Genomic DNA, 144,179 nt, shown 5'->3' with positions numbered 1-144,179 from the left:
TCATGGTTGCCAAAACTGTTATTGAAGCAAAAAAACCAAAAAAACAAAACAAAACAAAAAAAAACCCCACAGCATGAGAGCAGTGAGATTTAGTTTTATTCGGGGACTTTACTGAGAATTATAGCCTGCGAGAAAATCTCTCAAGTAGCCCTTAGGAATTCTTCCGCAGTATGTGTATGCATTGGGAGGGAAATACATGCAGTCAAGCATACAGAGATTGCTGCTGATCGTAAAGAACAGATATCTCTAGGTAATGATTTTAGTGCTTTTCTGTGTATGGGAAGATGTAAGTGTCTGGGCTCATTGAAATTCTTCCTTAGATATGCATCTTAAACTGTCTAGTGGCCCATTTATCCAAAGCACAGGATACTTTCTGCCCCTTCTCTCTTGAGCTCCCCTCAGGGCACAGTGTCAGTGTGTGCAGCGGTGGCTAATGCCGATCCTTGCGGAACTGGAATGGTGGACAACATTTGTTTGCTTATACTAACACACTGTTACTAAGTCCAAGCACGGACCGTTCGCCAATAAATCACGAGATGAGGAGTTGAGGCAAGGAATAGTGACTTTATTTGGAAAGCCAGCAAACTGAGAAGATGGCAAATGTGTCCCAAAGAACCATCTTCCCCAAGTTAGAATTCAGGCTTCTTTTATACTAAAAGGGCAGGGCTGGTTGTTGCAGATTTAATGGTGCCAGGATCCTTCGTTCTTGCAGCTGCCTGCCTGGGTCAGGTCACAGTGTTCCTGCAAACCAGCAAGACGGTTGTTATTTTCTGTTCTGTAACTTTTTCTTTCTACTGAATGGAAAAGTGTTTTACTACTTTTAAGCCTGGGAGGCAGAGCATTGAGAAAGGGCTCTTTTGAATATTCCAGGCTATTGGCAACCTTCTTTTACAGAGGTGCAGAGCCAGCATGACTGAGCACGGGCAACAGGGCACAAAGGTTAGAGCTAAGGGGGTAGATCCAGCACGGAGTCAGGCTTGTTCTTCTCCGTCACAACAGCACAAAATTAGAGCGGGAGATTTATTCTCACCCACGTTGCTACCCAAGCCTTGGAACTGAGACTCCCTTACCCTTACCTTTCATTCAGTGGATTTAAGGATAGAGATATTTCAAATGGTGAATTGTTTGTCAAATACCTTTCCCAGTAGGCATTCTATTCATGTTATTGCCCACGACACTAGAAATTCTGCAGCTTTTTAGATGGTGGGAGTTTTAAACAGCAGTCACTTTCGTGGTGGGGTGGGGGCACTAGAGATATGGATGGAGTTGTTCATCTCAGACACTGAGACAGTGGGAAGGGGCCACACGCTGTCCTGTAGAAAGGATGCCCTGGCCTTGAGATTCATTCGAGAAGTATGCATCGGTCATACACAGGATATCCCCACCAGACCTGGGGATACAGCAGAGAACAGGACCAAACCCCTGTTTGGAAGAGCTTACATGCCATAAAGGGGGCAAACAATGAACCAGTAAAGAACTGGGTTTTTTTTTTTTTTTTTTTCATTGCGAAAGTGTTATAAAGGAATTGAACATGTGATGAGATGGGATGGGGAGGGGACCTGCGGGGCAGGTAGACCCAGAGCATCTGCATGAGCAGGTGGTGAGTGTACTGGAGCTCGGACGAGAGGCTGGGACTGAGCCAGCGCACAAAGATCTGGGGAGAGGGGCGGTCTCTGCTGCTCTTGCTTTTGGGCTGATTTTCCATTGGCTTGTGGACACCATTCTTACACCTCTAAGGAAGACAAATAATTATGTAATTACCACTGTAGGTCAGCATTGGTTGTAAAACCCGGTTTGATTCCCGAGATATTAAAATGTGTTAACAAACATGCCTTAGCATCGAGGTAATACATCCATTCAAAAGCCTAAAAGTGGAAAAAAAAAGCTTGTCTTGTTTGAGCAGCTGAGCATAATCTGATATGTTTGTAGTGAGTGAATGGAAGGAGAAGAATGTATGAGGTTTCAGGAGGTAAAAGGATAAATCTTGGGTTTTTGGTTTAACCATAAAGGGTGGCGATGATGCCCTCTGCTGAGATAGGAGAGACTTCAGGGTTGCTGAGACGTCAGCTTTAGACCTATCATGTATTTTAAGTGGCAGCTAAGAGAAGGAGGGTTAAAAGGAAATTTCATCCTCATTTAAAACTCAAGGCTTATGAAAAGGCTTTTTGTTCCACGTCTATCAGGAAACCAGGGAAGCCTGAAATTGATAGCTTAAAAAATGGAATAAGGTTAACCGTGCTGTGTTATACATATTTTTATGTCATTTGCACACCATGTCACCCTAATCAGTAAACTGTGCCAGAGAATTCTTTTACACCATTTTCATTTTGCTAGGAAGTAGATGGATTTGGGATGTCATGTAGAAGGCCAAGTTCCTTCACGATTTATAGCCTGATCTCTCAGACAAACTATTCAGGGTGATGCATTTTTCACTGAGGCCACTGGCCAGCACAATAATTGTGTCTACATGGCATGCTTATACCAAATGCCACTGCTTCTATTATGTCATTTTAATGCTGTGACCTTCCCAAAAGGCAGTTAGGGACTGGAACTGTTACCCACAATGACAGAGATCAGAAAACTGATGTCTGGCGCCTAATGACATGTGCAGATACTGGCAGAACTGGAAACTGAACCAGATCTCTGTAGTCGCAGTGCTGGTTCTTTGTCTCAATTGTTTAAGCCCTTGATTCTTTGGTTTCCCAACTGTCACTCTCACATCCCTGTGCCCTCTTTGTGTTTCTGTAGTGAAATTAAGGAGAAGTCCATCCCCATGCTGCACTTTATTAAATTGACTTTTCTAATCTCTCATGCCCCCACAACTCTGAACGACAAAACACAAGCATGCTCAAGGTCATTGGCGCCCTGGGATAATGAAAGGCTGTGACTATGTTTTGGAAGTAGATCAGTCTTGGTCGTTAAATGCCGTTGGAACAACAGTTAGTGGATTCTGCTCTCTACCTTCAAGTACTCAAACCCAGAATATTTTATTTTCACCCCAGCAAAATGGTTCAGTCTTTATCTTCTGGGAAAGACTACAGGAAGGTGCTTTTTCAGGAGGTGATGAACATTATAGCAGTGGTTTTAAAGCTTGGCTAATTCTCAGACTTCCTTGGAGGGCTTTTAAATGACACAGGTGGTTATGTTTTTATTATGTTGAAATCTCCGTATTTATTAAATTAGACTCTCCAAGGATGGGGAGGAGGAGGGGAAATTTGATTTTTTTTCTACTTTCTCTAGTAATCCTGATGATTATGCATTTGGGGGAAGGCACAGCTATCCGTCGTAAAATGATTATAGCTGTTCTCTGCACGAAGCCCCTTCCTCCTCCTCCATCTGTTGGCCCCCCTCAGAGATCAAATTATTGCATTGTTCTTGTAAATTAAAACCTCTTCCCTCTACTGGTTCCTTCTTATGCATTTAATGTGTTCAAGTGTCTTCCATCTTTAAATACAATCCAAAAAAATCCTTCCTCAACCTTACACCTCCCTCCACTGCCTCTGCTCCTGTATTTGGCGTCCTGCTTGTGGCCCCAGTGAGCTCTCCAGAGTCATGGTCCCTCCCCTCCACTGGGAACGGAGTGCACACTTTCAGCTCGTATCTTCCTGGGTTTCTTGGCAGAATTCGTGACTCTCAGCCTCTCTTTCCGTTTTGGAACACTCTTTGCTTGGCTCTCACAACAATGGATCCCTCTAGTTGGTTCCCCCCACCCCGCCCCCTTTTCTGGACACCGACCCTCGGGGAATTAGGCATTCCCCTTCCATCTGACCCTGAGAATGATGTTTCTTAAAGGAAGATCGTCAGCCTACTTGGATCAGAGTTACTGCAGCTGCTAGTGAAGCATTTAGGCTCTTAAATCTACCAAACCAGAACTGCAGGGGAGATGGCCTGAGAATCTGAATTCTTAGCATCCATTTTTAGGTCAGAATTTCCCAACCAGCGTGTCACAAGTGAAGTAAACAGAATGTAGATGCCCCTCCTAGCTTTCCAGGGGCTGGTGACCAATGAGGACCCAGGCTCCGGGCTGGTTGTCCTCCTACAGGAATGGTTTCATTTATCCTAGGTTTCTCAACAAGAGGGTCATTTCTGTGGATGCCAAGAGGGGAGAGAGGTTGGGAAGCAGTTTCTATGCACAGCCCAGTTCGAGGACTGCTGCCTTCTTAAACGTGGGTGTCTCTTGGGTTCTCTCCTGTCTGGCCCAGCTTCTTTTCTCACTACTCTGCAGACTTGGCCAGGACAGCTCCATCCACTCCACAGCTCCAGTGCTCCTAGCCACAGCTTTGCTTAGAGCTCATGTCTGAGACCTACAACCACGTGCTGAATTGCCTTTTGACTCTCAGCTCTTAAATGGGTCCCTCAAACTTTAATTCGAAAAGACACATGCACCCCAGTGTCCATAGCAGCACTATTTACAACAGCCAAAACATGGAAACAACCTAAATGTCCATTGACAAATGACTGGATAAAGAAGATGTGGTGTATACATACAATGGAATACTACTCAGCCATAAAAAAATAAAATAATGCCATTTGCAGCAACATGGATGGATCTGGAGATCATCAATCTGAATGAAGTCAGTCAGAGAAAGAAAAATACCGTATGATATCACTTATATGTAGATTCTAAAAAAAAGATAAATGGACTTATTCACAAAACAGAGGTAGAATCACAGACATAGAAAACAAACTTATACTTACTGGGGGGAAAAGGGGTGGGAAGGGATAAATTGGGAGTTCGAGATTTGCAGATACTGATTACTATATATAAAATAGATAAACAACAAGGTCCTACTGTACAGCACAGGGAACTATATTCAATATCTTGTAGTAACCTATGATGAAAATGAATATATGTATGTATATGTATGACTGAACTATTATGCTGTACACCGGAAATTGACACAACTTTGTAAACTGACTATACTTCAATTTAAAAAAATGGGTACCTCAAAACCAATACACATCAGGCCAAGGATGGAAGACAAACCTCCATGTGTCCTAAATCAATGCATCTGGACTCTACCGTGCCATCCCATAGTCTTATAAATGGCTTTAATTGTAACAGTTGGGATGAAACTTATCTCCATGATAGATTGTAAAGTTATTTACAGCAGGCACTTTATTTCAGCCGTTTTAATCTACCTCGGCACTGTCATGTTATTTTTACATAAAAGATAACAAATTATAACTGCCACCAGAATCATTTCTAAGTCAGCATATGGAATCAGACAGGAGTTGGTGTGGATTAAGCTCTGCCACTAGTAGCTGTGTGGCTTTAGCTCAGCTCCACACTGCAGACCTTCCACCTTCATCTCGTTTCTTTGGGGCTTTGACACTGGTCTATGATTCACCCCACACAGCAGATCTGCACTCATAGACAGTCCTGTTATCCATACTAAGCCATTCTCTTAGGGGGTCCTGGTGTCCCTGCAGAGGCTGCTTAATGCTTGGCATCCCCAAAGTACCATAGTCTGTAATTTCTTCTTTTTTGTACTCCTTCTAAGTACTTAGAGGAAATGCCCACATGCTGTTGAGGGGGAAGGAACATGCCATGGCAACTCTATGTCTTATCCACAGAGTTGCAGCTCAGCGCCCCACATGGTGAGGACCCACCATGTTACAGTGAGTGCATGGCGGCATCCTGTTCATCCTTCTGACTTTCATTTTCCTGCCACTTCAGTTTCCACGAGCTTCCTCTTTTATTTACTGCCGTGGTTGGCACCAGCTCGGTGCCCATTTGTCCTGACTGCAGTCAGCTTGTGTTCTAATCGCCTCATGCTGTTCCAGTGCCAGCCTTCACCTCCGCGGCTGTGCCAGTGCCGTCAGAGCACCGTCCCTGCTGGGTCTAATTTTCTCTTCCTCCCTCCTCCTTCCTACAGCCCCCACCTGCTGTGTCTCAATATGACATTCATTTCTAGATTCTTCTGTTGTTGTTGCAAACCTGGTCCTTTGAGAGTAATGCTGTCCAGTCCCAGTATCTCCTCTTCTCCCCTTCCCCTGCATGGTTGGACTACCTCTCAACACTGTATCTTTCTTTTTCCCCAAACAGATATTTATATTTTGCTGTTAAGTGATTTTGTCAGACGACTGAATGGGAGCCACGGCTAATCCTGCCTTATTTCTTGGGTCTGGCAAAAGTGAGCTGAATCTATGTACAAGACAGCCAAGATACGTGGGGACCAGAAGCTTTTTTTTTTTTTTTTTCATTTTTTAAAAATTGAAGTATAGTCGGTTTGAAGTATAGTCAGTTTACAATGTTGTGTCAATTTCTGGTATACAGCATAGTGCTTCAGTCATACATGAGCATACATACATTCCTTTTCATATTCTTTTTCCTTATAGGCTATTACAATATTACAGGTTAAAATAGTACAAGATATTTTTTGAAATTGGTTTTATTGAAGTCTAGTCATTTAGAATGTTTTGTCAGTTTCCATTGAACAACATCGTGTTTCAGTCATACATATACATACATATATTCATTTTCCTATTCTTTTTCATTATAGGTTATTATAAGATACTGAATATAGTTCCCCGTTCTATCCAGAAGAAACTTGTTGTTTATCTATTTTATATATAGTAGTGTGTATTTGCAAAGCTCGAACTATCACTTTATCCTTTCCCACCCCCTTTACCCCCTGGTAACCATAAGTTTCTTCTCTATGTCTGTGAGTCTGTTGAGACCAGAAACTTCATAATGCTTCATTCATAATGATTAAAAAGCAGAAGTGAGGATAAGGAACTGACATCTATCTTATCAATACACGCGTCTTGAGTTCCTCTGAAATAGGCACAAATCTAGGAACTTGAGACACATCAATGCACAGGAGACAAAAATCTTTGGTTTCACAGCACTTACATTTAAGAGGACCCTTACTTCGTGCCAGGCGCCATTTAGAGAACTACATATGTTACCTCATTTAATCTTCACATAGATCCAGTGAGCTAGGTCCCACACCCACAGGGCACTGGGGATGTTCTTTGCACCATCTGAGTCTTTGTTCTCTCATCTGTGAAAGCTGGTTCATGCCTGCCTCATAAGGCAGATGTCAGGAGAGGACACTGGCAATTATCAAGCGCGGTCTGTGTGCCTGACCATTTTTTTTCTGAGTACCTTGTCAGCTTTTCCTCACCCGCTCTATGAAATCAATAGTCAGGTCTTGATTTTCAAGTAAAAACAATCTCCATGATCAGAATAATAGAATAACTTAGCCCGGAGGGGACATGGGACTTGGTTGATAAAACATGGAGTTGAAAGGTTGACGTGGCACGTTCTTTCCCCCTCAACAGCATGTGGGTATTTTCCCTAAATACCCAGAAGGAGTAAACAAAAGGAGAAATTACGGATTACAGTTGTTTGGGGATGCCAAGTGTTAGGCAGCCTCTATAGGGACACCGGGACCCCCTAAGAGGACGGCTTCATATTGATAACAGGACCGTCTACAGGTGCAGACTTGCTGTGTGGCGTGAGTCAGAGGTAAGTGCCTAAGTGCCGTAGAAACAAGAGGAACGTGGAGGGTCTGCAGGACAGTTAGGCTTCAGTCAGCGCATGAGCAATGAGAACACGGCCCCTGGTAGAGAATTTTATTCCTAACCCCCAACTCAAAAAAAAAAAAAAAATGCAAATTAAAAAAAAAAAAGGCATTGCCGTCAGAAAGTAAGACTTGCCTTGCAAGAGAACCGGTCTGTTAAGTTTTTCTGTCAATCTATCTATATTTATTTGCTTGTTTGGACAGGAAAAACAGACTCTTGGGATCACAGAAGAGATTGTTGGTCAGAGAGCACCGGGGACATCATGTCCCCCCCTCCTGTGGGTGATGTGACGAGGGCCACATGCCCGCTTGGACCACAGGAGAGGAACGTGCAAACTGTGAGACTCTGAGCTTGTGCAGGTGGCTGGCAGTCTGCCCTTCCCTCCCTTTCTGGGCAGGGTGGGTGAGGATAGGGGTGGGGGTAGGGGTGAGGGAGGGAAGGAGAGGACAGCAGAGAGAGAGAGAAACAGGAAGTGGCCTTTGATTTGCAAGGTAAACAGACACTCTCTGGGTAGAGGAGGTCCCTCAGCTTTTTTTTTAACCCTTTTAAAAATGTAAGCAATTGGCTCCAGAGGAGATAAGACTTTAACTTCCTCCCGAACAATACACACTCTCTCAGTTCTAAGGCATGTTTGCCTTTCAATCATCCTTTAACCCAGGTGGCTAGTAAGTTTTGCTCAGAAAGCTCTGGCTGTGCTTGAATATAATGTTCACAGAGAGTTATTTCCCCACACTGAAGACCTGATGTGTCTTAATAGTTGGATACATCGTTGATCCTCCGTGATCACAACTGTTTTCTGAATATCTCTCTGTTTCCAATGTGTCTGCACGTGAAATCCAATTTATTAATTTTTCCTCTCGTCAGTTGTACTTTGGATGTCAATTTTAAGGGCTTTTCGCCTAGCCCTAGATCCCGGGTATTTTCTGTTTTTTTCCCTAAATGTCTGCTTGTTTGGGCTTGTACACTTAAGTCCATGATCCATTTGAGTTAATCATGGTATAACATGTGATACTTCGATCAAGGTCAGCGTTGATTTTTCTTTCTCCCCCCTTGCCTGTGGATGTCAGCTGCTTCACTATTTGTATTTGTTGAAAAGGTGATTAAAGGGGGCTCATCTTACTTCTCGATAGGGTGAGAATTCCACACGGTCTCCACTGACACCACGGTGTGGGCGGGCTGTTACCACTGGGTGGTGATTAAAGTCCTGACTGTCTGTTGGTGCCTCATTTCCATATTCCTTCCATTAAATTGTTCTCACATCTTTGTCAAAAGGTAGTTTATCCATCAAAAGACATTAGGATTTTCCCTACCTTTTGGCTTTTGTGAGTAATACTGCTGTGAACGTGGGTATACAGCTGTCTCTTTGAGTCTCTGTTTTCCATCCTTTTGATGCACACGCGTAATTCTGTGTTTGATTTTTTTTGAGGAACTGTCATACTGTTTTCTACAGCAGCTGCACCATTTTACAGTCTCGACAACAGTTCACAAGGGCTACAGTTTCTCTGCATCCTCACCAACTCTGATTTTTCCCGTTAGGTTTTGTTTGTTTTTAATAGTAGCCGTTCTAATGGGTGTGAGTGCTTATCTCATGGTGGTTTTGTTTCCATTTGCCTAATGGTTAATGAGCATCTTTTCATGTGCTTGTTGGCCACTTGTACATCTTTTAGGAGAAATGTTTATGCAAGTCCTTTACTCATTTTTTTTTTTAATTGGGTTTGTGTTTTGTTTTTGAGCTGTAGTCCTTTAAAAATTCTGGGTATTAATCCCTTATCAGATTTGTCATATGCAAATATTCTCTCCCATTCTGTCTGCTGCCGTGTCACTCTCTTGATGTTCTTTGATGCCAGAAGTTTTTTTTATTTTGATAAATTCCATTTTATCTATTTTTTCCTTTTGTTGATGTGTGTTTGCTGTCATATCCAAGAAATAATTGCTAAATCCAGTGTTGTGAAGCCTTTCTTCTATTTTTTTCCTATGAGTTTTATACTTTTAACCCCTATATTTGGGTCTTTAATTCATTTGGAATTAATTTTAGTATATGATATTAAGGATAGGGTTCAAGTTTCTTCTTTTGCTATGAGTTCTAGAAAGTTTTTTGTAGATTCCTTAGCATTTTCTATGTAGACTATCATGTCAGCTTTTAATTGGGACAGTTTATTTCTGTCTTTTGAATATTTATGCATTTTATTTCCTTTTCTTGCCTTATTGCATCGGCTACAGTGTCCAGAAATGTAATGAATAAAAATGGTGAGAGCAGACATCCTTGCTGCTTCCCAATCTTAGGAGGAAAGAATTCAGTCTTTCATCATTAAGTATATTGTTAGCTGTAGGGTTTTTGTATATGCTTTTTATCAGGTTGGAGAAGTTCCCCTCTTGGCTGAGACCTGTTTTTTTCATTTGTTTCAAGCATGTTTATAATTGCATTTTATGATGGCTGTTTTAACATCTTTATCAAACAGTTCTAACATCTGTGTCATGGTGTTGGCATCTGTTGATTTTTTTTTATTCAATTTAAGATTTTCAGGGTTCTTGGTATGAGTGTTTTTCAATCGAAACCTGAACATTTTCATATTGTATGATGAGACTGTATCTTATTTAAGCCTGCTGTTTTAGCTAACTTTCTCTGACACAGCTTTGCAGGGGAAGGTGACAGGTGCTGCTTCATTACTAACCGGAGGCAGAAGTCCACGTTTGCCGCCTGGCCTCAGTAACACCTCGGAGCAGGGGGGCTCATCTTACTTCTAGATAGGGTGAGAATTCCACATGGTCTCCACTGACACCATGGTGTGGGCGGGCTGTTACCACTGGGTGGTGACTGAAGTCCTGACTGTCTACTAGGCTTCCCAGCAGAGGAAGGAGAAATGCCTTGTTACTGCCTGTGGGGTGGAAGTCAGGCTCTACTGATGTGTGTGTGGAGGGGTGAGTGGGCAGAATGGAGGCTTATTTCTGTTTGATGGGCAGTCCATAGCCCCTGCTTGGCCTTTTCTGACACCACCTGATTGGGGGCATCATGGTGCCTCATTATAGCCTAATGAGGGTAGAAGCCCAGGCTCCCTAGTGTGTCTTTGCAGCATGGATGAGGTGGGACCACAGCTTTTTTCTGTGGTGTTCGGGTGGCATGTCTTCCTTGGATCCTGAGTTCCACGGCTGGTCTACCTTCCCGGCTCCACTTGTCAGAGTCTTCTCGTGTTTATTTTATGTATAATGTGCAGGGTTGAATTAATGGGAGGAGTAGGGAAAAGTGCCTCCACTCCATCCTTTCAGATGCAGAATTCTAAATTCACTTTCACTTGCCAAATGGCTAGATCTTAATTATTCCGGCCACAAGAAAGAAATGATAATTAGGTGACCTGATAGAGGTGCTAACCATCCCTACAATGGCAGTCAGGTTGCAGTATATAAATGTATCAAATCAACATGTTGGACACCTTCAACTTACACAGTGTTATAGGTCAAACAGATTTCAATTTAAAAAGAAGTTGAGAAGGGAAGGCAAAGCTGGGATTGAGGGAAATGAAACTTAAATAGTGAGACTGATTTCCCAAGGAGCCCTCAGCAAAGACTGTTAAGAATTCACTTTGTCTTAGGATTCTGCCTCATTTTAACTTGTCCCTCTTGTCCTTGTGAGAGTCAGACCTTCTCAGTGGGCGGTGAGGCAGTTTAAATTTGAGAAAAGAAAATCAAATCAAAGGTTTTGAGGAAGCAAGCTGCTAAGTGGATTTCATCCATGTTTAAGAAATCAAACTTATGGTTAATCAGAAGCTAACACTGAGGCAGTGTGCACAGAAGTCTTGAAGGGAGTGCTCCAGCATTTCAAAGAGCTCCAACTGCCTTTAGCATCTCCCCTTTTAGCTTATGTAATGTTTAACCTTTTAACTTTTTTTTTTTTTTAATGGAGGAACTAGGGATTGAACCCAGGACCTTGGGAAACAGGGTTATCTGCCCAACAAGAGTTTTTTTTTTTTTTTTTTCCTGATGGAAGAACTGAGGATTGAACCCAGGACCTCATGCATCCTGAGCAAGCACTCTGCCACTGAGCTATACCCTCCCCCTACCTTTTTAACCTTTTAAATTAGCTTTTAGCTTGCTTATATTCACAGCACAGTCATATTACTTACCCAGGCTTTGTCTGCACAGTCTTCCTAAAAGATCTCTCTGGGTTTTGATAATTCTGATGAGATTTTCCCCCCAGTTCAGGCTCCTTTGGCTTGAGTCAGGTGCCTCAAGGAAGGTGATCTTAAGGAAGGTGGTCTGACAGCCCCATCTCTGCACCTCTGATCTGCAGTGACCAGGCAGTGTTTGGAGTCCCCTCCGTTGGCCAACAGGGTGAGTTCACAGCATCCAGGGCACCCAGCTTTCCAGGAGAATAAGGAGCAGAGGTTACAGGCTGATTTTATGAAACACCCTTTGGCAGATGCCAGGTCTTGTTCTAGAAAGGAAATGCTGTGGGTTTAGGAGCTCACAGATGGAAACTTAAGCCGTCCTTTCTGCTCCATCTGGAGTTCTTGTTTTGCAGTACAAAAGAGTGACAATAATTGTTCTTTGAATGCTTCGCAGAATAGTGTCTCAGCATCCTGGGGGGAGAGGCAGAGGGTGGTGGTGAGGGGTTTGAGGGAGGGCAGGGCACAGCATCTCATTGGAGCTGCTGAGACTGGGAAACAGTCAAACTTTCTGTTCATCGAAGCCACTCATTTTTGGACCCAATAACATATTTTGAGCTTCCTGTTACACCAAAAAAAGAGCGTGAGGGTTTTTTTGTTTGTTTTTTGCTTTTACTAAAGGAAGGCTTATATTTAAACAGGTTTATAAACCTACTCGAAGGGTATTCAGTGATATTTTGATAATTTTCTCCTGGAAAGAATCTTATTAAAAAAAAGTGACAGTTTTTTTTTTTTTTCATTCGATTTCCAAGAAATAGCTGAGCTGGAAGATCTAAAAAGTCAAATTCTGCTCCTTCGGCCTTGAGGTGTGCACACTATCAGGGGTGTGAAAGGAAAGCAGCTCTAAGGCAAAACGCTGAGAATGTCAACCGACAGCCCAAACCCGGGCACACAAATTCTGTCTCTGCTGATAAAATTATCCCATGTTTTGGGAACATCTTTACCTACCCAGCTGAAATAAGGACACTGACTTATCTCATGGAAACACTGTGGGCACTAATTATAATAAAGTTCATGCGAAATGCTCACCATCGGGAGACCTCGCTCTTAAGCCTTGTTTCAGGTTCTCATACAACGGACATTGTAACCTACTACGTAACATGATGAGACTAGTTTCAGCTATGATTTGGGCGACAGACAATTCTTCACTTGCTTGTGTTTTTCATCAGTCAAGGGCAAGTCAAGTTCAATGTAAAGGGAGACCCTTGACGTCAATCAGAAAACTCGGTTCTGTTTGCCGATGTCATTGGTTGTACTTTGTACAACACATCCCCTTGCTTTTTTTTTTTTTTGTTTGTTTTTGGGTTTGCTTCCTAAATTACAATTATTTTTAAACCTGAAAAATCGAATACTTACTAATTGCTTTGAGATCTCATAGTCATGGTGGGAAAATAATTATAGGAGAAAAATGTGACATCAGAGTGAGCAGACCCATATTGACTGCGATGGGTCTAGGAAACACACACACACACACACACACACACAGCCTGCTACTTTATTTTTCACCCTACCTTACTCTGCTCCTGCGTTTCTTCCTACAGCTGCATATCCCTAATACCTATGTGCCCAAACCAGGCACCTCTCCCATCCCCTGTGAGGATGGAGCGCTTTCTAGACCTGGACGGGTGAAAGTTCCCAGCTCCTTCCCTTCAGAAACAGAAAGTCAAATCCACTCATCTCCACGAAGACGACTCTTACAAGCGTGTTCAATTACAGACATAACCTGTGTCAACTAAAGAAAAATGCACAACCTAAAAGTTGCCAGTTATGTTTTATTTGGGGACCTTGCTGAGCACTGGAGAGACAGCCTCTCAGGTGGCTCTGAGGAACTGTTCCAAAGAGGTAAGGGAGGAGCCGGGAATATAGGAGTTTTTGCTTAAAAAAACAAAATCAAACAAACAAAATCCCAAAATACAGTCAAACATTAAAAGATTATTTCTAATGGAATCACAAAAACAGATATCTCAAGTTAATGATCTTAGGGCTTTTCTATGCATGGGAACATGCAAGAGTCTGGGCCTGTTGAAATCATTCCTTTGGCCTGCACCTTAACTATCTAGGGCCAGTGCCCTGTTTTTCTCGATCCAGGATGCTGAGCGCCCTCAGGACGCAGCATCTGGGCGGCTGCAGGGGCTGCTGGTTTGATGAAGGGCACCATTTTCACTCGCTGGAATGGCAGGCACCGTTCTCTGTCCACACCTGCGTCTTTTCTCACTTAATTCCTGTACCCGTCTGCAGGGCTGTCTGCTTTCCTGGATAAATGACCTTAGTGCATTTTTGGAAACTGGGAGTGTCTGAGGGATGTCCCCGGCAGCCGAGCCAGCAGGGTGGCTGGTTCTGAGGCTGTGGCTCTTGCGCTGTGGGTGTCCAGGTTCAAGGTGACTTAGCAGGCCTTCATCTGACCTAGGTGCATTCAGCTCCCAATAACTCCCTGTCCTGTTCAGTATTCACCAGAACCAGTGGGGGTGTACACTCAGGCTGGACATGCCTGGGCGCTGTCCCCGAGAGGAAGATGATTTGAGAAGCCTGGAGCAAGGAGGCATGGGGACATCACCCAAGGCCTGCGTGAACTCTACGGTGACCCGATGGGGGTGTCAGGTGAGCAGGCAGCTCCTTGCCAGGGAGGCGCATCTCGCGGGGACCGTGTCTGGCTGCCAGTGTGCCTTTATCCCCCAGCCGTCAGCGGCACACAAAGTTCACACAAGGAGGATGAGTCAAATAAATACGTGGGTTGGATAGGTTGTAGCTTATTGGTAGTGATGCAATTGGGTAGGAATGCCTGAGGCACGCCCGGGGCGGGTGAGCCCCACAGACATTTCCCAACCAGAGCCAACTATGTGGCTGGACCAGCCCCTGTGGTTTTTATTATCATGGCAGGACGCACCTCAGTAATAACCAGCAGGCAGCTTTGAGGATGGAGAGGCTGACTCACAGGTCCCAGAGGGCACACGGCACGCCCGAGGCCCACACGGTGAGGTCATGGCTGGAGAGAGAGGGTGTGGACCTGGGCTTCCGTCTTTGTTAGGATCTGAGAGTGGGGTGCCCACTCTCTCGTGAATTCACTTTATTGGCTAATTTAAGGCATCAGAGCAGGAGTTAGGGTGCAGCAGGGAGAAGTTGGGTCGCTCAAGTGGCCGATTGTCTAGGTCACCCAGTGGTTCTGAAAGAGGGGGACTTCGTTGGTGAGGGGCGGCCTAATTGTGTATAGCAGCGAGGTTACACGGCTGGCAGGGTGTTCACTCCAGAGGGATGTCTTTTGAAGCAGATGCCCTGACAATCAGAAGCTTAACGTCAGGCCCTGATGGTACAGGAGCCCTGGGGGAGCAGCAAAGCAAGAGGGCGGAGACCAGGAAAGAGCTGCTGGAGGTTATTTGATGTCCAGGAAGAAGAGACGGTGGCCCTAATCAAAGCCTCCTGTCTTTTGACCTGCAGCACAAAACCTAAATTATTTGAGTGTGCTAGTATAATCGTTTAAACCCCTGTACCTTCCTGTAATGGTCGGGCTGCCCTCGCATGTGGGCTCAGTCACATTCTAAACTGGAACAGGAGGGCAGTGACAGCATCCTGTCACTCTAGCCTGCTACTGGCTCTCCTCAAAGAAATGTGATCTCCTGCACTTGGATAGGATCCTGTTACTTACCTGCCTACAACCGTTCAGTGACCTCTCTTAGGACACGGACGACCCTCCCTCACTTCACCCCCGGGTCTGCCCCTCGGGTCTTAGCTCCCCCCAGGCTCCCCTGACTTTCTCTGCTCTGGCCACACCCAGTTCCTCATGACCTTCATCATGGTCTGTCCCACGACAGGGCCACTATTCACACTCTTTACTATGGCTGGACCACCTCCCTTTCTTCTCCACCTGATAAACTTCCGGTCATTCTTGAGCACCAAGTCAGTCACAGCCCTCTCTTGGGCTCCCAGAACTCTGTGCACTTTTTCTTTCAGAGCATCTGGCAGGGCTGGAATGTGAGATGTTGGTCCTAGGTTGGCTTCCCTGGGAGACAGACTCTGAAATCAGTTGGGAATGAAGGGGGGGCAGGGGCAGGGGCAGGGGCAGGGGACAATTATTAAAGGACTAACACAGCAGTTGGCACCAAGATGACAGGAGCTTCAACTCCCGGTAGATCTTGAGCTTCTGTATACACTCTCTGGAACACAGTAGCTGCTAAACGGTCCTCCCACAGGTGCCAGGGCAGTTTCAGGGCAGCCCATCAAAGGTCAAAGGTGGGTGATGGCCTACGTCGCGGGACTCCCTGCCCCTTCCCCAAAGTCGTTGGAATAAGCCTCCCACGTGTTAGCGTATGAAGCTACTGAGCCCATGAAAACTCACCACCCCCACCCTGCGGTCTCTCACACTCTCTCTCGCCCTCGGAGGTGGCGTGTATGGGGCGTGTATTTACTTTTACCTTAAACTAAACACCCCCACGCCTCTTGGCCTCTCTCTGGCCTCCTGAGACAGCCTGCACTGTCTATGGCGTGCGCATCTCTGACAAATCTACCTTCACTCCACTGAGGCTCACCCTTGAGTTCTTTCCTGCGCGAAGCCAAGGACCCTGACTCGGTGGGCGCGTCCCAGGGACTCGCCCGAGACCTGGGACCTGCCATCCTCTCCCGCCCCACTTTTACTGTATCAAGTCTATTTGTAAGAAGCATGTTGGTGAGGTTTGCTCATACTTAGGTTCTATCATCAAGTTCCTGGATTCTGCCCTGCATTTGTGCAGCCTCGTCCTTTCCTGCAACCCAACAGGTCTGTCCAGATTCCTGAGCTTTGGATCCTCTGGCCTGGTTCATCCTGTTACCAACTGAAGGCCTCTTATTTCTGTCCTTTCTTCATTCCCTTGAACACATGGAGACGGTGTGATGTGTTGTCTCACGCTCGGTGCCGCTTTGCCAAGGAACACCTAGGTCCTTCCCAAACCACAGGCTTGGTGGGGGTCACGGGCTGCCCGGGTCAGAAGCCAGGCTGGCACCAGGGGGAGGATGATGCGGTGTGTGTGACCCTGTGGAGTCTGGTCCATTTAGAGCTGTGAAGGGACGAGAAAAGCCTGGGAGCAGAGCAGTCTCATCACGTGCCAGGAGCAGCATTAAGTTCTCAAGTTCAGCCCCTAGTTAGGTTACGTAATCTCTGCGATCATTTCTAATTCAACATTCTTACGATAAAATCTGAAACGCAAAGTTGGTTTCCCTGGCAGCTACGATTTGTGGCTCCACTGGCACATCTCATTTTCCTGGTAAAGATCCACACGAGGAGAAGGGTGTCCCCTCCTCACCGCGTAGCTGACTCTGTGCTGGACTCTATCTGAAAGGTTACAGCCTCCCGACAACCTGCCCTACCTTTGTACTTCACCAAAGAAATAGCCTGTTTTTCTATCAAGTCCAGTCCTTAGGGGATATGCTTAGTGGGAATTCAGTTAATTCTGACTGATAATGAACCCGATGAATGTGGAGACGACTGGTCTTGGTTCCATTCTCAGGAGGAATAAATTAAAATGCTAAAAAGAGAAGTAGCCGATTTGGCATCGCCCAGGACTCAGACCTAGAGTTTCTGAGAGGGGCAGGTGGAAATCTCCCGACGTCGCCTCTTATCTACAGATGAAAAGACACTGTCTTTTTTTCAGGGATGTTCTCCTACTGATATCCAGTAAAGAAAAAAAGAGCAGAGATATTGCAGTGTGTAAGCACTATTAAGCAGCTAAAGGAATGTTCACCATTGTACCCATTTTTACAATTGTTTTATGCAGGTGTAAGTTGGGGAATGGCGTATACATTTGATGGAAGTAACTAAGACTAGTCATTATCGGAGTCAGAATGCAGTAGGTTTTATGCAAAACTATAACTCTGCTGGGTAGGATTTCCTCTTTCTTTGATGATTCAGGAGGCACTAACGTCTTCTGCACAGCCCCAGGGTGACTGTGGGGAGCGCTAATTATCACTGTGCAAGCAAGAGCCAGTTAAAATAAATACCTAGTTGACTGCTTCTTATTACCTGGACACATGAGGTCAGAAACAACATCATTTAAGTAGTGATGTGGCACAAGAAAATGTTGTTTTGGAGTTACAGGGTAAACTCTCTTCCCTCATGGTAACTGACTTGAAAATGATTTTCACAAACATCAGGTGTCCCCACCAGGACTGGAGAGTCAGGGCTCCCTGCAGGTCCTGGGGACAGCCTCCGAAGGCGGGTTTCCTGGGCCATCTCAGGACTAGCGCTTAGTCTGCAGGGTCTCTTGGATTGAGAAACGATTTTGGAAACGGATCTGTTTAACAAACAACCTTTACCAGGTTAAAAAATAAAAAAATGCAGTGTAATGGGTTATTTTAAAACAGCTATAGATGCAGTTGATTTTGTAATTAGCCAACCTTTTACCAAATTAGCTTCCTAAAACGAAACTCTAACCTGCTAAGAATGAAATAGAATGATACTGTATGTCACTTGTGTGTGTGTCTGTGTGTGTAAAACTGGAATTTTATGCAGGGTGTATTTAGATTATGGCTAAGTATTGCAGAAGGTACAGCACAGGTAGGCATATGTCTTTTGTTTCTAATTATTCACGTGTACTATTTTAAATGTTTATCAGACCCACCACCTTGTAGGTATTAAGGCCACAGTCCCTTCAATCTGGGTGTCTACACTGAGAGCCTGTCCTTGTTTCTTCATCCCACAAAGCCACCAAGTCCACCTTGTTGTTAGATCCAGTGTCATTTTCTTTAGGCCAGCTGGGCATTTTCCCGCAGTCGACACTTGGTTCATTTCCCGAGTCTTGCTATTTCCTTCCAGGTGCCAGGCGCTGCGTTAGTTGTTCGTGCACACCATCTCATTCAATCTGCGATGGTCACCATTATACCAAACCCAGCATTATCGCAAACCAAACTCATCTTCCTTTCTCAGCTCCTTTTTTTTTTTTTTTTGATTCTTTGAAATTTTTTTTCAATTGCAGGTGTTTTAATTGCACATCATGGCTAACAATTTTTCCCTAAAGCTGAAATAGGAAGTTATACTGTTCTGCTTAATAAATTTAATTTGCATACTTTTTAACTGGAGTCTAGCCAGTTTACAATGTTGTGTCAATTTCTGGTGTATAGCATAGTGTTTCAGTCATACGTGAACATACATATATTCCTTTTCATATTCTTTTTCATTATAGGTTACTACAAGACACTGAATATAGTTCCCTGTGCTCTACAGTAGCCCACTTCTTACTTTAAACCACTTTAGGTTTAGGCTAGGAACTTCTGTCTGCTTCTTCATTGTAATTTTTATGGGTTGAGAAGACATGGGAATAACTCCTTAAACCTGTCCCCGGCTTTATCCACTGCTTCTCTCTCTCCTCCTCTGTCTCTGGTGCAGACCGCGGTCAGTCAGCATGTGCCTTCATGACAGCGACCGAGTCCTGTGTCCTTCCCAGCTCCAGTGCCCTTCCCTGTGGTCCAGCCTGGGTACCACTGAGAGGCTGAGCATCCTAACACTGCTTTCAGTGTTCCTGCTCTAATTCTCAGGTCAGAGAACTAACCAGTCATTTCTCAGCACTCCTCCACATGCTTAGTCGCCAGTGTTACTATTATTTAATAAATAAGCTGAATGTGGAAATGTTTTTACTTCTGCCTTCAGAATGGTTATTCGATAATACGAGCAACTGAAGTTTATTATGACAAACACTGGCCTAAGTGCATCTCAAGAAATCACTGTGATGCTTACATCCCATCCCCAAAGAGGGTACCATTCTCCTCAGCTAGATGGCGAAGACACTGAGGTTGACTGTAGCTTGCCCAAGCCCCACGACCAGAGGATGGCACCCATGTGCCCGGGGACAGGCCCTGCGGCTTGAGCCGCGTACCCCATACCACCAGGTCCCCGTCCAGCTGCTGCCCAGCTGTGGGTTTCACCTTGGCTCCCGCTGGCCTCCTAAAATGGTCTCCTCCTCAGTCTCCAGGTCCAGCTCTCCCACAAAACCTTTCCTGCTGTTAAACTATGGTTATTTCTTGTCAACGCTTCTGATCCTCATAAAAGAAACTTAAATCATCTTCCTAAAATATAGTGTGAGATAATCACTTATGACTGGTCCCTTGCTGTCTGGAAACTCCCATTGTAATAACCACGCATTGGAAAGGCCAAACGGCTTCCTCATTTTTACTGTATAAGGCATCCTGCAACATCGTGCCTCTGAGATTCTAGTTTGGGGTTCGAAAGCTCCCAGTTCATGAACTGTGGACATAAACTCTTACTAAATACTGTCTTACTGATTTGGTCTTCATTTTTACTATTTCAGGTTTTTCTTTGACACTGTCCACCCCACTCCCAGAAGACCTCTCCATCCTTTGAGTTCATTCTTATTTTCTATTTGCAGGACACTGCGTGGCATTGGAATTTGAAGGCCCCATGTGGCTGGCCAGTTGGTATGTTTCTTCTCCACCTGAGAAACCGGGGATTTCCTTGAGAACCTGCGTTTCCATCACTTCTACAGCACTAGGTTTCATTTTCCTCCTGGAGGACAATGCCTGAAATCGGCTTTAATAGAAGCAGCTAACAATCATGGGAGTGTTGGCTGCTAAGTGCCAGGCTCTGGGTGATGGCTTTTCCTTCACCGTCTTACTCAGCCCTGGGGACACCGAGCCCGCCACCTGCGGTCAGCCCGGGTGTAGCCAAAGTGTGCAAAGAGGTCAAGTTACTGGGAAGTTTTACACACCCAGAGACTCCATCTACTTACCTATAAAGGTAGTGATTCACTGTTAAGTTTAGTTTAGTTTTGTTTTTATAGTTTTGTCCAGTATCCTGATTTTCAAGTCACTGCTTATATTTTTGAGGGGGAGGCTGGGGGAAGTTTATTTTTAACTTTTTATTATTATTATTATTATTATTATTATTAATTATTATTATTATTATTAATGGAGGTACTGGGCATTGAACCCAGGACCCTGTGCATGTTAAGCATGCGTTCTACCACTGAGCTGTACCCTCCCCCTTCAATACATTTTTAAAACTGAAACAAATCTAGGCTCTCAGATGATTTTGGTGGCTTACACTGGAGTTTTTCCCTTTACCTGTAAATATAGTATATAACTTACTCAGCAAACTTTATTCTGTGTCTACCCCCAAAGACAGCATCTTTCTTTCTCCTTAGCGCATTACTGTCAGGAAGTCACACTCACACCCATCTCTTCTCAGAGAGTTTCTCTGGCTCAGAGTGGGATTCGGTGACCATAACCTCCCATGTGTCATGCGCTAAGGGAAATAAATACACACTGTTCAACCATTTTATGCCTGAAGTAAAAAGCTACTTATAAGCACTTGACCAGCTATTCAGCACAACACTCATAAAATACCTATTTTCTTTCTGCCTTAGAAAACTTAAGATTTGCAGGCTTAAGTGTCACAGATCAGCCAGAAAGGCAAAATTTGAAGAGTCTAGGTTCTTTTGACTTTTTAAGTGCCTCTGCCGTGATCTGAAAAGTGTTCTTGGTGATACAGCAGGATTCTGCAGACAGATGGATGGGACAATGTCCTGCACCTGCAACCAGCATCCCTTCCCCGGGAGCATGTCACCAACGGGGACATATGAAGTCATTGCCTGGCACTGCCACCGGGCTCTGCTTCACTCTGCCGTAAGACAGGAGGCCTTTCTCAGCTCCCCAGATTCAGAGGGAGCAGCGTGGGGGAAATGACAGATCAGGACAAAACAGGCAGTCTATTGTACCTTGTAATAAAGTGACACATGCCATAAATTACAGTGACCTTTAAAATCTAGCTTAGTCACCGCTGAAGGACTGGGACCAGGCTTCCAGTTTCAAGGTCACATTGTTCTAAATTGCCGTCATCACGCCGTGTACCAGGTTGGAAACACCTACACAGAGGAAGGCTTTCATTATGCAGGTGAGCACAGAAAAAAAAGGGCACTTCTCCCAAGAATGCAGCAATTTGAAGTAAAAATGTTTAAACAGAGCAGGAATAAAGTAATGCGGGGGGTTTCGGGTAATTACGCTCATGTCTTTGAGCGTCTGTGAACTCATTAGAAGGTTAAATATTGATGGCTAATGGGCTCCAGGTTTCTAGCCACTGCTTAGACATGGAAGTGGAGCAGTTATATGCACAAATATCCACATATGTATATATATAATTTACGTAAATAATGGGGGAAAATATAAACACCCTCAACACTCAGCTTCAACTAAAAATAAATAATGTAGATATTTAATTTATTTGCCAAAGACATTAGCCATAGTCTCATCTTCACATGTAAATGACAACAAGCCTATCTATACACTTACGGGACCTCATTCATGTTGGAAAGGAAGATGCCTGGTTTAAGCGAATTCCCTAGACAGTGGAAATTGTCATTTAAAAAGCAAGCCTCTTAAAAATGGAATTGAATCATTTTGTATGGAAATGCATCTTAGTTTACTCTATCTCCTTAAATAGAAGAGATGAAACATAGTTTAACACTGTTATGAAAATGGTGTTATTGAAATAACATCAATTAAAATTCTGTGCTGTGCTGGGGGCTGTTTGCCCCTGCCTGAGAGCTCTAGACGGCAGGTCTCTTCTTTTTTTTTTTTTTTTTGAATTTAAGTATAGTCAGTTTCAGTGTTGTGTTAATTTCTGGTGCACAGCATAGTGATTCAGTTACACACATATATATTCCTTTCCGTATTCTTTCTCACTATATAGGCCATTACACTGTATTGAATATAGTTCCCCGTGCTCTACAGTAGGACCTTGTTGTTTATCTATTTTATATATGGTACTTTGTATCTACAAATCTAGAACTCCCAACTTATCCCTCTTCACCTCTTTTCCCCACTGGTGACCCTAGGTTTGTTTTCTATGTCTATGAGCCTGTCTCTGTTTTGTAAATAAGTTCGTGTCTTTTTTTTTTTTTTTTTTTTTTTTTTTGGATTCCACATATAAGTGATCTCATATGGTATTTTTCTTTCTCTTTCTGGCTTTCACTTAGTATGACCATCTCCAGGTCCATCCATGTTGCTGAAAATAGACTTACCCTATGACCCAGCAATCCCACTCCTGGGCATCTATCTGGAGGAAACTCTAATTCGAAAAGATACGTGTACCCTGGTGTTCATAGCAGCACTGCATACAATAGCCAAGACATGGAAGCAACCTAAATGTCCATCGACAAGATGACTGGATAAAGATGTGGTATGTACATATACAATGGAATATTACTCAGCCATAAAAAAGAAACACATAAGGTCTTTTCTTCTTAATCTGGGTCTGTTTCTCACATCAGGCCCCCAGCAGCAGCGGCTGCTCTCCTTGGTGTTCTTACCAGCAGTGAGCACAAGGTTCTCAGCCAGGGTGGCAGTGAACTCGGATCCGCCAGCCACACAAAGCCGGCCAAGCAAACTTAAAAAAAAATTTTTTTAAACTTTTTTTAAATGGAGGTACTGGGATTGAACCCAGGAGTATACATACTTGTATACTGCCCCAAGTATTTATATGTTTACCATCATACTGACCTGAGTGTGTCTTGCCATTTGACTTAGAATGGATACAACTTGCTCTGAGTAAGTGAGAAGTTGCCAGGCTCCTGGAGCATGTGACCATTCCTTGTTCCTTCCAAGGACACAGAGGGCTCAGGCAGGAAACTCTTCTTCCTAGATGCAGAGCGCCAGAGGCCAGGGGTGGCACAGGCATGGTGGATGCTTTTATGGGAGTTGAGAGCCAGTGCTCATTTAAGGCTTCGTAAGCAGTTGCCCGGTAATTATTGCCAGCTTTTTAATTTTTTTTTTTCACTGTGCCACCAAAAATTATAGCATGGTAAGCATGCAAACACAAAATCTGTGAACAACACGCTCCTTTATTTTGTGTGGATGGGGAAACCAGAGCAGTAATTTAACTAGCGCTGTGTGCAAAGGAAGTATAAGCCCCGAGGGAAGCAAAGAGGGGGCTTTTTTTAATTAAACCTGCTTGACTGCCCAGCTGGGAAAATGCTTAAAAGTGCTTTTACTTATTTCTAGGCTCCTTACTGCATTTTAGAAAGCTGAGGCTGCCTGACAGCGTGTACTCGATAAATGAGCTGTTACGAATATTGTCTTCAGCAAACCATTTGAGTGTTTTGCCTCAAACACAAAAAAGCTTGGACGTACTGAATTTTCATAAAGTGAAAACACTTGAAAAATAAGACGTCACCATAGGGAAAACTTTAAATGGACTAAAGAGGCAGATTTGAAATTTTACTGGGCACAGAAAAATACAGTAAGCGGTAAAGGCTATGTTATTTGAATTTCAGCTTTCTAAGGAGTTTTGTTTCTAAATTTGCCCAGGAATGATCTGTTTGACCACGTATGTGTTTCTGAAATGACATCCCCCAAAGGACTGCCTTCCTGAATTGAGGATATTAAGATACCTCACAGTGCTCCTCAGCACGGGAGCTTTGAAGATCAGTCACCCAGTGGATGTGCCCTGCCAGCCCATCGGCAAGTTCCTGTGCTGATAACTCTAAAGGGTTAAAAAACGTTTTGCATTGACTATTTCAGTTACCTTGACATCTCCAGATTTGTAAGTATGTCCTCATTCATTTTCCAAAAGGCCCAGAAGGCTGGTCAGTAGGAAGTATGGCCATGACTGATTTCCAGGCAAGAAAGTGACCTCATCTTAGGAATTTAATCATTCCCAATTTTCCTGAAGTCACTCATAAATGGCGTCATCTGGGCCAAAGGCTATGTCCCTTTTTTTTTCTAATTGAAGTATAGTTGATTTACAATGTAGTTTCTGGTGTACAACATAGTGATTCAGTCATCGTATATATATTCTTTTCATATATGTATTCTTTTGCATTATAGGTTACTACAAGATATTGAATACAGTTCCCTGTGCTGTACAGTAGGACCTTGTTGTTTATCTATTTTACATATAGTAGTTAATATCTGCAAATCCCAAACTCCTCTAATTTATCCCTCCTCACCCCTTTCCCCTTTGGTAACCATGTTTGTTTTTTGTGTCTGTCTGTTTCTGTTTTGTAAATAAGTTCATTTGTCTAATTTTTTTAGATCCATATCATACAAGTGATATCATATGCTATTTTTCTTTCTCTGACTTACTTCACCTTAGTATGATGATCTCTAGGTCCATCCATGTTGCTACAAATGGCGTTCTTTTATTTTTTTATGGCTGAGTAGTAGTAGTGTGTGTGTGTGTGTGTGTGTGTGTGTGTGTATACGTGTACACACCTCATCTTCTTTATCCAGTCATCTTTCGTGCTTCCATGTCTTGGCTATTATATATAGTGCTACTAAGAACATTCGGGTGCATGTATCTTTTCTAGAGTTTCTTCTGGATATATGCCCAGGAGTGAGACTGCGGGGTAACAGGGTAAGTTTGTTTTTTTGGGAGATGGCTCCGATGTCTTGGTCTACAGTCTCTTTGATTTCTGCAAGGTTGAGAATTCTTACTGAGATACTCTGTTCTCTCCTCATGTTGCGTGTGTCTGCTGCTCCAGTGCACCCCTGCCCTGGGCTCCCATCCTTCAGTAACACTTCACTCATGCATAGGAGCCTCTTGTATAGTGTGAACTTTGACCCCCACCTTTACACTCTCTCACCTCTGGCCAGAGGGTTCCAATGACAGTTCCAGCCCAGTCACACTGCCATGCCTCCCTCTACATCCTGCCCCCAGAGGACCCTGTGCCTATTCCCGGGTTGACACGGCTCACCCGTCCCTCAGGGCCCCAGGGCAGCATCTGCCCCTTGGCTGGTGACAGAAAGAAAATCCAGGGAAGACACACTCCCATTTCATATCTGACAGGTATGGAGGTAAAACTTGCTCCAGTATTTGGATCTCATACTTCACATTAAAAATGACAAAAAGAAATTAACTACGCTTCAATAAAGAATAAAATTTTTTAAAATAAACAAGGACCTACTGTATAGCACAGGGAACTTCAATTTCTTGTAATAACATAAAATGGAAAAGAATCTGAGAAGAAAAAAATACATATGTATGTGTATGTATAACTGAATCACTTTGCTGTACACCTGAAACTGACATTGTAAGTCAACTACACTTCAATTAGAAGTTTAAAAAAAAAAAAAAAAGACAAAAACAACGTGACAAGCAGTACGGTTTAGTGTAATCTCTACAGATTCACAAAAGCTTTGAAAGTTAAGTCCTGCATTCTACTGCTTATTAATGACATCCTGATTCAGAATTTTCCCTTTAGGCTCTTCGTCATTTCCTGGACTTTGCACTCTCCTCTCAGATTACAGCCAAGGCGTCATTTTTTATCCTGCGTTGAGGGAAACGTCGTGACATTCTCCAGGTATAATGCACTGATTCTGTGATTTCTCTTTCAGACTCCCTGTACCATCCCAAGTGTCACGAGCACCGTGAACTTCCCAAAGCCAGTCCCGACCATGAAGTGTGTCCCTGTTCTCCAAGGAGTCGCTACCCTGCTCCTTAGCCAGTTACCGGCCCAGGGTGAGCAGTCTTCCACCGTGGAAACAGAAATGTGCTTATGGGAAGGCGTAACCCAGCTCAATGGAATAGACTGACATGTTTGGAATTAAACAATGGAAAGGATCTGCTGAGGACAGTTCACCATCACAGGAGCTCTGGAGGGGCACGGGGGCTACAGAGGTAACGTACTTCCTTCTTATGGTTTGGTTGCTCTCACACCAGATGGGATTTTATGTAATAAAGAAGGGCCCTGTTCTAAGTCAGGGGGTACAGCGTTTGAAGGCTGACAGCAGTGAGCAGGACGGGGCTGGTCAGGGGGTTCCCCGGGGCGGCACAGAGACTTCGGGAGAGCCCCCAAGGTGGGGGTGCTCTGCTTGGTTGGCTCCACCAGCAAGTTGATTTTTTTACCAACACCTCAAGCACCACCTCCTGAGCAGCTGCCAGGGAGATGAGACTTGGTTAGCCAGTCACTGAACATTAGTTACCACACAGGGCTCAATTTTCTCTCCTAAAATTCCTAACAGTTTCCTGAGTTCAGCCCTGAAGTATTGCCTTTATGGTTTCTATAAAGGTGTGCAGTGCAAACATATTATCTACGGGGAGGAAAACTTTTCTTGCTATATTAAAGCGAGAGGTGGCAACCAGCTACGATTCTTATTTCTTTTAGCTTATAAATTAAAAAAAAACAAACCTCTCAGACTAATTTGACAGAATCTGTTCACTTGGGGTTTGTATGTTCACAGTCTGTGCTTTAGTGCTGGGGGACTGCAGATCACAACGCACTTTCAAAATAAAAATATCTTAACTATTTTTTTTTAGTCTTCATTTCTTGCTCATTTCCAGAGAAACGCTTTCAAACATTTTAGACATTTGATACCATACTACTGCAAGACGGTAGAAACATTTATTGTAGCAGAATACTGAAGTAGCTCACTCATAAGTGCATTATGCCCCTTATCTTATTACAGCAACTCTTATCAAAAGGAAAAAAATCTCTACAATCTTGGGTTAAGAAGTGTGCTGGGATCTGGCGTCCTAAACCATATGTACAGAATATAAACATATTTATACTTCATATGTACACAGTTAATGGTTATCTAGTCATTATAAATAGTAGGTTTAACTTAGAGTCTACAAAAATAATGACTTTGGATGGGCCCATGCAAATTGGTACACATAAACTTATTTATAAAACATTTCTATGCGTTTTTTCTGCTTTTAAATATAAATGTTGCTGTCTCCCCACCAGCTAAATGATGTAAATGCAAATCCCAAAGTCCCCAGCAAAAAGGGTAAAATCTGTTTCTATCCACAGCGGCACCTGGCTTCAAGCATTCTTCACCGATTAGTAAAGTCTGGATAATTTTGGACTTACAGGTGCATACCCTATTTCCTCAGATTTTAGACAAGTCTTCTGGAGTAAAAACTTCCTTTGTTCTATTTCACCCAAAAAAAAAAAAAAATCACAAACAGGAGATATCTGTTAAAATATCACCTTGGATTTTACATTCTCATAAAAACGCACAAACTACAGCCTCTTCCGCGGCCCTGCCCGGGGCTTACTGGTTTGCGGACCCATCAGCCAAGGCTGGTGATGGAGGGGCCACAAAAGGCTCGTTCTGCTTCTGGTCCTCCTTGGCGCTGGCCGCCTGGTCCGTGATGGAGGAGAAGGACAGCTGGTCGTGCTCGATGATGTGCACCTGGTCCTCATCCTTGTCCTTTTTCACGTAGAACATTTTCCTGAACTTCTTCAGCTCGTGCAGCTCGCAGAAGGTCTCCAGCACGACCAGCATGGCGATGAGGCCGAGCAGCAGGTAGCCTGCGTGACAAGGACAGGGTCTCAGTGGGATCAGGTCACGACACAGCCTGTCTGTCTATGGGTCAGTTCATTGTCGCTTCTCTCATTTCTTAGGGATGTTTTGGATTCCATGGGTCAAAGAAGGACAGCCCAGAGGAAGATGCCAAATGACTTAACCCTCCTACAAATCTGGATTATTCAGAATCACGTGGTAAGGTGGACCGGGTACAGCTCGGTGGTAGAGCATGTGCTTAGCATGCACGAGGTCCTGGGTTCAATCGCTCCATCAAAATAAATAAATAAACCTAATTACCTGCCCTCCCCCAAAAAGAATCACATGGTGCAATTTTGGGGGGGGGAAGGTTGAAAAACAAAAAAGAATCACATAGTTCAATTTTGGGGGGAAAAACGTTGGGGCTGCTGTGGCACCGTTAAAGACACATACTCACACAGGGGTGACCACCACCTCCACTGGAGAACCAGTCCCTCTCAAAAAGCCAGTGACGTTTCAGAAGAGCTTTTGATTTGTCATGAGTGCCTAGAAAAATGTTTGGCACCCTTTTCACACTCCAGGCTTTGATCTTTATTCCACGACAGAATAAAGATTTTGGCAATAAAAATTACAGTGCAAGCTAGATGAAAATTATTTTAAGAAGGAACACAGATATTAACAAGGTCTTGGTGTGGCTATTTACACATCCATTGAGATCCAGCAGCAAACTAATGTCTCCATTATGTGACAAGTCATTAAAGGGGCACATGGACCACTCATCGAATAACTCTTACCAGCTTCTTGCTCTGAAATAAAAGACAACCTTTTGCTTCAGGTAAAGTGCTATTCCTTGGGATCAGTAATGGGAAAAGGGTCATTTTAAGTCAGTTCCACGCGTTTAAAGTCAGTTTTCAGGGAAAAAAAATCATCAGGGAGGACAAAAAAGTGAAAATGAAAACGCTTAAGAATAACAGGAATCCCCATTTCATGTCCCAGTGGTAAAATGTTCGAGGGAAGATTTTCAGAAAATAAATGAACCAGAGAAGCCAGAATCAGCAGTGTCATAGGAATAAGGAGGCTGATTAGGTCCAGAATGCAAAGTGACAGTCACAGTATCTTTAGAATTTGCTGTTAAGTTTCCATAATAATACAGCATATTTTAGAAACAGCAGTGACACCGTTAGACTAACTGGCAAATCTCCTACTTTTCCTTTATCCATTAGTCAAACTGTGGAGGGCTGACAAAAATACCCATGGGGTTTCAAACAAAAGTTGTGGGGTTTTAGCCTATCCACAAACGAATATCCCTTTGGAACATTCATTTGCTCCACCCAGCATATACACTATGTGGACTGCCTTAAAAATACACATTGTAACAAGTGTTAAAATGTTCTACAAGGATTTAGTGCTGTATGAAAAACTGAGGAAGTTACACTGTTGGGCTGAATTTCAGAGAAGACAATTAATTAACCCAACAGAAAAATAGAGCTAGCAAACATAATTAATGACAGAAACATATTCAATGACAGAAACATACTCAATATACGTAAGTCATGAAAAAACTAAAATAAGGAGGTAACATTTAACCCTAATGTAGGAAAAGAAAGTTAAGATGATGTTTATCTGTGCTATCAAATTCACAACAAAACCCTCTACTGTGCTGCTGCTGGCCCACACCCCCCAGGACTCCTGCAACGGTTCCACTCAGGAGATTCTGGTGATCGTGTAAATTCGTAATGCCTTTTGGAAGGCACTGGGTCAACATGTTCCATGAGTCACAAAAGGGCATGTTCACTTTGGGTCAGCAATCCCACTTCTTCGAAAGATACCAAAGTAGAGAAAAATGTAAGCATATAAAAATATTTACTGCAGTATTATTTACAGTGCCCCCCAAACTGGAAACAATCTAAATATTGAACAGTAGAAACATAGCTAGATTGTGGTATCGTCGCCTGGTAAAATATTATTTGGGTATTAAAAATAAACATGGTAATTAGAGAAAATATGAAATCTCCTTTGTAACCATTTGGTAAATATTTCTTGGTAGCCAGGCACTGTTCAAAGCACTGGAAGTTTATGAGAGAAACCTTTTCCCTGGGTGAGCATGATTTAATGGAAATGCTGAAATACACAGTCCAAGTAAGCATTTTGTTATGTTAAGACTTTAGGAGAGGGCCAGGACAGAACATGACTGCTTGAATGTGTTCTGTGATTTCCTAGAAGACCTGGCATAAGCTGAAACTTGAAAAATTCTTGAGAAGGCAGAAATGAAAACTCTGCACATTATGATGCAATTCTATGCACTGTGAAAAGACTGGAAAGGGACACACAAAAATAGTTGTCTTGCAAATGGATTTCTAAGTGTTTCCATGCTATTATACTGAATTTTTATAAACTGTTTAAAAATGGTAAGTCACTGGCCATCTGAATTTTAATGCCTGTTTTCCACCTAAAAAAATCTGAAATCTTCCAAACAAACAAAATCTGAAAGTGGTGAACATACTCTTAACTTCAAAAAAGAACCAGATGGATGAATGAGATTAGCAACTGTTTTAAGATGTTCCTTGACAAATTAAAGAACAGGACTGATTGTAACAGGCTACATCCCAGCCCCAGTTTTCTTGAGCCTTAAATATTTAATAAAGTAAAGCAACTTTTTTTAAAAATGAAAAGCTGATTATCAAGCATATTCTGAGTGGCGCATTTTTACACTAATTTATAATGCCTATGACATTATTAGTAAGAAACTGGTACTTTGAAGGTGCCTGGGAAAAATAACTCTCAGTAATAATAAGATCTTTTGCATAAAGGGTTTTGAAGGGACTCATGATGAAATGAAATCGTTACAGTCAGGTGAAAACATGGAAGACTTATCCATGGAAAGCAGTCAGAGCTCTGACGAGGGACAGCAGATGGGTACCCCCCCCGGGGCAGAGGCTGTGAACCTGACCTCGATACTCACACGTGATCCCGATCTTGTAGAGCTCTCTGAACTTCTGATTGTAGCCCTCTCCGGGAACGTAGTCCCCCAGCCCAATGGTGCTCAGGGAAATGAAACAAAAATAGAAGGACTCGAGGAAGTTCCAGTCATCCTCCAGGACGGAGAACACGGCAGCTGGGATGAAGAAGAAACAGGACATGGTGAGGAAGCCGAGGAGGACGGCATGGACGATGGCCACCACCTGCTTGGAGAAGCCCCAGCGGACGTGGACGTAGAGGACCGGCCTGCGGGTGACATGGATGGTGACGCGCTGGACCACCGCCGTCAGGAACAGGAGGGTGAACGGGATGCCGATGACGGAGTAGACGATGCAGAAAGCCTTGCCCCCGTCGGACAAGGGCACGGTGTGGCCGTAACCTGCAGGGGCAAGAGGAGGAGGACACCTGGTAAATAACATCACCTGCTGTGCCCCCCTCCTCCCTTCAAACCCGCGGGAAGAGCCAGACGAAACTGAGGTGGGTACAGTAAAGGCTCCCTCGTAACTGTTACTACAGTAAAGTTCAACAGGGGATGCCAGGCATTCGCGATGTCCACCACTTTGGATCACGTCTGACCGGCTCCTCCCACACATCCGAACCTGGTTTTGAGTCCATTGTTGGGCAGAAAGAGAAGCTCCGTGTGCTAAGATATAACGCTGCGCTGTCTTAAGCCATCAGGCAACTCATGCAAGAAACCTAGCTCACCGGGAGGATGCACTCCCCTCCCCAGTCCTCATTACGGTCCAAACGCCTGCCCTTGCATCCAAAACAAACTGCTCACAGCACGTTCTAGCAGGGATGACTGACAAAGGTGCGGGGCGAGAACCAGGCGGAGGAGGGAACGGTGGGAGGGTGGACACAGGAAGAGAACGGGAGGTGAAAACACACCAACCAAAGCACGGGGCTGGACACTTCTTTCCAAATACTCTGTTCAGAAATACTTAGAAATAAACCTGGCCGAAGAGGTGAAAGCCTTACACCTGGAGAACCATAAGATACTGCTTAAGAAAATTAAAGATGATTTAAAGAAATGGAAAGATATCCCATGTTCTTGGATTGGAAGAACTAATGTTAAAATGGCCACACTATCCAAGGCAATCTACAGATTTAATGCGATCCCTGTCAAATTACTGAAGACATTTTTCACAGGACTAAAACAAATAATCCTATAATTTATATGGAATCACACACAAAAAGCCCCCAGAATTACCAAAGCAATCCTGAAGAAAAAGAACACATATTTTGTTCAATTGTTTGGTTAAATGACACATCCAAAAACTAACATTTTCTTCCCCCTTGCCATTTCTGTAGGTTCCAAGAAGCTCTATCTTCCACAAAACAGACATCAAAAAATCCTGCCTTAGGGCCAGTGGTCAAAACATATGTCTGTTTTATTTTCCACTATGTTTGAGTCATTCCCAAATCAAGGCAGTCAGGAGATTCTTCATCCAACAAATGGCGTCTGAGAGAAGCCAGCTGGCCGTGAGGCTCAGCTGACCGTTTTTAAAATCTAACAAGCATTTCATCCTAAAAGGACCAACATGTCTAAACAAGTCAGTTCAGGAAAAAGCCAACTAAATGTATTTTCTGTGAAATCAGCTTCTGGACAAAAAAAAAAAAAAAATCCAAACAAACCTCACTCATGCCTTGGTAACTGAAAAGTGGTTTCCAAATCTGATTTCTAAACTCTCTCCAGCTTAGAAATAACTCTGAAAAGCCTTTTGCGTCAGATCTCCCAATTCTCTGCCTTCTGTCAGTTTCCGAGTGCAGGCCAGGTACCTGTGGTCACTGAGAGGTCGCCCATTATTCCTGTGCACAGTCTCAACACATCAGAGCGGCTGACCCCAGAAAGTTATGAATGAGCTACAGGGAGTCCCAGCAACCCCCTGGAATTGTATCGACTGGAACCTCTCTGCACACGTGCATTTTTCTGCGCGGATTCCAGAGCTTAGACTCTCAGAAGGATTGAGAACCAACGTTCTGAGCATCAGTTCCTGAATCTAAGTCCTTGCATCGCCAGCTGCTCCTGGAACCTTTGGCTAATTCTGGCGTAGTTCTAGAGGGATACAAGCCAGTCAGAGTTCCCAGAGAGTAACACAAAGGATGGAGAAAGCTTGCCGAATAAAGTTCATGCAAAAAAAAAAAAAAAAAAAAAAAGAAGAAGGAGAAATGTAAATGTTTTATTTTTGAGAAAAAAAATAATGTGACAAAGAGGAATTAGACTTTGTGAATAAAGCAGCTCACATCCCAGGAGACCGGAGCCAATCAGAGCTATGCCAGGCATTAACAAAGGATTTTTTAATGGCCAGAGATCCAGAAATAGAATCTGATAATGGAATTTTATTTACCCACAACAAAGCCAACTGGAAAGCAATGCACAAATTTGGTTATGAGCCTGTGACTACAAGTACCAGGATGGGGGAGGTACAGCTCAGTGGTAGCGCGCATGCTTAGTGTGCACGAGGTCCTGGGTTCGATCCCCAGTGCCTCCATTAAATAAATAAAATAATTAATTTGGCTGTGCAGCTGTATCCTTTTGCTTAACACATTTCCCCCTTCTGCTAAAAAATAAAAATAAAAATATTAAAATAATAAAAGTGCCAGGAGACAACAGGGCTCACGCAGAGATAGCAAGGGATGGATTAACTTTGGTAGGAATTTTGTAGAGAAAACATAAGATCAGCTGAATCAGCTGAACTCGGTAAAAGCCCTGAAGCCCATGGTTTTATTATTGTTTGGCAGTAATGTTATGAATTATCTTTACTAAAAGTGTAACACACCTATTTCACACAGCCCACCTCTTTTGTATCATCCATTCTAATAAATGGCATGATTTCAGTTCTAGTAGAAAAAAATAAACAAATTTCTAGTTTAAAAAATTTTTAGGATATAATTTTTACTCTCAAAGGACAACAGCTCTTTTACCTAGAATCTTCACTAAATCTCCACTTACTAAGATGGTATCTCCAAGTAATAGAGATAATCATTACAAGATTCCAGGATGTCTCTCTGCAGTAAGGCATTTTAATGCGAATAATAAGGTTCCCACTAAGAGATTAAAAATCACCAAAGTGTAGATCCTTATTGAAAGCCAGCGTCTCCTGATGTTTACATAAATCATTTTCATTAATGGAAAGTACAATGTAAAATTTACATCTCATTCACAGTTACTTTCAGTGCTGGCTGCACTGGGAGAACTGTCCTCTGTACCGAGTACACAGCACTTCTTTGGCAATAGACAGCTTAATGCATCAGATGGAAACCTGTCCTCGTGAGTTTTAATGAAGTGGTGAATGAGTTACTCAAGTTCAGTCAACTGAATCCCCAAGTAAATCACAAAGCAAAGCTCGTATTTTAAAATCTTACAACCATATGAAAATCCTTTTACAAACTATGATGAATTTAGCAAAATGTTAATAAACCTGACATATCTGGTGTTCCTTAAATTTTTCTAAGGCTATGCATATAATTTGGGGGCCCAAAAGATTAAGCATAGCCAAGTCTACTGAAAAAAGGAACTTCAAAAACTTAGGATCCTGAAGTGAAACTCCCATGTACCACTGTCCTTGTGTTGTAGCCTCCTGCCCCACAGGTGCTGGGCTTCATCTTACGACTCTGCACCTGTTAGGGGTGTGTGTGTGATGGGGGGCGGTGGGGACGGACTTCACACCGATGGCAGTCTTCTAAGAAATCTGACTTCACAAATTTGTCACTGTAACTGCAACAGCCCTGGCACGATGCTAGCTAACATCTAACCTGGGGCCGTGCCATGCTTCTGGCTGTTAAGTCCTTCTGAACGAGGTCCATGAGAACGTCTGTGGTCTCCTAGTCAGACCATCAGAGCAAGTGACTAACGTGCGATGTCTCCACATGTCCCCGATGCTTTTGAGAGAAGTGTCGCTCACCACCCCACACATACAATAAATACTCTCATTTATTCACATGACTTAGTAGAATATGGTACCATGTATGCATTTTCCATTAAGTTAGCTTGACACATGCTATAAAAAGAGAATCTCCACCTCTTGATCCCAGCAGAGATACTGAATGAAACTGCATGGTCTTCTCTTCCGTAAAACAGACTTTAATTTACAATCCCGGACTTAGGCTTATTTGCTCCCTCGTTCCCACTGGACTGAGCCCCACAGTGGGGAGGTCACATCCCCCTCTGCTGGGGGTCTCTCCACACTCCCTGACCAGTGCTGGCCAGTCCAGGAGGGCAGCAACACTGGGGCTGTAAGGGACTTCAAATTCGGGAGAGCTAGAAACTCACTGTACCTCAATGAACAGCCTTCAGGTCACGTTGACTTTTTCTGCCACTTTAATCTTACCTTTTACTTGAAGTTCATTTTTGTCCCACCGTGGCAATAAATGGTTAACTTCCGGATACCCTGCACACTTCTCCCTTTACAGCAACCCTTCTCAAAGACTCACACACAGATAAACTGTTCGCCCCTGCCATCCGAGCCGTCTACACAACAGGGGACGTACAGCTTCTGTTACTTTGCTTAGAAAAGGAAGTTTGTTTACCAGGGAGAGACGACTCAAGGGACATCTAAACCAGACCAAGGAGAAATGGTGGCGAAGACTGAAAGTGACAAAGGGGTAGCAGAGGTAAGAAGTCACGGGAGGTCCGCGTGCTTTTCTCAGCATCCCCTTTCGCCGGCCCGTTCGTTTAGTGCTTTGCCGTGGTCGCTTCGCTCAGTCACGGATGGTTTCCTGTTCACATCCGAGGAGAGAGCGAGTGGCATTCCTAGGTAGGAGACGGTTCTGGCTCTTTACCTTAAAGTGGCCATCTCTAAGAGACGGACCGTGTTGACACACTGCATTTAAAAATCAGGGGATCCTAGCAAATGGCTTGAATGTCACAGATGGAAACACCCGGCACTTTCTTACAGCGGAAGTTTCAACCGAAAATGGCAGCAAGGTGAAAGAACGATTACAAATAATAGCTAAGGCAAGGGACACCTGCCACAATGCCATCAGTCTGAGGAGACTGAGGTTCTGGAAGGTTCTGGAAGGAGGGAGGCGAGCTCAAAACAGCCACCATTGCTGCCTGTCGTGTGTGTATGCGTGCGCACGCAGAATTGTGAATCTCCATAAGATTCAAACCCTGAAGTTATATTATTTCTTTTCTGGGGGAGGGGAGAGGTAATGAGATTGACTGGGTGGAGGGACTGGGGATAGAACCCAGGACCTCATGCATGCTAGGCACGAACTCTATGCCTGAGCTTACCCTCCCCATCTAAAGTTGTTATTTCTACTTTACAAGTAAGACTGAGTTTCTGAGAGCTTAGCCAACTTGCTCAGTCATACAAATAAACAGATCTCAATCTTTCTGCCGTGCCACCCCGACGTCTTATGCAGTGCAAAAGCCAGTGACGCCTCAAAAGTCAACTTGAGCCCTGGCACTACTTCTCAGGAGCCCGTGATGAAAAGGTGGTCGTGCTGGCCATCACTGAGAAGGAAGAGCCATCATGTTTTTCCGGCAGCTCCATGGGGCCAAATGTGAGAGAGTGAGACTCTGGAATGAGAGGGCGGGAGAGATGGAACACGGTGTGCAGGGAGGGACAAAGGCCAGTGCAACTCTCACCCAGAGACGGCAGGTGAACCAGAGCCTCGGGTCACTCTACAGTATCAGGAGGCAGGGCAGCACGAAACCCCTCAGAGGACAGAGAAAGTGGGCATGAGCCACATGGGTGCCATGCGCTTGAATTCTGGCTTAGAAGCCACGTGGACGAACCACTATGGTAAATGGTAGGTCACCAGTGAAGAAGAGGACAGAGGAGTGTCCTTACATTCTGACAGGAGAACACGAAATCACAACAAAATAGTGGTGTAGTGGTGTCCTTGGAAAACAGGGTTTCAGTGGTCATAACTAAAATCACTGATATAAGAATAGAATAAGGAGGGTGGGTATAGCTCAGTGGTTGAGCACTTGATTAGCATGCACGAGGTCCTGGGTTCAATCCCCAGTACCTCCATTAAAAATAAATAAACCTAACTACCTCCCCCTGCCAAAAAAAAAAAGTAGAAATAAAAATGTTTAAAAAAAATAGAATAAGGTCCAACACAATTCCTATATTCCTGTTTAACTGTTAAACGTAACGTTGGTAACTCCATATGGAATCCCTGTCTGTAAATCCAGAGGCACCAGTCAAGTAAGAGAGGATGTCCAGTGGCCCCGATGATGAGTTATATTCCAAAGATGCCAATGTAAATATCAGGTAAAAGTTCAAATCAAAATTGTACATTGTAAAAATGATCAGTTACGCAATACATAAAGTAACATTTTCACTGGAAAATCTGCAAATACTGATGAAGCCAAAGTGTCCCTGACCACCCACCTCCCCTTTAGTTCCAGATCTCTAGAAGTTCCTGTTCTGAGTTTGTAGCCAGAATATCTGAAAATTTTCTAAGTGTTTAGATACATATACATATACTTCCAGGAAAACATAGTTTTATTTTGTTTCTATCAGAAAGAGTCTACCACAGGGCTTGTTCTAGTGTCCAGTTTTCTTTGAACAATACGTCCTGGAGACGGCTCTGTGTGAGACTGTGGAGGCCCACCTGTTGCTGAAAGGCAGTGTTCTAGGCTACGCCAGCACCCTAGCTGATTACCCATCCCCCGGTTGATGGAATCTGGGTGTTCCCGGTTTTCCATAGTAACACAGGTCACAGGCAACTGAGTTACGTCTTCAAGTCACTGGTTGAGAGCAGGACACAGTGGGGTCCGTGAGCTCAGACGTTCCCTCCTTTACAGATTTCCAGCTACTTCTCAGCAGGGACCTCAGCATAACTCCTCCATTGCTGAACAACCCCGCCGCTCCCAGCCGAGGGCTCTCCCCGCCACTCACACGCACGGTTCCTGCGAGGTGTCTGCACAAACAGCGCTCGGTCCCTGGACTTCCTGGTGAGAACTGGCCCACCGCCCTGAGGAAGGTGCTCACCTCTCCCTTGCGCCTTTTTTCCCCTTGGCTTCCTCTCGTTCATGTGGATAGTTTTCCACTATTTCAGTAAGGGCTTGCTGGCAATGCTGTCATTTTCTTTTTTGGCTTCCTAGAGTCAGCAGACAATCTCTTACAAACATCTGCTTTTGCTCTGATGATTCTGCTTCAGTGGATCATTTTTCACTGTTCACTACCTGCTTGTTGTCTGTCCCGAATGAGCCCATTGAAAATACCTCATTTTCGTTTTTCCCAAATAACTCAGCTAACTTAGGAATTCCTAATATGCTTTATTATTATGTACTATAATTTATTTATATTTGTATATTGTTTATATTATATAATATTTATGTTTATATTATATATTTGTATTCTTATATAATATGTGTATTATACATTTATATTATAGAATATAAATATACATTTATATTATAATATGTAAATATATAAATAAATTGTAATTTGTTTATATTATTATATAATATATTCTATTATTATTTATAGTAAAATAATTATCATAGGAATCCCTATGCTTCCTTTTCTAAGCATTAACAGTTTTCGGGGTTCATCTCCTGTGACTATAAAACGTGGGCTTACTCATTTTACCCCTCATACTAGTTAATACTAATAATGCCTAACTCTGAGTGATCTCAGCTATTTCATTCCTACGTGTTTTCTTCGCCCTAGCACTGTTTCTTAGTTGAACTTTTAAATTTTCTAAATGATCTGTTTTAGCTCCAGAGGACAAATGATGATGATCTTTCTTTTTTTCTTTTCCTTTTTTTCCTATTTTGGGAATTGTTCCTTAGTCCCTTTGTAAGACACGGGTCCTATAACATCTTCCCACGCCAGCGTCTGCATCGTCTCACAAGCCAAGGTCACCTCACAAAGCGCTCCCTCATAAAACTGAAATTTTCAAAGGAGTAAATATGTTGCAAGAACTTTTCCAGACTGTCCCTCCTCCTTCCTGCCCCGCCCTCTGAGTAGGTGGGTACCTGGCTCACAGTCCAGCTTCTGCTCCACCTGGTCCTCCTGTATGGATGGTCCTTACTCTGTGAAGATGCTAACAGGCCTGCTCACACTGTTCAGTCGTAATTTTTTTTTTTAGCATGTGCTCGAAAACTTAGTGTTTATTCACCAACGCATACACCTTGTTTCAAATCACACTGAGTAACAGATTCTCCAGGTCCTGAATCTGAGTCCTAGAATTGTTGCAATCTCCCCATCTCCTCTTGGTTCTCTACGAAACAGCCAAGAATGGTGCTCACTACTCAGGAAGGCTGGGTGTCTCTGAGTTACATCCATTTAGACGAGGAGCACAAAAACCCACCTTCTCACCCACTGACCCACAACCTCTGATTTCTCATGTCTGCCCTCTTAACTCTGTATCCTTCAGTTTTTTTCAAAATCTCTTTTTTTTTTTCTCCTCATTCTCCGCCGGCAAAGTTTCTTCTTCTCTGAAGTAACATTTGCAGGCAGATGTTACCTGCCACGGTATTGCTGCAAAGGAAACAGTGGCTGCGGGCGTGTTTCACTAATCGTCATAGTAATACTTGTTCCCTGTGAAGAAGAATCAGGTCATAATCTTCCCAAACACCAGCTCGTTCAAGTGGCTGCCCACTGAGCACTGTCACTAATGCCCTGGCTGGCTTACGAGAGGCAGAAGAAGTTAGCACATGACCCAATATCCGAGATAGATTATAACTGGTTACTTCAAGTTTTTAGTACAGCTTTCCCAGAATTCCAGACAGTCACATTTCTTGTGGTTTCCACAGGCGGCAAGGCGGGGTAAACAGGCGTAGGACTGGCTGGTCTGCATGATTTCAGGGGGCTCTGGGACACAGGGGCTGGGGTAGGGAGTACCAGGTAGCACCCTGGCCCTAGACCAGCGAGACAGCATCCCCGAGACTGAGAGCCGGATTCTGGGGTGTGGGCTCTGGACTGGCAGGTTTGAATAGAAAAGCACCCTTGCAGGTGAGCCCTTTCTTATCTAGGAGTTGGCTAACCCTGGGAGGGGCAGTTTCTGTCAGGATCAGCAAGGCTCCAAGATAACAATGCATCACAATTCAAAGACACACTTGATACAGAAGGAGAGCAAGACCAGATAGAGCCTGGCTCAAGGAAGGCACGCCCTCCAGGCTGGCCTAGAGGCAGTGACAAGTCCGAGGAGCTCATTGTATGACCAAACGAGGAAGCACCCAGCACGCTGGATTACAGGGCGGAGAGAGGCGCTGGAGAGCATTTAGGAAAAGTCAGGGAATACAGTCCGACAAATAATGATAAGGATACTTCCAGTTCCTAGAACCTTTAAAACATCCTCATGTTTGTTAGTGGTTAACTCTTTTTTAAATTTAATTTTATTTGATTTTTGTATAGAACTGCAGTTGATTTACAATGTTAGTTTCCAGTGTACAGCATACAAAGAATGAAATCACGCCATGTGCAATCAACATGGATGGACCTAGAGATGAACACACTAAGGGCAGGAAGTCAGAGAAAGACAGATGTCATATGATATCACTTACATGTGAAATCTAAAACAAGATACAAATTTTGTTGTTGGTTAACTCCTGGTTCCCCTGCAGACCTGGGAGGAGTATTCCAAAGAGAAAGTCAGTGGAAAGCGTTCGGTATGTTATGACCCAGGCGTATGCTCTAAAAGCATCATCTCCTTTAACCTTCCATCAGCCCTCTGAGATAGGCACGAAAGTCCGTATTTTACAGAAAAAAGAGACTCTGCAATTACATCCTTCACAGAAACTCTAACAGCAAGCACATGAGGGAGGCAGATTCTGAACCATGTGCTTCCCCATCTTGTAAGTCAGGCCAGAGGGGCTGTGATGAGGAGGGGTGATGGCTGACTATGTGGGAAATAAAAGCTGGAGAAATCCTCTGAAATAGATCTGACCTAAGGCAGTGACCACAGGGCCTGGCTAACCCACTCTGGGAGCTCCCAGAAAATCACCCTGCCCTGTGGATCCGGCGCCCTAGTGAGGGCTAGGAGGCCTGGGCGGCACACTGGCTTGTCCTGATCCTTTGCTGGACCCAGGACATCCACTCGGCCCAGCCTGTTTGTACTGGCTGTTGCCTTTGCGTGGGGGTTACTTCCCAGGATTTCTTACCACTTCTGCTGTCCACTTTTGAGCTACCCTAGATGAAATGTTAAGGTCATCCTTGGTCTCCCGGTCCCAGTTCCACGAGGTCAGAGGGTTTATATGACCTCATGGTGAATGCAATCCACGTCAATGTCTTGCAGGCATCACAGCCTGCTGTAAAGGAGGCGCTACCCACGAGTGCCTGGGAACTGTCACACCAGGCGCTACCGCCGTGCCCTTTGCAGCACCCCCTTGTGTAGGGGTGGGCACACCTGCACAGGCCCGGTCACACACACATCCACCCTTCCACCCCCGGGACATTTGACAGGAAGAGTTAGAATCCTGACCTGCGAAGCCTGATGCACGTGGAAAGCCCTGCAGCTGCAGAATCACACGTTATATTCAAGCCTGCCTTTTTTAGTATTTATTTTGGTTTTCCTCTCTCACTCATTTCTGGCCATTTCCTTAGAAAGTTCTGCCGACAGGACAACAGTGTGGAGAAAAACTAAAGAAAGCAACAGAACCGTCGGGTTCGTCCTAAAGCGCCAATATTTTAAACGAGGCTTTCTGATCTATTAAACCTGAGTGGGATTTCCTCCACCTGCCTCTTCCCTTGGGTTTGCCTTCAGGTCTGACATAATTTTCCTGCGGCCGTCACTTACTGAGGTTGAAAAGTTACTCGGCTGTGAAGGCTCCCGGGTAAGGTACTTTTGGAGCAGAGTTTTCAAATTCATGCTGTAGGCATTTCTCCCCACGCGCAGATGCTGTGCAGACAACTTAGGACTTCAGGATTTCTCTTCACTGGGAACAGTGGGCACTTTGCCCATGGAAGACGGGCTTGAAAGATAACCAGGAAAATGCTGGATAGCAAGGCGAAGACACACCATTGACTGGACCCTGAATTTCCAAACCCTAGCCCTGCAGATAATCGACATAGTTCTCGCTTGGCCCAAAGCTTAACTCCAGACTAGAAGTGGTCTTAAACTCCTATATGGTGGAAAGGGGTGAGGGAGCCCTGGACATGCTGAATCGAACCACCCTTTTCTGCCCAGAGACTCAAAGCGGTGATGTCCCAAGGCTTCTGATGACTCTGGCAGGAAAACACAGGTGTCCACTTCACCTGGTGGGGAAAATCTCTACACCTTAAAGGCAGAGGTTCCTACCCACAGACTTATAGTCAATCTTCAACAAAGGAGGCAACAATATATAGTGGAGAAAAGACAATCTCTTCAGCAAGTGGTGTTGGGAAAACTGGACAGCATGTAAATCAATGAAGTTAGAATACTCCCTCCCACCATACACAAAATTAAACTCCAAATGGCTTAAAGACTTAAATGTAAGACCAAATGCAATAAACCTCCTAGAAGAAAACACAGGCAAAACATTTTCTGACATAAATCTCAGCAGTGTTCTCCTAGGGGAGTCTACCCAGGCAATAGAAATAATTAAGCAAAAATTAACAAATGGGACCTAAATAAACTTATAAGCTTTTGCACAGCAAAGGTAACCATAAGCAAAACAAAACAACCTATGGGAGAAAAATATTTGTAAATGATGCGACTGACAAAGGCTTAATTTCCAGAACATATAAGCAGCTCATACGACTTAATAACAAAAAAGCAAACAATCCAATCCAAAAACGGGCCTAAGACCTAAACAAGCAATTCTCCAAAGAAGGCACATGAATGGCCATTAGGCACATGAAAAAATGCTCAATATAGCTAATTATCAGAGAAATGCAAATCAAAACTACAATGAGGTATCAACTCACACCAGTCAGAATGGCCATCATTCAAAAGCCCACAGATGATAAATGCTGGAGAGGGTGTGGAGAAAAGGGAACCCTCCTACACTGCTGGTGGGAATGTAGTTTGGTGCAGTCATTATGGAAAACAGTGTGAAGATTCCTCAAAAAACTAAAAATAGACTTACCATATGATCCAGCAATCCTACTCCTGGGCACATATCTGGAGGGAACTCTTAATTCGAAAAGATATATGCACCCCAATGTTCATAGCAGCACTATATACAATAGCCAAGACATGGAAACAACCTAAATGTCCACTGACAAATGACTGGATAAAGAAGTTGTGGTATATTTATACAATGGAATACTACTCAGCCATTAAAAATAAAATAATGCCATTTGCAGCAACATGGATGGGCCTAGAGATGGTCATTCTAAGTGAAGTCAGCCAGAAAGAGAAAGATACCATATGATATCACTCATATGTGTCATCTAAAAAAAAAAGAAAAAAAGAGGACACTAATGAACTCATCTACAAAACAGAAACACTCACAGACATAGTAAACAATCTTATGGTTACCAGGGGGGAAGTGGGTAGGAAGGGATAAATTTAGGAGTTTGAGGTTTGCCACTATATATAAAAATATTAGCCACTATATATATATAAATAGATTTAAAAAAAAACAAGTTTCTTCTGTATAGCACAGGGAACTATAGTCAATATCGTGTAATAACCTTTACTGAAAAAGAATATGAAAATGAATATATGTATATGCATGACTGGGACATTGTGCTGTACACCAGAAATTGACACATTGTAACTGACACACTTCAATAAAAAGAAAAAAAAAGAAAAATAAAAATAAAGGCAGAGGTTCCTGGAATCAAGTAAACCTTTTTTCCCCCTTTTCCATTAGACTTTAAAGACTTTGAGGCTCTTGAACATCAAGAACACAGGGAAGGAAGGTGCAAACAAAAACAGTCCTTTGCAGTATCACATTTGTAAACTGAAGGCGGTGATTCAGGGAACGGACTGAGGAATCTGACTTCCTAATTCAGATTTTATGACTTAGTTCCCTCATTTGTCAAGTATGAATAAAACTTCCTACTTCTTGTAGGTGTTAATGAGGATTACATAAATTTATCATCTAGGTAAATAAATCCGATGCTCGCGCACAGGAAGCAGAGAGAAGTAAACTCTTCTGTTGACGCTGAAAGGGATTAACTAGTTGAATGATCGACACTATGCACGCTCTCTCGGACTGGCCACTGGGCACACGAGTTAGAGGTTGTCTGTATTCACTCCTCTGTCCTCTGCACACATGTGAATTTTCCCTCCGTCCTGCAAGATGTCCTCTTCCATCCACACTGGTGGTCAGAGCAGTTCCTGGTAACAATTAGAGACCTGACAACACACTGAGGGGAACAACCTGACGTACAGGAACCTTGTGGCCTCTCTGTCCTTTGGGAGAACATTAATGCGCCCCCAACCCCAATGGAAAAATCCAAAGGCTCCCTGTCAACTTCTCACTCCCTTCATTGTAAACTGACCTAATAGGGCGGCCATTCACTACAGCCACATTCTTACGGGGACACCCCAGTGGAGCCCGAGGGTTGAAGGTAGGGGAGAACTGTAGCCCACCCCTCCCGTGAAACATCTCTGCTAGGTGGTGTGTGACAATGAAAAGAGGCACAAACTAGTCCCACCAGCAGCTGTGAGCTCTGGGCAGTTCAATTCTCTCTCCTTTAGGTGCAGGGACCAGCGGTCACTGGAAAGGTTTGGTGGGGGCAGATACAACACTGTTCAAGAAGCCAGATTTCAACCACCTCCTGGTTAAATCAGGTGACAGAACCCTCAGGATCCCCTGTGAGGGGACAGAGCATTCCCTGAACCGGATGGAGTCCCAGAGCTGGGAGACCACACTGAACGACCTCCATCTGCTGGGTTCAAAAGATCTGATACCCCTTCAGGCAAAAGTAGAGGAAAAACATCTCGAGTCAATCTACGTAACCTGGAAACCACCCACCTCACCCAGGCAAATTACTCCTAGGGCTTATGCGACCTAAGGGACTGTCTAGCTATTTAGGCCCTGGTTGAGCCATCCTTAGGAGAGAGGATTCCAGACTAAGGTCTTTCAAATGCTAATTACTTCCCCTGGAGGACACATCCCTAATGAGGGAACTCCGAACATTGCCTCCCTGCCCCTGGAGTACACGTTAATGGACAGGAAGCTATCACACTACCTCTGTGGGAAAATACAACACTTCTTTGCTTCTCAGATGGTCTTACAATGGGACTGACTCTTCCTTCGAGGAAATGTCACTTCTCTGGGCTCTGACTCACGGCCAGATCGGTGGAGGGTCTCCCTCATGGACAACCAGGAGCAGGTCTTCCAGGAGGGGCTTGTCTTCCTGCCTTGGCCCCGGAGCAAAGCCAGTGAAGAGCAGAGCCACGTGGACCCACAAAGGACACGTGCCTTTGTTACTGGAAGCCACTGAGATTGGGGCCACGTCACCACAGCATCGCCTGGCAAAAAATTTACTCACACAATATGCCAGGAAAAACTGAAAAGCAGGTTGAGAGGTGCGTGGGATGGATGTTACGCGGGTGGGAAGATTCAGAGTGCTGACAGCTGGCTTGTGGGCACATGGAAGGTTCATTATGCAGCTCTAATTCTGTACATATTTGAAAATAAGCTAGAATAACACATCTAAAGCTGAAGGCTTCGAAATGAGGGTGTAAGAAGACAGTTTTTCATCTAGATAACCTCTAGGAGGAAGTTCTAAGATTCTTCTTTACTCCTTAAAATCCTGTGTTTGTGTGGACGGTGCTGGGAGTTCGCACATAAACAGACGATAAATTATGACCCCGAGGTGCGGCACCTACAAACATTACGGTACAGTCAAATGTGCTTCCTTAATTTAAATCCCTCCAAATCTGTAACAGTTCCATAATCTCCTTGGACAGATGGGTTAACACTTCAAATTGTTCTCTGAGGGCACAAACTCCCAGGCTATGGGCAGCTCCAGTGTGCAGGGGCCAACTGGTTGAAGGTGGGAGGAGGATAAATTCTGGGGCTTCCTCAGGAGAGTTTCCGGCAGGTTGGTGCACACCAGCTGTCTGCTCTCGTACGTGGGACACGAGCCTCAGGTCCATCTGCCAGGCTGGAGGGGGTGCAGCTGAGGGAGCATCTCCTGGTCTTGCCAACCCGTCACTGATAAGCAGTGTTCCGGAAAACGCTATTTCTCCAAGGCTGTGGGAACTGCAGTCCGCGCCCACATGCTGAACTTGACTGCATCATCCTGTGAAGCTCCCAGGGTTATACAGGATTCTTTGAGGGCTGGGGGCTAGAGCGGAACCGAGGATTTGTAGCCAAAACTCAAAGGCAAGGCAACCCACCCCCGTCACTGCTCAGCATCATGGCAAGTGGCAGAACGGGAGAGGGAGGGTGGTGAGGGTGGTGGGGTAACGTGGAAAGGGCCAAGTACTGCCATCCACCAGGGTGGCTGGGGTGCCCTCCTCCCAAGGGACTTCCAGATGTGCACCTGGCTCTCCCCGGGGCAGCTGGGTCTGCCTTAGGCTTATTTTAGCCCTACATTTCATCTGATCTTTGCTGAGCCCTGTCTGTGGTCCAGGCAGTAAGGGCTGACAGCCCTATATTTACATCTGGGTCTGAAGCAGCTGTGGTGTGAGTCGTTAAGGGAGAATCACCTTGCTCAAGAGAAACCAGGCAGTGGGGAGGCTACAGCTCAGTGGTAGGGTGCATGCCTAGCATACACGAGGTCCTGGGTTCAATCCTTGGTACTTCTATTAAAATAAATTTAAAAAATAAATAAACCTAATCCCCCTCTCAAAAAAAAAAAAAGAGAAACCAGGCAAAGCCCGCCAGTTGCACCTACCCAGGGAGAAGATCTGTCTGTGGCAAAGTCAGACTGGAAAGAAACAGATTTAAATGAACGGAATAGGGGCGCACATGACATCCCATTTGTAAAGCTGACACATTAACAACGGGAGTCAGGTACCACATCCCCAAAGATGAAATATCGCGCTCAATAAAGTCACTTCAAGTAGAATTTTCTAGCTCACAGATACGCCAGCTTCTAAGAGGGGAAGGCTGAGCAGTGTGCCAATCAGAAGCCTCCCTCACTGCTCCAGGTTTGACCCAAATGCACTTTCTTCCACTGGTTTAATCCACCCAAACCACTCTGTTGACACAGGGCTGCCTTCCATCTCGTGAAACCCCCTCAGGAGAGCTATCCTCACATTTCTCAGCAGCTAAGCACCACTTGCCCAAGCTGACTCCCCCTCCCTCTTGAAACACTTTCTTCCCTTGGCTTCGGCCCCGCCCCTCTCATCCGCTGTCCCAGTGTCCCTCGCTGGTCCTTGCTCCTTGCTGTGCTCACCATACCAGAGTCCTCCAGGACTCTGCCCTCACGCTCCGCTCCGTCTACACTCACTGCCAACCCCACACTCCCAGAGGGATCAGAGTCCCTCTGCCTGTGATCTGTCAGCAGCATCTTATCTTTCAGGCAGCCCTGTCCTGGATGATCTTATCCAGACTCAAGGCTTTTTTTTTTTTTAAAACTAGAGGGACTGGGGATTGAACCCAGGACCTTGTGCATGCTAAGCATGCACTCTACCACTGAGCTATACCCTCCTCCTTCAAGGCGTTAAGTACCAGCTTTACACCCGTGGTTCTTCAACCTGGCTGCATGTTAGACACACCTGCGAAGCTCTTAAATACCTTAGAGAGTTCCCTTCAGTGGGTCTGGGATGGAGTGCACATATTGGTACAGATTTTTTAAGCTCCCCGAGAGACTCCAGCGTACACCTAGGATTAAGAACCAGTGATCTATGCTATAGTCATGGCTTCCAAAGTTACTTGCCCTCACTGCTTTTCTGACCTTTAAATCCATCCATGCCTATCATTCTACTCAAAATCCCATCTTGGATGTGATACAGGCGTCTCCAAATGAATAGGTCCACAAAAGATTTCTCGATTGTGTCACACTCAGGCCCCCACCATCACCACTCACCCTGACCACCTCAGCCCAGAGTTGCCCCGCTCCTGGCCTCCCTCATTTCAGGTAACAGTGCTGGCATCTGGTTAGCTCTTCAGAACAAATACCAAGGAGATTTTTTAAAATTCCTCTTTCCCTTGTCCCCAGCATCTCATCTATCAGGAAATCCTCCTCGGTCTACTTCCAAAAGAAATTCTAAGTCAGAGCACTTCTCATCATTCTCACTGCTGTTGATCCAAGCCATGCGGTTTTTCTCCTGGATTACTGCAACAGCCCCCCACTTCTCCCCACAATTCCACTCCTCCGGACCCTAACGTAGGCCAAGTCTAGGGCTGAGTCTCCTGGAGCCGCCTTAACAAATCCCCACCTACCTGGTGGCTTAAAACAGCAGAAATGTATCATCTCACAGTTCTTGGGGCCATAAGTCTGAATCCAAGATGGCGGCTGGGCTGCACACATGTAGGGACCACTCAGATAACCCAGATGATGTCATCTCGAGATCTTTCCCTCAGCTACACCTGCAAGGACCCTCTTTCCAAATTAGGTCACATTTACAGGTTCCAGGATTAGGGCAGGAACCTAAATTGGCGGCCACCATTCAACCCACTTCAGTTGAACCCAGGACCTTGTGCAGGGCAGGGTTACCTTTTCATAATGAAAATCTTATTACATCACTCCTTAGATTAAAATCCTCCAGCGAATTTTTACTGCAGGGATTGGAAATAGAATGCAATTTTAAATTCCTTGCTGTGGCCTAAAGGGCTCTGTAGGATTCTTTGACCAAATTTCCTCCTTTTATTCCCCCCAACTTACCCTCTGGATACACCAGCCTTTTGCCTACTCTTCAGGAAGTCCAAGCTCCAAAAAGGAGCGGCTTCTTTTCTTCATTCAGGACCCAGACCAATGTTACTGCCTCGGAGAACGTTCCAGGTCTCCCTCTCTAAAGCGGTCCCATCACCCTGAAGCCATGACCCTGTTTCAGTTTCGTGTGGCACCGACCACCAGCTTACTTAGTTACGTACCAACAAAAATGTCTTGTCTACTGTTCTATGCCTAAGTGCCCAGGGGGGCCGCTTGGCCAGTAGGGTGAGCTTAATAAACATTCCCCATTGCCTACGTGAATTAGTTGAGTATCTGTTTGAGAAGCACCATGAAAGCCCCTGAGATGGGTGGCAGTTTTATTGTAAAGACATGAGAACTACAAAAGCTCTTGGAATTGGGGCGGCACAGTTGATTTCTGTCTCCTCCACCTTCTAAATATTCTACCTGAGCGTGGCTTGGGGGGACAAGGCGGACTCAGACGATGCTGGCTCTGGAGATTCGGCCACTTCACAAAAGGCAGTGGGGAGGGGGTGGGGAGCAGTCATGGCTGTTCCAGCCAACCTGGTCTAAGACCCCACGGGCATCCCGCACCCAGTTAAGAAGGTCTCCGTGCCACCCCTTCTGACTTCTGTAAACAGGAACAGCGGGGACCGGAGTCTGAGGGCTCGATCAGGAAGAGAAGCAGAGCCGGGGACGAAGTGCAGTGTTTAAAAGGGGCTCACTCCGGGGAGAGTGCTCACTCTCATGGGGAGCTCATCAGAGAAAACCTTTGAGGGGCGTGTAGAACCATAAATTCACGTATGGACATGAATTCTGGTCAGTGTCCAGTGAATGACAGCGAGTGGGCCACCCGCTCACCCCGGAACTCCCACCCAGACATTTGACTTCAACTAGTACCTCCAGGCTCTCACTGCCACACACACGACACCCCAAACCCCCATGTCTCTCATCCAACCCAGCCCTCCATTCCCAACCACCTGGGGGACGAACGTGCCATCGCGACCTCTGACCCCACAAATCTACAAATGAACTAGCGAGCTCAGCCCCCCCTGCCAGCTTGGAGACGGGCTCCACCTGCCGTCCACCCACCCGCTGCCGCAGAGTGATGCCTGACTCACACGCAAGTGCACGCCGAGGGCCCCTGACTCTGGGAGAATTTCCCCGACTCATCCCTTTTTTTCTCTCCACTGCAGTGTCACAGTTGAGGATTTTATTGTCCCTCCTCTGAACACAGAGCCTGGACCAGCTCTTCTCCCACTGTGTCCATCCCGGGCTGCACAAGGTTAAAACTCAGACCACCCCCGCTCCCCGGTGAGCTCTTGGTGTCCATCTGTGCAGCCTCACTGCCTGCTCAGGGCTGCATCAGAATGAACCCGGAGATGTTCTCAGAACACCCTCTGCTCTTCACAGTTGTGTGACTTCACACGCGCTGCTCCCTTTCGTCTCTCCACCCTGTCCCCACGCCCCTCAGAACTCACCTCCTGAATAGGAGGTCGGTGCCGAAACACGAAGTGGGGGCTTTCTGAAGACTTTGTTCAGAGGAAACTAACCATCCTTGGGCTTACGTGTTATTTTCCCAGACAGTGAGTGGGCAGTGACCTCAGGGAGCAGGATCTGTGGATACGCACGCTACCCTGCAGAGCCAGGTGCACGAAGGACACGCTGCTTGGCAGAATCACGTGAATTCCTCCCTTTCTAAAAACAGTACTTCCTGGCACTTAACACTTTGCTGAGTGTGGTTCAACTCGGTCACGGAGCCCAGGGACGCAGAGATGGGAGAGTCATCACCACCTGCTTCCTTCCCACCAGCTGGGTCCCCACGCCCTGCATCTGCCAACAAGGTGGCTCAGCCAGAAAGAGCGCGGGAGAGCCTGTGGGAGAGGAGGCTGGGAGGCTGGCGGGCTCCACGCGCCCCCGCTGCTCTGCAGCCTCCAAAACCCGTCAGCACTTTGCAAAGCTGCTGCACAGCGAGCTCCTTCCGCTTGGCTTCTGCACGGCTTCCGCATGGCTTCCGCACGGCTTCAGTCCCGTCGGTCCCAGAAGACATTCTCACTTCAGCTAAACCATCATTTCCTGACCTGATCACTTCTTTCTTGGAAAATGATCATTAAATAAAAACACAAAGAGAAGAGGGTCACCTTTTTTTTCCTTTTCCTAACCCACGTCTTTGAAAGAGGGGCAGCGAGTTCCCTGTTTGGGGGGGGCACACTGTAGAGCCAGGGGCAGTAGAGGCACATGGGATCCCCCCCACTTTTAAGCATCTCAAATCAGACCCTCATATGGCTTTGTTTTGCCATGTCAGACAGAAAGAGTGAGTATCCAAACTGGTATTTAACTAACTTTAAAAATCAATGTCCCTTTGGATAAACAATACAAGGAAAATAAATCCATCATGGGCTGGGGGGTCGTGCTGCTAACTGGCAGGGGAGGGGGTGTTAAAGATAACCCTTTATGTTTTTCCACATCCCAGAACATTCTCTCAAGCATTAATTTCTGTAATTTGCACTGTAATAGGGAAGAACAAATCTGACTCCGTACTGGATCAGTTTCTTTGAAAATACCTTTGTATTCTATTGCTTTTGCTTCAAATTAAGAGTGCTGCTTATAGCTTGAAATACAGAGAAGAGTCCATTCTCAGGGCTCTGACCTTTAAAGGTATAACGCTTTCCCATTCACACAGAGATAAAAAGTTCCAGGATAGAGGATAACATTTGCCTTATTGGAGATTTATAGTAACATCATGACTAGACCTAGGTGGACAGGTGCAAAAGCAAAGGATTCCGACACCAAGAAGTTCGCACCAACCAACCACACACCCTCCCCTTTTATTGTAAGACGCTTAAATTCTAACTCAGGTAAGAGGGTTCTTTGGGACACTGGTCCACCATCTTCTGGATCTGCTGGCTCTCCCAATAAAGTCACTATTTCCTTCTCCAACAAGTCATCTCTTGATTTACTGGCCTGTCGTGCAGTACAAGCTTAGACTCAGTAACAGCATGATAAATAATAAATATAAAATATAATACTTAGTATTCAAACTATACATCCCTCTTCCCACATAGACATGGAGAACCTCTGGTCTTAAAGCCCTTATGTGTTGTTTCTAATCAGCCCAATAAATAGAACTATTTAAAATGTAAAACCAGTTTCTTGCCCCTCAAATGGCTGGGCTGGATTTACATTTAATCCAGAGTTTCCCAACAAATATACATTCTAACCACTTCATGTACCAAAAAAGCAGACTTCCCACTGTGCAAGTTTTGTACAGGCGCAATCTCACCACTGGTCAGCCCTGGGAAGTACACCACTGTCAGAAAGGACCCTCTGAAAGCTCGGTACCTCTGTATTTATGAAAAGATAAACCACCCTTTTCAGAGGCTAGCTTGAAAGAAACAATGGTGAAAACAGAGATGGGCTGGAAAAACTGGTTAAGTATATGGGTGAGGTTTTAAAGAAGTAAACACAGGTGAAACATTCTCTGACATAAATCTTAGCAATGTTCTCCCAGGGCAGCCTCCCCAGGCAATAGAAATAACAAGAGAAATTAACAAATGGGACCTAATTAAACTTACAAGCTTTTGCACAGCAAAGGAAACCATAAGCAAAGCAAAACAAAACGACAATCTACAGGATGGGAGAAAATATTTGCAAAAGTCCTTTTGTTTCAAATTCTCCTTGCATCTTCGTCTCGTGGAGAAAACAGAAGCCAACAGAAAGGACTTCCCACGGGAACAGAGCCGCACAGCTCCCCACCCATAATGACGAGCGCCAGGCTTTCTCTGCTGCTTGAGGCCAGCTCTCTAGCCAGGCACGAGGTCCGAGCCCCACTCAGCTACCAAATACTCAGCCCAGGACTTCCACCTTCTTTCCACGAACACTGTTACTCTCCCATCTTAAATGAACCAGCTAACCCTTCCCCTGAGCCTCCACTCCCTGACCAGCGACTCTCCATTTCCCTGCTTCTCTGTGGAGCAAAACTTGAAACCAGTCTCTGCCTCCTACCTCCAATTCCTCTCCTCTCTCTCTCTCTTGTTAATAGACTTTACTTTTTAGAGCAGAACAGTTGGCAGCAAAACTGAGCAGAAGGTACAGAGAGCTCCCATAAACTTCCCAACTCCACGCAAGCACAGCCTCCCCCATAATGAGTGTCGCCCACCAGAGTGGTGCCTCGGTTACAGCCCATGGACCTGCATCGACATGTCATTATCGCCCAGTGTGAAGGTCACCGTAGGGTGCGCTCTTGGTGGTGTACATTCTATGGGTGTGGATAAATGTATGATGACATAGATCCGTCATTACAGTATCATATACAGTAGTGTCTCCCTGCCCTAAAACCCTGTGCCCCACCTATTCACCTCACCCTCAACCTCTGGCCACCACATTTTCCTGTCTCCATAGTTTTGTCTTTTCCAGAATCTTGTCTTTTTCCTATCGTTGGAATCCTACAGTATGTAGCCTTTTCAGATCGGCTTCTTTGACTTAGCCAGGTGGATTTACGATTTCTCCATGTCTTTTCATGGCTTGCTAGCTCATTTCTTTTCAGCACTGAATGACGTTCCCTTGTCTGGAGATTCCACAGTTTATTTCTCCATTCACCTTCTGAAGGATACTCTCTCATTTCCTTCTGAATCTTACTCAGATAGGGCTTTTACCCCCACCCACTCACTGACCGGGCCACTGCTAAATCCAGTGGCCAGTCTCAGCCTTCACCTGACTGACCTGTCAGCAGCCCAGCTCACACCTCCGTGCAAGACCTCTACCACGGACCTTTGACCTCCAGGCAACCACCTGGTTTTCCTATGAAACCACTGGCCACCTCTGAGTCTTTCTCATTTGATTCCTCCTTTATGACCTCTTAATGGTTGACAGCCCAGACCCACACATCCATCCCCCACTCAGTATCTCCACTCGGCTGTCACACGAGCATCTAAACCACACATCCACAGCGGAGCCCCGGATTTTCTCCACCAACTCCCAACCCACTTCTACCTGGGTTCATCCCCCCTGTCAGCGACACCTGCAACTCCATCTCACTGTGGCTCCAGCCAAAAGCCCTGCAAGCTGGATCTATTCTCGTTCGCTCTCTTTTACCCACGTCCGATCCACCAGCAAATCCTACAAATGTCTTTGCCATTAAAGGATGTCCATATTGGACCAGTTCTCACCATCCCCCCCCCTCTGCTACCTGGGTCCAGGCCACTGGAACCTCCCTGATGATCAGAGTGATGGTCAACCAACTGGTCTTCCTGACCTGTCCAGCCTCTGCTCTCCAATCAGCAGCTCAGTGACCCTGGGAAAACAAGTCAGATCGTGTTTTTCCTCTGCTTCAAATCCTCCAGCATGCCCTGCCTCACTCTCTCACGATAAAACCCAAGTCCTAATTATGGCCTGTATGATCCTACCTGTGTGACCCCCCATCTCTAGTTTCATCTGCTACTACATCCTGCTTTTATTCAGCTCCAGTCACACCAGTCTCCCAACCCAATGACAGGCTCAGTCCCGACTCAGGGCCTTTGCACATGCTGTCCCTACTGCCTGGAACGGTCTTTCCTCAATTATCCATTTGGCTGGCTTACTCACCAACTTCTGGTCTTTACTCAAAAGTCACCTCCCCGGAGAAGCCTCACCAAGGCACATTATATAAAATAGCAATGCTCCTCTCAGTGCAAACCTTGTATCACCCTCCCTGCTTTATTTTATTTTCCCTTAGCACTTATTTTATATAAAATATTTTATAATTTTGTAAGGTACTTATATTGATTACTGTCATTCTCCTTTTCTAGAATGTATACCCCATGGCAGGAATTTGGGTCTACATTGTTCGTTGACATCCCTCAGCAGTTAAAAATGCTCCTGGGACAAGGCAGGTGCCCAGAAGGTATTTTACCCCAAGTATGAATGAATAAATGAGGGAGTGAATGGATGGTTTTCCCTTGGCAGGAGCAAATTCAAAGCGTAATCTTTAACAGAAGCCCAAGCTGCTGGTCTTGGTGGCTCATTAACATGTTATTAACCGGATCCCATGTGAAGCTGCAGAATTTCAAATAAAAATATACAGCTGTGGTGTTCTACTGGCTTAAGCTTTCCATTTTTATTCAACCATTCAAAAGTAGGAAAAGCAACAAAAACGGGATGATCCAGAAGCCAGAATCCAGATTCCCTCTGGGCAAGGACTGTTATGTGCTGTTTATTCCTATATTTCAATACTAGGAGAGGCTGGCTCCCAGTGGGAGCTCCGAAGATCTCTGTGGCCTGAATGAACACTAAATAAGGCTTTTATTTTACAGCAGTTAAGGGTCATTATTCATTGAGCTCTGCTAGGGTGAACACACCCTCAGGGGTACTCCCGCCCATGTAGGTATATATGTAAAACATTTATATGGAAAAGAGGATTATTTTTCCATTTACAACTTGATTATTGCTATTAACAGAAAATTAAAGTAGTTCCTGAAAAATGAAAGTAGGTATTTACCTACTTCAGCTATTATGAGAATTCCATTTTTGAAAAAGACTTTTGTTTTTTAGAGCAGTTTTAGGTTCATGGCAAAACCGAGCAGGAAGTACAGAGAGTTGCCACGGACTTCCCGCCCGACACATGGACAGCCTCCCCCAGGATCCACGCCCGCCGCCAGAGTGGAGCCTCTGCTACCACTAATGACCTGCACTGACACATCGTCATCACCCAGAGTCCACAGTTTACGTCAGGGTTCACTCGTGGTGGTGCACTTCCTTTTTCATTACTTAAGTATTGTTGATTTACAATGCTGTGTTGGTTTCTACTGTACAGCACAGTGATTCCGTTAAACATATATATATATTCTTTTTCATTACTACAAGATACTGAATATAGTTCCCTGTGCTCTACAGCCGGACCTTGTGGTTTCTATTTTATACATAGTATCTACAAATCCCAAACTCCTAATTTATCCCTCCCCCTTCCCCTCTGGTAACCATAAGTTTGTTTTCTATGTCTGTGAGTCTGTTTCTGTTTTGTAAATAAGTTCATTTGTGCCATTTTTTTTTTAAAGATTCCTTGGTGTCATACATTCTATAGGCTTGGATAAATGTATAATGACATTATAGTGCCATCCAGAGTAGCTTCTTTGTCCTAAAAATCTTCGGTGCTCGCTCTACCCCTTCCCCACCTCAAGACAATTCCATTTTAAAGAACTGGCTTTAAAACAGTGGATAAGTTGGACCAGAGAACTACTTCTATTTCAACATTCTCTTCTGGAGTTGGGCCGATGGGTAGAAGCCTTAAATATCCACGAGGAGTTATAATATGTCCATTTAACTTCAGAGAGAAACAGTTATTTCTTTCTATTTCATTCCTTCTGGACAAAATGACCACTTCATACTCAGATGCTCAAGAGACGGTCTTGACTTTATTTCAACTTTACATTAAGTGATTCGCAGGAAGGTAAGGACACGGTCATTAGCAGCAGTGGAGGTCCCCTAGTGATCCAAGAAGAACCGAGGAGCTTAATAAACTTAAAAGTCACCATACGCAGGGCACTGAGTGGCCATGACCCCAGGAGCCCCCCTTCCACCGAAGGTTCTGGTCTCCACACCTAGCCGACTCCCCCAAAGAGCCTCCCAGGACTGTCCGAGCACTGGGGTTTGAGTCACACTCCACTCCTAACTGCTCCCGGTTAAACAGGACACTTTCATTCCCATCTTTAAGACTACAGGGATAACTGAGGGCTGCCCTGCTGTCCACACATTTCAACAATCGAAGGATGCAATGTTAGTGAGAGCAGTTTGAAAAATCAAAATGCAAATATTCTCATTGTTTAGATTTCTTATTATCTCCTGATCTCACACCCTGTCACTGCCAAACTCTTCACAATTGCTTGTACCCAGCAAATACTCGGTAAGTGAATAAATGGAACCATTGTTTGGTGGGAAACCTGACAACGTTAACTCCCTCTTCATGGTCCTGAAAGCAAAAATGGTTTTCCTGGGTGCCAACGGGGAGTGAGCATGAGTGTTTTCTTCTTAAATATTGAGCCTCTGGTATCAACTCATTTCCAACCGTCTCCTCTCCCTCAAACAACCCCCCCCCCCAAAAAAAGGACCTCTTGAAAAATAAAACATGGCATTTTAGACACTGGAAACTACTCAAACTTGGCTCCTTTTCACACTATCCCTAAACACTAAGTAAATACAACATTTCACAGGGTACTATTTTAGATAAATTAGCACCATGAGTTTGTTCTTCAAAAGAGAAGGATCCAATGGGATTCCAAATTCTGTCTTACAAAACTGACAGTTTAAGGAATGTAATAAATATTGTCAGCTTTGAGACTATTTCTGGAATTCCTCAGAAAAATAAACATTAGATTTAATGAGCTATCAACATTTCCCAAGTCTATTACGTTAATCTGGCTCTTTTAAATGTGCTGACCTACATGAGAATGCCCTGGGTAAGAGACCTAAAATTCATACTCTAAAGGAGTTTTCTTCTTAAAATGCTAATTTCTGTTACATATTTTTTCCTGTTTCATACCTGTCAGAGGATGCAAATGCCAAGTCCGTCTATTACATCATTATATAATATATAAAATAGTTATTACTATTTATTTTAATAAATACACATTTTAATAAATGCTAAATATTTGATATTAATATAAATGATTAAATCTACCTCATAATACATAATATACAATAAATATTTAAATACATATTTTGATAAATATTAATAATATTTAATTATTAATATATAATGAATATAATTAGGTCTACCCTATTATACATTATATATTATACTATTAATAGATAATATTATATAATACATAATACATCTAAATATTATAAGATAGAAAGGTACAGAAATCTATCCTATAACATATAATATAAAATATAAATTAATAACTATTAATATATAAATATTAATGCATACACATATTAATATTACAAAATATATTACATATATAATAGGGCAGATTACTAAGGGGTCAAAATGAAACTGTATTGCTTTGAATGTCCTCTGCATCCCATGTTTATTACAATATTATAATATAAATTATAATATTATATTATAGGGTAGATTTCTAAGGGTCACAAAATGAACCTGTATTGCTTGTAACCTCTCCACTCCAAGTTTCTCAAGGAGCCCACAGCTATTTTCACACAATTCACTCATTAGCCATGAATACAGCTTTCACTGAAACAACACAGGGACTCAGACCAAAGTTAACAGCTAACCTAGCCTTGGAAGGGCCAAGGAGGAAGCTCTGGTGCAGAGTAGACAAGAAACACTGGGAAGACAGATTTCAAAACATTTCTGAGAATACAGAGTATGGTCTCCCAGCTCGTATCATCAAAGGAAAAGCCTGCTTAAGAGATGAGAAGCTTCCAAAAGCTAAGTTCTGAGCTAAACTGCAAAGAAGCCTGATGGGGAAGAAAGGCTGGAGGTGATCCCTCTGCTGGGACCAGGACAGGGCTCTGTCCCAACCAGAGGGGATCGAACTAGAAGACAGCCTCATCCCTGAAGCTTCTGGATGACACTCTCTCCCTCTGCATTTAATGGGAAATGGAGTATCACCAGCTGGGGAAAAGGCAGACCCCGTCAGCCTTTAATGAGACCACAGGGAGCAAGGAGCCCACCAGTGAGAAGGGTGAGGATGCTGCTTTTACAAACACGTCGCGAGATTCCAGCCCAGCCTCATTTCACAGGTGAGGGGAGAAGAGGGGCGCCTGGGAAAACTCAAAAGCAAGCTGTCTCACCGTATACCCCAGTGCACGCCACCTTCTGAAACATGCAAGGAGGACCGACTCTACCGCACTCGTGGGTAGAAGGGAGAGTCGATTTCAGAACCATCACAAACACCAGCCAGCAGGAATTCAATTAACTTACGGTGAGCTAGCCCACTGCATACTCTCTTTAAGGAATTAGGGCACAAGCTATAGTTCATTTCTTCTGCTTTTGAGCTGATAACTGCTGGACTTAAAAATCCCACCATTAAGAATTATAATGAGGTGAATCCAATTAAACTGTGTGCCTTTTTTGTTTTTAATGGAGGTCCTGGAGATTGAACCCAGGACCTTGTGCATGCTAAGCACACACTCTACCACTGAACTAAACCCTCACTCCCCCCCAAACTTTTTGCCTTTGAGCAATGATTCTCATCCTTTTCCCCAACAGCTAAACAAACATTAGCTCTCCAGTGAGTGGCGCGCCCCGCCTGGGTATATTCCAATGTCATCGGGACCCGACGACTTGGTGGCCAAGGGAAGGAAGCAGTATGATCACCAGTCACCATCGTGATTTTTAGAATCACTAACTGCCAACATTGGTAGAAATAAAGCAGACTACGGATGGTGCAAAATTCTCAGGGCCAGAGATAACACACTTCTTTTTTTTCTGTTCAAGAAAGCATACAGAATGGAAGGGTGAGGATATAGGAATAATATTTAACCTAGTCCAGTTAATCAGCCTTTTGGAAATGCCAACGCCCCGATTCTCACCTGCTGCAGGTGAGCTCTGTATCACACTCCCCAGCCCTCTAACTACTCTGAGAATCCATCTGCCCACGGAGACCTGGGGGGCGGTGGGAGCGTGTCTAACACGGAGATTCACCGGGGTGGATCCTCAGAGGGTAGACGCCAGGTCTTTAAGAGAATACAAAAATCTCACCAACTTTGCTTTTCCACATTCCCACGTGCTGGAATCACTCTCAGACTCACCGGAGAACAATGGAAATACCTTGGCTGAGAGAATAACCGTGAACACACTTTCTGAATTCACAGCTTTCCAATAAGGCAGCAAGAAGGAAAAGGAGACTTGCAACTGTGACCACATGTGTGGTTAAAAAAAAATAATCACAGCTGATGAGGCAGAAAACACAAGAAAAATATTTTAAGTGAAATAAATTTATTATATATTATATACTATTATGTATTTTTATAAATGTAAAGCTTATACTAAACGGTGCCTTCTCCTCGAAGCGTTTGAGTTTTCATGCAGTTGCCCGGCCATCCCAGCTCCCTTGTGAAGAAGGGACTTGTAATACTGGATGCCCTTAAGCAAAAATGAAGGCTAAGAGATTAAAGAGAAGCCAGAAGGCCTGAATCTGAGTCCAGGCACTAAGAAAGCATCTTTAACAATTACGAAAGGCAAAAAATTGCATTTATGTATTTACGTTTCTTTTCAAGTCAAGAGCTTGGTCACTCAGGAGCTGGGCTGAAGTTGAGATATTAGTATGTCCAAAAAGAACTTCCTTAAAGCCAAGTTAAGAGCAGAAACCCAGTCTGGGGAAGGGCTATTCTACTTAGAACACTGAATACTTACTCTATTTCACAAATGCTAGTTTGTAACTCGGTGGCGTATGAATTACAAGTAACACCGGCACGACGCCCTGGGACACTTACTCATCGTCCTCTGGCTAAACCCACGAGAATTTGGGGTGAGGGACACAGCTCCCCACTGCCTCCCTATGACCCCCAGAAGCACACGGAAGTCTAGGGGCTGGCCATTCCGCACAGGTGTGAGGAGGTGAGGGAACACGGGACCGGGGGTGGTCCCAGCCATGCACATCCCCGACCAGGACCTACATGTCCATCACCAGGCGCAGGGTGGCTCCCTGCCCAGGCCTCACATGGGGTGCGGGCTGTGAAATCCTTGATGTGCTAGCCCGGAGCAACCTCCCATATCCCACTGTGCCCCAGGGCCTGGGAGCCCCCATTTATGTCCAGCTAGGTGCTCTGTGTGAGGTCTCCCCGTAGCTCTCCCCGCCCCATCCCTGCAACCCTCCTTATTCTGGTGATCCTCTGGGCACGTCTGTCTCTTCTTCTGGGCAAGCTACCTGTGTTCGAATGACCACACAAGTCCGCACAGCCCTGGCCCCCACCTCCAGCTTTCCCTGTTTCAAGCCAGTCTGCAGGCTGGGATGTTCATCGTAGTGCAGGCTCAGGAACCCACCATGGCTCCCTAGTACCAACAGGGTCAAGAGCAGACTCCGCTTCCCACATTAGAGGCCCCCGCCTCCACCTTTATGTCTCTTCATCAGCCGCGGGCCCACAGGTGGCTCTGGGCTGGGTGAGGCCTGCATCCTCACAGTATCTTAATTCCTCCTTGGGTACCAGTGCTGCACCTACCTCCCTTTCCCTCAGAGCGTGCTTTCCTCTGCGCCACCCACCAAACCTTAACCCTTACCGCATCTTGGGTCATCTCCATGAAGCGTCCCTGAACACCTCAGCCCACTCTGGCCTCCCCTCAAGACCCTACAGCTGCCACCAGGGCCCTGCACCATTCACAGCTCTGAGAGTTTTCTGTTTTCCTTTAGCCTCCCCGGCTGGACTGCGGGCTTTTTTCCCACCTTATTTCCTTTCTTTTTTTTTTTTTGATTGAAGTATAGCCAATTTACAATGTTGTGTTAGTTTCTGGTGTGCAGCATAGTGATTCACTATACATACATTCCTTTTCATATTCTTTTTCATTATAGGTTACTACAAGATACTGAATATATTCCCTTTGCTCTACAGTAGGACCTTGTTGTTAATTTTATATATAGTAGTGGGTATCTACTAATCGCAAACTCCCAATTTATCCCTCCCCATCCCCTCTCCCCACAGTAAACATAAGTTTGTTCTCTATGTCTGTGAGTCTGTTTCTGTTTTGTAAATAAGTTCATTTGTGTCTTTTTTTTTTAAGATTCCACATATAAGCAATATCATATGGTATTTTTCTTTCTTTCTGGCCCACTTCACTTAGAATGACAATCTCCAGGTCCATCCATGTTGCTGCAAATGGCATTATGTCACTCTTTTTTATGGCTGAGTAGTATTCCATTGTGTATGCACACCACAACTTCTTTATCCAGTCATCTGTCAATGGACATTTAGGCTGCTTCCAAGTCTTGGCTATTGTCAATGGTGCTGCTGGCTTTTGGTGGTCAGTGGTTAACTGTTTTGGTATTTTCACATGTCCCTATGTGTTAGGCATACAGGAGATAAGCATTCAGTAAACCCTCCCCAGAACCAGGACCACAGAACCTCAGACCTGGAGAAGGGTCTTGGCCCTTTGCTTGCACAGATGAAACACCTGACCTCTAGAGAAGTTATCAACAGATTCTTGTTGAAGATAACTTGCCCCAGTCCCCAGATCAAGGTTTTCACAGCCCCCATCCACACCACCTTTCACTGAAAGCCATGGCTTCCTTTTTAAAGTTCCCCAAAGAACACTTTAAACAGCATTTACTTGGTCAATGTTGCATCATTTGGTACCTCTGAAAGTAAAACTTCTCCCTCAAGATAATTCACAATTCACACTTTTCACTCACTGGGCTGTACTTTCTCGTATTAATTAATTCAGGCTGCTCTCACTGAGGACAGCCACGCTTCACAGCTCCACTCCCTGGGCTAGTGAGGGACCACCAGCCCCGCCCCGGGTTAGGAGGGAGACTGCCTCGAGGTGCCGGCTGGACACTGCAGGGGACACACAGGGTGGGCAGGAGAAACCCGGGGGAAACACACTCCCCCACCAGCCCTGAGTGTCGCGACAGCCCCGCCAGGCCAGGAGAAGACAGCACAAATCAACACACAAGACGCAGCTGTGAGTGACGCGAGCAAGGAAACCTCCCGGTGCAAGTTCAGGTGCCAAATCTTTCTTTAGCCTTATTCTGGTTATCTTCTCAAATTAACAGGTGTCGGGCGGGAGCTGCTGGAAGAGCAAATGCAGGTGTAGGCTGCGTTCCACAATTGGCTCATAGGAGTTTGCATTTCCGTCACTGTTGTAGGTAATTGTAGTTTTGTTCTTTCTTTCTATCTTTCAGCGCAGGCTGCATGGCGGAGGTGGGGCGCACCAGGTGGCAGGTCCCCGAGGCGGGGGTGATGCGGCATCCGTGCCGCTGCTGTGGGCTGTGTTGCTGTCACGGCTCATGTCACAGCGCTGGTGGCAGGTGGGTCGCGATGTGGGGGCTTCTCTCCCCGCCCAGAACCTCTCAGTGCGGCACCTGCAGCCTTGCCAGCTTCTTTAATTAACTTAATCCACCCAACCAGTCTTTAAATAATTGAGTGCCTTGGTTACCGGCACTCAAACATTTGAAGAATGTTAGTTACAAGGATGTTTTAACCTTTTAATTCTAGTTTCAAACATTCCGCTTTCCTTCCTGTTAAGCACAAGCTACAGCGACATCAAAAAATCAGTATTGGTTCAAAAGAGGAGGACGCTTAGAGCATAGATGACCCTGAGCAGTGAACTGTTAAACAAACGGGATCATTTCAAGCGGTAATTCCACAAACTTAAAAACATCCTTTGAAGAAATGAAAATTACACAGGTAGTTTTCAGAGTCATGTGATAATTGCCCCATCAGTGACAAACTGTAAATGTGTTTATTTGAAGCTGAAAGACTCTAAAATGTTTAGATCCCTTGTGGGGGAAAAAAAATTCATGTTTTTCTTATTTACTTCCTAAAAACAGAAACAACTTAGATTGACTCCTTGGTAACTGTAATGTTAGCTCCTCCTAAAGAAAAGTGTACTAAGGTGGCAGGGATGGGAGGGGATAGCTCAGGGGTAGAGCATGTGCTTAGCACACATGAGGTCCCGGGTTCAATCCCCAGTCCCTCCAGTAAATAAACGTAATTATCTATCCCCACAAAAAAAAAAAAAAAAACTTTAAAAAAAGAATTTAAGGTTCAATTTAAAAAATAAAAAAAATTAAATAAAGATATTTATTGTTGTTCTTTAAACAATATACAATGTAAGTTTTATATTGAACTATATCAAATACTAAATATACTATTTTTAAATTTCAGATAATAGGAAGCAGATCCTTCTGCCCTTCCCGCTCCCTGCTCCCACCCCCGTTTTCCACACAGGCTTACATAACATTAAAGTAGAAAATACCGTAGTTTACATGTCCCTTCTTAGCCTGAAAGTTGAAGTCCCTGGTTTAAACCGTGGTTAAATGCATTCAAAGGGCCACTGGGCCCAGAGAATTCACAATCTCAACTGGAGTATCTTTTCTCTCTTTTCCGCTTAAGGACACTCCATTTCTCCTTCAAGGACAGGTTCAGATGTCATCCCTCAAGAGCCTTGAGCCTCTGCCGTCAGACACATGAGCCGGTGATGTGGCCTGAAATCACGGTACGCTGTTTAAACAGAAGGAGCCAGTCTCCCCAGGACCCCACGCTGGCATGAGCGCATCCTTCCTGGCCACCTGGATGCCCAGTAGGGATCTCAAGTTCAACAGGCCCACGCCTGGGCTCCACCCAAAAGCCTGTTCCCTCCCCGACTTTCCCCTCCATCTCCACATGATCAGGGGCTCAGATCAAAAACCCTGGAGTCCCTCTCGACCACTCTCGGTCTCACCAGTCACATCCCATCCATCTGCAAGCCCTGATGGTTCCATCATCAGTGCGTACCCGAAATCTGACCCCTCTCACCACCACTTCCACTGCCCTGCTCCAACCCACCCATCCGCCCCCTCTGGGTTACTGTAACAGTCTCCCCCGCTTAGGCCTCTGGTTTTACCCTTGGCCTCCTAACACCAGTCAGAGGGCACATGTTAGAAAAGTCAGTCAGATCCTATCATCCCGTCGCTCAGCATCTCCCAGTGCTTTCCACCTGACTCAGAGAACGGCCAAACACTTCGCAGCGTCCTCTGCCATCCGCCCCCTTTCTCTCTCTCCTCCTTGGCCTCACCACTGCCCCCTCCCTGGGCTCCAACCACAATGGCTTTCTAGCTGCCCCTCCACTATGGGGATCTAGTCCCAGAACACAGCTCCCCAGGGGGCTGTCTAAGGCCCTCCCACCTCCTCTAGTCCTTCACTCAAATGCCATCTTCTCGGGAAGGCGTTTTTTGGCTTCCTCATCAAAGACCACCATCCCGGGCTGCACCCACCCCGAGCACACACGGAGACACACTCCCTGGCTTCCTGGCTCACTCTGCTGTAGGATGTTTCTCCTTAACAGTTTATCCCTGTGGCCCGCACCATGCATCTGACCTACTGTCTTGTCTGTTGCATCTCCCCCGTTGCCGGATGGACGCATCCAGGGAGGTGAGCTCCCCCAGCGTTCAGTGAGCACTCGCTGCAGGATGCCCACCGCTCTGCTCTTTAGATCCCCGAGGGCCCTTCACAGGGCGCCGAGTCCACACGGGCGCTCAGCTAAACCGCTTTTATCTGAATACCTTCAGAAGTTACTTAAGCACTTTGGGCCTCAGTTTCCTCATCAACCCAATGAAATTATATCTCAGGTCTCCTGGAAATGAACAACACCTTTAGAACCTTCCTCATTTGACCGAAGAGGAAACAGACTCAGACATGTGAAGAGATGTGCCTTCAACACACTAACTGAGGATCTACTGAGTGCAGACGAAGCAGAGAGAGGCCAAGATGTGCTCGTCCTCCAGCCCGCTCCTGGGGGAGGTCAGGTAGGAAAACAGAAGAACGGAATATTCCCATCGAAGGTGGTACGCAAGGTGCTGTGGGAAGCAGCAGGCAGAAGGCTCCCTGCTCAGGACGAAGAGCAGGAGGAAAGGGGGTCTGGGAAGACAGGGACGAGAATCTGCTTCCGCACAGCCCCAGCCCTGGGCTCTGGCCACCCTCCCACCTCCCCCGTTTCGTGCAAGTTTGCACCAAAGACCCCTTCAGACCAAACAAGGAAACCAGGGTCTGAATAACCCACAAGAGGCTTCCACTGAGCTGAGTGGAAAGGGGACTGAGGCATCCACTTGATTAAATAGCCTAACTCAGGTCACAGTATCACCTAAGCACTAATGAGGGCTGGACACCATCATTAAAGCCTCCCACCCAGTTCTCGTGCGCAATTTGTTGGCCACACCCAAGAGAAGTGAAAATTGGCATTTTAAAATTCTGCATGTTTTGGCTTTCTCTGCTCTGCACCCACCAGCCATGGTTACATTAACTCTGCAGTAACTGGGCTTCTGAGTCCCCTGGGAGGTTTCTGCCTAGAGCTTATCACGGGGGACACACCTACCAAGGCTTCAGGGCGCAGGCTTTGATTTCGCCAAGCGAGCCTGAGCCCGAGGAGCCAAAGCCAAGAGAATGATCTGGGAACAAGCATCGAGAAGCCAATTAGAACCCACTGCTAACGTCTGACGCGGCCCAATTAATCTCTTTAATAGAAGCATTGATTCCGTTTCACAGATTAAAGTAGAGAAACACGAACACGGCTAGAAGGTAACAGACAAAGCCCTGCTGCTCTGATTCGTGCTCAGGGAGAGGACCCCCTCTCCACCTCCGACACCCCCTCTTCTCTGTTCTGACCTTGGGTCAGAGGGCATGACCTTGCCCTGACAGAGAGTGGCCACCAACTCTGAGGACAAGGGATCCATCCCAAAGGAACAAAGGAAGTCATGGCCCAAACTGGGTCCAGGAGGGAGAAAGCAGCATTGCGAGGCTCAAGACGATTCCCCCGAAGTTGCCTGCTTTTTGATAAAGAGGCAGTCCTTGTCTCCCACCAGAAGCAGGCAGTGGGACCTCACAGCAGTGCACGCAGGAGCAAAGCAACTCTGAATCGCATGGATCTGGCCACAGCTGGGACGGAAGGGTGTCTCTAGCACAGTGCACTCTTGACTGTGTCAAAGACAGCATGCCATGGAGACAGCATCTCTGTGCCTGGAACCAGCTTGTAGGAAGCTGACCCACGTGGTGCTGCTGTGGTTACAGCTCAGAACAGTCGAGCACCAGCACCTCCTCCGGCTCCAACCTTAGAGCACTCTTCCCCTCTCCAGACAACAGCTGCTCTCCCCCCAACGGCAGTCCAACAAGCGAGGCCATAAAACTGCTTGTCCTGAAAGGCACCAGATTTCCCACTCAGTTACCGGTTTCATCCAAGACTGCATGCTTGACAAGACTTACGGTTATGTCATAAAAGCATCACATAATTTCTCTCAAGTCATAGTCATTTATAACAGTAACGGTATGTTCCAGGGGCCATAAAATCGGCATAGATAACAGCATATTTACAGTTTGGGAAATAAAAGAACCTTCCAAGTACTAAGGTATGGGACGGGTATGGGTTTACACCTTAAACACTAAATGTCTTCTCTTTGATCATTATTAGGCGGGTATCACACACTTTCTCTGCTTTCTTAAACAGAAGCACGTTCAAGTATATTTTTCTTTTTTTTTTCTTTAAATATTTTGTTTTTGGAGCGGGAGGTAGTTAGGTTCACTTATTTATTTATTTTTGAAGGAGGTACTGGGGATTGAACCCAGGACCTTGTGCATGCTAAGCACGTACTCTACCAGTTGAGCTATACCCTCCCCTCCAAGTATATTTTTCCTGTTATCTCAAAGACATTCATTAGTAGACTGTTTCTACAACAATGATGTCCTCTCCAGGCGTATGAAATTGGTGGCTACAACAGTAAAGACCTTAAAATTCTCTTTCCTCAAGATCAAGGTGTCAGCGGGTTTGGTTTCTTCCATGGCCTCTCTGCTTGGCTAGCAGGTGCCACCCTCTCATTGTGTTCTCATTTTAACTGAATCACCTTTTTAAAGGCCCTACCTCCAAATACACAGTCACACGTTAAGGGGCTGGGGTTAGGACTTCAACCTCTGAATTGGGGGAGGCACGATGCATTCCGTAGCAACCTCTCCCAGCCAGACACTTGGCAAAACTCACAGTCTTAATTTGGACACGCCTGGATTCAGATCAAGACCAGTCACTTCTAGCTCTGTGGCCTAGTTAGAGAAGTCACTCAGCCACCCCTTCCGCGTCAGCCTCTGTAAAGTGAGGATAATGACACTTACGCCTCGTTAGTTCCTGGCCATTCATGGAAGTAACGTGTAAACACTGCTTGGCACACAGTATCATTGTTTTTTTAAGGTGTGTGTCTTTTCGTGACCTTTCAAACCTGTTTGCCTGGAACCAGGCCTTTCCCTCTTTCATCGGTTAGGGGCTCGAAAGCCGGATAACTGGATTTCTTAGAATTAAATGTAAAGGTTCAAAATCGAGACCAAAGGCTCTCCTGTGAACAAAAAGTGCCAACTTCTGCGTGTGGGATTTCAGATCTCTCTTCTGGCTGATCGAGTTTGCTTGTGTGTTTTTGGTGGGACTTCCTTCCTTGTGGTCATTTCTGCTCCAGATATAATACAGTATTTACTACCCATTTTAGATAAGGTAATCCCAACATGAAATGTAGCCTTGTCACTGTTTTAAAAAAAAAAAAAAGAAAGAAAAGGCAGAGTCACCAATTTGACCAGAAACTAGTGACACATCCTGTAATAAACAATCATTTATAGTGGAAGCGGCTGGGGGTGGTCATGCAAAACTTAAATGTTGCAAACTGCATAAAAAAACAGCACAAACCTGCGAAGCAAAATTATCCTATAGAAAGTTTTCCAAAAGGAAGTAAAGCACTTAGGTGCTCTCGGACTTTGAGTTCCTTCCAAGTATTATTTTAAGCAGGGGGCAGCAAACTTTTTCTGCAAAAGGCCAATGGTAAAATGGTTTCTGTCTCAACTATTCAACTCTGCCAACATAGGTGGGAAGCAACCCTAATGCAGAAACTCATGGTTGTGTGGCTGTACACCAATAAAATCTGTTTATGAAAGTTTTAAATACAGAATATATCTTTTCCATTAAAATTTTTTGCTGGTAAAAAAAAAACTTGTTTATGGGCACTGAAATTTGATTTTCATAAAACTTTTATGTGTCAGAAAGTCCTATTTTTCTTTTGATTTTTTTTTCCAGCCACTTGAAAATATGAAAACCATTCTTAGCTCGGGCTGCATAGAAACAGGTGGTGGGTCCGATTTGGCCCAGAAGCGACAGTTTGCCCACCCCGATTTTAAAAGCTCAATAAATATTTGCTGGTGGTGATAATACATTTCTCCTTCTGAAAACAGTCTGAAATGCAGGGTGGATCAGGCACTGCCCCGCATCTCTTTTTCCCATCTTCTCTTTTTGAAAACTTCCAGCACTGCGGTAAGCTGTCGACTTGACCAAGACAAAGGCCACCATAAACAAGCTAAATCACGTTCCTTTTCTGAGCCCTTTTATAAATAAGAGTTTCAAAACCTCTCTTCTACCAGGGAAGGCAGCATCCTGATGAAAGGCATCAGGCCTACAAGTGACAGGAACGGGGACTATGCTACCACGTGGGCCCCACACTTGCAAAGCAGCAAAGGCAGTGGCAACTTTATAGTCATATACACACAAAAACTGTGTCTTTACCATCCCCCGTATGATAAAGCCTTGCTTAGGAGAATGAATAAAGAGGCAAACTTACAGTAAACTGACAAGACAGGCTGTTCTTAAGAATGAAGGGGTGGGAAGGGATAAACTGGGAGTTCGAGATTTACAGATACTAATACATATAAAATAGATAAACAACAAGTTTATACTGTACAGCACAGGGAAATATATTCAGTATCTTGTAGTAACTTATGGTCAAAAAGAATATGAAAACGAATATATGTATGTTCCTATTTGACTGAAGCATTATGCTGTACACCAGAAATTGACACAACATTGGAAACTGACTACACTTCAATTAAAAAAAAGAAAGAATGAGATCAGACACCCTATGTAACCAACCTGCCAAAGAAACTCAGCACACCTGAGCCTGCCCACTCTCCCCTTGAGAGTGTACTACTGCTTAATAAATCCTCATTTTACTCTCTTGAAAGAAAAAAAAAAAAGAATGAGATGAGATAAACAACAAGGTCTACTGTATTGCACAGGGAACTATATTCAATATCTTATAAAACCTATAATGAAAAAGAATATGAAAAATTATATATATGTATAACTGAATCACTATGCTGTACACCAGAAATTAACACAACATTGTAAATCAACTATATTTCAATTAAAAAAAAACTTGTGACTCATTCAAAATGACACCTTTGTTCCTTATCCACGTAATCTATACAAAATATATGTATTACTCTACAAAACAAATTTAGCTTCCAGTTTAAAAAAAAAGAATAAGATTGGCTTAACATTTCATATGACCACTAAAGACAAGTTCAATGAAAATTATTTCTTACTCTCCAAGTTTCACCTAGACATTATTTCCTTAATCCCTGACAAAAAGACCACAGTATAAAACTTCTGTGGGAATCCTTGAGTGTATAATACCTCCCTTTCTTTTTATACAGCCCTTCCCTCTGAAAAGGTAAATGCGGATTTCACTCTTTCTTCCATTCTCATGATTCCTGCATAGACGTTGCTGTATCTTTTCAGAATCAAGGAGAAGTAAAGAAATGTTAAATTATTTGCTGGAAGTAATTCAGAGGCCTTGGCAGAGCACAGAATGAAGGGAATATTGCTGAATTGCCAACTTAAGGCTTCTTCCAAATAGACCATGAAGATTTTACCCAGTTCCTTCCAGAAATGGAAGCTTATACATTGTGGGATGAGAAGGTTCTGCCGTAAGGGCATTCGTGTTCCTGAATCACCGTGATGACTATCAAGAACTGCATCTTTGCGATGCTCACTTTTACCATTCTGGACAAGTCAGGAATGGACTACACTGACTGTCTGGGTGAGTTAAGTCAGTTAAGTTGCCATCAACAGGGGTAGAAGAGTTTGGAAAAAAAATTATACCATGGCTAACATCTACCTAAAGAGAAGCAGAAACCACAATTCCAATTCATTTGAGTTGTCTGGTACTTTTCCAGAAAATGTTTTTTGAGTAATGACGTATACTAGATTCACTCTAAAAATTATCTAATCCTCTGCCAGTGAACCAGTAAACACACGCAACATCAAACGTGTCAGATAATGAATGGGTCAGTACAAAACCAGCAGAAGAGTATCTTTGATTTAGAACAGAATTCTAAATTTTATTAGAATTCTATTTGAACTAATCAATTCGATTCTATTCTATCAATGACAAGAATTCATTGATTTGCTAATTTTACAAACCAAGAGGCAAACCTTTTTCATCTAGTTTATCCTTAAGTGCCCCTTGCACTGATTTCCTAAATGAACTCTTGTTTTGCATGAATACAGACTTTCTTAGGAACCACAATGCAATCTGAATACCAATACTGACATCTTTCCCAACTTTTTTTTTTTCCAACCAGAACTGCAGATTTTCCTAACCAAAAAGGGAAAGAGGGGAATCTGGGAAATAACTGTCTGTTCAAGATGTAAACTAGTATTTTTGACCTTTAATTAGGTGCTATGCTGCTGAGATTGCCATGAGTGTATCAGTGATGCAAAATCCCACCCAGAACAGCAAACATGTTCTTTTTCCTCATAATGCGGTTCTTACTCCTGTTCTATCCTTGAAGTACCATTACTTGGAAACTACTAAAAGTTATCATCATTTTTCATAATATTTCCCCAACACTGTGACCCAGTTGTAGACCTGCAGCCCAGTGAAAGCACTTCCTTCTGCAGAGAATGAATGACTCTCAATGTAGCACAAAATGTAGCACACTCCAAAGGAAAGGCACAGTGAGTTCTACAGGATCTGAGGAATAGAGCGGGGGTGGGGGTGGGGGTGGGGGGAGGGTGGGTTTAAAGACAATGGAAGCAGAAGGGCTGGAAATTAAAGAGTAGTGTTCGAAAAGTTGAACAGTAAGATAACAGGTCTATCTTAGAGCTACCTTTAAAAAGAATTCCAGTAAGAACTAGAAATGCACTTCTGTTTATTGTCGGGTAAACTCATGTCAGTTTAGTAATACGCCTTAGGCTTCTGAATCACTGTTTGACACGACATACGTGAATACTGTACCATTACTTATTACCAAATAATTACCAGAACAATCATCTGGGTTTAGCCCAGGGGGATTATAAAGCCCTAAACCCCGGAGGCGCGGAGGGCGTGGTGCGATGGAAGAGTCGGAGTAATGTAAAGCCGATTCAAGTATAAAGGTGGGGGTGGGGTACAACACTTAACAGGCAGGGAAATCACAAGGCCCACGTTCCAGAACTCCAGTGGCTAGCTAGAAGTATGTGTGACCTTGTGCAAGCCACAAAGGACTGTTCAAAGATTTGATCTCACGGACAAAGAGACCAGACTGCGCTGAATGCTCTTTAAGACCACTTTCCAGGATCCAAATACCATTGTATAACACCTCCCTCAGGTGTGTGCGCCTCAATGGGCCACAGCTGGGACAACTCAGCCTCCAGCTTCCGCCCGGCGCCGCGGGGCGTGGGGCCGCGCTCCGCGCCCCTAGGACGCTCTCCGTTCGCGAACGCCCAGCCGGGTGAGCGGTGCCAGGGAAGTGAGGTTGGAAGTTTAAGGGTGGCCGAAAGTTGGGGGGGGGGGAACTGCTGAATCAGGGTGCCCCCATTTTGCCAGATCCCCGGCAATCGGATGCTCCCTTCCCTCACCCCTCCTTCTGCTCCTTAAAGAAACCGGAGCAGCCTGTGCGCTCCAAGATCACCTGCGAAGAGCAGAGTGATGTCACTAGGGTACCCCTGAAGCCGCCCCTATGGTAGAAAAGGGCCGAAATCTCTCGGTACCTGCGAAAGAGAGGCCCTCTCTGTAAGGTGACCCTTGAACGCGTCATCCTTAAGTCCCGCAGCCTCGGCCGGGCGGGATGGGGGTGGAAGGAGAGCGCACTCGCAGCACCAGAGTTTCCATCACCACCCTCCCCCCTCGCAGGGTACCGACTGCCAGCGGCCGGGCGGGTGGTGGAGGGTGGCACGAACAAGAGAGCGCAGCAGGGGACCCCTGCAGCCGCCCAGGCCGAAGGGTTAGGGACTGCGTTCCAAGAGTTCCGGGCGGCCACCCCAGTCGCGTCCTGAGGCCACCTCGCCGGCTTCCGGCGCCGCGGAGTCGGGCCCCTCGCGATCAGCGCCGGAGGGGCCCCGGGAAGAAGGGATCGGGGGAACTGACCGGGGGGCGCGGGCGGGCATCCTACCTGTGGTGGAGAGCACGGTGCTGGCGAAGAAGAGCGCGGAGGTGAAGTCCCAGTTCCAGTTGCCCGAGGCGTTGCTGAGCACTGACACGCCGTAGTTGCTGGCCTCCAGCACCCGGCCCAGGAACTGCTCGAGCTGCGGCTCCGACAGGCACTCGTGCTCCTCCAGGAACCGCCGCTTCAGCTTGCGCAGCTCCTGGCGCAGCAGGTCCTCGTAGGGCAGCTCCACCGACGAGAAGACCACGGCGCCGAAGACCAGGTAGAGCACGTAGCCGAGCACCAGGAAGCCGAAGCACCAGGCCGAGCGGTGCCGCTCCACCAGGCGCACGCACGAGCTGCCGGCCAGGGACTGCAGCATCTTCCCCGCCGCCAGGCCCGCGCCGCAGACCGGCCAGCCGCCGCCGCCCCGCCGCCCGGCCGCCCCCTCGGGCCCGCCCCGCTCCCGGCGCGCCCGCCCCGCTCCCGGCGCGCCCGCCCGCAGCGCCGTCTGCCTGCGATTGGCTCGCTCCCGAGAGCGTTTTCTTCCTTCTTTTCCTGTTTCCTCGCAAATATAAAAAGCCCAGATGATGTGGCGCTGACGTGGTTGCCGGCTCAGGTAACCGGAGAGTCGCCCGGGACCGTGGGGGCAAACTTGGCGGCAGCGGCGCGGGGGCTGAGCGCGCGGCCAGGACGCCCCCGCCCTTGGCGACGTCCCGCCGCCGGCCTCCCGGACCCCCGCCACTCCGCCTCCCGCTCACCCTCAAGCGGGGTTCAGCTCCCCAACCTGCCCGAGCCGACGGCGGGCGGGGTGGGGAGGGAGGGAGTGCGTGCGTGCGTGCGTGCGTGCGTGTGTGTGCACGCGCGCGCACGTGCGATCACTTCTGGGCAGCGCGCTGCGGGTCCAAGACCCGGTCCCAGGTCCACACTTTCCCACTTATTTCTTCATCAAAGCCCTTATTACAAAAAGAAAAAAAAAAAAAAGAAAAAAGAAGAAAGCGAACGCTGAAATACTTCCCACCTTCTCTTACTGTCCCGAGGACTGAGCGATCTGGTGCCAGGGATGATGGTGAAAATACCAGAATCTCAAGACTGGCAGGCACCTGGGACCTGAAAAGTAAGGGAGAGATTTGGAAAAGTCACATTTCTGAACTCTAATTCTGAAGAAAGCCCCCATATGCCAACTACTAGAAGAGACTGAGCTTTCCCAAGTGGCTTTTCTTTTTAACTGGAGGAGGGTATTCCTGTAGGCAACAGTCAAAATTGGTGTGCCCTTTTTACAAAGGCAGTTTGAGGATGCGTTTCGAGAGCCTTGAAAGAGTTTATATACTGTCTCCCTGATGTGTCCTAACAAAAAATGATCAAAAAGGTAAAGATTTATAGACACGACTGTTGACAAACAATATATATATCTATGTTAAATATGAAATAATGAAGATCAGGAACAATCTAACTGTTCCAAAAACAGGAATGGTTAAATTATGGTATCTCTACAGCTTGGATACCATATAGCTATTAAAGGTGTGTCTGAAGACCATTGAAGCAGAAGCCATCTCCTGTACAGAGTAGATTCAGTCTTATAGGAATCTCAAATATGTAAAACATTTGTATTTTTGTATTGTAAAATAGACCTATTTGCATAATAGATCCACTGCAAATAAAACCAGCTTCTAACAATTGTCTTTGGAAGACCATGGAGTAAACAGGTGACATTTTGTTTCTTGTATGTTTTTATATTTTTCAAATTTTCTCCAGCGGACCTATTTTTGTAATCGGGAGAAACATTAAAAATAAACAAAACAGAATTATTTAGTACAATTTCTATCTGCGTACTTGAAGAAATTCTTTTAAAAAATGTAACTCGTTTGGGGTTTGTTTAGAAATTTGCATGGAAATATCTAACAGCATCAAGCTTTTTTTTTAAGTAAATGAGCTTACCTCCTACTTAGAGGATTGAAGCCACCCCTCCCCTTACTTCTCTATACTTCGGAATCTCTTAATAAGTAACCCACTTCTTTCCTTTTCTCTGACCCTTGAGGAAACAAGTGCCTGCTTATTTTCAAGGTGAAGTAATTCACCCACCCCTCAGTCCCTCGGTCTCCAGGAATCTTTACCTCCCCAGCCAGTCCCCTACTTTTTTAGAACTTGGATCCCTCCTGCTGTGCTGGTTCTTTTCTCTCTGGTGATTTTTTTAAATCACCAGCCTGTAACACACGCTCTCTACAACGTGCCTTGTAACCCTTCCCACTCCTCCCCCATCCTTCCTGATCTTTGCCAGTATGACACCTTGGGGGACCTACTTGCTCCTGGGGCCACCTCCTTCTGCCTCTCACGGGGCCTTTTCTCCCAGTGTCATTGCTTTCTTGGTTTTTGTTTGTTGGTCTGTTGTTCTGTTTGTCCTCCTTGTCCCTGCTCCAGTCTCCATCTGTGATGGTACTGCAGGTACCTGTCCTTCAGAGCCTGGCTTCAATGCTGTATCTCATCCACAAGGCCTGCGATGCCCCAAAGGGATGTGATTTCTTTTTCCTCCCAGACCACATAACCCTTTATAAACACCACGGTTTGTGGTGTACTTTGGTTAACTGCATACATGTGTGGTTTCAGCATCATGCACTCAACTATGCATACACATATACTGCAGCTTTAACACATGGTTGCAAGTTCTTTGACCCTCTTCTCATCAATAGGTAGGGTGTTGTGTTCCCTACTCTTGAAATTGTGTGGATTCATGCCGGTATCACCCAACAGAGTGCATCAGAGGTGACACTAGGTGATTTCAAGTTTAGATCATGGAAGGCTAGAAGCTTCTGACATTTTTCACTGGAACACCCCTCTCTTGGAGCTTTGAGCCACGACTTAAGATCTCTGATGACTCTGAGGTAATTAAGGTAATCTGCCCTGCTGGAGAGACCATGTGTAGGTCTTCCAGGTGACAGTTCCAGCTGAACTAGCCTTCCTACCACCCCCACTGAGGCTTGGGACATGAGTGCAGCCGTCCTCAACCCTCCAGATCAGGCTAGCCACCTGCTGAATACCACCAGGGAACCTCTGTCGATGCCCCTTGTAGCAGAAGAATTTCCTGGCTGAACTTGGCTTGAATTGTGAGCTGTAACAAGGTAGTGGTTGTTTTCAGCCATGAAGTTTAGGCAACAATAGAGCACCTGGGACAGCATGCGTCTGGAGCAATATTAGCGATGTTAGGATTTCTACTTCTGTTGAAACCTTTACCCTACATGATTCCTACGTACCACCCTGCTGACAAGCTATTTCCCGGCCAGCCTCCTCCTCCCGGGAAATCTACAAGCTGGAGCTGACAACCCTGCTACCCTCCCCCCACCCAGTGTGCCAGAGACCATTCCAAGCATTTCTCAGAAGAAGAAAAAAACTGGGAGTATGAAAGAAGGCTCAGGGAAATGTGTAGAGATTCCCTGGAAGGGAGCAAAGGTGAGAAGGGAGGGGATGAGGTGCGTGGGAGGGGGTGAGGCACGTGGGAGAGGCTGCACCTCAGCAGGCTGCAGCTGCTTTCTACATCACTGCGCTCCTTAATTGATGTAGTTTGGCAACAGGTGACCAAGCTTTGTGAGAAACACTTGGCACAGAGCTTGCAAGTTAATCTGACAGGGAGCTAATGGTGTAGGTGATCACTACTGTGCTGTATTACAATTAGGGATAAATGGCAAACAGTTCGTGTAATGGGGTTAATTATCGCCACAGATTGGGATGATGATAAGAGCCATTTTTAGAGATGGTAGGTCTATAGGAAAGTTTTTCGCTTGCGATCAGAAAGTGAAGTTCACAAACACGGAGTTGGGAAAACCCAGTCAATCAGCAGCAGGAACAAAATGCTAGTGTTGGTGATTCAATTTTGTAGTTTATACCCAAAAGAATTGAAAGCAAGAACTCAAAGAAGTATTTGTACACCCACTTTCATAGCAGCATTATTCACAATAGCTAATGGGTGGAAGCAACCCAAGTGTCCCCTGATGGATGAATCGATAAACAAAATGTAGTATATACTTAACAACAGAGTATTTTCAGCCTTAAAAAGGAAATTCTGACACGTACTGCAATACAGGTGAACCTTGAAGACACAATATTGAGTGAAATAAACTAGTCACACGAGGACACATACTGTATGACTCCACTTACGTGGGGTACCTAGAGTAGTCAAATTTGCAGAGGCAGAAAGTAGAACAAGTTGTGGTTGTCAGGGACTGGAGGGAGGAGGGAACGGGCAGTGATTGTTTAATGGGGAAAGCGTTTCAGTTTTGCAAGATTGGGAGACGGCTGGTGAGGGTGGTTGCACATTACAAGTGTGCTTAATGCCACTGAACTGTTGGCTTAAAAATGGCTAAGATGGTGCATTTTGTGTTATGTGTATTTTAAAACAGTTTTAAAAAGTCAGCATTTGGGTTGACAGTGGGGAGACAGGCATCAAAAGTGAGCTGAAGCTTCTCTACTGCACAACTGGCTCCAGGATGTCTCCGTGATGTGGATTCTTAAAGAAGTAGACATCCTTCACTTCCAGAGAGCATTGGACGGTTCAGGTAGGGCACAGCACAAGGGACCTTAGTGACCTGGCAACTGTACACCCAAATGAGATACACCGGGTGAGTGATGGGTCTGGAAACTCAGCTTGGAGAAACTGGCAGGAGTATTCCAGGCATGTGCCCCGAGGAAGGAAAATATAAGCTGGGTGCAGAGAAAACAAAAAAACAAAAAAAAATGTGAATTTATTTTGTGTGTCTTCCCAGGGCTGAGCTGGGACTCGTGGGTGGCAGATATGCAGTGGAAGATTTAAAAATCACGGTGAGAGAGAACATTCTAATCCTAGGACTATCAATGAAACAAGCTACCTCTCGAAGCAGTCAGCCCCGCTGCCAGGAGTGTTCAAGCAGAAGGCAAACCATCATAGACGAGAAGGTGAAGTGGAGAGCCTTGTGTCATTTAAGGCTCTTTCCCAGTCTGAGATGGTGGCAGCATTGGCAAGGTCAAGAGCCTGGGGAGAAAGGAGTGACACAGAGGAAGCACAGTCGTCCTGAAGTGCCTCTGAAAATTGCGAGATTCCTAACCAGGGATGCCCACGGTGATCCAGTCCTGTGGCGCCATCCCCAGGTGACAGGGAACCCCGCCAGAGCAGGCCCCTAGCTTCTCTGCCATCTTTCTCAAAGGGTGTCACAGTCCCCCTTCTTGCGGTGGGCAGATCCCGCTGGGTCTCTACACAGGGTCTGCTGGTAGGGTGGCAAGTGACAGTGACTTGCTGTGACAAGTGACAGCAAGTGAAAAAGTGGTCCTCCTGTCCACACAGGCCTGTGAAAGACTGTCCACCCTCGGCTTAAGGGATGCCCATAATTTCCCTGGCCTCACCTCTGTCTCCTGGCCACGCCTCCTAACCTCACTTTACCTGCGGGTGTGAACACAGAATCCATCCTGCTCACCTCTTATTCACACGCCCTCCAGGGGGCACAAGAGATAAGGAGGGAAAGCACAGAGGGCTTCTGGAAGTTAAGAAAATGAAAGAGGGAGAAGGTGAAGTTAAAAAGAAATTAACAGGGGAGCCAAAAGATCCTGATGGCCTCCCCTGCTCTGCCTGCCTCGCGCCTTGGAAGGTGACCCCACCCCCAGCGGTGCGCTTCCCTCCCCTCCTCCTCACCCTCCCCTCCCTCCTCTCCAGCAGCAGCGCAGGCTCGGGTGAGCTGGGACCCCGCTCCCAGCCCGCAGCCACCTCGCTGTGCCCTTGGCTTCCTGATCACTCTCCAAAACCAGATCCTGTGTCTCAGCAGCTCGGACTGGGTTCCTGTAGGCTTGGTTACCATGATTTCAGACCATTACATAGTGTAGGAGGGGTTATGGCCCTGATGCTGGAAAAGAGAGAAAGAAAAAAAAAAAAAAGGGCAGGACGGTGTCTTTTTTCTTTTTTGCCTTCTGGAGTGTCCAGCCCAGGCTGCTGGCGATTATCAGGGTCCTTGTGTCTTGTCCCACACCCACCTAGGGGATACACCTGAGCTGCGAATTCCTTGACAACACAGGACAATACACTTCATGAACTATTTCGGTTGCATGTGACACAGTAGGATGAACGCAGGGCGCCAGCTGGTATCCAGGAAGCCTTCCAGCCCAGAGTGGCTTCAGGCTGAAGGGCAGTGGTTTACCTTTTCAAATGTAAACGCCCACCCCATACACGTCCGTATTTGCTCTATTAGACCCTCCCCTAGATTCCTATCACAGACCATTTCCAGGTAAACTTCCTTGTATTTCAACACCTCATTCAAATCCTCCCTTCAGGTCTCCTTCTTTAACTATCAACACACACAAACCTCTCTCTCTTTCTCTGAATTCACTCAGCATTATCTGTGCGAGTCACCAGGTTCCTAAAATACACCTCCCAGTATCACTGATTTTATGAGTACATTCTTTGTCTTCTCCAAAGACCCTTCAGTCCCAGGAGGAATCTCTGTGTCTCTTAGTTCTTTGTATCCTTGCGAACACTCAGCACATTTCTTTCACATGACATATGTACAGTCGATATCTTTGTTTGATTAATAAATAATCACAGTGATTACCCTTTCCCCAGGCTGCAGTGTATTATTTAGTGGGAAATATTTTTAGAACCATAGTCAACCACCCTGTTCTTATGAAATATCTGTGATTGCTTTCAATGAGAAGAAACTTGTTCTTAGTACAAGGACCTGCCAGAGGAGCCCTAGACAGGAAATTATTTATTTAGGGGTAATTTTGTTCTATTGGATTCTAGGATTTTCCATTTATAAAGAAGACTTTTGAGATTCTTTTTTTTTTTTTTTAATGGAAGGCAAAGATCCTCTATTAGACTTTTAATTTTGAATGTCTGCCTTGCCCATCACCCTTAAAAACAAAACAAAACATCCACTTACAGATTCTAGAAAAAGCAGGATGATGCCATGTCCCAGCCCCCATCACGACTGATTGGACTAGAGATACAACTTGGAACAAAACCAATGAAACTGATGATGGTCTGTTTACCAACTAGATTCACTACAATTATTTGAAAACCCAGTGGGGATCTTCAGGCAGTGGTGAGCACTGGGGCTGAAAGGACCAGCTTCAAGGTGAGGAAACTACTTGCATGAAACGTAAGAAAGGAGAAGACACAAAAGGAAGAGAAATTTAACTCAAGGAAATTAAAGAGTTGGAAGTAGATTGTGTAGCTTGAGAAGTAAATAGGAGATGAAAAAGCAAAAATAGCAAATGAAGATACTGCTCCACAAAAGTCTGACTGTGAAAAGGGAGGAGAAAGGACAGAAGTCAGAAGGACTGAGAGAGTGGCACCTGTTATTTTAAGATGAGAGAGATTTTAACATGAAGACATTGGAGGAAATCTAGAAAGGGACTGGGAAGCGGAGGAGGGAGTAAGCCAAGAGAGAGTGGTGACCTGTCAGACAAAGGAGGAGAGAAGTTTAACCAAGAAAATTCTCAAGAGTGTTGGATGCCGCAGGAGGACACAAAAGGGGAAGGGGGAGATGTCACCATCAAGACACTGCTGAGAACCTTACCTGGGGCAGTTTTAAGGGCAGAAGAGTTATTGCAGTTAAGGAGAGAGAGGCAGAGAAGTGAAAACCGTGCATGGGAGGAAAGGAAGCCCGCTGATGGGAACATAGGACACAGGGGTGTGTGGCTGTGGGAGTGGACATGTGTGTTAAAGACGGGAGAGGCTTGAGCATGATTGAGTATCGCAGGGAAGGAGCCAATGGAAAAGTTGGATTAGAAGCAAGAGAAGAGAGGAGATACTTGATGAAGAATGGTCTGGGGTCGGGAGAGTGTAGCTCAAGTGGTAGATAGAGCTCATACTCAGCATGCACGAGGCCCCGGGTTCAATCCCCAGTACCTCCATTAAAATAATAATTAAAAAAGTGAACCTAATTATCTCCCTTCCCCAAAAGAACTAACAAACAAAAGGAACGGTTTCAGAGAAGGAAGGCATGCCTGCCAGCAGCAGGCTGGGGCGGGCTGTCCATTCATTGGTCTCTTGCTTCCTTTAACACACGGAGGTTGGAAGTTGCCAGGTAACATGAATAGTGCTAGGCTCAGAGAATATGATGTTCTCTGGGACAGGAACTGGTGGGGAAAGAGGCTGGGAAGGCGGCCGGGGCCAGATCATGTCTTTTCCTAGGATTCCAGAGAAGGGTTTTCAGCACAGGAATTCACATTTCAAAATGGCCACTTTGCAGTGTGAAGACTGGGTCAGAGCAGCAGTGGGTGCTGACAGGACCATCGGTCTGGGAGGGGCTGTCCCAGGAGGAGAACGCGGGCAGCTTGCTCCAGGGCGTGGCGCTCAGCAAGGGCAAGGATCACTGTATGTTCCGTCCATTGCTGTAGCCTCGGCGCCCAGAACAGGACCTGGCTTGTAAAGTGGGCTCAGTAAGTGGTCGTGGAATGAAAATGAGTGAGTGAGTGAGAGTAGAAGGGCTTAGACCTGAGAGGTCCCCAGGGTTTGGGGCTGGACCGCGTGGGCGGGTAGGTGTAAGAAAGGCATCAGGTTTCTGGCTCATTGATCAGTTTCAATGGCAGCGGTGCCATTAATTGATGTTGGAAACATTAGAGGAGCCTAAGGTTTGCAGGGAAGACTCACGATTTCCATTAAGCTGAGTGCGAGGTACTTTTCAGGTATCTAAGACAATCTGTTCCACTGGGCAGTCCTATATACGAGCTTGGAGCTCAGAGAATTCTTGGTGGAGATAGAAATCAAAATGGCGTGTTATCCAGTTTAATATACATGGAACACCTCTAGAAAATGACTTTGTTTTGACTTGGCAATGGAAGCTTAGTAAAGGGGTAAGATGATTGGAGGAAAAAAGTTCAAGAACATATGGATATTGGTTGCTGTTTGGAACACGCACATAGATGTTAACTATCTCCCAAGAAGATGGTAGGAGTTGAGGCGTGAGCGACAGCACCAGCCATGTTCCAAAGTCCTCGGGGACCTGATGAGTGACAGAGGAAAGAAAAGAAACAGGCTGAGGAATGGTCCCTCGCACCTCGAAGACCGCCAGGTACGGAGCAGGGCACTAGGCTAGGTTTCAGAAGACTCGGGCTCCACCCCCCACCAGCTGTGCACCTTGAGCAAGTCACTTCACGCCCTGAAGCCTCTTTTTCTTCACGTGCTTAACAACAACAACAAAAAACCAAAGAAGTATGATATTAACCCATCACCTGTCTGTGTCTAACAGTGAGAATCAAGGAAAATAATTTTTACATACATATAAAATTGAGCACTATTGAAAAGTAAAGCCTGGCTGGGATCAGTTTCCTCAGCTGGGCTTTAAGAAAAGCCCCAAGTATTCAGAAGATAAAAGACACTTTGTGAACTGGGCTGGGTTACCCAAACTGTCTTCCTGAGGGGAGTCATTCTTGAGCTAGGACTTGAAATAGCAGCTGGTGGATAAGCAAAAATTAAGGAAAAAATAATTAAGAAAAAATCTGAGATAAGAATTAGCAAGACCATAAAATAAAAATTTAATTGAAGGCAGAGTACAAGTGAATAAACAAGGTAAAAAGAAAAGATATAGATCTGCTATTTTTTTTTTTTTGTGATCAAGCATATGGTTATATTCTCCAGAGTACAGAAAATGTTTAGCCATTCTTTTCAGGATAAAGTGGATGATGAATCTTTTTTATTCAGAAAAGAGTAGGATCACTGTAATTATCAGTGTGTCAGAGTAATAGGGAGTTTGTAGCACAAGTGTGTACAGCATAGACTTAGCAGACAGGAGCTAAAACCCTGTGCAGTGCCTCATCCAGACCTTTTCCTGAAGCTCAGCTCCCCATCAGCCTCAGGGAATTGGGTGAAACCGTATTCCATAACTGGCTATCTTTGGGGGCCCTAATTCACTAAGACACCCCAAATAAAAAGGCTTTGTGTGTCTCCCTGTGGTGTCTGAGCCGTTCACACGGTATACAAAATTAGTGGGATAGCCATGGTATGTTTTAGTCCCCACAAGAATTCAGAGTTTTGCTCTGGCATTTTCTATGCTTGTCCAGTACCTTCTTTGAAAGCAAAACTGCTGCATTAGCGATCACTCCCTACTAACCATAGCACCCCCCACCCCCTGCAGTGCTGCATCAGGACACCAGAGCAGAGGGGTAAGTGGGGTTCTAAAGAGATCCCCAGAGAGTTCTGTCCCCTGACTGTTCCATCAAACACAAATCTAGGCACTGCCATAAACAGACTTTGCCGGTGGAATTAAGGTTACTAATCAGCTGACCTTAAATAGGGAGCCTATGGAAACAAAGCACACAATTCAGTCCACTCAAGTTCGAGGTGTCGGTCAGTAATTTAACTGTCTGCCTTGTACCCCAATAAAGCTGAAAAAATGAGAAAGAGCTCCAAAAAAATAAGAAGAAAAAAAGAAAGCAGTCACCAAAATGTGTGTTTTCAAATGTTGATTGTAGCATCACTCATAATTCAATTTGTTTAAATTGTATGAATTCATACAACGGCGTATCCCCAGTAATAAAAAGAAATGAAGTCCTCATACACACAACCACATGGATGAATCTGAAAACAGTGTGCTGGGTGAAGGAGGTAGACACAAAGTAACATGTGTTGTATAATTTCATAAATATAAAATTCTAGCAGGTGAAAGTTACCCACAGTGGTAACCAGCTTGGTAGTTGCCTGCGGTGGGAGAGAGACGGACTGCAAAGGGGCATGAGGAAACTTCTGAGGAGAGGGAAATATTGGATATCCTGATTGGATTGATGTATAATCTGCACACTTCAGGCAGAGGGATGAATCCGAGCAAAAAGAGAAAGAGTGGAAACGTGCATGATGATTTGCAAAAGTTATAATCTGCACACTTAAAATAGATAAATGTATAAATGTTAGTATATGTAAATTACACACAATATGCACACACATGTATACATGCATTATACATACAATATATTTTACATCCTATGTATGTATAATAAATACATACAATATAAACCACAGTAATGATTTTCAAAAGTGAAAGAAAAAATGTACTAAATATCTACTCTGTTCCAGATATAAGGCAATATTCCGGGTATTTAGAACGAAGACCTCCTACCCTCAACAGACATGCAGATTGCAGGATAAACAATTATAACACACTGACATGAGCGCTGAGAGCCTGGACTTTTGAGTCAGATCATCCAGTTTCAGATATCATTCCACCACCTGCAATTAGCATGACCTTCGTAGAATTACACAATCTCGCTAAGCCCGGTTTCTTCTGTTTCTGTGACAATGAGTATAGTAAGCATACCAACCACTGAATCTCAAGGCTGGCTGCTCCCGGCTGTGGTCCACCTGTCTGCTTCTGCTCACCTCCCTCCCTGTCACCCTCTACCTCCCCCACTGCTCACCGGATACAAAAAACATGGTCACTTTCAACTTGAAAAACAGTGTCACAGTAAACCAACACCAGCCTGGCCCCGCCTTTGTTACTATTCACTGAACATAGGGGGCATGCTAGTTTTCACTCTAGAATGACCATTCTTTTCAGAGCCCTTCTTTTTCTCTTAAAAGCCTTTCAGTTTTCCTAAATCATTTCACTTTTATTTGCTGCTTTAAAGTCTGTAGATCATTTCCGTAGGGATCATTCATCAGATGCAATCAGAGTAATTTCATTAGAATTTCATTATAGTATCTGTGGAAGTAGGTGAGGCATTATTATCCAGTTTTTCTAGGTGAGTAAATTAAAAACAAGAGACGCACTTTTTCAAGGGCATCTTAGTTCAGTGTTCTTTCAGTGTCCCAGAGGGTCCCCTGCCCTTTGAATTGTGTGTATCTATAAGGCTGCTCTGAGACATACCTACGAAATCTCCGTGATGCGCTTGGTGATATATTTAAAAATGAAACCCAAGGGCTTGGCAATAAGAGCTTCTGGTCACTATACGTTGTCACCTTCCAAGGACTTTTAGATCACTGAGAAATACACTTGTCTTTGCTGAAGACCACACACACGCAGATGAAAGTGTGTGACATGGAATCAATGATGAGAATAAGGCAACAAAAGAACAGTTGCTGAAAAATAAGCCCTGACAGACCTCCGTACTTCTAAGATCTTTATCGTATCTAACAGACTGCCTTTCAAGCCAGATTTCAGAAGGGCAGAAACCTCCCTGAATGAGCGACTCTTAGAATGAATTTGGCATATGAGTCTCTTGAAGATCAGGGAAGGAGGAGCTTTTGGTAGTGATTTTTAATCTTATCCAAATAAACCTGACCAGAATTATAAGAAGTGAAAATGCCCCAAATGTCCATGCTTTAAGCGAAACAGGTAAAGTTGAGGGATTTGGCATATAAATCATCATAAACTTGTAATGACCCCACATCTGTTTTTAAAATTAGAAGTCTAGTTGATTTACCATGTTGTGTTGGTTTCTGGTGCACAGCAGAGTGATTCAGTTGTGTGTGTATATATATACACACATACTCAAAGTGTATATATATTCTTTTCCATTATGGTTTATTACAGGATATTGAATATAGTCCCTGTGCTGTATAGTAGGATTATATTCTTGTTGTTTATCTATTTTATATACAGTAGTGTGTATCTGCTAATCCCAAACTTCTAATTTATCCTTCACTCCCTTGCCCCCTGGTAACCATAAGTTTGTTTTCTTTGTCTGTGAGTTTTTCTGTTTTGTAAATAAGTTCATTTGTATTATATTTTACATCCCACATATAAGTAATATCATATGAGATTTGTCTTTGTCTGTCTGACTTACTTCACTTAGTATGATCATCTCTAGGTCCATCCATGTTGCTGTAAATAGCATTATTTCATTTTTTATGGCTGAGTAGTATTCCATTGTGTATATATAACACATCTTCCTTATCCAGTCATCTGTCAGTAGGCATTTGGGTTGCTTCCATGTCTTGGCTATTGTAAATAATGCTGCTGTGAACATTGGGGTGCATGTATCTTTTCGAATTAAGAGTTTTCTCCAGATACATGCCCAGGAGTGGGATTGCTGGATCATCTGGTAACTCTGTTTTTAGTATTTTAAGGAGCCTCCATATTGTTTTCCACAGTGGCAACACCAGATTCCATGTCTTTACTTGGGCTTTATAGCAAGCATTTTACACTTCAAAATATTCAGTTGAATCATATGAAATTGCTGTTTTTACACATAAAATGATAGTCAAATACAAGCAATTTAATATGACTCAAAGTAACATTTATCTAAAATATATGATGGTTAGAACCTATGCTGTGACACACACTCCTCTGTGGGAGCCTTAAAAAAATCAAGGCTCCTAAAAAATAAGTAAGTAAATAAAGAAAAACATCAAAGCTTGAGTTTTCCTTCTTGGCCAGTCTTTTCTTCTTTCTTTGAAACAGGTAACCCATGAGTCCCAGCTCCTTAAGAATGTAACCTTTAACGCTTGATTTTGGGCCAACACTCCTCCCCAACCCAGGTCAGGCTCCATTTCCAAGAAGAAAGAGACTGAAACAGAATGAAAAGATGACAAAAGACCAAAAAAACCCCAAAGTCCCTCCCTAAGACATAATTAATCCAGCTGTAATTAAGTAATACATTATTGCTCTATATTAATTAATCACCCATAGTGATTTCAGTGGTAAATAAAGATAAAAATTTACATTCTCTCCCTTCATTACTTTGTCTTGCATTAGAGTGAGCACAAATAGAGTATTTCACCCCCACCCCAGGTTTATATTATACCCAGTTTAGGAATTTCCTCTACACAATTTGAAATGCTATGAGGATATCTCATGGTCAACTAGACCATGTAATGAAAAGTGATTATGTGTGTGTTATGCACCAGGAGACTAAGGAAATATTGCCTTAGGAACTCGATGCTGAGTTTATAATTGTAAAATTTTCATTTGTGAAATTATAATTGCAAAACATTTTGTACAGAAAGTTGGACCCCCCTCATCAGAAACAAGGAATGACCTTCCCACTTTAGAAATCCACTGTGTCCAACATGAGAATCAACTATTAGTGAGACTGATGTTTTTCTTTTCTTCACTCCGTCTCAACCAAACTCGGCATTTTCCAACAGGGCATCATTGAAAATACTTAAGATTCATGTGGCTAAGTGTATTGGCTTCACTTAAACAGGAGACTTTCTAAGGGGATAAGTTTGCGTTAATTCAACATAACAAATTAGAGCTGGCATACTATTTTTAATGGCCAAATAAAGAGACAGTAGTGATTGATCTTCATGTCTACATTTTTCAACAAAGTTAACAGAGACAATTCAGATAACAATGTGAATATTTGGCTGATCACGTCATCTCAGCGTGTGTTTACTGTGTTTTTAGTAGTGGTTGTATTTATTCTTTCTCTTTCATTTCAGAACAGTGCACATTCAAGATTTCTATAAGGTTTTGGCATTCAACTTTTAACATGGGATTGGGGATTTTCTCGAAAAGAAGTTAACTGAGGTTGTGGGAAAATGAGGAGACGCAACCTGAAGCAAAAATCTTATGGGATCCGTGTTCTGATCAACACACCTGACTGAAACAGACTCTGACGTGAGCCAGGCTTTAAAATCAGCCTGTTGATGGAGATTCTACCTCTGCAGTGAAAAACTCACATAGACTGCAACATAAGAATGATATTTTCACAAATGCTTTAGAATTAGTAACAATGAACAGACATGCTACTAATAGTATTTACAGTGCTTTTATAGAAGATAACCTTTTATATAAGATAACCATATATATTTATATAAGTATATATTTATATAAATATATATAAGCATATTTTATATATATAAAATTATACGTATTTGCATATGATTTATAAATATTATATATAAATATACATTTATATAAGTATAAATACCTATTTATATGTCTATAGGCATAAATATAAAGCATTATATTGTATAAATCTAAATATATTTACATATAATATTTATATGTTTTATATATTAATAAATATTTCTAGAAATACAAATGTTTATAAATATTTTATATTTATATATTTTATATAAAATTAACAAAACATATATTTATATGCATGATTATATGATATATATATCTCATATTGAGAGCTCTGCTAGGCCCCTGTTAAATTTTTCCCAAGATTTTTTTCTTTCCTTCTCAAACTCTGCTTCCTTGGACAGGTTTGGCAATATCTTGGTAAGCGATGTGGACATAATTGCCTACAAGAATGAAAACCTACCAGGAATTTTTTTCTCCATTTTCCCCTTAGCCATGCTTAGCCTTTTTTTACCCCCAGACAGATCATTCTGAGTGTGGGAGTGTCTGTGCACATGTTACAAAGACAACTACCACGGTAATACAATGTTCAATTTGGGAAAAAAAGAAAAGCTGACAATGTGGACCTTTGCTGTGGATTTTGTCTTTGCAAAATATGGGGAGAAGTTTGTCGATGGGCAGAAAATCAGAGAAGGTGGTGTGAGGTAGGCTTTTGCAGTCAATTTTCTTCACAGTATTGTGCAGGGCCATTGATATATATAGTTGCATAAATACATATTTGGTTAATTTTATATTTAGTATCTATTTTATTTATATTTTATATAAATATATATAGGCTATTTATATATATAAAGGAATAATGAGGAATAATGAGAATAATGAGAAAAATAATGAACTGATAAAAAAATATGTATATCTATGACAGTTACAGAGCACAGATTACTTTTTGTAAATGTTTTATTCCAACCAAACACAACCTATTGCATTAAACTGCATCTAGCTTAAATACAATTTTAATTCATTCTGTAATATGAGTTACAGCACTATTACCTATAAATTCTTGTCTGTATTTGTCAAGTGCATAGAAATTTTAAAATGAACGTTATCCAGGAACTGGATTTAGGCATCCAAGAACATTGTATTAAAAACTCTGCTACAGAAGTCCTATAGAAATATAAACAATGGATAAGCATGAAATGACAATTAGATCGCTACACAATTGGGGGATTTCAACCAGGTATTTTATTGAACTCAGTCCAGTTTTCCTTACTACCCTCCTGCTGTCTATTTAAATATTTCTTTGAACCTTACATAAATTTGCATTAAAGATAGAATTATGGCTAAGAAGCATACTCATATTTGTTCAGTTTCCACTTTTAGCTTATCTTTTGTCCCCCTCCCTAATAGTTCCTTAGAACAAGCATCTGAAACACAAAGTGGACACAAAAGAGATTTTTTTAAATATAAAAATGATATTTCATGGGGGAGGGTACAGCTCAGTGGTAGAGCGTGTGCTTAGCATGCATGAGGTCCTGGGTTCAATCCCCAGTACCTCCATTAAATCAATAAATTAATAAAAATTATATTTCAGCTACATCGAAGAACAAAGTAGAGAACTGATAAAAATTGTCTTTTATGTGGTCAAATTAGCTTTACGACAAAGAAGCCAAAGTAATCCAGTGGGAAAGGAAAGTCTTTATAACAAACAGGACTGGAATATCTGGATGTCCATACAGGGGAAAAAAAAAAAACCCTCAGCTCCTATCTCTTACCATACACAAAAGTTGATGTGAGACAGAGCATATGTCTAAATATAAAAGCTAAAATCCTAAAGCTTTTAAAGGAAAACGGGAGAGTTCTCTTAAGCTGAATGATTCGATCTATAAATTCCTTCATTCCTCATCCTTTTATTTTTTCTCCCCCCACCTCTGTGCCCCATTTCCTGCCTTCCCCTCCCTGTTTCATCTCTCCTCTTGCATTTCTTTGATTATAGTCTCTTAAATCTGTGCTAAATTGTTTGCTATGTTGAAGCTGGGAAATTAAGACCCTCTAAAAAGGCAATATTGAAAGCATACTTAGTCAGATGTTATAACCAGGAAATTAAACTCTGAGGTTGTTAAGCTGCTTTTACATTGTTTTCCTTTCTCTTAGCTGTGGAAAAATGAATGGTCTCCTTTAAACATGACCACATTTGACTAACAGAGGAAATTGCTTGGCTATCTGAGGTTTGCAAACCTGGATGTATTTATATTAAGGCATGCCATTCCATCTTAATTTCCTACCGGCTGCAGTTCAAAGAGAACACATACTGTATTTGCTCTCTTTTATGAGAAAATCCTCCTCCTCCCAACGTCCTTTCGTTCTAGGGTTTTAAAATCAACCCGATGATCGAAGGTGCAACAGAAAAGTTTTCCTTCTTATGCCAATGGTATAATTTGTATCATTTTCTGACTTGAAATATATTTCTATGTACTTGAAACAATAGAAGGAAACTATATGGAAAGAGGATGAAAAGGGTAAGTTTAAGATTCCCTTCTAAGGACGTGATATTGCAATGAGAAATGTTATTTCTTGGTTTTTAAATAGCACTGGGATTGGAATGTTATTGCTGTCTTCCCGGCTCTTTCCCCACATACGGAACACAGAAGTAGTTAGGTTGCAACTAGAAAAAAAATAAAACAAAACTGGAAAGCAGTCATATGTTAAAATCACCGTGGCAACCCAGCAGTGTTCATATGGGAAATCTGTAGTAAGTAGGACCACCAGGGTACCATTTATCTATCAAGATAGGCTTAAGAGACCTACCTCTAGGAAGAATACCAGAAAAACCCAGCTCATTCATTCACTCAGTACTTTTTTGAGAGCTCTCTGTCGTCAGGGCAACCTTACAGTGAGATGATGAGGTAGGAAAAATAAAATAAACAGAGAAAACCTCCCTGCCCTTAGAGACTGGCTCTGTACTTCACTTAATGATGAATTTATCCATTCCTTTGCAGTTTTCTTACTTCCATGAATTAGCCCCATTATATTCTGGAAACCCACAACTGTGTTGGGAATTAAGAGAGCAGAAGCAAGACTCAGACTCTACCTGTGATAGAAAATGAAATTTTGAGATATTATATCATTAAATCCTAGCGGTTTTTTGTTGTTGTGGTTGTTCTTTCTATTTTTGTTTGTGATGCTCCCATATCCATGACCCCTCACGGGAAGAGATGGTGTCCCATTCACATTACATCTCCAATGCTTAACACTGCCTCTGACACACAGTAAAGGTATGTTGAAAGAGTGAACACATTTCTCCAAAAAGCCAAAGCTGCATCTCATGTCCCGCACGGTGGGCCAGTACTCTGCAGAACTGAAAGTTTTCTCTGACTTTTTAAGTAGCTACTCTTAATACTAAATTAGAATAACTCTTACCAAATGTTAGCAAATCTTTGACGGTGATCATCATGATTTATTACCTGAAATGCCCCCTTTTCTTAGGAAGAGTTTTTAAGTCTGGAAATGATAGAAACCAAAAGAAATCTGATTACAACTCTAACTTAACCTCATAACTGTCCCTCTCTAATAACTTAATAGGACGCTCAGCAGTTTTGTCTTAATCGTATGTTAATCAGTATGGTCACAAGAAAATACATGCCAAGCTTCCGAACATGCATGAATCTTTGAAAAGATTTTCTGCTTCCACGGCCTGTACAGAACTCATACTGATTTTTTAAAATATAGAACAGCTTCCTTTCATACAGTTCCCACGTTAGTCCATGAATTTAACGGGGCACTGTTAGTGAAGCCTACAAGACTAGCCAAATGAACACGTAGAAAGGGGTATAGTTGTTTTGGGGATTTCTTTTCCTCTTGTGAGTGCGGACACTTTCCAACAAGTGAGGGTCCTTGGTTTTGCCCAGGAAAGAATTCAAGAGCGAGCCTTAGTAGAGTAAAAGTAGATTTATTCAGAGAGATACACACTCCATAGACAGAGTGCGGGCCATCTCTGAAGGCAAGAGAGAGGAAGAGGCCAAGGGGTGTGGTGGTGTTAGGTTTTATGGGCTCGGCAACTTCATATGCTAACAAGTGGGAGGATTATTCCAACTACTTTGGGGAAGAGGCTGGGGTTCCCAGGTCACCACCTACTTTTTGACCATTTATGGTCAGACTTGAAACTGTCATGGCACCCGTGGGAGTGCCATTTACCATGTTAATATATTACAGTGAGCATATAATGAAGTTCAAGGTCGAGTGGAGGTCAAATCTCCTGCCATCTTGGACCTCAAGGTCCACTGGGAGTCAAATCTTCAATTGCTGTCTCATTCTTTAATGCCTGTGTCCTACCCACTTCCCTCCTGTCTCAGTTGCATCCTAAAAAAAGCTGAATTCAGAAATAAATGCTGACTTAATCAGTCTCTCTGGGCTCACTTATCTCAGCTGCGACATTTGGGAATGTGCCAAATCATCTTCAAAGTTCTCTTCATCTGTAACTTTTATTTTGACACGAGATAGCATAGGGACACACAGCAGTGCACTAAGAATATGAAAGAAAGAGAGGTCACCAGTCTGGAGCTGTCATTCTTGGCTGCCAAGACCCCTAGCTGATCGTACACTTGAAAACAGCTCAGCTGGCATGGACCGTGGATGTCAGCTGGTTCAGTCTTTTTGTGTTACTGTCTCTGCATAAACAACTTTTTCTGAAAATGTAGGTGTTTTTCAATTATAAATTCATATTTATTGGAAGGAAACATAAGATGAGAAAAATAACCTCACAGTCATGTACACTACCTAGAGATAGCAATTGCTAATAAATTCAAGTATTTTTCTCCTCTTCATGCCCTTTACATCATGAACATTTTGGTTGTTAAACATGTTATGAAAATCAGATTTTCATAGCTACACAATATTATATCATGTATGCCAAAATTGAATGAATTCTTTTATTGAAGTTTCCCCATTTCTCAGTAATTTAAATAATGCCCCAAAGAATATACTTACACATAAATCTTTATGTACATCCCTGATATTTTTGATTTGTATGAACCAATGAAGGCAGAATTTTGAACATTTAGGAGTTTGACACCCACTGCCAACCTGCCCACCTCCCGCCCCAGAAAAGTTGTACGCATTTATGGTCCTACTGGCAGAGTCTATAAAGGCGTCTCATTTCCTTAAACCCAAGTCAACATTGGGTAGTCTCTTTTTCCTCCATGCTTTTGCCAAGTTGACTGGTGAATGTGAAATCTCATCCTGATTTGCATTTCTTGGATAATTAGTGAAAGGATCCTCTTCATCTCTTCATATATTTAATGAATTAAATTTCCCCTTTCATGGGTCATCTTTTTATATCATGTGTCTATTTTTCTATTCATATGCTTATCTTTTTTCCAGTTGATTTTAAGAACTCTTTATATATGAAAGATGTTACCATTGGTCTGTGTAAGAGTAAAAGAAAAAAACAACATGAATTTTCCTAGCAAATTCTTGAATTTGCTGAAAGGGAAAAAGGCTTCCCCTACTTCTTTTCTCTAGAACATTTCCTTGGAAATAATGTTTAGAACTTTCCTCTATGCCTTTGATATGTAACTAAGTCTTTTTAGACGCTAAATAAGCCTCTTGCCAGCCTTAGGACTCGAGAATGTTCCTCTTAAGAGACTGGGGTTCTCTTTCTGAAAAGCAAACATTAAGGGAGAGAGTGCCTCTAACTCCCAGTCACCGTGGGAGTTTAACTTGGACTCCTTGCTCTAAATCTCCTGCTTGTCTTAGAGATACAAGCAGGTGTTTTATTGTTCCTTCCAACAAAGGCAATTCACTAGCATAAATGGCTACCTGAACTACCAGGGGAAAGTTAACATGTGGTGTTAAGTCCTCTTACCGGAGGGCAAATTACCATGAGTCCTGGGAACATGGGGGAGGGTTACACACAGAGATGGGGTTTCTGTCCATCTTTGTGATCTCATTAGCATAGTACCTGGGATGTGCGTGGAAATCCTTTCTAGTGTGAATTCAGTAATAAAACTGTTATCTATATTTTGCACATTGGTGATTTACCAGGATGAACTGGAGATTTTACTCTTCATTTTTCCCCAGCAATTACAATAAACATTCCAAACGGGTTTTGCATTTTATCTATTTCTGTTTTTTTTAGATGTGTTAATTGAGGACAGATGTTCTGTATTCTGTTCTACCCATCTTTTTTTTTTTCTTTATGGTTTCTTTCTGTGCTTTGACTCCCTGAAATTTCCATCTTGAGAACAAATATATATTTTCCATTTTTTTTCCTTCTCTTATAGTTTTGTTTCACTTGGGTGCAACAAACAAGGGATTCACTTGGGTGTATAGTGTGAGGTCTACATGATACCTGCAAACAAAAGAAGATGGGAGAGTGTTGTGCTTACCAGCTGGGTCTACAAAGATTAACCCACTGTACTCACTGACTGACTGCACTCTGTGCTGCAGACTGAGGAAATTAAAGACGATGAACAGAATGCTGTGCTTTGGACAAGCAGGCCCCTTAGATAGTTAGATGCATTTCAGGAAGAATTTTAATGAATAGCTTTTTGCATCTTCCCATATGTAGAAAAGCACTATAATCATTAACTTCAGATATCTGTTCTTTGTGACTAACAGTAACCTTTTACTAAGATGTATGCTTGACTGTATGTATTCCCTAGCAAAAATAAAAATCATATAAAATCATTTATAAACAAGCCTCCTCCTGGTCTCTTTGAAACAGAGTTCCTGAGTGGCTGTCTCCCTGGCTATAGTTCTCATTAAGATCCTGAATAGAATTTAACTGGCAACTCTCACGCTATGCATTTTTCTTTAAGTCGACATACCACATTCCCCATCCCCTCCAAAATCTATCACCAATTTTCAGACACATATTTAATTCCTCACTATGAAGATCATGCCTACAAAGATTATATTTACCTGGTGCAGCGGGGAAGACAGTAGCATCAAATCAGAAGAGAAAGACTTCCATTTCAGCTAAGACAAAAATTACCAAATGTGTGCTGTGCCCAGGCCTCCCCCAACTTTCTTTTTATAAGGTCATGACAAACCCAGCTGTGCCCCTGATCAGGTGTGTGAAATCAGGTGAGTTCTTCACCTTTTGTGCCTTAATTTTCTCATCTGTAAGGTAGTTCCCTCCTAGGAATGCAGTATCCCTTCTGAAATTAGTTAATACACTTAAAGAGTGAAGAATACTACCTGATACTCACAACTGAAACTGAGGGCTACCCTGATGAGGCCAGCCAAACTTTAACCTGCCTCGTTTACTTTTAATTGATTTTACACTAAACTCCCATTAGCTTCCTGTAGATAACACCTCTGACCTGTGGGTCATTATAGTATTGGTGGCTTAAGTTATTTTTCAGGAAGTTGGAGCTAGTTCTTGCCCAGTTCAGACCAGTTGAGACCACTGACCCTTCAATTGGGCCTGCGTGAGCATCCAATGGATGACCTTTTGACATCAGAGGGCACCAAACTCCACCCTTAAAACATGTGAAAGTCGTTTTCCGAACATGCATCCCATGAAGAGCCATGATGCTTGATGATGCTTGGGCAGACCACCGGTTACCTCACTTTCCTTACCTCCCATTGCCTTTCCCCACTCCTTAGACTACCATGCCTCTTCATCCTCTAAATATCCCTGAACCCCATTTTTGGGGGGAGGCAGACTTAAGATTTGTTCTCCTGTCTCCTAGCTGGTCCACCTCAAGAAATGAACCTTTTCTCTGCTGCAAACCTCCGTGTTTGGCTTGCTGTATGTTAGGCAAACAAACTGGTTCAGTAACATAAATACTCAAAGAAATTTGTTTTGTTTTGGTTTTGGTGGGGGGAAGGTAATTAGGTATTTATTTATTCCTAATGAAGGTACTGGGGATTGAAACCATGAACTTATGCCTGCGAAGCATGCAGTCTACCACTGAGCTCTACCCTCCCCCTAGAAATGTTAGTTAATACTATTACAGGCATCTCATTATAGATAAATAAGATTAATATGAAGGTATTTCTTTTCTTCCAGCAAAGCTACAGTTGGTGGGGAGGGTAGAGCTCCGTGGTAGAGTGTGTGTCTAGCCTGCACAAGGTCTTGGGTTCAATCCCCAGTATCTCCAACAAAAAATAAATAAATAAACCTAATTAGCTGCCCTCACCAAAAAAGTAAATAAATAATTAAATAAAATGATATTTTATATATATACATATATGAAAGAAATCGTAAAAGAAAAAGAGCTATTGTTAAATCAAAGAAGACCTTCTTGCTATTATTGCTTTAGAATGGAGAAATAGAACTTTCTGTGTGAACCTGTTAATCTCTTTGTTTGAATTTCAATATGATCATCTGTTAATTCCTCACAGCCCTTTTGGTGATGAGGGACATTGCAGGGGAGTAAAACTTGCCACCTCAAAATGTCTCTTTGGCATGTAGATTATTTTGAACTGAAAACAATCAAGGCCCAAAAGACTCAAAAGGAAACTTTGACCGGTCTCCTAACTACCTAAGAAAATTTTAGATAAAGGCCTTGTTCTTGGAAAAGCACTACCAGCAGGGGCCTCTGCCAGGAACATGGGCTAGGTGTGGAGGGGGAAACTCAGCAGGACCTGGAGATCAGTGTCCACCCTGTGTCCCCTTGTCTCTTTACTGCGTTTACCAAACATCTGTTTTTCCATCACTATGTGAATTGCCTTCCTCCCCTTTGAAGTCCCAAGCCCACTGCTTTTTTGTTTTTAGCTTAAGATGGCATTTAAAGTGAGGGCTTGGGCCATCTTAGTGATTTAGTTCTCTTGGGTCTATCCCATGTGTACATGTCATTACACTTTGATTTTTCTCTGGTTAATCATGTCAACTTGATTCTTAGACCAGCCAGAGGAACCTAGAAGGGCAGAAGAAAATGTATTCCTCCCCCACAACATTAAAGTACATGATGTATTAGTTTGCTCGGGACTGCAACAACAAAGCACCACAAACTGGGTGGCTTAAACAATGGAAATTAATTTTTTTGTAGTTCTGGGGGTCAGAAGTATAAAATCAAGATGTTGGCAGGGCTGATTCCCTCTGAGGGCTGTGTAGGAAGGCTCTGTTCCTTGGCTTGTAGATCCTCATGTTCACAAAGCATTCTCCTGTCTGGTTGTCTGTGTCCAGATTTCCCTCACTGTTGGATTAGGGTCCACCCTAACAACCTCAGTTTAACCTAATTACCTCTGTATAGACTCTCTCCAAATAAGGTCATATTCTGAGGTACTGGTTGTTAAGACTTCAACGTATGAATTTGTGGAACACTATTCAACCCATAGATATGGTAAAGTCCTCTAGCTGTATTAGGAAACAGCTGGAGGTGACCATTTCCAGCAACCCTGGGGTAGAACCTCTCCACCAGCCATTTCCGCAACATACAGTGTTAATGCCAGAAAGGGAAAAGCATTAGCAAGCAGAAGATCCAGCATGTCTTAATTCACTTTTAAAGGATCTTCTCTCTCTTTTTTAACTGAAGTATAGTTGATTTACAATGTTGTGTTAGTTTCTGGTATACAGTATATAATTCAAATATCTATATCTATATCTGTCTATATATCTTTTCATATTCTTTTTCATTATAGGTTATTACAAGATATTGAGTGTAGATCCTTGTGCTCTACAGTAGGACCTTGTTGCTTATCTGTTTTTTATATAGTAGTTTATATAAAGAGGCTTCATTTTGACTTGAGGGAATGGCCTTTACTAGAGAAACAATCATTTAAACTGTTTCCTTCTTCACTTTGTGTTTCTATATCTGTTAGCTAAGAATAAAAGCTCACATTATCTGGACTCTACATAAAATTTAGAGGAAATTAGAAATCTTTTGTGTTAAAACCTTTTATGTCTCCAGGAAAATTGTCCAGTTCTAACATGATTAATGTGTAACCTACATGTCTGGGTAGATTTTTCTCATTTTATTAACAGACTGTGCTTGAATCGATTTAACATCAGATCAAGGATGAATGAAAAAACAATGCTACTGGGATTTTTTTTTTCTTCTAAAGGTAGCTATAAATCACATCAAGGTCTTCGTAGTAATGACAGCCTATGACAATCTGACTCAACAAAAATGCCATCAATTCTACAGCACTTTGGTGTGTGCCCCATGGCTTAACACATGAATTATTAGAGTTTGTGTGGAGAATTAGTCACGAACACGGACAAAAAAGGAAAAAGCTGTAGGAAGGCAAGCAATCTGCGAGACATCTTGTCTCTTTGTAAGAAGGCGGGCATTGGCGGAACTGCTCCCAGTCCTCCTTCTCATCCTACTCTTTCTCCTTCACCTGGCCATCCTCCCAGGGCTAATCTGGGACATCTACTAACAGCCTGAGAAGAAGAAGCAAATGAGAAGTTCACAGGATGGAGGGGAGGGGTGGGAAAGTAGCTAAGGAGACCCAAAGGATGCAATCAAAGGTCTGAGTTGCAGGGGGGACTGTGGGCTCATTTTCTCCATTGTAAAAGATCAGCACTCAAGATGGTACAGTTATTTCATATGAAGTCAGACCTCGGCTGGAATCCCAGTTCTTCCACTTACAGACTTTGAATAGCCAATTTCTCTGAGCTTAGGGGTGAGCCCCACCCTGCAGAATTACTGTGATGACTCAGAAGACTATACAGAGATGGGGGCAACCAACAAATGCCCAGTTTGGACCTGTGGTTCATTTTTTGGAAAGCAAGGAACTAAATGAAATGGTTCAACAGTTTCCTAAGCTGTGGCAAGACAGTGTGGATGTTCCTTTTGGTTGAGTAAACAAAGGGTTCAATTTTCCTCAGGGATGATACACCGGGAGTGAATGTTGTGGACCAGAGGAAAAACAGCAGAATTAGAAAGTGATTCGGGGTCTTAGAACTGCTATTTGCAAAACATTTTTCCCTACTTATAATTGTCAGGAAGCAGATTATTAGAAAAACTCTGAAGTAATGGATTGATCGTTAATTAGCTATTCGATTGTTGTCAACAGAGGGAAAAGCTATAATATAACTTAATCACCAAGCTATAATATAACTTAATCACCAACCTCACTGTGGTTTCTTTAAAGAGGGATCTTGTTTTTCTGGTTCCACAATTGCGTACAGAAAGTGGGTAGGCTAGAAACTAAAACCCTGAAATTGTTTTCTCCTTGAAGGCCAAGCTAAAAGGAGGAGGTGGGAACCATTTGGGTGGCTGCTGGTATAGCAAATGCAATCTCTAAAATAATCTCATATTGACACTTTATTAAATAGAAAACAAAGCACTCTCCCCAACACATTGTATTTAATCTTTGACTGTTTGGTTCCAAGTTTATTCTGCATTATATAACCATTATCTCTCAATGTTTTTCCCTGTAGGCAATTTATAGTTGACTTAGCTAATCACTGCAAAGCAGGAGTGCTTCATCCTGGTAGGTAGCACCCTGGAGGGGTTGTTAATCCTTTTGTCTTAAATATACTCGGTTCAAAAACTTGTGATGAGCTCATATGTATTCAAAGACTGTCATAATGGGGGCTGTAGTATGACTGAGACATGGTTCATGCCTTTTAAGATATCAGACAGGAAGGAAGACAGGATTTATCACAACAGTGGGGAGAGGGTGTGTCTGGAAAGGTTTGAGTTAAAATTTGACAGATACAGAAATAAGTCAGGGAAGTCATTCTAGACTGAAGGAGCAGATTGAGCAAATACAAGAAGTGAACAATGTCCATGGATAGAACAACTGAACGCTGTCAATAAATGATCATCTATTGGTATGCTACCACCATCTTGGTAAGTGGTCCCATATAGTGATGAGGCTGGAGGAAGATCCTTGGGGATGGGGGCTATGTTCTCAAATCACACTCTGCGGGACGTCAGACTAAACAGGAGCAGGAGCTGACCACGTGAACGCAGACCGACCTTTACGTCCTCTGTGTTCTCCCAACTCCTTGACATTTTTTAAAAACCAACAATTCTATTGTATTCAGTTTTAATTTTGTTTTCAAAAAAGTTTAAATCAACAATCCACAAAAAATAACAGAAGCTCACCTGGTGTGGGTGACTGCCTGTACTGATAAAATAACAGAATGCAGAGAACGTGATATGTACAATTACAAGGTGCTCTGTAAATGTCAAACATATTCATTCCCCCCACTCTGTTCCCACTTCTGGTCCTGAAGTCTTTTATAGTGAGGAGTTCTGCATGGGCCTCCCTCTGAAACAGACTTCACACAGGAAATTTCCGCTGGCCTTACTCCTTTATCACAGACTAATATCATGTATCTGGGAGTTCAGGAAATGTTCTCCACTCAAAGGTCCTTCTGTCAAAGACAGAGGAGAGGGTTAGGAAGGAGAGCACCCTGGTGGCCTGACTGGAAGACAGAGCTGTCTAGTCAGTGGAATGTGATGGTGAGAAGAGGAAAGAAATACCATTAGACTCGCTTTTGTAGAACTGAAGTCCCCACTGTTCCACGTCACATAGAAAATACCTATGTTTCCAGTCTGTAGTTCCCGTACCCAAACGTAATGTGTCATCACCACTAAGAACCATTCACTTCCGGTGATTCATTGTCAGCAATACTCATATACCTATGAGCTGGATTAAAAAAACATAGTATCATTTTACACTTATGTCTAAATGATACCCAGATCTTTCTTGATAGGAGAGAAATGGCACCCCTCTCTCTGAATGATACCCTTCCTTCCCTTGTATTTTGTTCTATAGGGCAATGTATTCCATTTTAATGTTCTTTTTATTGTTTCATATTCAGATAGAACAGGTGAATAGATGAAGAGGTGTCATTTTTTCATTTGGCAAAAATCACAAATTGAGTACAGATTTCAACCCTTAGGCACGAGAATGCACTGAATTTCAAAGCACTAAGCACCCACCACTGCCACAGCCAGAGACGGCAGCACTACGTTCCATTACAAGAAATGATTAATACTCCTTATCGCTTTCCCTTGTAGCAATTGTCTTTAGAATGATCCTTTAGTTTTACATTTAATCTAAGTGGAAATTACTATAAACACAGCAATAGGAACTTAAAATTTTTTTTTGATTTCTTTTTTTTTGGGGGGTGGTAATTAAGTTTATTTACTAATTTGTTTTTAGAGGAGGTGCTGGGAATTGAACCCAGGACCTTGTGCATGGTAAGCACGTCCTCTACCACTTGAGCTGTACCCTTCCCCAGGGACATGGGATTAACAGCAACAATTCCTTACCATTGTAAAGGGTGAGAAAGGACTTGAAGACTTACCCCACCCCCCTGCCTTTTCACAGAATATCTGATGCCTGGAGAGATGAGCCTGGTTCAAGGTCACACTGAACCGTTTTTGGCAGAACTAGACCCAGAGGTGGACAGGTAGTCATGCTGATGTGAGCTGAGCGTGAGAGGCAGGGGCAGGAGAGACGCAGGGTTGGAGAAGTGTTGGCAGCGGTGCTGTCAGGGGATGGGGTGAGATGGAGAGATGGGGGTGGGGGCAGGGAGGAGGCGCTGTTATCTTTAATGAGTGGGAGAAGTTGGGCTATTTAATGGTTGAGGAAAAAGGTGACAGAGGGAGGAAACAATGACCCAGGAGCAGCGGCACGGAGTGAAGGAAGCTGTCTGCAGAGGATATTGGAGGACGTGGGGTCAGGACAGTGTTGGGGAGGGAGGTGGGGAGTTTGCAGTGAAGGTTGGACACCAGCACCTCTTGCTTAGAAACAAAGAGACAAATCGCTTGCTGAGCAAACTAGAACAGAAATAAAACCCGAGGGCACTCAAGGTCGGTACTGAAAATAAACCAGCAGCAGCCAGGTCCGAGTCTGTGGTCCAAAAGTCAGCCGCAGGGTGTTGGGAGCACACTGGGAGCTGCCAGGTGATGCTGGGAGGCTGAAGGGTGAGGTGCTAAAAGCCACAGTCCATAGAGGGACATAAATATAGAGAAAGCTCTCAAGGAGTTAGGGGCTGGGAAGATGGAAATACGAACAGGAAGCAGTTTCTAGAAGGATCCAACGAATTCTGCCAGACTGTCCTTTCCTTACGTGGGACTAGAGTTTGTTCTGGCAGGACCACATTTACTGAGCACTTCTGTTCCAGGACAGCCCTAAGGAAGTACTCTCATTAACCCATTTTTACCAGTGAGCAAACTCAGACACAGCGGGGTTAAGCACCTCACCCCAGCTCATGGCGACAGGCATTGCTGGGGCTGGGACCCAAGCCTGGTCTGGCTCCAGAGCCTCCCTCAGATGCCACATGGCCCTGCCTTCGGGTCTACCAAGGTAATGGAGCCAGGTTTATTCAGTTGAACAGGATTTGCAGCAGGAAGGCACGGGGGTGACTAGAACAACATATACACAGTCTCAGCCTCCAGCCTGCTCGACAAGCCCCAGAGTGAACAGTCAGAGTTAACGTTCTTATGAGAGATGTCTCCTCCCTGCTCCCGTGTGGACAGACCTTGTTTTGAAATGTAGGTTTATGGTGGGGAGGGGTATAGCTCAGTGGTAGCATGCGTGCTTCGTGTGTATGAGGTCCTGCCTTCAATCCTCAGTGCCTCTAATAAAATTATTTTTTAATAATAAAATAAAATGTCGGTTTATGATTATTTGGGTATGTATGATAAGGCCAATGGAGTAGGAGACAACTGATGTGGAAAAGACAATTTGTCACTCACAGTTCCCAGGAGGAAGGGCACACCATGACATGGAGGGGCCACTACTCGGGGAAGCACCAGGTCGGTCAAAGGCAGAGAGAGACTGAGGAGCTGTGGCAGGAGCCTTTACTGCGGTCTCTTTAAGAAGGAACAGGCAAGACAGGGCAAGCAGGCTCAGGACTGGCTATTTTTTTTTTTTTTTTTTTGCAGTGGGTGGAGGGTATTGTAATTAGGTTTATTTATTTAAATGGAGGTACTGGGGGTTGAACCCAGGACCTTGTGCATGCTAAGCATACGCTCTACTACTGAGCTACACCCTCCCCTCACTGGACTGGCTAATTTGAATCATTTCAGGGCTCTGAGGCTGGGGGCTTTCCCTGGTTGTCTGGAACCTGGTTCTGGGGCGATTGGGCAGGGTGCTGGTGGCCCAGAGTGAGGACCCAATACAGGAGGTTGTTGGGGGATGGGATTATTTGATTTGTGTTGGAAAGGTGTGCACAAGGGCTAGGTGTTCACCGTCTCTTGGAAGGAGATCACCCTGGCAGGAGCAGCCCCTCCAGGGTCAGCAAGGATCCAGATGTCAAAGCACCAGAAGCACAGAAAATACAAGGCGTGATTCATACACATCTCTGTTAGCATAATACTCCTGTTTTTCCCCAGGGACAGCAAATGACTTGTCTGTTGGGACTTTGGAAGAAAACTGGGCATTATTTTCCTCGTTCCCCTCTTTCCTCTCGGATGGGAAGCTGACTTCAGAGAGCACGTCTTACTTTCCATGGGTCCTGCCTCAGCTCGGCCGCAGAAGCCTTGCCTCTGTCCCAGCACTGCCTCTGACCGGAAGGGGACATAATGTCCAGTTCTGTCTCTGAGCGTTAGGAAGTCCCCGTGCCCGCAGCTCTAAGCTGCGTTCTCCGATGCCAGCTTGCTCAGTAAAAACCCACCTGATATTTGGTCCCATTCCTCCATCGTCCATAACTCTGGTGAGAAATAGGTGTGCTTTATCATTGTATCTTCCTGGGAATTTATAAGGGTAACAACTGCAACCATATGGAACCAGATTTTGATCTTGAATACGGCTCAGTAAAATGGCTGGGGCCCTGAATGCCCTTCCTCCCTGGCGAGGAAAACTGAGAGGCTCACGGGTTTAACTTCTGCGACAGTTTTGCTGCAGTGCTTTTTCTTGACGAACGTGTGACATATTTCCTGGGGGACACACAGCATCCGAAAGGACCCTTTTTGTCGCTAGTCAGTTAATGACAGAGTTCAGCTCTGTTGTCCATCAGGGTGCGTTTCCGACCCAAGACAGTCCATGGCTGATGAACAATTACCTGGGTTCTTCCTCTTCTTTCAAGAATCTTAACCCCATGGGGAAGGGTGTAGCTCAAACGGTAGAGCGCGTGCTTAGCATGCACGAGGGCTCAATCTCTAGTAGCTAAAAAATATTTAATATTTAAAAAATAAATAATAAACAAATTTAATTACCTCCCCCTAAATAAAGTAATTAATTAATTAATTAGTACCCCCCAAATGGTTTTAAAACAAAAACAACAAAAAAACCCAAAATGCTTTAAAAAAAAAAGAAAAAGAATCTTAGTTCTGTGACCAGTCATAAATCCCGAAGCCTTCATTATTCCTCCGTGGCCGCCTACTTCCTCCTCTGAAACTGAACTCAGTCTGGCATTCTCTGACGTACAGGGTGGTTGAGCTCTCAATTCAGACGAAAGAGATTAGAGGTGGAGGAAAGGGGAAGTGTGGTTAGCCAGTCCATACACTACATTTTGTTTATCAGAAAGCAATAAATTAACCCAACCTTTGAGACCGATTTACACACAATAAAATACATAGGTAAGTGTACATTTTGATTAATTTTAACATATGTAACTATGATGTGAAACAAGGTATAGAATATTTCCATCACTTTTTAGTCAGGCAGTCTCCCCTGCCCCACACACAGAAGCAACTACTATTGCGATCTGTGTCACCAGAGTTTCGTTTTGCTCTTTCTAGAATTTCACATAAATAAAATAGTGCATGTGCTTTTGTGTAAGGCTACTTTCATTAAATATTATTTTTCAGATTGAGCCATGCTATTGAGTGTTATCAGTAATCTGTTCCTTTTTATTGCTGAGTAGTATTTCATTGTGTGGGTATATTATAATTATTTATCTATTCCCCTGTTGACATGTACGTACATACTTCCTCTTTTTGCCTGTTATGACTAGAAATGCTATGAAAATTCATATATAAGTCATTTTGTGGACAAATACATATTCACTTCTCTTGGGAAGGAGTTGAATTGATGTGTTATAGTGTAGGTGTGTATAGTATAGATGTATACTAACTTTATGGGAAACTGCCAAAGAATTTTAAAAAGTGGTTGGCATGGCATGCATGAGGTCCTAGGTTCAATCCCCAGTGCTTCCATTAAAAATAAATAAATAAACAAACCTAATTAACTCCCCCCACAAAACACAAACCAAACAAAAAAACATAGCCAAAGGAAATAAACCATGGAATATTCAGAACAAGACTACTACATGGCAGGAAGTTAAATGACCAAGAGTTGCCTGTCGACATGGCTATGTCTTACAAACATAATTTTAAGTCAGAGAAGCAATTTGAAGAGTGTATAACTTATGATATCTATATGCTGAATTTTAAAATACGCCTGAGAATAAACCACCAAATTCGGGACTGTGGTCACCTTCGGGAGGGAGGAGGGGGGTGTGACAGGTAAAGTGTATGTAAAGAGCTTCAGCTGCACCAAACATGTTTCACTGTTTTAACAAGATGTGGTTACAGAGGTGCTCCTTGTGCTGTTCAGACATATTTTATAACATAAACAAAAATCCTAAAAAGAAAAACATTAAGAAGCAAGATTAAGGATAATTTTTTAAAGATTCCTATATTTTAAGAGTTTCATTGTAATGAATAATGAATGGCTATTATTTTCATAATAATCAAATCTTTTTTTTTTGTTTGGTAATTCAAGGTTTTCTTTCACAGTCTTCGAACTGCATCTGATGTTCCAGTTGAGATTTATTGCTACAATTTACGTCCGAGTGTTCTGCCTATGTTCTCCCCTGTGAGTTTTGTGGTTTCCGGTCTTACGTTTAGGTCTTTAATCCATTTTGAGTTTGTTTTTGTACGTGGTGTGAGAAAATGTTCTCATTTTATTCTTTTACATGTAGCTGTCCAGTTTTCCCAGCACCATGTAGTGAATTGACTGCCTTTTCTCCATCATATATTCTTGCCTCTTTTGTCATAGATTAATTGACCATAAGTGCGAGGGTTTATTTCTGGACTTCCTATCCTGTGGCCCCAGCTGCAGCTCACTAAAGTGACTTAGATTAGAAGAGTAGCAGACAGACTCTCATCAGACTGCGGGAGATCCAGCCCAGGCCATTTGCCTACGGAGTTTGAGACTAGTTGCTAAGAAAGAGAGTTTTCCCTTTGCCTTGTGCTAAGTGGTCAGGCCAGGGGAGAATCTCCATCTTATGACCCTTCCTATCCATGTATCTGGGGATACCAGCCTGAGGACAGAAAGAGAGAGCGTATGCTTTGACTCCTGAAATTATCTTCTGATTCATTCTCTCTCCTATTGTCCACCTAAATAAAATATGCTCCTTCACTCTTTAAATCCATAAACTTCTCTTTTGTGAGACTTTGTCACTCAACTAGTGTTCATCTCAGATCTCTGACCTAGCCATCTGATGTAGCCACACTCCTGTTCTTTTTAGCATGTGAGGTCACCTGAAAGAGGAACAGACTCTGCTTCAGTTTAAAATGAATGAGTGACATTAAGGTCATGTACTCACCCACGTGCATTTTACAGAAACCAGAGCTTTGTCCCCTGCTTTTTCTTTCTTCCAACAAACCAAGATGCTTGTCTATGCAGTTCAGAAGGATGGAAGGAAGGAAGGAAGGAAGGAAGGAAGGAAGGAAGAGAGAGAGAGAAATACTTGGATGAATCTAACTTTTCCCAGAGAAAATTTCAACAAAGTATCATGTCTGCTAAGCACTCTTCTTCATATGAATCCAGAGTTTACCGAAATTGGCATAAACCAAAGTGATAGCTCCATGGCAATCTTGCCTGATGAAATCCTGGGAAAGAAAGGAGAGCATATGCTGCCCTCAAAGCTCTACTGGAGCCTGGGGGTGAGTTCTCTGGGAATTCCAAAAAGTCATCATACCTTCCTTGCAGGCTCCTGGTCCCCTAGACACACATTGTGCTCCTGCATCAGCCACCACCAGCAGGAGACCCTGCTTGCTGGGAAAATGCTACAGGGCATCGTGGGAGACAACAGCTTCATCACTCAGACTGGTCCCTCGTACACACTGTTTCTCTTAAGTGAACTCCAATGCGGGTAAAACGCATCACCATTCCTCCACCTCTCCAGATTTAAGAAAATGCGTGATACTGGGAGCAGAGGTGAAGGTGAAATGAATTTTCCCACCTATTTTTAGCACTGGACTGCCTCTTGGCACCAATTAGGATCCACCAGGACCAGTGGGCAGACCTTAGACACACCAGACCTCATTAGAAGAAAACAGAACAAAGCCTCTAGAGATCAGTGCCCCTCTGGCATCTCTGGTGGCTGCCAATTGGGCACTGTTGGAAACAGAAAGTTATAGCACACACATTATAGTTACTCTTTCATTACGTATGCAAATATCATAATTTTGACTCCCAAATGTCTGCAACGTCCTCCATGAAATTCTTTATTGGTGGGCTACATATAATGCTCCTAGAGTTTATAAAGTCCTAAACTGCATTATCTTACTAAGGTGGAGCTGTAAGATCAAATGACGAGCTGCGTATTGGAGTCAGCCTGAACCACGGGACCTCTGTCATCAACACCGACCTGCGCATCCGCAGCAGGAGCCATGCCGGCGGCGCTGGGGTGTGGTTCCCGGACCCAGGGCTGCCCTGCCCCCTGCGCGGCAGGGCGAGACGCCCCGGGAGGCCGGTGCGGGGAGCAGGGGGCTCTGGGCAGGCCCAGCAAGCAGCCTGTGCAGACAGGCCCCTAAAGCAGCATCTCACAGGCAGCTCAGGGCCCTGAGCGCCACACCCAGGAGCTGAACCCGCATCAGGCTTGGGCAGTGCCCTGGGCGTGTTACTACGAAGAGCACCTGGGGTACAACTTACTGTCCAGATCTTGCAAACCTCTGCTGTCTCTGTGAAGCCAGGGTCATTGAAGGCACTTGGAAGGGACCAATTAGAGCTCTAGACAGACTCCAGAAACGGTGCTGAGGCTCTGCCCACCCTGGACCCGCCTGGCCACCCCCGCTGGCCCGAGCCTTGTGCCGGGGAGCTCCGGGCTCCACCTCGGATTCCAGCGGGGTGAGTGGGAGAGGCTGGGATACTGTGTCCTAGGAGACAGAGTGCAGGACCTCTGGGACACTTGGGCCCTCCAAACTGGGGTCTTGGGCACAGGGGTCCGGAGGCCTGGACCAGCTGTGGCTGAGCACAGTCCGGGACTGTTCCCGCTGTGTGGCTGAAGCAGCTGGCAGGGCTCTGAACCCACTCCTGACCATCAGCTCCCACCTCCTGAGCCTGTCTGGGGACACCGGCTGTCACTTTGCAGACGTCATCAGCCTGCCTGTGCCTCTCCTCCTTTCTCATGCTCCTCAGCTGCTCCTCTCCCCTGACTCGCTCTGGTCTCTGCAGGGAGACTCTCGCCTCTGTTGATGGGGAAGCTGTCAGGGCCGTGGGGCAGGTGGGGGTTCTTCTCGGGGAGAGGAATCTGGGAGCACAGCGCTGCTCCCCTAAGACCCACTTTTCCAAGCTCCACATCAGCTGGGCACCTTAGCCTGGGGCTGCCTGACGTGGACCACAGAGAGTGTTAGGCGGGAGTGAGGTTTCCCCAGGAGGAGGGACGCCTGTGCCGAGTGGCCACCACCCTGGTGTCCAGTACCAGCTGGTAAGGGTGCCAACCGTGTGACGGTCTCCTGTGTCTGTCTCCTTTGTCCCTGCACATCCCCCTGTGGATCAGAGACTGAACCTACACATTTCCCACCAGGGTCCCACCCCCTGCAGCCACCCGTCCACAGGCACATTAGGAGAGACCTCAGGAGCAGCCTGGGGCTCTGGGCCCAGCACAGGTCCCCTCAGCCTGACTGGGCCTCTCCTTTCGGCCGCCCTGCTTCCTGGGCACAGGCTCTCTCTGCCCCCTCCCCTGCCCTGCTTCTCTCAAGTAGAGCATTTCACTTAGGAAGGGCTGTGCAGTGTGCGGGTGCTCAGATGCAGCACACGTGCCCTGGTTATGAACAACAACACGAGAACAGCCCCCGTTCCTTAAGCTCCCACGTGGCCCTGGCCTGTGCTGGGACTGTCTGTGGTCTCTCTCTGCAGCTCCCAGCTGCCCACCATTTCCTCACTGTAGGTGTGGGAACAGAGGCTCAGAGAGATGGGGTCGTTGTGCCCAAGGTTGCAGAAAGTAGGGGAGAGAGGCTCTGGGGTTGTGATCAGGTCTCCTGGCTGTGTTCTTGCACCCCCACCTCTCAGGGGGCCCCGGCTGCCCCTCCCTCACCCATCTGTGTATCGTAGCTCCTTGTGGTCCTCACAGAACCCCTGTATGTCATATAGGCAGACAGTGAGGGCTGGGTTCTCACTGCTTGGAGGACTGGACCTCCTTGACAGGGCCATGGGGGCAGCTGCTGAGCAGGGGCAGGCATGGTGTCCATGGCCCAGGGCTCCAGAGGGGCTCTCTGGGGACCACGCCTGACCTCCTAGCCCCACTGTGGTCCCTCTAGATGAGGTAACTTTGAGGGGAAGGGAGAAGGAGCTGATGGGAGAAATCAGCCGTGGGAAACAGTAGGTGGGCACCTGGGAAGAAATCACCAAGAGCAGCCCCCGGACTCTGACCCCCGTGCCTCCCACAGAGTGAGCCCCAGAGACCAGCCCTGGACCACCGATGCCCACAGTGCCCACAGGTGTCATGATGACGATCACAATGCCTACAGTGGTCACAGTGAGGACCACAGTGCTGAGGGCTGTCACCATGATGACCAGAGTGACTAATGTTGCCACACCCATGACTGCAGTGACTAAGGTTGTCACAGAGGAGGAGACCGAGGCCCTGAGCTTATTATCCCAGAGAGGCGTTCTAGGTACCAGCCCTATCATCTTTGAATCTTTCTCCTTAGGTAGGGCAACCCAAGTCGAAGGGTGACTGGGCAGACGGGAGACCTGGCATGGGATCTGAGTGGCAGGGGAAGACGTCACTCAGCTCCAGGCCAGGACTGTGTCATGTGCTCTTTCTGTAGGCACAAGGGTCAGGAGCAAGCCTCCCAACCGTCCCCCAGCGGCCTCCCCCGATGCCCTCTCTCCAGATGACATCTCCCCAGACGGCTCTTCCCCCACCAGTGCCTCCCCCAGCTGAAGTGCCTCCCCAGGCACCCCCACCCCCACCCACCCTGTGCATCCCCTACGTCATCCCCCTCAACTTCTTCTGGCTCATCCCGGCCCTGCTCCTGTTCCTGCTGCTGCTCTTGTGCATCTGGTGGCTGTGCCGCAAGAAGGTGAGTGACCCCTGTCTGCACAGCCTGTGTCCGGCCCTCATCAACCCCCCGAGGGACCAGACACGTGTCCGCCCCATGACACTGCCTGTGGGCAGGTTCCCCTCAGCTCCAGGTCCTCAACCGGCAAACAAGGCACAGCCTCTGCCTTCCATCCGGGATGGACACAGCCTGGGCTTCCAGCTGGCCACCTGCCTCCTGCTTTCATAGGGAGGTGGCCTCTGGGCTATATCCTGGGCCCTGGGGAGAAGGGACCCCAGGTCCCTGAGGCCAGGGCTGCTTCACAACAGTCAGGCTTCTGGGGGACTCAGGAGGACCAAGGCTGGAGGGGCCTCTGCTCTTGGGGGGAGAAGAAGGGTCTGCAGGGGCACTGACTGCCTGAAGGGAGGATACAGGCCAGGTGGATGCTAACCTTGGGGACAGCTGTGCCTTTGAAAACAGCACGGTCCCTCCACATCTCTAGTGCCTTCCGTCACTCCTTCCTCAGTCATTACTATGTCACCAGGATGTGCAGGGCTCTATCCTGGGCCCAGAGGGACAGAAATGAAGCAGACCCACCCCCGCCCACAGCAACTCACAGCCTGGTGGCTGGTCTGGTGTGGATACCTGTGGGGCATTGAGGGTAAATGTCACCTTCAGGGGGTGTGGCAGGTGTCCTGATAAAGCAGGACGGTAGCCAAGGACAGAGGCTGGCCCGGGGAGGGAGCCAGAGAGCTGGGTGAGGAAGAGGACAGAGCAGAGCTGAGAAAGGCCACGCCAACCAGCAGAGAAGCAGCAGGTCGGGTTTCTGCAAAGAGGGGACGTGGGGAGAGAGAGGCCCGGGGAGTGGGGGCGGACGGCACCCCTGAGGGCTGGGAGGCCGGGGCTGCAGGGGACGGGAGGTGAGGGGGGAGGAGGAAGGGGTGGGGTGTTCTCTTGTCTTCATATGACGTCAGGGCTGCTGGGGACACTCCCAGGTGGGGCCTCTACCAGGGACCAGGTGCCTTAGCTGCCTGCTTCTGCCTCGGCCCTGCAGGGAGGGGCCGACTCCCCTGTGATAACTGAGGTGCCTGAGGCTCGGGGAGGTGGAGCCTGTTGGTTACAAACCCTCGGGCAAGGGACACCCAGACTCACCCCAAAGCCCATGTTCTGTCCCCCTGCTGCCACTGAACAGGGTCCCCTCCTGTCCGCAAAGCCGAGCCAGAGCCCCACAGGGATTCCAACCTAGGATTATGTCACCGTGCCCCACAGAGATTGTCCCTCTCTGCATACCAAGTAGGCAGGAAAAAGATGGATGGAGGTGAGCAGAGTCATCGTGGAGGGAGCTGTGACCCCCGGGCTGGGGCGGGAGGAGAAGGAGCCAGTTCGTGCCACAGAGGCCTGTCCCCAAAGGTGTCACTTCGGTGGAGATAAACTTTATGGGCACTGGACTTTGACCACTTCAATTGTGATCACTTCCATTCTAGACCATCAAGGAGCCACCACCAACCCAGGAAAGAGCACAGGTAAGCGGTGTGTTTGGTCCTGATGTTGTCAGCCTGACTGATGCACAGGCTGACCCTCACAGAGAGGCCTCCTGCCGCCGATGGGGATACATTCCCCCACCACCCCAGCTCCCACCTACCTGGGCAGGGAGAGCTGGCAGCAGGAGGATGGTGACAGAGAGGCACAGAGGGACTCCAGGGAGGACATGGGACTCACCAGTATCACCCAGACAACACACTCCCCACGTTCCCAGCATGGCCTCATTCAGAGCCTTTGTCACTGAATCAGCAATGCGGTGTGGCCTGTTTCAGGAACAGCTATGATCCCTCATGAAATAAATGGGCTTTTTGCCAGTTCCCAAGGGGTGTTTGTAGGATGGTCCTTCCGCAGGACTCAGGTGAGCTTTTGGAAAAGGACCCTCAGGTTTCAGGGACCTGGTCCCCCTTCTCCAGGCTCTGAGTCCTTGGTCTTCATCTCTGTCTGTTGTCAGCATGAGGGCCTTGGCTGGGGGTGACCTTTAAGGACATGGGGCTGAGGAGAGGGGAGGGAGGAGGGCATTGAGCTGCGAAGGGAGTGCAGCCCAGGTGAGCACAGGGACCAAGGGACAGGGGAGCAGGCTGTGGCTGACCAGGGTGGGTGCCCAAACCAGGGCCATAAGAGGCAGTTGGAGCAGGGGCATGGTGTCCCAACAACCCAAGAAAGCAGACCTGGGCCTGAGGTCTGGTGGGAAACCGGGTCACTGCCTGGGCTGGCATCTGCGCTGGTTGCAGTGTGGCCTGGGGACACTGGATCTGCCAGAGTCAGGTGAGTACCCCTCTGTCCCTGCTCGTGACCCGCCCCCTACAGCCTCCATCATGTGACACGGCCTCAGGCCCAGCTTCTCCAACGAGGGCAGCTCTGGGAACCAAGGGGACAGGACAGTTTGCTGGCCTTTGTAGAAGATCCATCTTTGTGGAGCAGAAGCGTGTTTCTCATGCGGAGGACGCTCTCTTGCCCGCCGCTGCTCATCTGTCCTTGATTCTCCAGCAAACATTCCCTGAGTGACGAGAACTTGACAGGGGCTGGGGCAACAGATGTCATGTGTCTGCAGCCAGGAGCTGCCAGACGAGGAAGCAGACAGGGTTTTCTCTTCCTAGGACCCTGAGGACACGTGTCCCATGCAGACATGCCCCACGGTGATTGTCCCCTGTGGGTGCCAAGGCGGCAGGATGAAACGGATGCAGGTGAGGAGGGCCCTGGGGAGCCGGAGGGGAGGGGGGCCGCTGCGCGCACAGCCCTGGGCCCGTCAGGCACGGCCCGAGTAGGCGTGGGCTACGGGCCGTGGACTGCAGTCACTGGGACCAAGAAAAGCCGAAGGCCTCCTGACCTAGCGGCCCAGGAGAGGCCAAAATGTATGCGGGCTCATGCTCGCACCACCACCAGGGCTCCAGGCAAAAGGACCTCCCCCTCAGGCTGGGGCGAGGGTTCTGGGTGTTGGGGGTGGCCCCGGGTGGAGGCTCCAGTGCTGTCTTGGGGTGGTGGTGGGGACAGAGCCCTGGGAGGCCATCTCGAGTCAGAGGGGACACGACCCCTCTAGTGGCAGCGTCTATGCCTGTAGATCCCTCACAAGCACACCTGCTTTTCAGGGAAAACTGGATACTTTGTGTGACTTTGTTCAGCGCCGCAGCCAGGCACCAGTGATGTGGCGCCCGCCCAGGGCCACGGGATGGGCGCAGTGATGCTCCCCGTGCGCTGGGGTCTTGTCTTTGCCCTTGACTGTTGCCCCCTGGGACTCTGGGTCAGAGAGCCCTGTCTGGGCATCTGGCAAGAAGGACGCCCCAGACGTGGAGACCTGGTGCTCACGAGCCTCCCGGGTGATTCTCAACACGTTTATCCTGCGTCCTCGTCCCAGGTGTGTCAGGAAGTTGCTTACCCAGAGCAACACTCAGCACTTCTGATCTTAAGTAAACAGGGCTGGAGAGGAGGGCAGGCAGGGAGTCCTGTTGGCCTCCCAGTGCCTCCCACTGCCCACCAGACCCTGTGGGACAGCTGGCTGCGCCCCATCCATGAGGCGCTCCCGGGCTGGTCACTCAGGTGCCAGGAGTGGTGGGAGTCATGGTGACAGCCCCTCCCCGGTGTTGTCTGGAAACGCTGACTGCTTTTGCCAGGTAGCCAAGATGCCTTCCTGTGTCAGCGCCTGTGACAATGCGGAGAAGCCAGATTGTTCCGGTTGTCAGCCTTGGAGTTTAACATAACGGCAGATAATTTTACTGAGCCCTTTCTGTGGGCCAGGTGCTCGGCTAAGAGCTTCACGTGTTTTCACTGCTCTGATTCTCCCGGTAACTGTGAGTGTAGGCCCTGCTTGTCCCGGCTTCACCGAAGGGGGACTGAACCACAGGGAGGCTGAGGGGCTTTTCCCCAGTCACTTAGGGTGGGAGAGGCAGAACTGGATTTAAGCCCCGAACCCGGCCCTACCCTTTTTCCTACTTTGCCCCCTTTTGGATCAGCACATGATCTCATGATAGTTATTTCCAAACCTTGAGAGGGCTGTCCTACTCAGGCCTCCAGATCCAAGGAGGACAGAGCTTTTACTTCACCTGGGAGTCATCTGTCTGGACATCATTTTCCATGGGGGTGTCCCCATGCTCAGCTCCTCTGCACAGATGGGGCCAGGGGCTCGGAGGACACTGTGGCCCCAGGGTCTGTAATGAGGGCTGAATGAACCACATTCTCTGAATCATGCAAACACTGGCTCTTGGTGACTGGGCAGAGGGTATTTAGAAGCTCTGGACAGGCCTGAAAGGCCCTGGGTGCTGCTAATAACACACTAGAGATGTGCACCCAGCAAGACATAGCCTGGTGACAGAGGTGTCAGGGCAGCTGGGACCCAGGCCTGGGTCTGAATCGAGCTCTCAGTCCCAGCCTTACTTGCATGGAAGCCTGATTCTCCTGGAGTCTCTCCCCAGAACCACAGCCCCATTGTGGTCAGGAGAGCCCCCATGCCAGCCTTATGCCCTGAACAGTGGAGATGCCCACTCAGCGATGCCCACTCAGGAGCAAGAGGGACAGAGCCAGACAGAGGGTTGAAGCAGAGGGAGTCAAGAGACCCTGGGTGGACAAGGGGAGCATTCCAGAAATGGCCTCCTGCCCAGCGAGGTGAGGGCAGGGGCGCTGAGCCCCTCTCTGAAACAGGCACATTCCAAGGGGCTGCGTTGCAAAATTAGGTTGTGGGCGTGGCAGAGTGAAGGGTTAGGGGCCCTTATAGCTGCCCAGGCCCTGAACGCCAGCTCTCCAGTCCCCCCAGCTGTGTGAGCTCGCAGTGACCTGTGTGCTTGCTGAAGGCAAAACTGAGGCCTGAGAGGTCAGGGAAGTTGCCAAGGCCACTGGGAGAGTGAGTGGCAGCAGCCAGAGCTGCCTGAAATCAACCTGCTCCTCCTGAGAGGGGCTGGGAGCCCATAACTGTGCCTTGTGGACGTGCCCCCCAACTCCTCTGCCCCATCCCCCCAACCTCGTCCCTCCCAATCGTTGTCCTAGAGACCTGAGTGTTGTAAGATTTCTGTGGGTACCCCGTATTCCAGCAGGTGCGGGGGTCCTGGCTCCTTCTCATGAAGCCTTCAGTGCACTGGTCCCAGGCCTTAAAGTGAGTCATAGACTAAGAGATAGGGTGTCAGCTGGAACCTGGATCTCTGCAAACCAGTGTCAGCCCCCAGCCCCGGCCCTAAGTGTGCAGAGTGTGGCTCTGGGGAGAGGCTCCAGGAGAAACAGGTGGAGAATGCTGCTTCCATGCAAGGAAGGCTGGGACTGAGAACTCGATCTGCCAGGCTGCTTGGGGACACGTTACTCGGGAGTGGCCTCGTGTTCTTCTTGCCTGAGCCACAGGCTCTCTGAGTGAGAGGATGGTCTGGAGCCAGAGGAGAGAGCACATCTCAGTGGGAAACTCTGCAAGACTGAGCTTGGGGCACTCGGCCTGGCCTAGCCTGGCCCAGGCAGGGGGACTGGAGTCATTGGCCACGTGTCCTGCCAGGACAGACATGAGCCAATTGTCCCCTCACTGCAGGCCACCTCATGTGCCCTGCGGCCCCCTCCAGGAGCTCTCCTCAGACAGAACCTCCCCCAGGCCCTCTTCACCAGGCTGTGCTGGAGAGCAGAAGCCACAGGCAGGCGGTTCCTGGCAGCGCGGTGCTCAGCCTCTCTCTCCTCCGTCCATCCGGGCCCCGCTGCACAGGGGAGGCGGTTTCCAAACTGCTCATCCTGGGTGGGAACTGCCGTCAGGCCTGCCGATGGGAAAGCGCTCAGGGGTTACCAGTGCAGTCTGGTGGGGAACTTGTAGGAGCCACTGCCTTGTAAAAGCCCAGTCCGCTGCTTGTTGCAGTGAATCCAGATGTTTTTGTACTTCAGCACAATGCAATGCGGGACATTCCCAGAGGCTCAGTTTACCAAAAACCTCAGTGTTTTTGCAGCAGCAGTCAGTCTTGTTTGCTATAACTTTCTGCAAAATGCATGTATGTCCTTGCCCCACCCCACTCCGCCTTCTGATCCCCAGAGGAAGTTTTCTCCTAATGGTCCCTTCCAGGCCATCTCTCCCTGCACACAGATATGCAACGATGCAGCTAATAATAATAATAAAAATAAAAATAAAAATAATAATAATAATAATAATAATAATAATAATAATAATAATAATACTGCAATAAGACAGTCTAGTTTCTTAGTCTTGAGCCAAACCCTGACTCCCACCCGAGGTCCTGATCCTCTCCCTTCACCGCCTTCCCCAGGGCAGCCCACTCAGCTCATGGAAATCAGATCTCCTAGATCCATCAGGAAAACTATGTAAAAGTGGGAAGCCCTCCCCTGTCTCACAGAATGTGATGCTGACACTGATATAAGTGTCCCCAGAGAGTGCAGCCTGGGTGATGTCGCCACCACACAAGGCCCTTTACCTGAGGCTCTCACTTCATTGTCACAGTTAACAGCAGTGGTTTATACAGAGCAGGGACGGCCAGACACTGAGTACTTCACACAAGCCCATGCTTTTCATCCTTCCAACAACTGGACGGAGGAGGAAGCCAACCCCCACTCGGTGGAGTCACCTGCCCAGTCACACAGCTGTGAAGCAGGAAGACCAGCGCCAACAGCCCGGTGCCCAGCTCCTCCCTGTGAGCGTGGCTGCCTCTCTGTCCTGCCAAGTGGTCACGGCTCCGCATTTTGAAGCTGAAGAAACTGAGGCTCTGACACTTTGTGATGGGCTCAACGTGACAGGGCTATGGAGGGATTAGCAGGGCTGCGAATGACCCCAAGGGAGGCTCACTTCCCAGCCCAGTCTATGTCTCCTGTACCCTGCTCTCAGGATGATAAAAATCTGGAAAGTACTTCCTTCCTCATGCAAACAATTCTGAATATTAATATCTTATTTTCACACTGTGTTGTTTGCAGACTATTTTTGAGCTCATATGTATTTGCTGGAAACAGTTGTCCTGGGTAACAATTTGAGCTGCAGACAGGCCGTATGATGTGTTCATGGCCAGGGAGGTCCTGAGCCCCTGTCCTATGACCTTGCGCACAGAGGGGTGTGAGATAAAAGCTGGGACAGGGCTTCAGCCCTCCAGGAAGTCCTAACTTGACAGCTGTGCTTCAGGAAAGTCTCAGATCATGACTTTGGGATAGTGATGGAAGCAGGCTTGACGACCCCTGCACCCCGACTCCTCCCACACAGGCAGGCATGCACACACACACACACACACACACACACACACACACGCACGCGCAGATACTTCCTTATATAACATGCAGGAAATCCAGAATTGGAGCCAAAACTCAAAGCACTGGAAGTTAAGGTTCAATCAACCACTTGCCAATTGTGTCAAGAAACATCCCTTTGCTGAGGCTGAGCTGATGTAAGAAGAGTTTGGTCACTGGCTTAGATCTCTTCATTAACAGAAAACCAGAGGGGAAGGACACCATCACTTCCCAAGCCCCCAGCTACCTCCCGTACCCCCTTATGACCACACAGCAGACTCGGGCTCTGCCATCACCCGGGGGTCTCCGCTGCTGTCTGAACGAGGTCCTGAGTTCAATCCCCAGTGCTTGCTTTTAAAAAAAAAAGAGCTTGTGAAAAATTCAAGAGGGTTTAGGTGTTCTGTTTTCCCAGTGTGGCTACATTACTGGGGAAATCCACCACTATTCTAAAGAGTTGCCAAGGATTTCAAAACCTAGGGTGATGAAAATGACACTCCCAGGAGGAGAAGGCAGCGTTCAGTGGCGTTTGTCACCCACAGGCACTCGAGGTGACACTTCATGCGTAAGTGACAGGTTCACGGAAGCTGGAAGCCTGCACACCACATGGAGCCCCTGTGGGGACTGGTGGGGCTTTCTGGGGACCAACAGGCACAGACAGACCCAGCAGGGGGGTCAGTGAGACTCTGGGCAGCGGGAAAAAGGTGGGCTTAAGCAGAGAAGGTGCTCAGCAGACCCCAGAGACCAGGGAAACCACAGCCTTCTGCTCCCAATTCCAGCGGGTTCTGGTGACCTTCTCTCTCTCTCTCTTCCCTGCAGGGGAGATGCATCAATGTCGCCCTAATGAACCCCCAGCGTGGGCAGTTGCCCTGCAGCCCCACGATCTACGTTCAGCCCAGCCGGGAGTGCTTCCCCATCAAGAACTTCTGCTCACGGTGCCAAACTCCCCCGTCCACGTGCCCCAGGCTGCCCACCAGGATGCTGCCGATGATCTGCCCTCCTGCCCACTAGCACCCTGGTGTCCTGAGGGAGTGGCCATGATGTGTCCCCCTCCCAACAGCTGGGTCTTCATCTTTCACCAAGGGCTGGGATGCGTGCGGTTATAGCCAAACTCTGCCCTTTGAACAAAGCCCAAAACATCCTTGAAATATTAATACAATCCTGTGTCTCCTTCCTTAATCTTATGCAGAGAGGAGTGCTTGAATTTCTCACCTCCTTCGCTCCGTTTTCCTGGTTTCCATTTTTTGGCCACCTGCATTCCGAATGTGTCACAGAGAGAAATGGCGCCCTCTACTGTTCAGCAGCTGGAAGTGCACCTTCTCGTTCCAGGTTCCCCCAAACTGTCTCCAAGCCCAGGGGAGTTTTGGAGGAGTCTCTCCATTTCCCTGGAGAAGTTCAACCTCTGTTACTTGCCATTTGCCACCATAGAAGAAACCGTGCTCCCAACAGAGATGTTTTAGCATTCAGCGTCCTCCCCACCACCCAGCGTGCGCACACGGTGTCTCTGACTACTCCAAGCACCCCGCACACGGCCCCCAGGAGAACTTCTAGGGGGGTCCCCTGGGGGGACCAGAGCTAGTTGTCCCTAATCCATGTTGATAGTAAGTTAAAATACTCTCCACCCTCACCTCCAGCTCCTTGACTGTTACATTTATGCCTTTCAGTTGGATTTCTGTAAGGCCACTATAGGTAAACATATGTCGGGGCTGGGTTGTGAATATGTGTGGATTGAGGTGGACGGACAGTGAAGACCATAACCTTCCTTATGTTCAAAATAAAAGAAAATAAAGGAAAACAAGGTTTTGCTGGAATGGCCCCTCTATATGTATGCAGGGATTGTCTGCAGGGCTCCCCGAGGTCACACAACCCTTAGCTTCAAAGCATTTGTACCTGGAGTCACTCTTTCTTGTGACGCCCTCCCCCACTGCTCTGTCCTGTCACTGCTTGGGCCTCGGATCTGTGTCCTGCCAACAGCAGGGACAGAGGTGGTGATAGCCTCTCCCACCCCCTCATGGGCCTGTTCTGTCTCCGCCAGCACATCGGTCTCCCAAGCTGTTTATCAGAAGGCTTTCCCTGGCACAAAACGTCAGGGACAGGCATGTTAGAGAAATGAGCCAATTCAAAACAGAGCAACTAAGGAGAGTGCCTAAACCCCTGTGGGCTGGGAGTCACTGATTTGATTTGGGCCTCAGTCAGAGACCAGAGCAACTGCAGGTGCTTCATGAGAACACACACCCACTCCATACCTCACTCCCTGACATCCCTCAGGGAACGGGAGGCCTTGTCAATGTGTTGGTTTCGTTTGGTTTTGTGCCATAAAAGTAAGAGGCGGTGGTTGTGTAAATGCAGAGAATGTTAACAAGGGATGCCTGACACTTGGCTGGGAAGCCATTGTATCCATTCACTTGGGCTGCTATAACCAAGGACCACAGACTGAGTGGTTTAAACAACAGGGATCTATTTTCTTACAATTCTAGAGGCTGGAAGTCCAAGATCAACAGGTCTGCCGGGTTCCTTCTGAGCCCTCTCTCCTTGGCTTGCAGATGGTCATACTCTCCTTACGTCTTTGCACAGTGTTCCCTCTCTATCCGTGTCCTAATCTTCTTTTCTTAAAAGGACACCCCCAAAAATAGATCAAAAAAACAAATTTCTTCTGTATAGCACAGGGAATTATAATCAATATGTTGTAATAGCCTTTAATGAAAAAGAATATGAAAATGAATAATACATATGTATATGCGTGACTGAAATAGTATGCCATACACCAGAAATTGACACATTGTAACTGACTATACTTCAATTAAAAAAAAAAAAAAGATACCAGTTATATTGGATGAGAGCCAACCCGTATGACCTCCCTGAAGTGAATTACCTCTGTGAAGACCACATCTCCAGTCACAATCTGAAGTCCTGGGGGTTAGGGCTTCAACAGGTGAATTTGGGGAGGACACACACACCCATAACAGCCATTTATCAGCTGACACCCTCAGGAGCCCCTCTTCAAGTGGTGGGTTCTGGGGGTCATTGGGGTCCTGGGAAAAGACTCCTACAGCTTTGTAGATAAAAAAAGCCACGGTCCTGCTCGACTCCATTGTTACAGACAAGTTGACGACCCCAGGCAGGTCACCCTCCCCTCAGTAGAGCCCTCAGCTATGTGAAGATGGGACATGAATGCGCACACAGCTGCCTGCCCTCACACACTCAGTGGGGGCTCCTGGGGGGCAGCTCCTGCAGGATGAGTTCCTGGAAGTCTGAGGCAATGCTGGGTCAGGACCCACTTTTGCTACAAGATCAGGAAGGACCTTGGAGACTCATCATGTCCCTTGACAGATGAAGAGCTAAGGAAGTGTGGGTGGCAGCCCCCGCTCATGATCCTTGCGGAGATTCTGGGGGCTCCAGGGACATAGAGATGCCCAGCATTGCAGCCCATGAGCCCCAAGACGACCTGGGGTTCTCAACCCAAAGGTGCAATTCTTTGTAACTGGAAATCTTGGACTTTCATTCTTTATTTCCCTGCTACCCATGGGTGGTAAGCATCCCAGGGAAGCAAACTCTAGCTCAAGGAGCAGACGGCCGGCTCTGGGAGATTCTCATCATGCGGTCAGGAGGCCATAAATGGGAAGGAGGCTGGGGGCAGGAGTCCTGTCCTGGGTGGGGCAGGGCTTGGGGCTGTCTCAGAGATGGGCTGAGCCTCAAGTAGCAGCAGCCTAACCTGGGGAGCCCAGAGGGCAGAATGCACAGTGGGCTAAATGGGTATCTTCGACAGTGCCCTCTAGGGGCCTTCCTGTGGCATAGCCTCAGGTGTTAGGTGTCCAAGGGCTTGTTGAGGACAGGATGACCAGAGGTTGGTGTGATACAGTAAATTATTCCCGGAGATGGCGCTCAGAGCTTACATTGCTTTACTAGTTCAGTTTAAAAATCAATTTTAAAACATCAGGGTTAGTAAATTCATGGAACGAACACGATGGGGACTTGTCTCACTGCTTAGTTGATTTCAGGCCTGCTCTGTGTCCCCTTTTATCAGGTTGTCAATGGTGAGAGCTTTTTTCTTGCTTTCTGGAGACTGGAGATATTTCTTCAAAACCTGGAGAGATGGGAGAATACTTGGCGGGGTGGGGGGACCTGCGCTGCCCAAAGCCTTCAGCACTCACTTGTCTGACCCACAGGCCTCCCACCAAATGAGCAGCTCCCTGTTACAAACAGCAGACTCCTGGCTGGGGCAGCCAGGTCGATGCCAGCGAGCCGGCTCCAGTCCCTCTGCCAGAGCCCAGCCTGCCAGTGTCAGGGCCCCGGGTCCTGTCATTCCACTCTGCCATCCTCTGCCCTTTTCCCCACGATCATCATCTGTCCCTCATTCACTGCAGACTTGGGTACCACGTTGACGCTGCCCAGAGCCCAGAGCCCACTATTATCCCAGGGAACTCCACATCCATGGGATGACCCAGCCAATGCCATCATGTCTTGGCCTCCAAGTCCCTGCCCTGCAAGCCACCTCTATCCACATACCCACATCCCATCACAGTTTCTATCTCTCCCTATCGGCAAACCTGTCTCCCCTCCTACTCACTTGCCTTGTCCTGACTGGCTCTGCCCAGCTGCAGGCCTCCAGAAATCTGGGCCCCATCACGCCATTCCCCTCCGTGCCCTGTTCATATGGCCTCAGCGTGCTCAGGCTAAACCTGGAAACCCTTTTTGATGACCCACAAGGCTCCTCTGTATTCGCAGCCTCCCCTGCTCCTTTCCCTGGTGACTCTGCAGCCCTTCTCAAGCTGAACAGGCCACACCCTCCTATGCAGCCTTCCCATGTTCTAATGGGTGCCAGCTGTGTCCGTGTGCATGCCCCCCATCTGGACAGGGACCCCACACCAAGGGCATCACTTAGCTCTGCTTTGCCTTTCTGCTCCCCCCACCCCAGCCCCACCCCTGAGCTGACGGTGATGAATCACCAGGGCCTGTGAGACATCACTTTCTCAGAGCAGCCGCCCAGCACCGGGGCCCAGACAAGGCTGGATCCCCTGCCGTACGTTCCCACAGCATCTGCCTTCCTCTCTGCTGCTCACCTGCTTCGTGGACCATCTGTGCTCCCCCTGGGCCAGGGCTGCAGGCTCTGCATGGCCTGCTGTCAGCTGAGTATTGGAAACAGCAGCGCCCGTCACTCGTAGCAATGATGAGGGAAATGTGAGGTTGGAGCTCTTGGGACCTGCCTCCCTGCCCACCCCACCCACCACGCCGTGCCCCCTGACCCATGCAGGAAGAGTTAACATCTCACAAGAACCCCAGCTTGGCCTGGCCAGGTCCTGAGCGCATCCCAGGCACCATGCCGGCTTCTCCCAGCCTGGTTGTCTCGTGTGGACCACATACAGCCCGCCCGAGTGGTGGGAAGGGGAGGCCACAATGATTTCACCCGTGGGGACCCGGCACAGAGGACTCAGACAGTCACCCCAGTGTGCGGCACGCTGGACCCAGCTCTGTCTGACACCCAGGCCAGGGCTCACTCAGCAGGGCTCAGGGAGCACCGCGGCCTCAGACACCCTCTTCCTGCTTGACTCCGTGACATCACCTGGCCTTCCCCAGCCAGGTGATCCGGGGAAAGAGGATCACTCTACGGGGCCAAAGCCCACGGCCAGGGCGGAGAGCTACCCACGCCTGCCCAGGAGTGAAGAAAAGCCCTTCCGGAGGGGGAAGGAGGCACGGGGGCAGGCTACGGGCACAAGCGGGTGGGTGAGAAGTTCCAGAGTGGGCATGGGGATGACGCAGGATGTCGGAGGCCCAGAGTGATGTGAGACCCAGTGGACGATTCTGGGGTGGGGTTGTTGAGCTGAGGGGACCCTGACAGAGCAGGTGGGGACCTCCGGGGTCTTGTCTCTGGGGTGGGAAGGTACCCAGGTGACCCTAAAGGGTAGCCAAGCCTCAGAATCACCAACAAAGGGGGAAGAGCAGGGGCCCCAGGGAGGGTCCTGGGGGACAGTTAGGTGGCAGAAAAGTGGTGGAAAAGAATGGCAAGCAGTGCTGGGCATCCCGGAAGCCAAGCAAGGAATGAGCTTCAACAAGAAGGTGAGGTCTCGGCGGCAGGAGCCGATCAGGGCGGGGCCTGAGCAGAGGGCGCGAGGGCTGGCGGGAGCAGGCTGGGTTCTCCTGCTGCCTCCCGGGGGCAGTGTGCCTGCGGGCTCTCGGACGGCGGGCCCTGTCTGACATCTCTCTGCACCAGGCTCTGTGTCCAGTGTCTCTCTCTGGGCTCTGCCCAGAGCCACCACACTGCGGTGACCTAGCTAGGGTCACCCTCCTAACTAGGTTTTGGCCAGGCCTTCCTAGAAGGTACCTGCTCCCCGGACACTGACCCTGGTGTCATGATGTGGGCACCCCTCCATGAGCAGCTGGGGTCCTGAGAAAGCTCACCAGTGAGGATGCCTGAGTTCTGGCCTGCAAGGCTCCCAAGGAGAGTGGGGCCACGAGCAGGGGATTTGTCAGTCCCTGCCACCCAAGACGGCAACCTTCCTCTTCTGGTGGCATCTCGCAATGTTGTGTGGTGACCGATCCCCAGTTCTCACGGCAGCTCTGGGCAGCGGCTGCCGCCCCAGCACAGCTGTCTCCCCACCCCTCTGCATGCTGGCCCAGCCCCAGCCCCACCCACTCCAGCCCACATGTCCAAAAGGACAGCCTGGGGACCACTCTGGGTGTAGAGAAGAGAGCCCTGGAGCCAGGGTCAGGAAACCAGAGGGGACGTTTCTTACCTGTAACCCATGTGAAATAAAATTCACATTTTATGGCAAGATGAGAAAAATGTCAACATAAAAAGTTTTCCCTCTCCTTTGACCTCATCTCCCAGCTGCTGTGCGTGGGGCATCTGCATCACACATCGACCAATCTTCCCAACGGCAGAAATATGTTCTCAACTAGTAAGAGCTACCTTCTCCTAGCAACGACGGGACAAATCCTTAAAAGACAGCATTCCTGCTCGACCTTGTAAGGGGCCACGCTGATGCTCAGCTCTGGATTGTGTAAACGGTCAATAATACCTCATTTCATGTGCAGCCTTCTGTCTCAAAAACCTTATGTCAATTGAGTTCTAACAGGCGGAACAGTTCTCAGAGCTTTCCGAGATGCTCTTCCCAGGTTATAATCCTCAAATTTTCCTCGAATAAAATTTTCCATTTCTTTCTTAGATCGACTGATTGGTTTTTCGTTGACACCCTGAAAGGCTTCACTGAATGTGAAACAGTCACACCTCTGTGGGGCTGCTGTTCCCTCGGGCTCTGGAAGCAGTGGGGATGCTGGAGGCCCTGAGGTGTCTCCCCAGGATGGAGGGGCTGCCGGGGCATCTTGAGGCACAGGTTCACCCTGAAAGGCAGCTTAAGGGGCAGAAAGGGGAAAGTGGTGCCGAGGAATGATCTAGGCAGGGGCCCCAGGGAGGGCAAACTCCAGAAAGGAAAAAATTCACTTCTTCCGGGGAGATTCCTCCCTCCCTTGGCAGCCAGCTTGTCCTGCAGGGTCCAGGGCAGAGCAGGCAAGTCAGAGGGGCCTTGGGGATCCTGCGGCCTCTTCCCACAAAAAGTATGACTTATGCAAATTATCTAAACGTTGGAGTTTCCATTTCTTAGTATGTTACATGGATCTTCCACCTGATTCCACAGGGCAGGCCCAGGCTGGTGTCTGGGTGGGGCCTGAGAGCCACAGGAGGGCCGAGCGTCAAGCAGAGCCCGGGGGCGGGGGCTGGGGGTGGTGCTGGGTGGGGCCTGGGGCCTGCTTGCCGGTGCAACCACGCCCAGCCCGGAGCACCCGCTCTTCTGAGTGCAGTAGGGGGTAAGTCCGTTTGCAGAGTCTCTGGGTGGAGGGAGGGCTGACCAGTGTACCTTCATCTCCCTGGGGAGAGGCACCAGCGAAGTGAACGAGATGGCCTGGCGGAAAGCCTGGGTGAGTGTAGAGCGAGCAGAGGCGGAGGGTGCCCGCAAGCGATGGTCTGGAGGGAGGTCGGCTCAGGCAACACTCTGCTGCCTGCCCGGCTGGGCACTGCACTGCCTGCCAGACTGGGGAGGAAGATGAGAAACTTCTCCGGCCCTAGAGGCGCTCATGTCCAGCCAGGATGGGAACAGAGGAGATGGGCGATAAAGGAGCCTTGAAATGCTCCCAGGAAAGCTGAGGGGCTGGGGGAGCCCAGAGGAAGGATGCCTGTGGGGAGGGGTCAGGCTGCTGGAAGAGAGGGGGAAGTCATGGCTGAGCCATGTGCGCATGCGTGGTGTGTGCCCATGAGTAGGTGTTCCAGGAGGAATCAGGCAGGTGTTCCCTTAAAGAGAAAACAGTACGTACAAAGGCTCAGAAGAGCTGGAAGCTTGACTTTAAAGAGAAGTAGCTCCCATTGGCTTGAGGGTACTGGATGGAAAGGTAGAGGGTAGGGGGAGATGTAGGCAGAGCTAGAGAAGCAGGCAGGGCTGGGTCCTAAGGAGGCCCGCACAGCCGGCTAAGAAGCTCAGGCTCCACCTTAAGAGCAATGGGGAGCCACTGAAGGACCTTGAGATGGAGAGCAACCTGATTTGAGAGGCTGAGGTTGGAGCACTCATCGATGCCCACGCCTCAGGAGATGGGAGGGGGACCTGGACCACAGGGACCTTGTGCAGTTGAAATCCAGGAGTGAAACCTATGGGCTGAGTTAGGGAGGACAGCACACCCTGTCCCCAAGTCTCCGTGTCCCAGGTAAATGAACAGATTCTCAGCGGTGTTTCATATGGGGTTGAGCCTGAGGCGGTCTAATGCTAAGGAATTGAAAACACAAAAGGGGGATGAAGACGACTAGCAGGTCCTCTGGGCAGGCATGATGTCGCACGCTCTGCACTCCTTCCTTCCCTTCATCCCCAGGGAGCCCTGGGACATCAGGGCTGCTCTTTCCATTTTTGCAGATGAGGAAACCGAGGCTCATTGATATCTAGTGACTTGCTCTGTCCCACAGGGAGCAGGCAGGGGTCTAGCATGAACCTGGATCTCTCTCTGCCCCCGCTCCCAGGCCTTCTGTGAGTCTTGGTGGGTGACTCAGTCTTATCCTAATGCAGGAAGTCTCTTTGTCACAAAAGTCACAACCCAGGGGCTCTCAGATTCAGACATACCGGGCCTGGACAGGTGGGACCAAGAGGAAGCCAGGGGCAATGTGGGGCAACCCCAAGTCTGGCCCCAGCAAAGCTGCCGGGACAGGTCAAGGGGCCAGGGCAGCCTGCAGTTTCATCCTGGCTGATGGGAATCAGTCTTGAGGAGGCAGATGTGGCAGGGAGGGCCCAGTGCTGGACACTCCAAAGTCAGCTGCTGCCCCAGGTGGCCTTGCTCCCAGTGGGGCAGGGGCAGAAACCCATCCTCGGGGCCCGACCCAGCCAGGCAGACAGAAGCCTCCTTGCAGGGACCCGGCCAATGTGGCAGGACAAGGATGACACTCACTGAGCAGCCATTGTGCGCTGCACATCCCCCTACGCCCCTCACGTGCAATATCTCACCTGAGCCTCAGGCCACCTCTGCATTATAGATACTAATATCCTCACCCACAGACGAGGAAACGGAGGTACGAGGAGGCTGAGACGGTGCCCAAGGCTGTCACACTAGTGAGCATTAGCACCTGGGTTAGAATCTGAGCGGCCTGACGCCAGAGCCCAAACCCCATGGGCCTCAGCCACTCACGACCCATGAGCAGCAAGATTCCAGGTAGACCCCACCTGGGACTGGCTGAGGTACCAGGGAAGGACAAAGGACCTCTGAGGCCCTGACCAACCTGGGACCAGGACCCGAGAGGGCTGAAAGGTTAGCTCGAGGAGGCCTGCCTGCAGGACGGGGCCCTGTCTGCGCCTCCTTGTGGAGACAAAGCTCCGTCTCCCAGGTTCTCCTGGGCAGCCCCGTGACGAGGGAGGGCCGAGGCGTGTGGCAGCTCCCCTGAGAGCATCACAGACACGTTATGGGTGTAGAGTCACTGACTGGCTGAGTCATCTTTCCAGAGAAAATGTTCCTGTCTGGACTAGCCCACCCCGCACGGCCCAGCAGAGGCCTAGGCAGGTCCTCCTTCCAGCATGGGGGCCTTAGATCGAAAACCTGGAGCCCCACCACACCATGCTGACATCCCGGGGTTGGACTGCCAGGAAACTGTCTTGTTTCCCCCTAAAGCCACATCACAGGAAGGGAGTCGGAGGCTTCTCCATGCGGTGAGATCACAGCCCCCGGGGACCTATTACAGACACGGCCACCCGGGCCCAGCCTCAGACCCGCTGAGTGGCCCGCTCCATGGTGACTGGGACACACAGCGTGGTCAATCACTGCTGCAGGGCCCCGGAATGCCAGCCTGGGGAAAAGAGCAGAGGGGGAGCCCCTCCTGGGGGGCCCCCAGAGCTCAGCATTGAGGTCTCAGATGACCCCACTCTCCCCGATGACCTGCATTCCCTCAGGTGCTACATCCAAGGGAGGCAGTGTATGCCAGTCCACAGCTGGGCCACATCTGGGACCACACAGGCTCTCTGGATGAAATTTCCACAAGGAATTACTTCTAAAATTTTCTTCTGTGGAACACAGTGCTAAGAAATAAAGTAGGAAGATCTGTCACCAGATATTTGAAATTCGAGCAAAAGCTATGGAAAGACTTCTTACCTTTTGCTCAAAAGAAATATCCTTACAGATAAACCATGGATGGGAGGCTGCGTTGTATTTTCAGGATCTAACCAGGGCCTGGAAGGAAGGAGGAAAGAAGGAAGGAAGGAAGGAAAAAAGAAAAAGAGGAAGGATGGAAATGGTGACTGAATGGATGGGTGTTTGGGTGGTTGGATGGATGGATGGATGTGGTGGTGGGATGTCCGGGTGGAGAAGGGGTGAACAGATGGATGGAGGATAGATGGAAGAGAAAATGAGTGGATGTGGGGCAGATAGAAGGAGTGGATGAACAGGTGAGTGGGAGACCAAATGCAATGGGACTAAACTCCCTTCCGCTGGAAGGATCTCTGAGTCTCCCTCAAACTCAATTCCCATCTCCAACCTCCCTTGTCTACCACCCCTCTCCCAAATTGCATACTTAAGAGGGGTCATTCATTTGCACCTGAGAAATTCTGCAGGGCACACGTCTCAGGAGCCCTCAGGCAAGATCTGGAGTAGAGATTTGGAGCCAAGGGCAGGGGTACTTTGTTTACCTAGTTAATTCACAATTTTCAAAGCACCAAACTTTTTTTTCCCCTAAACCTAATCCTCTGCCTCCAAGAGCCTGTAGTCTTGCAAAAGCCATGAGCTAGCAGGATGTTCAGCTGGGTGCCCTGGCTCTCTGCCTTCTGGTAAATACCCACTTCTCAGGAAGAGGGCAGAGTGAGCTCAAACAACGCCTGGCTTCCCAACCTCGTCTGCATGCTCCCCAGGCCGCGTGTTCAGCTCCATGAAGACTTTCCTTTCTTGATCACTGTCCTTATAGCTTTGGAAAGGGTTGTCCCTTCCTGCTGCTGGCCGATGGTGCTGGAGGGAGCTGAGGGTGGCCGGGCCTGCTCAGACGGCACCAGCTGGGAGAGACCCAGCCTGATTCAGAGCCCACGCCCCAGGGCAGGGGCAGGGATGGGAAAGGTTCTGTGGCTCTGGCTGATGCCAGCCTGTTAACCAAGGAGCCGTTCTGCAGAGGAGACAAGGCAGTCCCACAGAGCCATGAGGGGAACCAGCGATCCCTCCCAGGCAGGCTGGGCAGGCACGGTCTCTGGGTGGTGGTGGGGGGGTCCCCTTACGTATGGAATAGGTTCCCTACATAGCTAATGCCTCTGAGTGGCCGTCTCCAGGCCATCTAGCCTCACAGGCCTCCTAGGAGATTGGACTGCTATGCCCTGTCGCCCCAGTAAAACCTCTCTGGTGTCCCAGCAAACACCAGCTGGTCCTCTCTCAGGCTCAGCCCCTCACCCCCACCCCATCCCCCCTATTTTAGGGGTTGTTTTTATTTTTTTCTTTCAAGACAATGTTCATCACAAAAATCCAGGAAATGCAAGTAAGGAGAAAACAAATGTCCAGCTGAGGATCTAAGGACCCAGCGCTACGGAGGAGACGTGGCACAGGACTGCCGGGTGTGCGGTCCCCACGGGGCAGCTGGCCGTGGGAGACACAGGAGGGAGACGAGGCCCCCGACACTGAAGGCTGGCGTCCAGTCTTACACCCTCTTCCTGATGCCCCACAGTCAGCGTAGTGGCTCTGTAAGTGGCCCCGGTACCAGCCACCTCTGAGGTCTTCCCTTGTGCTGTCTGAGCCTGCAAGCCCCAACTCTCCGGGGCTGGCGCTGGCGCTGAGAGCTGGGATTCCACCACTTAGGGTGGCCAGGTGGTGCTGACCAGCTCCTCAGGAGACACTTCCTTCCAGCCTGAGGGCCGGGCTGGCAGGATAGGCCTCCCCTTGGCCAAGGGGCTAATAGGCACGTGGGACCTCTGTAGAAGGGCCACGTGGCCACTAAGTGCAACATGGACAAAGACGCCCCTTCCTCAAGACACCTGCTGGAAACTAGCATATCCAGAAGCTTCGGCCTCCCAGGCACCCCTCCCCCAGGGAGGGTGGGCAGGGCCTGGATGGATGGAGAGTCCCAGCCTCTGGTCAGCATGGGCCAAACTGGTGCTCACCCTGCTGGGATCGGCTGCAAACTGCCCCGCCTTCCGGCTTTGAGCGGGCCTGGGTTCTCTTGCAGATTGAACAGCAGAGTGTCTCGGTGAAGGGCAGTCCCCACTTCAACCCAGACCCCGACGCGGAGACCCTCTGCAAAGCCATGGAGGGGATTGGTGAGTTGCCTTACCACCGGGGCCCAGGGACTCTCGGGGGCTCTGCCCGCTCTGCTCACAGCCCCGGAGAAGGGATACCGGGGCAGCCTGGTCAGGGGGGGCCTCCCCATAATCCTCTGTGACCGACTCTTGCCACTCAGAGAATCACACAGGCCCCACCTTCCCCAGCACAGGTCTATACACACCCCCAAGACCAAGGAGAGGGGGAAGGCGGTTGTGAGTAACGGGGGTGAGGGAGGGGGGACATCCGCTGTGTGTTCCTGGGTGTCCTTGTGCGAAGGACTTCATCGCACTGTCACAGCTTTCTCACCTGTAAAATGGCCCCAAGAACCCTGGACCCTGCGTGTCACGGTGAATTTTGGATGGGATGATGTTGGGGGTTTTGCGGGGCTGACCTGGGCCCAGGGGGCTCTAGCCACGCAGGGGCTGCAGCTCCCCCCCAACTTAGGTGGGCCGCAGGGCCGGCTCCATCCTGTCTCCAGCATCTGAAAGGGCGGGCCAGAAGCCTTTGGGATTAGGGGATGTGGGTAGCCCGGCCCAGACAGCCCTCATGTCAGATTTACCACCCCGGGCAGGATTTACCCTCTGGCTCCGACTGGTAAATTAGGGCATTAACAAAAACTGCCATTCCCAGATGAGCTTAGAAAGCATATTCAGCCCTCTACTTCCTGTGAAATCTTATAATCGTCTCCACTTTCCAAAGGAAAAAGCGGGGGCTGGGGGAGATGAGGCTTCTAGCCCACCCAGCTGCTGGGCCAGGGCTCAGAGCCAGTTTTCTGGACCCTCTTCCCCCACAGCCACCAGCACAAGGCAGGGCAGGGCAGGAGGTCCCGCCTGAGCTCCAAAGGTGCTGGGTGATGTTCAGGGCATATCAGATGACCAGAGGGTCCTCAGAGTCCATTGCTGTGAGGCTGGGCCTGGGCCACCCCCCAACATTGTGTGGGTGGCAGGGTGGACAGAGGGATTTTTCTGACTGTCTTGTCTACGCTGTGAAAATCACAGGTTTTGGAGATCTTCAGATGATGTGCCCCCACTGCCTGGCCATCAAGCAGCTGCCCTCCCTCCTCCCCAGCCCTCATCAGCCCCCCACCCCTGCGGCAGTGGGGGTGCTCACGCTGTGCACCCTGCAGTCACCAATGAGCAGGCCGTCATCGACGTGCTCACAAAGAGAAGCAATGCTTAGCGGCAGGAGATCGCCAAGCCCTTCAAGGCTCAGTTTGGCAAGGTAAAGGGGGCCCCGTGTGCTGGGGGCCGTGGGGACCACCGCTGCCAGAAACAGCCTGGGACGCAGCCCCACTCTGGACCAGGCCCTTGTCCAGAGCCCAGCCCGCTGGCAACATGGGGTAAATGGGACATACTCACACTAAAAAAATGATGCACTGTTTCTCTGAAAATCAGATTTAACTCACCGTCCCGTGTTTTACCTGGAACACTTTCTGATGGCCCCCTACAGCCCCGGCTTGGTCCCGCCTTCTGTCATCTGGCCCGGCCTTCCTTTCCCACCTTCTCTTTCACTTGCTCCGTTGTAGTTGCTCCATGGCCCCAACCCCGAGCTGTTTCCCTGTCTCTACACTTTGCTGGTCCTGTTCCCTGAGACTGGAACGCCTCCTCTCTCCCACATGCCGGAGACGCAGGCTGGGCTCCGCTGTGTGCTGTGCCACGGGGCTGTCTCCCTGCATTGGAGCTGCCGTACCGGTGCCTCCTCCTTCCTGCCCTGCGGGAAACCCCAAGGGCAGGGAGCACACACCTGGACCCTTTGTCCCTCCTCCCACCTCCCACCTCCCACAGGACAGGGCCAGGCTTCGGCGTGCTGGGTAAACACATGATAATGCATGCAGAGCGTGGTGGCCAGACATCGGTGCACACTGATGCCTCCCGGTGTGGCTACAGGGTCCTCGCTGCAGGGCCCCCGCACCTCTCCTGACTCAGCCACACGAGGGCACGGGGAAGTGGGAGGAGAAGGCCCGTCACTGAGCAGGTCCTTTCCGCCAGGCCCCAGGCCAGACACTTCGCTTACCTTAGTTTACTGAACCCCCCAGCTCCCTACGAGGCATCCCTAACTGCTCTCATTTTTCGGATGAGAGAGAGCCGAGGCTTGGAGAGGATAACTGTCTGCCTTCTGGCCCGGCTCTGCCCTCTGCCCCAGTGGCTCTGCTCAGGCTCCCGCCTTACAAAGCCGCCTCTTCTGTTCCCAGGGCAGCAGGGATGACTTGAGCGGCTTCATGGACCCAGGACTGGCCCTCCAAGATGCACAGGTGGGGGCCTCCCTCAGCAGCTTCCACCCTGCTGGCCACCTGGTCCCATGCTCTGCCATGTAGATTCAGGCGGGCCGGTGCCTCACCCAGCCCCTCTGCCCGTGGGGGTTTTCTCTGATGGTAGGCTGGAACCCAGCTCAGCTCTCTGCAGGCTTTGACCCTCTGGTGTCTACAGAGGAAAGTGAGGGTGTAGAAGAAGAAGGAGACTGATTTGGGTGGGGTACGCTGAAGCTCTGCTCTGGCAGGAACAGCCTACAAACCCAGGGACCCTGGGTCTCTGAGGCTCAGATGCGAGCAGTCAGCCTTCCATAGGTCTGCCTGCTGTCAGAGAGCTTGGAGGTGCCCAGAGGCAGAGCCCAGTATCAAGAAGAGAACTTAACCATTCAGGGATAGCGGGCTCCCATCAAAAAGATAATCAGTCAGAGGAGCATGCTGACCTGGGAGGGTAGACGAGGGACCATCCTTCACCCCCTTGCTCACCTTTACTGGTGTTTTGTGGGTGTCCCAATGCCAGGATCTGTACGCAGTGGGCGAGAAGATTTGCAGGACTGATGAGATGAAATTCATCACCATCCTGTGCACACACAGTGCCACGCACCTGATGAGAGGTACCAGGGAAGGGAGGCAGGGAGGCAATGTCAGGTGGGACCCGGTAGGGGCGGTGGGGGCGGGGTGGAGGCACTCTGGCCACAGGGCCTCTCCCTTCACACTGAATATCCAGTGTGTGGACTTGTCAAGTCACGGAGTTGGAGAGAGAGCCAGGGAGCCTTGCATCCTTTCCCCGACAACCCACTGGAGGTCAGGGGTGGTGCACTGGTGTGCAGTCTCTGATCTGAGATGCTGGGGGGGCAGGTCATGCTGAGATGCGCATGTCCCCTAAGAGAAGGCCTCTCTCCACAGTGTTTGAGGAGTATCAGAAAGTTGCCAACAAGAGCATTGAGCACAGCATCAGGGGTGAGGCCCACGGCTCGCTGGAGGAGGCCATGCTCACAGTGGGTGAGAGACGGAGCCCCGTGCTCAGACTCACGTGCGTCCGCCGGCCCCAGGGCTCCGTGCTGGGACAGCACCAAGCACCAAAGGCAAAGGGCCCAGGGTGCAGCAGTAAGAGACTGGGTCCCATGTTCACCTTCAAGGTGAGCCTCCACTCCAGCTCCCCTCTCAGCATGGCCCCTTCACCCAGGACACTGGAACGCTGAGGTGACAGGGAGAGGAGTCAGTGCAGAGTGAAGAACCGAGCCCCAGGGCAGGGGACTTCCCTCCTCCATCCCAAGATGGAGCCGAGGTCACCTCCACACCAGGAGGTCCCCCATTTGGTGCCAAGCAGCCAGGAAGCCAGGAGAGCTGCACCACATCTCCCAGTCTCCAGGGTGAACTGGGAGAGCTGACACTCCCCAGCCGCCTTTGACTGCCGTGATAAATCCAGTCTGTGTGAGCATCTAAGCGTGCCCCCACTCCAGTCCCAGCTTCCAAAGGCAGCCCCTGGATCCAATTTAAACAAATCTTCGGGCAGGGAAAGGTGAAGCCATGCGGTGCCCTCGGGTGCTGGGCGCCTCCCGTCTGCTTCTCCTCGAAGACTCCCGTCACTCATTCCACAGGCAAGGACAGAGCAGGGCAGGGAAGTCAAGTCACGAGGGCACACAGTGCCATCAGGTGGGGTTTGAACTCATGCCCACCTCCCTCCAAGCCCTCACTCTTTCTGCCGCCTGGGTTAAAACGCCAACCTCCCCACCCAGACCCCGAGTCTCGGAAACACCGTGCATGAAGCGAGCCTGAGAGCAGACGCCCGGGCACCTGCGCGCTCTGGGGCCCAGCCCCACCCGCCACACGGGAACTCAGGCTGCAGGGGCCCTCTGCTAAGTGATGTATAAAGCGGGCACTTACAGGCCAGAGGTCATCATAACAGTGGCTCCTCCATGGAGCTGAGTGGCTGGACTCCTGGAGAAGCCGGCTCTGGCATGTAAAAGCCCAGGAGCTCCCCTGGGTGGAGCTGTGCTCTGTGGGCCAGCCCAGCCCCATGTGCCCCAGTGTGTTCCATCCTCACCCTTCTGTCTGCCTGCTCTGGGCTTTGCACCCGTATCCGGTGCCCAAGGCCTCCTTCCCTGCCCCACCCCTCCTGACACAAAGCCTCTCATTTTAAGATGAGGCAGGGCACAAAAAAGTAGGCTAAGACTTACACAATGCTAACACTTAAGATTCGAGGCAAGACTTAAATAAACAAACACATACACAATGCCGCCTACAACCTCTGGTTGCTAACACAACTTTCCTGTTTGCCAGTTAAATGCACCCGGAACCTCCAGTTACTTTGCGGAGCGACTTTACTACGCCATGAAGGTGACTGATCTGTCTGTTGTGCACCTTACCCCCAACCCTATGTGGCACCGATGGCAAAGCCAGGATGCTCAGAGGCACCACCCAAGTCTTCGACACTTGGGTCTCCTCTTATCCCAGCCTGTCGTGGGTCAGAGGGCACACCGAGGCGGGGGAGGGGAAGCCGCACCTCCCGAAGGCTGGATGTGAGCAGGTGTATTGCCAGGTGTTCATTGCACTGAACTTTCACCACAACCCTGTGAAACCCATGTCGTAACTGCCCTCCTAGGGACGGTGAAACCAAGGCTTGCGGTCCAAGGTCACGCAACTGGGAAGTAATAGAGCCTTGATTTGAGCCCAAGCCAGTGCAATTGTCCTTTTTATGTATAACTTTATTTGTATGTAACTGTCCATGTGGCCTCCTTGAGGAAGCACAGGTCAGGATTGCCAGGAGGTTAAGGCACACTTCGAACGGACACATTCGGAGGGGGGATGGCCACACGTGGCAACTCAACTTTCCTGTGTGTGTCCAGCTGCCGGTTTGGGGTTGCCTGGCTGAAAGCCTGCACCAGCTGCTCACAGATGTTCCAAACACTCGTGGAGGGTCTGGTTCCACTAGAATCACAGTGGAAAACAGACAGTCAGATGAATTCCTTGGTCCCTACCTTCTGTGATTGATGGTTGCTAACATCACCTAAAGTCGGAGCCCCAGGGTCTCTGGCTACATCTGGCCAGGGAATGGCAGAGGACGTGGGATCCCCTTGGCCACGTGGCTCCCTCTGACATGAGAGTATCCAAGGATAAAAGTGAGCGGGAAGGTCCTGCCTGTGGGTCGGCCAGTTAAGCTGGTTTCATGATGTTGCTGCCCTAGGAAGCGGTCTCATTCCTGGAGCAGTGAGCATTTTGTGTCTAGAATCTGATGTGGCCAATCACACACTGCAATTTGGGGGCATTTGGCTTCTAATAAGGGAGACACATGGGCAGTGAGTGAGAGGAGATCAAGGGATCCCTTAGCGCATCCCTCTCAGTGCATCACTGCTAAAGCAGGGGCTCACTCCTGTGTCTCCACCCCCTGTGGAAGCCCCCGGGACCCAACATAGATATGTCCATCATCACAGAGATGGACAAAGGCACAAGGTGATGGCTGGGGGTAGGGCACAGCTCGGTGGTAGAGGGCATGCTCAGCACGCACGAGGTCCTGGGTTCAGTCCCCAGTCCCTCCGTTTAAAAAACAAATACATACATAAATAAGCCTAATTACACCCCCACCAAAAAAAAAAAAAACAAAAAACAGAAGTGATGGTTGATTGCTGTGTCTTGTCCAGGGAGCAGGGGCTCGGGATGGCACCCTAATAAGAAACATCGTTTCAAGGAGTGAGATTGACTTAAATCTCACCAAGTGTCAGTTCAAGAAGATGTGCGGCAAGACCTCAGCAGCATGATCATGGCAAGCCACGAGTTCCCAGTTCTCCCAATTCTAACACCAATTTGAAACAGACCTTACTGGGAAACCTGAATCCCGCAGCTAATGTCCTAAGTCACAGGTGTCCGTCCCTTCACAGTGGGCATCAGACCCTTGCATTGCCATGTGGTGTGTGCAGGGGTCAGCAAGGAGGTGGGTGTGGTTACAGCCTGGAGGGGAGTGGAGGCCCCTGGACATTTCACACAGAAAGTTAGCTTTGCCTTTGACTTACGGGTGCCCCTTTGAAAATGACACACTGAATCCTTGCAGAAAGAACCGTATCTGAAAAGTCAGTGAGAGTAAATAGTTTAGCAGGAATCGAGGCGTGGCAGTCCCATCCAGATTTAAGTAGTTCTGGCAGCAAAGTTTTACAGAGATAAATCAGATGGGCTCCAGTGGGTTGCCTAACTTGATTCCAATTAGTGAAAGTTCTGGAGCCGAGAGAATGCAGAGTGATTATCACTTCATGAGAAATAGCTCTTCCGGCCATTAATGCCAATTGAGCCCTTGACAGCTTCATTACCAGAAGTCAAATCATGAGAAATATATCCCCAAGTCTTCACTGGCTATTAAGTCAGGTCTCCAGTCATTCTGAAACATCTATTGTTCACTACGCTTCCCAAGAAACACGTAGCTTACAGAATATTAAAAAGACATTTCTGCTTTAAGACGTTTCAGAGTGGCCCAGTAGGCAGGTGGGGGTGGGAGGGGTGGAAATTATTCTTGGTTTTGTTTTAGGAGGGCTGAGCGAAAATCAGCGCAGGCTAGGGCAGCTGTGTTACTCAAAGCGCTGGCTTTCCCAACACAGTCCCAGCCTGTATCATGAATTCCTACAACCACACATGGTCTCTGAGGCATCAGAAAGATTTCTATTCCTTCTCATCAATCCAGTTAGACAGAGCCACGGTCAGACTCCAGGAGGACAAAAGCACTGCTGGGTGAAAATGATTACTTTTGACACAACTAACATGTAGACCTCATTATGGAGATTTACTAATCTAATTAGTGCATAATCACTAATTTAGCCCCTTATCTAAACCTACATGAAGCCCACCCTCTTAGATTTTATCTAAAGTTTACCTAAAGAGAAAATTTCCTAGAAACTGTGAAAAAGTTGACCAAATATTTTCTTTTTGGCATAGACCACTCCCTGTAGACGTCATCAGAGCAAAAATGATTTCCAACAGTGATACCAGCATTAAAAACTCTGGCATAGAAATTAATAGAAAAATGTATAAAAATACCATTATAACTTTATACTCATGTATTTGAGAAGGTAGACAAAATGAATGGCTTTTAAAAAAAACTATATTACAAAAATCTTTTGGGAAGTAGTGAAAAAAAGAAAAAACATACTTAAAACCTCCAAGAAAATTTCAGGCACCAATGATTTTACAAGCAAACTTGACACAACAGTTAAGGAATTAGGTAATTTCCATGAGACGTAAACTGCTGTGGAGCATAAAAAAGCGGAACTAGTCCCCAGCCCTCGCACTTACTGAGTGGCCTTGAAGAAATCCAATACCCTCTCTCGGTCCCATTTTCCTCAATCACATAAAAAGGGAGCTTTCCTGTTCCCCCGGCTCTGTGTGTAGATCCTTGGCTGGCCAGTCCTGTCAGGACCTGCCTAACAGCTGGGGGGGCCTGGTAGACCACAGAAAGGGGGTTCAGCCACTCGACCTCTGGGGTCTACGCTACTGGGCGGCCAACGTCACTTGACCCCATGTGAGCAGCTGCTATGCAGCCAAGCTCATGTTTGTCCTGCTATTTAATTCTCGCCACATCTCAGCAAGGTTCATATCATCATCAATGTCATTTCATAAATAATTCTGAGTCTCAGAGTGACGATGAGACTTAACTCAGCCACGGGGTCAGTGAGTGATGGAGCTGTGGTCCAGGTTCTGCGTGGGCTCAAAGCCCAGGCTCTCTCTACTGCACCATCTGCCTCCAAGTGGGACACTGGGCCCCCTGCTTTCAGCCTCGGGTCCCAGATCTGCAATAACAGGTGTTGAATGAATGATGGATCATGTTGAATAAGTGAATGGTTGGGTGCCCCTGGGTCTTGAATGGAACATGGGGATGCCCTCTGGGGCAGCAGATGGGGTAAGGGGGCACCAAAATGCCCATCTCGCTCAAGAGAAGAACTGTTTCTATGACTCATTGGCCACAGTAAGCCCTCCTGCAGTTCGTAAGAGAATCAAAAGGAGACACAAAGGAACTGCCTGAAATGGCAAACAAGGAAAGATGGGTGACCCCGTGTGGGGCCTGTGGCGTAGGAACTTGCCCAGGAATGTGCCAGGCCTTCCCGCAAGAAGCATGACTCCTAGGAATAAGAGCAGCTGCTCCTGAGGGACAGGACTCCAAACCAGGCCAATGCCACAACCACCACCTTCTAACTCTAGTGTCCTTCCTGTCCCCAGGAAGACACCAGTGGTGACTACAAGAATGCCCTGCTGAACCTGGTGGGCAACGACCGCTGAAGGCTCAGAAGGACAAGTGCAAAGGCCCAGAAGACAGGGCCACTGGATCCTGCTTGCTGAACCTTGGCCGTGGGTGGGGGTGGGGTGGGGGGAGCCAGAGCACGCCTTTCAGTCTTCTAGCTCCCAGCTTCCAGTGTTTTCCAGCCAGTTCCTCTGACCCAGGGGGAAGGATCAGCCTGGGGCTCCTACCTCCACCGAACTCCCAAGTCAGTTTCAGGTGAGCACACAGCCAATATCTTGGCATAGATCTGGCCGGACAAATGCCTCATCCTGAAGGGTCTGCACGCGCTGGGGATCATTTCTTCCTTCCCGCACAGAAGCTTCCTCAGCCTGGGTCTCAGACTCCCCTAGGCACAAGTTACAGAGAAACTCAGCCCCACCCTCATCTACTGATCAGGATCTGCAGAGAAAGGACCAGGGAACATGGAATTTTAATAAATTTCTCAGGGGGAGGGTATAGCTCAGTGGTAGAGCACGTGCTTAGCATGTGCGGGGTCCTGAGTTCAATCCCCAGTACCTCCATTAAAAAAAAATAAAAATTAATAAATAAATCTAATTACTTACCCTCTCCCCCCTCCCAAAATAAAATGCTAAATTTTTTTTTTTTAAAGTAAGTTTCTCAGCTGAGATATTTCTCTTTCAGGCAACCAGAGAAGGTTGTGAGAGCCCATTTGTTTCATAGCACATACCTGTGGGCAGCTGAGAAAGGAACACATGTATCCAGGCCAACTGGGCCATCACTAACATTTGTTCACTGGCTTCATTTAAAATATTAGGCCAGAGGTAGGAGAAAAATTTTCTTACCATCCTACCGACAGAAAGCTGCAAATCAACATCCTGACCCAAGGACACCATGTTCTAAGAGGCTCGGGCTTCTCTGGTCCTTGATCCCATTAGCAGCTTTTCCTTCCACGACCCAAGCCTGGAACATCTCTAATCCTGACCCAACGGCAACAGCAAGCGGTTAGAGGAGATGCTGAGGTGCCTGTGCTGTGCTTCCAGAATAGTAAAGATTTAAACATTGGAATCTAAGTGTCTTTGGATTTTTAGTGGTGACCAAACCGATTCAGTTTGTCAGTGGATATGACTTTGAAATCCTCTGATCAGACCTGAGCACACAGGTGGGCATCTCCTTGTGGGGACACTCTGAGTGGGCCTGTTGTCACCCGAGGGATGGTTCTTCTAAACTCCTTCCTTTTCTGCTTCGCTTTGTTCAAGTCCCACCCTGGACTTTCTTCCAGCGCTGAGACACTGAGTCCCTTCCTGCCGAAGACCTTTAGAAGGGACTCAGAGGATCCCTCTGCTCTGTAATCCTCTGGGAAGCTGGTCCTCTGGGCTGAGAGCTCCCTTGCAACCTGCCCCCAAACTGGCCTGACACGTCCAAAAGGAGCCTGCAGAAAAGCGGCAGCCAAGGAGACGGCCCAGGAAACGCAGCTGGGCCCAACTATGTGCCCAGCAAGCGAATCCAGAACCATGCAGTTCACCCATCACTCACGATGGAGCAGAAGGGAGTGCTCCCCGTTCCCCAGGGTGGAAGCAGGAGGTCCCCCTCAGATTAGAGAGACGCTCTCTCCTCCTGGGATCACAGCTAGAGCACCGAGGGGCTCGGTGGCTTCTGAGGTGGCTCACTCTAGCGGAGGGCCTTCTCCTGAGAAGGGGCTGGCTAGGTGTTACTAGCTGGCTCTCCTGGCAGCTGGAGAAGGGGGCACCAGCTGGCAAAGGGACTTGGCCAGGACCCTGGCAGTGTCCTCTGGACCTCCAAATCAGTTTTGCTGGAATAAGCTTTGGGGAACTTCTGATATACACATCCCTAAGGTACTTCTGCAATTGCTCCTTAGGGTTCCTTTTGTTTGTTTGTTTGTTTGTTTGTTTTTACATATCTGTGTTCTTGAAGATAGCTGGGGATCTAGTCATTCTGATTTCAGCAAAGAGGGTATCTGTGCCCTGCTTGTAGCTCTCTAATGAAAAACGCTATTTTGTTTTGTTCTCTAACTCTCTAGAAGACATTATATATTCATGCACTCCCCCACTATCCTCAGATCCACGGTTTCTCAATCTCTGAAACTGGATTTGTTTTCTACCATTGCAGTGCCTGGTGGGGAAGCACAGAACCTGATCCAGTAAACTGAGTTCAGAGTTTGTCCTACAGTCTGATTTGATTCCTTATTTATTTATTTTTTTGGCAGGGGGGAGGTAATTAGATTTATTTATTTATTTATTTGATTTTTTTTTAGTGGAGGTGCTGGGGACTGAACCCAGGACCTCAGGCATGCTAGGCATGTGCTCCGCCACTGAGCTGTACCCTCCCCCTCCTACGAGTCTTGATTTGAGACATTATTTTCGTTCGGCACAGGATTCTGTGAGTTATCCAAAGACCTTTCACAAATTCCTTTTTGGCTTATACTATCCAGAGTGGATGCTCTTGTGAGCGATAAAGAAGTCTCTCTGTTTAGTATTTATGTTCTTTTTTTTCAGACTCCACATACGAATGATCTCAGATGGTATTTTTCTTTGTGAAAAAAATGTGACAATGAATATATGTATGCTCATGTATAACTGAAAAATTGTGCTCTACACTGGAATTTGACACAACATTGTAAAATGACTATAACTCAATAAAAAAATGTTAAAAAAAAAGAAACTCATAGAAAAAGAAAAAAAAAAAAAAGAAGTCTCTCTGTTACACAGAATCACTGCCCTGATGGCATCAGAAGATAGTTACCTGTTTGTGTGCCTCCTTCCGAAAAGCTGTGAACGTCTTGAGGCAGGAATTGGGTTTTGTTCATTTGTGAACGGCCAGCAGCTGGCACATAGCAGACATTCAGTGAAGGTTTTTGGATGAAGGACAACAAAGAAGAGCATAGACTTTGGGGGGACAGAAAACCTGACAGCCAGTGAGCCCCAGCCAATCCTTCATCGTCTCTGATTCTCAGAAGATGCACTGGACCTTTGACTCCCCCGAGGAGGGAAGCCCTGTTTCAGGTTCTGTCACTGTGATGGCAAACAAGCCCAGCAGAACCAGTCCTTGACTGAGCCCTTTTGTGAGAGCTCGCCATCCCGACCGCCAGTCCTGTGGGGCATGTGGGCAATGGCCAGAAGCAGGACACACTCATCAGCGTCGGGTTTTCGCTGCCCAGGGGGATGGGCTAGCATGCTGGGCGTGGCCTCTTTCCAGTTTATCCCTGAACTCAGAGAGGGTAACTTTGCTGAGGGTTGACTACTTGGGAAAAAATTGGATTCTCTTGGTAAGAAACAAAAGATGGGATAGATTTGTGGTCAGAACCGTACATTGTCTGTTACCACAGTCAAGGCTTCTACCTGCAACCAGCTTGGAGCTGGTCAGGGAAGTCTTCACAAGGAAGGTGATGCTTGAGCAGGGTCTCAGAGGATATCTCAGTGCTTATCAGTTAGACGGGGCCGGGAAGAACATTCCAGACAGAGGGAGGAAACAGACCAAGAAGACTTGTCTCTATCAGACATGGTACGTTCATGCCACTGGAGGCGGGAGCGTCGGAAGATAAAAAAGTTGTCGGGGGCAAGTCAGGGCGCTCAAGCTATCAGGCTGAGAAGCCCAAGCTGTTTGCAGGGACAACGGGAGCCTTTAAGGGGTCAGGCCGGGGGCATCCGGGACAGATCTCAGTGAGAGTTCCCACAGCACTGCTGCAGGTGAGCGCGCGTGCGTGAGTCCGGAAGCAGGGAGCCCAGCGCTGAAGCTGCTGCAACTGCAGCCAGCCGTTCCCCCAACCTCGCAGCCTAGCACTTTGTCGTCCAGGGGATGACTCCCAGGGAGGAAGGCGGCCTTGGCCACTTCCTGTCCTGCCCTGGGGGGTCTTTCTCCGTAGGTGTGATGTGGCACCAGGCCGCTGCATCTCTGTCCCTGTGAAGAGGAGCAGATGCTGGTTTCCACAGCTCTCACCCTCAGCCCACGAATTCTGAAATAGCTCTGTGAGCCCTGGGCCTGGGTGTGAGTTTCTGGGGACCTCCACGACCCTGTGTAAGTGTCCAAGTTCCCTCATGGCATTGGGCCAAAGTGGACCCTATCTGATGCCCCAGTGACCTGTGGCTACCTTCCTCCCCTGCCAGCCCATTGTTGGCTGTGGATGCAGCCCTCGGGCTGTGCACTGATGGAATTCTGGGGCCACCGGCTTGGAGATGAGGGCTTATACGGTTCTGTGATGTGCTCTAGAGCTGAACTGCAATCAGTATCTCTCAGACCCACACTCCAGGAGTGCCTGACACTCAGCTTGCCTGGACATGCCCGCCTCACTCTGTCTGGGCCAGTCAGCTCCCACCCAGGGCCATAGCTTTACAGCCAAGCCTTCCTCTCTAACACTCAGTAGTCCTCTTACTGCCAGAATGCCTTGCTGCTGGAGTGACCAGGTTGCCCGTGGGTGAACCGTGGCCTTCCTACCCCATTACCCCTGTGTCTGCTGTCTGTAGCTCCCCACAGATAAGTTCCCTACTCCCCACCTTCATCGCACCCTGTCATGAATTGATTCTACTTGAAACAGCAGTCAGTCATCTATGCTCAGCCCCTTGCCTGGTGGGACACAGGCCATCACCTCCTAACTTAGGGTGGACTGACCCACTGCAGACATCAGATTCTGTCCTGGTCCCCATGTCTCCCTGTGCCAGTCTGACTGGGGCGCATTGTCCCACGCTGCCCCTCATTTCAGCCCCTCCTCCCTTCCCGGGCTGCCTCTGTCCCCCTGACAGATCCATTCCCAGGTCTGTGTTCTGAGGGAACACACCAGCTGGGGCAGACCTTCTACACCTTAGGGGAAGTCACTGCTCTGCCCACCTCCCCACCTCCCCACCTCCCCGTGTGACCGCACATGACATGTAAAGCCTCCTCTGACCCCAGAGAGCCAGCACCACCCTTGCACAAGCAGGTAGGGCCCAGCCCTGCATGGCTGCAGCAGGCAGCACCAAGCTGGCCTAGAAACCTGCTGTCACAGTGCCCCCTTGTGGCCGACTCCAGCTAGCGGGAAGGCTAAATGTCTGCCTGGGGGCGACACCCACTGCCCAGGCTGTGGAGGGGAACCCCTGGCCCTCATTCGCACTGGGCGCTGGGAGTTCCGCATTTTCTTGTACATCAGCCTTCTGGAGTGTCATGTGTCCTCACTGCTGAGCAGTTTCTTCAATTAGATTTCAAAAACACTTAGCTGAAAACAAAAAACACACAAAAAAGACAACTTCAGGGGGATGGGTATAGCTGAATGGAAGAGCACATGCTTAGCATGCACGAGGCCCTGGGTTCAATCTTCAGTACCTCCATTTAAAAAAAACACAAAAACACACACGTGCACTGACCTTCAGTGGGTCACTGCTGCACTCACCCCTTGGGCCACCTTGTTCCCTAGGGAGGGACCTGCCCAAGGCCACCTGGCTGGACACAACCAAGATACACCTTGGGCTTCAAGGCCAGTAATGCTCCCACTGACTCCTACATGCTTTTCTTTAATTAGTTATTGTTTTAATATTAAATGCAACATATGCATCTGGTAAAAAAAAATTAGAGATAAATCATAGACAAACTTAAAAGCATATAAAACAGAATATCTTCACCAACTTAGGATAAGAAAATATTTCTTAGACAAGATACAGAAGGCAGAAACTACAGTGGGAAAGCATTGGTAAATTAGACCTTACCAAAATCTTAAACTTCACCAGTAAGAAAATTAATAGACAAGTTTAGGACTGGGAGAAAGTACTCACTAAACACACCGAAGAAGGAACTTGATGGAAGAACGCTTAAGATTTCCTACAACTCTTAGTCAAAGAGTATAAACTTCCAGGTACAAGGTGAATACGTTCTGAGACTTGCAGACGTAGTAAACAGTCTTATGGTTACTGGGGGACAGGGGTGAGAAGGGATAAATTTGGGAGTTTGAGATTTGCAAATGTTAACCACTATATATAAAAATAGATAAAAAGACAAATTTCTTCTGTATAGCGCACGGAACTATATTCAATATCTTGTAATAACCTTTAATGACAAAGAATATGAAAACCCCTTGGTTGGTTTAGTGGTCAGCTAATGATTGGACAGAGATTTCCTTTAATGCTGGAACCACTAAGTCTCCTACCTTTTCTATGAAACTTGGAGTGTATGTTGGGGGTCTGTCCTCAATACGCCAGCAAGCAACTTAAAGCTCTGCCTCAGGCTTGACTTCCTGCTCTCTCAGAGCCTCAGGGTCAGTCAGGGGTTAAGGCCAATGCAGGTCTTTCTTGGGCTTGGGTAACCTCAGCCCAGGCATGAGGCCTTCTAGAATTCTAGGAATACGCTTTTCCAAGCCTTGTGAGTATCTTATTCCCCAGTTTTTCCTTTTGAGTGTTTTGATCAGCCTCCTACTAGCCCCAACTGGTATCACCACCCCAGGCTGCTGATTGTTTTTGACAAAAGGCCAATTACAGCTGTTTGAACAGAACAAGCTCCGAGCCATGTCAAATAAAATAATCCCTAAGAAGGGAGATTTTCCAGGAAACTGTCAGAGCAAATAGTGACAATAGTTCTCTTGGGATGGGATCTTTTGGAAAGCTCCAAACCATTCTGTCCTCTCCAGTGGCAGTCAGGCTGCTGGTTTTCACAGCTGCCATGGTTGTAAGTCCTTTGGTTTTCAAGTCTACCATGGAGCTTGAGAGGAGGCTGG

General features: G+C 46.9%; 1 protein-coding gene and 1 pseudogene across 1 annotated transcript; one reads left to right on the top strand and one right to left on the bottom strand.

Moving 5' to 3' along the window:
• Positions 1-27,551: 27,551 nt before the first annotated feature.
• Positions 27,552-72,711, bottom strand: KCNK1 (potassium two pore domain channel subfamily K member 1). Its single transcript, XM_010982642.3, has 3 exons — positions 72,308-72,711; positions 30,856-31,251; positions 27,552-27,922 (listed from the first exon to the last, which is right to left on the bottom strand). Exons 1-3 carry the CDS (start codon positions 72,660-72,662, stop codon positions 27,663-27,665), a joined length of 1,011 nt encoding a protein of 336 aa, XP_010980944.3. The 5' UTR covers positions 72,663-72,711; the 3' UTR covers positions 27,552-27,662.
• A 51,455-nt stretch (positions 72,712-124,166) lies between these two features.
• On the top strand, positions 124,167-137,526 carry LOC105091197 (annexin A8-like; annotated as a pseudogene).
• The last annotated feature ends 6,653 nt before the right edge of the window (positions 137,527-144,179 follow it).

This window comes from Camelus dromedarius, chromosome 8, assembly GCF_036321535.1.
Source record: "Camelus dromedarius isolate mCamDro1 chromosome 8, mCamDro1.pat, whole genome shotgun sequence".
NCBI classification, from domain to species: domain Eukaryota; kingdom Metazoa; phylum Chordata; class Mammalia; order Artiodactyla; family Camelidae; genus Camelus; species Camelus dromedarius.
Note: the sequence above shows the minus strand (reverse complement) of the source record. Positions and strands in the feature narration are given on the sequence as shown.

What these genes read in the sequence shown, in the direction of transcription:
- KCNK1 (XM_010982642.3), bottom strand. Translation starts at nt 72,662, where the DNA reads ATGCTGCAGTCCCTGGCCGGCAGCTCGTGCGTGCGCCTGGTGGAGCGG. An exon ending in CACCGTGCTCTCCACCACAG is followed by an intron (nt 31,252 to 72,307) that starts GTAGGATGCCCG and finishes TTGCCCCTGCAG; the next exon opens with GTTACGGCCACACCGTGCCC. An exon ending in CTACAAGATCGGGATCACGT is followed by an intron (nt 27,923 to 30,855) that starts GTGAGTATCGAG and finishes CTTGTCACGCAG; the next exon opens with GCTACCTGCTGCTCGGCCTC.